The 134,820-nt window shown below is 45.9% G+C and overlaps 2 protein-coding genes across 3 annotated transcripts; one reads left to right on the forward strand and one right to left on the reverse strand.

Annotated features, from left to right (window-relative positions):
* The first annotated feature begins 18,422 nt into the window (after window positions 1-18,422).
* Window positions 18,423-45,452, forward strand: MRAP (melanocortin 2 receptor accessory protein). Its single transcript, XM_038581352.1, has 4 exons — window positions 18,423-18,602; window positions 18,945-19,102; window positions 42,309-42,408; window positions 44,883-45,452. The coding sequence occupies exons 2-4, from the start codon at window positions 18,997-18,999 to the stop codon at window positions 45,010-45,012; spliced, it is 336 nt and encodes a 111-aa protein (XP_038437280.1). The 5' UTR covers window positions 18,423-18,602; window positions 18,945-18,996; the 3' UTR covers window positions 45,013-45,452.
* Window positions 45,453-46,944: 1,492 nt separating this feature from the next.
* On the reverse strand, window positions 46,945-117,381 carry URB1 (URB1 ribosome biogenesis homolog). Of its 2 annotated transcripts, XM_038581353.1 has the most exons (39): window positions 117,120-117,381; window positions 114,227-114,366; window positions 112,890-113,041; window positions 111,818-111,950; window positions 106,059-106,155; window positions 103,647-103,732; window positions 101,902-102,027; window positions 99,481-99,605; window positions 95,744-95,939; window positions 94,145-94,282; window positions 91,746-91,919; window positions 90,979-91,108; window positions 90,252-90,368; window positions 89,035-89,147; window positions 87,333-87,452; window positions 85,738-85,854; window positions 84,653-84,791; window positions 83,694-83,864; window positions 82,469-82,662; window positions 80,212-80,451; window positions 79,307-79,486; window positions 77,031-77,886; window positions 75,723-75,924; window positions 74,838-75,024; window positions 72,739-72,797; window positions 70,943-71,136; window positions 69,601-69,711; window positions 69,075-69,138; window positions 65,646-65,817; window positions 65,098-65,200; window positions 56,485-56,645; window positions 55,792-55,903; window positions 54,268-54,374; window positions 53,401-53,544; window positions 51,913-52,022; window positions 51,330-51,527; window positions 49,949-50,190; window positions 48,951-49,550; window positions 46,945-47,737 (listed from the first exon to the last, which is right to left on the reverse strand). In XM_038581353.1, exons 1-39 carry the CDS (start codon window positions 117,259-117,261, stop codon window positions 47,556-47,558), a joined length of 6,834 nt encoding a protein of 2,277 aa, XP_038437281.1. In that variant the 5' UTR covers window positions 117,262-117,381; the 3' UTR covers window positions 46,945-47,555. The 2 variants fall into 2 exon arrangements, with proteins under 2 accessions (XP_038437281.1, XP_038437282.1); XM_038581354.1 differs by lacking the exons at window positions 111,818-111,950; window positions 114,227-114,366; window positions 117,120-117,381 and having other exon boundaries at window positions 112,890-113,016.
* Window positions 117,382-134,820: the final 17,439 nt, after the last annotated feature.

A 134,820-nucleotide genomic window follows, 5' to 3' on the forward strand; every position in this document is an offset into this window, starting at 1 on the left:
GCGAGTGGTTTAGCGCCACCTTCGGCCCAGGGCATGATCCTGGAGACCAGGGATCGAGTCCCACGTCCGGCTCCCTGAATGGAGCCTGCTTCTCCCTGTGCCTGTGTCTCTGCCTCTCTCTCTCTCTCTCTATGTCTCTCATGAATAAATAAAATCTTTTTAAAAATATATTAAAAAAAACATTTTTGTTGACCTTGAAGTTCCTTTTTTTTCCTTCTGATTTTAAAAGAAATTAAAACATCCTCATGGGGCTGTGAAAATATCACAGGCCCGAGGCACAGTACCTAATGGAGAAGTGGGCCCCAATGCAAAATGAATCCCTCTGTAATCACAAGTATGTTTGTATTATGAATATGAAATATATAGATCCCCCACAAAACCATATTTTATGTGGGGACAAATGCTTGAGTAAGATGACCTTGAACTCAGTGGTGGCAGGTGCTTCCTGAACAACCATTCCAACCCCTTCCTCTTAGTTATACAGCTGGGAGATTTGCACAAGGTTGAGTTCAACCCTCATGTCTGCTAACATCACTCTCAATTCCAGAAATGGATCCCCAGAAGCTTAACCCAATTAGGTAACCCATCTCTCTTCCACTGTCACTGTGCAGTGATGGCCCCACCCAAGACTTGAGTCAATCAGCACACTGTGCTCTCTTGGTGATAAGAATTGGTCAGTTGAGGGCAGCCCTGGTGGCGCAGTGGTTTAGTGCCTGCCTTTGGCCCAGGGCGTGATCCTGGAGACCCGGGATTGAGTCCCATGTCAGGCTCCCAGCATGGGGCCTGCTTCTCCCTGTGCCTGTGTCTCTGCCTCTCTCTCTGTGTGTCTCTATGAATAAATAAATAAAATCTTTAAAAAAAAAAAAAAAAGAATTGTTCGGTTGAACTCTACCTAAGTTGCCAGGTTTTGTCCAGTCAGAGCAAATCTCGGGACTCTTGTTCACTGGTTGAAGGAAGAGATGTCCTCTTTGCTCCCTGGGTATGAACAAGGAAACACATGCCTAGATTGCTTCAAGCAGCCATCCTGAAAACCCGGGGAAAGGCTGAACAAAAGAATCACAGAGTAACTGAGCATCCAACCTCTGGACTCTTTCAGGTAGGTGAGCCAACAAATCCTCTTTATTGTGGAAGAGAGTTTAGACTGCTTTGTATTATCTAGCAACTAAAAGTGTCTGTAATGGTCTGATACAGTATGTTAAGATTGAGATTTTGAAAAAAAAAAAAAAAAAAAAAAGATTGAGATTTTGACTGGGACTCCAGGGTGAGGCAAAAATGACATACCACAATGTGCATGAGACAGATGGCCGCCCTCCCCTGGGGAGATCTCCAGAGTGGATGTTGAAGAATTAATTCCCTCCTGTTCTTAAACCTCCTCCCACATTTTGGCAATATGAAGGACTGGAGAAAATGGTGCCCAAGATGACTTCATAAGAGTCAGGTTGTTGAGCTGTTTTAGTAGCACAACAAAGATGAGCCAGATAGGAACTTTGCTGGTTCAACCTTCCCACCTAGAATCTTAAATTCTGCCCAAGGTAACCTGGAAGGGTGAAGACTCTCCAGCAGTGAGCATCCAAGTATGGAAAGGCCTCTGGAGAACCAACCCAAGGGGAGATCTTCCTGGGTCATGGGTGGGCAGCTGGGGGTGGGAGTGCAGGGAGTTTCTGAGGGGCCAGGGGAGAGTTGGCTCTAACCATGCCAGGCCAGAGAGTGCAAAACCAGGTTATGATAGAACCAATTAAAGCAAAAACTGTTTAGTCCCCTTTGTTCCCCATTTCAGCCTAGGAATGGAAATAGCAAGGAATGGATAAGGTGAGAAAGAAAGTAGAGCCAGCCACACACCCTTCCCACACTAGAGGAAGGTGTCCACCTAGTGTCCCACCTGGGGAAGGAGGTTACAATTCTTATCCTGGAGAGAAGACTGAAGTGGTGATTAATATCTTGGACTGGATACTATCATTCTGCAACTGAAGTAGCTGCATAACTGTTTACTCTCTAGAGAATACACTCAAATTGCAATAATATAAGGAGGGTTTCTTTACAAAGTGTCAAACGAGGGATCCCTGGGTGGCGCAGCGGTTTGGTGCCTGCCTTTGGCCCAGGGCGTGATCCTGGAGACCCGGGATTGAATCCCACATCAGGCTCCCGGTGCATGGAGCCTGCTTCTCCCTCTGCCTATGTCTCTGCCTCTCTCTCTCTCTCTGTGACTATCATAAATAAATAAAAAAATTAAAAAAATTAAAAAAAATAAAAAAACAAAGTGTCAAACGAGAAAGGTATAGCCAGCATGTGGGAGAGATCCTCAAGGGATCGGGAACCCATGTTAACAGCCTTGACCCACAAGGACATGGGGAAGGCATTTTCCCCAAAGCAAAGAGAGCTGTGAAGAGCTTACCACCTTGGGAGGATCACCTTTCTTTCAAGGGATGCAGCCAGCTGAGTTGACTTCACAAGGAGAGTGGCTGGAGATTAAATTCCTTGACCTTGTTCTCACCCTTTCCTCCAGTTCCCTGCTGGCCCATTGCCCAAGTTCAACCAGAATCCATAGGGCACATAGCATATTGATGTGGTCCATTACAAGTCTAGTTGGTGAGTGGACCTGGAAGGACAAATGGAGGGAACCCCACACACAGACTGCCCTTGTCGTCACCCAGAAGGCTATCCTAACCAAACGAGTTTTAAAGTCATAGTAGGAAGCAACATTAAAAATAAGATTCCATTTTGATTCCATCCTTCTATCCTTCTTGCTCAACATATCCGTCACTCAGACTACCTGATTCAACTCTCATTTCTGGCTGGGTTCAAAAGACTTCGTATGATTAACAAATTCTAGTCTAATAAATATCTATGGCTAGCACCAGTAGAAAGAGAGACAAAGCAAGAAAATGTAACTAGGGGAGGGAAGGAACAAAGAAAAAAAAAAAGGAGAAGAAACAAATGAGACCTTGATAATTTTGCTAAAGAATTTATGCCTTTTGAAAAGTGCACTGGTAATTGAGGAAAATCAGAAATTAATGGCTTCTGATTACAATCATGGACTAGATTTTATTTTTTTTTATTTTATTTTTTTTATGGACTAGATTTTAATTGCTACACTTCCTTACCCCTACACAAGAATGACAATGAGGAGTGATTGCAGGTCCCTGGAGTCAGTCAGCTAGCCCAGTTAGTATGTAGAGAGCTGGCTGCAGCTGCATTTGAGAACCCCTTGGTCCAACTCTTACTGGGAGAGATACTGGGGGACAAATGGCATCCATAGCTTCATTCCTTGACCAGGTGGCACCAAGAGAATGCCATGCTGGGCATTCAGCCCCCAGGGACCTTCTGGCACAATCAGAGCTCTCCTCGGGGATAAAATGTGCTTTGGGAAAAGTTTGGTTAGATATTTCTATGTGTGCTTCAGAGGTGAAGCTCCAGGAATATGTTTCACCTTCTTAAAAATCCTCACAGACAGGATGTTCTTTAAATAGTTCTGTTTCCCTCTCCTATTTAATGTGTGGAATCATGCTTTTCTGGTCTTTAACAGAGATATTTAATTCTCATGCAAGTTAAAAAAGAATAAGGAGAAAAACGTGATTTTCAGTAAATTCATAATATATTTGAGCTGGGAAAGAATCCCAGAGATGCTTAATCTACACGTCTCACTCCACGAATAGAAAGGCTGAGGTCCAGTGTGGTTCAGGAGTCATGGATCTAACTCACAGAGATTAGTGGACATCTGGGCTGTTATATGTGCAGCACCCTTCCTCTTCCTAGAAAAACCACTCCACCCCCTCCCTCATTCCAACAATATGGCTGCAGTGGGGCTTCACATCGTGAAGGTCTTACCTAAGGTGGGCCCCATCCCAGACCACCACCTTCCTGGCCACAGAGATTGGTTCTAGGTGAGCAGGTGTCAGAACTAGAGCCAGTCTGAGTCCATCCCTGGAACTTTTCATGCCAAAGTTGGGAGGGAGAGTCTTCTGCTCACCCATTCCTCTAGAGTCATGATCCCAAAGTTGTCATCAACCATGCCTCCAGCTATGTGGAACATCCTGGTGTGACATGACCCTCAGCGAGAAACAAAATATGAGGTGCAGATTAAGAGTAACAGCAGCATCCCCATTCTCACCGGTCTCCATCCAGTTCTGTGGGTACCCCTCATAGCATGTTCCCATTAAGACCTGCTGGTGTTTAAGCTAGTTAGAATCGAGTTTCTGTCACTTACTACCAAGAGTCCTGACTAATACACAGATTTCAGTCTAGAGCCTAGGTCTCTGGACCCCAAGTACAGTAGTCACACCACTACACCAAATTATTGAAATATAATACCATATATTTATGGGACTCCTAAGTGGCTCAGTGGTGGAGTGTTTGCCTTTAGCTCAAGGTATGATCCCCAGTCCTGGGATTGAGTCCCACATTGGCCTCCCTACAGGGAGCCTGCTTCTCCCCCTGCCTATGTCTGCCTCTCTCCATGTGTCTCTCATGAGTAAAAAAAAAATAAAATCTTAAAAAAAAAGAAATATAATACCATATATTTAATAGTGCCTTGTAGTTTTCAAAATACAGTCTTTCAAGGGGCCTAATTCTGGAGAATTACAATATCATGTAAGAGAAGAATGCATTTCCAGTATAAAATTCTGAAGTCAGCCTTTCACATTCTTTCCAAGCATTCCTTTGTTTCCTCTGTTCTTTCCATTTTTAAAAATTATATAGCCAGAGGAAGGTCTCAGGGAATAAAAATCTTTAATGCCTATACTAAACACCCATAAATCTATCTTTTAACTAAGAGGAAGTTCTCTAAACTCAACACAGACTGATCAAAAAGTAAAGACTGTAGCTCCTGAATCTGGAATAATACTAAAGAGACCCTAAGTATCAAAGATACAAATAATGTATCTTTAGAGAGATTTGAGACAATATCACATCCACAGTAGAAGAAGTGGAAGAAAAAATTTAAGAAAATTCACAGAGAGTAGAATAGAATAATTTGAGAATAAATATAAAAGGTGGGGAAAAGATCAAACACATAAGCAATCAGTCCAGGAGGTCCAACATCTGACTAATAGCCAGATCAAGTACACAGGGAAGACAAAATAAAGAACAAATAATCGGGATGCCTGGGTGGCTCAGCGGTTGAGTGTCTGCCTTCGGCTCAGGGTGTGATCCTGGAGTCCCAGGATCGAGTCCCACATCGGGCTCTCTGCGAGGAGCCTGTCTCTCCCTCTGCCCGTGTCTCTGCCTCTCTCTCTCTCTCTCTCTCTGTGTGTCTCTCATGAATAAATAAATAAAATCTTAAAAAAAAGATTTTATTAAAAAAAAGAACAAATAATCAAACAAATAATATAATATCATTTATAAGAGTGAGGGCATGTGGGTGGCTCAGTCAGTTAAGCATTTGACTCTATCTCAGCTCAGGTCTTGATTTCAGGGTCATGAGTTCAAGCCCCATGCTAGGGTGGAGCCTACTAAAATAAAATAAAATAAAATAAAATAAAATAAAATAAAATAAAATAGTAAAGTAAAATAAAATAAAATAAAATAACCAACTGCTCAGCCCAAGAAATGAAAAAATCTCACACCAAGACTTAGCATAGTGAAATAAAAGAACTCCAACTCTCCAGAGAAGATTCCAAAGTTTCAAAAAGAGAAAAAAATTGCAAGAATCAGAGTGACATTACATGTCTCATTAGAAACTCAACTTCAGAAGCTAGAAAGTTCACAATTTAGAGGGCAAATAAGTTTCAGTCAAGAATTGCATACCCATTCAAATCATGATCCAGCGACAGTTGACATTTTCAGATATAACTGAATGTAGAAAATACATCTTCACCATATCCTTTCTTATTAAAAAATGTGCTGCAACAAGAAATGTGAGATGTGAAGCCTCACTAAAAGAAAAGCAAATATTTAACATATGAAAAGTTTCTCTGCCACGTTTATTTTTAAACTACACTGAAAACCAATAGCTCCCTTACTGGTTTCATAAAATTTAGAAGTTTGACAACATAACTTCTTGTTTAGGACAGATAGTTTGATACATTGCTGGTAGAAATACAAGTTATTATAACCTCTATGGAAAGGAATTTGACCATATCTAACACAATTACATTAGTGTGTAGCCTTCAACAGTACTCTCACTTTCGGGAATAGATTCCAAGAATATGATAAAAACATGAACACAAGGCATTGCAGCACTATTTGCAATAGAAAAACTGAAAACAACCCAAACATCCACCAACTGGGACCTGGATGAATAAGCTGTACTATAGCCATACAATAGCAGCATTAGGTATTTGCGGAAAAAAAAAATCTCTCCATGCCAGTGGGAGATCTCCAGAATAAGTTAAGTAAAAAAGCAAGATGTATTAAAAAAAAAAAAAAAAAAAAAAGAAATGTGGTTATTTTACAACTAAAAATGGGGGAAGAGAAAGACTGAATACTTATATTTTAAAAATAGAAGGATAAACCAAAAACTTTTAGAAAGTGCTCACTTGGATGAAAGTCACAGGAAGGGAAGGCAGGAATAGAAGCTAGAGTTCTACAAATATACCTTATTTTGTGTATTTGACTTTGGAATCATGTGAATATTTTACATAATTATGAAACTGAATTTTTAAAAAAGCAATCTCTAAAAATTGAAATATTCAATATATTTAGTGAATGGCAAACTGCATAGGGAAGAACTGTTTCAAGTGAGTTTAAAACGTGATTTTGACTATACATATTTGATAGGAGATACTCAAATAATGAAAAAATTGTCCCCTTCATAAAACGTCTCAAATTGTTTTCAGTAATCATGTTGTTCCTATTGTTGATACTGAAATTATGATAACAATCATAATCCTATTTATGTGTATATCGCATATTGAATAATTATGTTAGTATTGTAGGAATAGGATTTTAAGTTTTGAAGAAAAGGGATACAGCTAAGAAAAATAAGGTTAAGTGAAACTCTATGGTTGTAATTTTGAATTAGATTTATTTGTATGAACTCATCATGTTTTATCTTAAAAAATAAATATATCCTAGCTCCCTACATTGAATAGGCCCGAACATGTAACCAACCCAACAATAATAAACACCCTTAGTACCCAGATTATGATAACTAAACACCATTTCCCATTAAAAGAAAGCAGCAGTCCTTGGGAGAAATAGCTGAATTCATGGTCTGGGGTAAGAAATGTACAAAATGAGCCTGGACCATCTTGTCATTCCAGAAACCAAGGAAGTTATAAAAATCAAGGCAAAGCAAACTACTAATGTTACCAACCTGAAGCAGCTTTCACTGTTCAAATATGTAATTTGTGCATCACTAATGGTAACAACTATATGGATTGGAACATATCAAAAAGATTTAATTGCATGAGCTCATAATGACTTCTAAAACAATCCTCTCACTGTTCACTGGGAGGAGCTAGAAAACCCAATCATTATTTTGAAAACCGGCAATTAAACAAACAAGTAAATCAAACATTTATCCCACCTTGGGACACATGAGGGTTCAGTTGGTTAAGTGTTGGACTCTTGATTTTGGCTCCGGTCATCATCTCAGGGTCATCATCTCAGGATTGTGAGATCAAGCCCCATGTGGGGCTCCATGTTGGGCATAGAGCCTGTGTAATATTCTCTCTCTCCCTCTGCCACTCCCCACCCTTCTAGTGGTCTCTCTCTCTTTCAAAAAACATACAATCAAACATTTATCCCACCTCGATATGAATTGTTCCTCAGACAACCAAATAGTTCATGAAGGAAGGTTTTCTTTTTTGTTTGTTTTTAAAGGACAGTAACTAATAATGAAGAAGGGATGATAGAAGAAGGAGATCACTATTTTTACAATGCTTAATGCATTAAAGAATTGCAGGAAGAATGATCACTGGCTGGTAGTATCACAAAAAAGAGACAACCAGACATTATGTGTCTCTTGAGGGAAGGACACCACACCACCTATGAGGTACTCTCGCCAAAAAATCAAACCAAAGCCTCTAGATCTAATTTCACTTTCCAGGAAATACAGGGAATGAAGAACATGACTAACTCCACCATGGCATCCAACTGGCAAGGTCTTCAGGGCAAATAATCCATTTCCTCAACAAATAAATTGCAAGTTCAAAAAAAAGAGAGTGGGAGGAGGGAGGGAAAACTGTAAATTTAACTAGACTTTAGAGCCATAGCAACCAACTGCAACATATGCACCTTATTTATTTGCTCCTGATTTGGGCAAATTAAAGAAATTATGAGACAAACTGGGAAAATTTGAACGTCAACTGGATATTTGATGCACTTAGACAATTATTATTCAATTATAAGTTGGATAATAGTATTATGGTTTTATTTTTTTAAAGAATCCTCTTTGAGAGATACAGATCAAAATATTTACAGATGAAATGATATATTTAGAATTTGCTTTGCAGTAGCCCAGAATAGAGGGGAGTGGACGGGAGTACAGATAAAACTAAATTAGCCGCAACTTGATCATTGTTAAGGCTGAGTGACGGGTACATGAAGTTTCATTATGCTATTTTTGCCGCTTTTGCAAATGTTTGAAATTGCCTTTGATAAAAAAAAATTTTCTAGTCAAGCAAAGTTTGTGATTACTGCTATAGCCCTATGCTTGTTTCATATTAAAATGTTAACTCTTGGGGCAGCCCGGGTGGCTCAGCAGTTTAGTGCCTGCCTTCGGCCTGGGGCATGACCCTGGAGTCCCAGGATCGAGTCTCACATCAGGCTCCCTGCATGGAGCTTGCTTCTCCCTCTGCCTGTGTCTCTGCCTCTCTCCCCCTCGCTCTCTGTGTGTCTCTCATGAATAAATAAATAAATAAAATATGTTTAAAAATAATAAAATAAAATAAAATAAAATGTTAACTCTTTACCCAAAATCATTGTTATATTCCTATGCCTAAGTGTAACTGTTTACCAAAAATCTTTGAAGAAAATGGACACTCTACAGAAAAATGCTGTGTTTACTTTAAGGCTTTGTATGCCTACAACATAACATTGTCTGCTTACATGTGGAAGACTGAATAGCTCCCCAAGATATCCATATCTTAATCCTGAAACCTGTGAATATTACTTTTCATGGCAGAGGGGACTCTACAGATATGACTAAATTAAGGACTTTGAGATGTGGAGATTATCCTGGACTATCAGGGTGGGCCAAATGTAATCCTAAATATCTTTCTAAGAAAGTGGAAGAGAGGGGGCACCTGGGTGGCTCAGTGGTTCAACATCTGCCTTTGGCTCAGGTCATGATCCCAGGGTCCTGGGATCGAGTCCTGTATTGGGTTCCCCATAGGGAGCCTGCTTCTCCCTCTGCTTATGTCTCTGCCTCTCTCTCTGTGTGTGTGTCTCTTATGAACAAATAAATAAAATCTTAAAAAAAAAAATGTTTATTCTCCCTTTCTAGGCGTCTTCCTTTTTTACCTTCTCCCCTTCCCTTAACATGTAGTCACAATGACAGCTAACGAGCATGCACATTTCCTATAAAAGAAAACACCGTCAAAAAAACAACTTCACCTTCAAGCTTCAGGTTATAAATTAGAGCAAGAAGAAAAACAATGCCAACAGATAAGGTCTTTGAGGTATTTGCTAATAGAAATATGTTATTACTATGTCAGAGAGTGACCTTGATGGCAGTGTTAGTTCTTACTAATGTCAAAGGGGGAAAACATCGTTTTATTCTGGTTTTCTCCCACGGTACTTTCATGGGTATTTTAAAGTCAAGATTAATACCAGACCAAGAAATTCATTTTAATAATCAGTATTTTGTCAGGGAAAAGTGAAAAGTCCAAACTAATGGGATTAAATTATGTTCAATTTCAAGAGGGTGGGAGGAAGGAAGGAAGGAAGGAAGGAAGGAAGGAAGGAAGGAAGGAAGGGAGGGAGGGAGGGAGAAAGGAAGGAAAGAAAGAAGGAAGAAAAGAAGGGAGGAAGGAAGGAAAGAAGGGAGGAAGGAAGGGAGGAAAGGAAGGGAGGAAGGAAGGTGCAAAGACTTATTTTATGTGACTTCTTGACTGGATCACAGGAGGCCTAGATAACTGATTAAACACTATTTTCGGGTGTGTCTGTGTGCTTCCAGAAAAGATTAGCATTTGAATCAGTGGATTCAAGTCCTACGTAGGAGGATTGTATGTAGATGGTGGATGGTTTTAATCTACTGAGGGCCTGAAAGAACAAAAAGCTTGCTTTCATTCATTCCCTATCCAGCCAGTGAACTGGGACATGGATCTCCTGCATGGCTCTCAGACCTTCAGTCTGACTCTAGAATCTATACCATCAGCTCACTGGCTCTCAGGCTTTTGAAGGACACCACTGGCTTTTCCAGACCTCCAGTTTGCACACGATGATATATATTATTGGGATCTATCTATGTGGGATCAATCTATCTATCCACCTATCTATCTGTCCTAAATCTCCATATATATCTCCTATTAGCTCTGTTTCTGTAGAGAATCCTGAAGGAAATAAATAATCAAGAAAGAAAGAAAGAAAGAAAGAAAGAAAGAAAGAAAGAAAGAAAGAAAGAAAGAAAGAAAGAAAGAAAGAAAGAAAAGAAAAAAGTACATTTTTTCTTGATTTGATTTTCCTTGATTTGAATTTCCTTGAATTGATTTTCCTAAAATCAATTCCTTGATTTTAAAAAGGCTACATAAAGATGTGAAAATCCTCCCCTAAACCCCAACCAACCTCTTAATTTCAATCCATAGATATTCTTATACAAATCTGATGACCTTTAGGAAAGTCTATAAACTTCTGAAGGCCTTGTCCCAGCCTCACTTCCCAGGAGGTGGTGGACCCAGGGAAGAGACTAGGTTCCAGATCATCCAACAGGTGGGCTCAGCAGAGTTGTGGGGTACTGTCAAGCAGAACTCTGTAACACCTTACTGACAAACTGGACTCATGAAGAATTCCTTAAAATGGAAGTGTAAATTCTGATAGTTTACGGATATAATTCTTTAGAAATAGGCAATTGAATTAAGTACTTTTTGGTTTTGTTTTGGAAACAGCTGTTTTAAAACAGCATTTATTTTGTTTACAGATCAGATAAAATTTACATACCGTGAAAAGCACAAATCTTTTTGTTTGTTTTTGCCTTTTTTTTTTTTTCAGAGAGAGAGCTGTGGGGGAGGAGCAGAAAGAGAGGGAGATAGAGAATCTTTTTTTTTTTTTGGAGATAGAGAATCTTAAGCAGTGTCCATGCCCAGCACAGATCTGCATGCAAGGCTCCATCTCATGACCCCGAGATCATGACCTGACCCCAAACCAAGAGTTGGATGCTTAACTGACTGAGCCACCCAGCCACCCCTGGAAAGCACAAATCTTAAGTGTACAATTCAATGAGTTTTGAAAAATGTACATATGTATGTAATTCACATCTGTGTTGAAAAAGAAAACATCAAAAAAAAAAAAAAAAAAAAGAAAGAAAGAAAGATAAAGAAAACACCATCATCCCCAGAGAGTTCCCTTTGGTCTCTCCCCAGTCTCTCCACAACTGCCACACCCAGAGGCAACCAATTAAAAAAATGTTTTTTGCATGGTTTTGCCCTTTCCAGCATCACACCTGTGGAATAGTACTCTATCAGGCTGAATGTGCCCAGTGTCTTCCTTTCAAAGTATTTGTACCATCTTGCATCCCCAGGAGCAATGTTTGAGATTTCCAGTTGTTCTAACTTACCACTGTCGGTATTTTTTTTTTTTTTTAAAGATTCATTCATTTATTTGATCAAGAGAAAGAGCGGGGGACAGGCGAGGGAGAGAATCTCAAGCAGAGTCCTCGATGAGCACAGAGAGAGCCTGAGGGGGCTCAACCCTGAGATCATGACCTGAGCCAAAATCATGAGTTGGGCATCCAACCAACTGAGCCACCCAGGCACCCCAGCACTGTCATTTTTTTTTTTTTTTAATTTTACCATTCTGTTTTATGGAGAGATATCTCCTGGTTTTATTTGCATTTCCCTGATGACTAATGATGTTAAACATTTTTTAAAATGTGTATATTAGCTACTTTGTGTACCTTTCTTTGCGAAGTATCTGTTCAAGTCTATTGCCATCTTTTAAATTGGGTTGGCTTTTTTATTATTGGGTTATATATTCTGTATAAAAATTCTTTATTGGGTCCATAATTTGTGTTTTCTTACAGTACCTGGCTTGCCGATTTATTTTCTTAATGGTTTCTTCTGTTAAGCAGAATTTTAAGATTTTAGCAAAACACTATGTATCATTATGCCCATTTCTATTTTTTTTTAAAGTTGCTGAGATTCTAATTGGGATTGCATCGAATCTATAAATCAATCTGGGATCAATTGATATCTTAATAATACTGAATTTGTATTGTTTCACCCATAAGCATGATTTTTCTCCCTAAGTTTTAGGTCTTATTTAATTTCTCTCAGTAATATTTTGCAGTTTTTAGTCTTGCACAGCTTTTGCTAATTTTATCTCTATGTATTTATGAGCCTTTTTTTTTTACACTGGCAGTAAACATTTTTAATAGTATCTAAAAGTATAAATTATACTTGAAAGATGTGTATTCTGCAGCTGTTGGGTGTAGTGTTCTAGGCAGTTAGGTTGAGACGATTGATAATTATATTAGTTTGCTGGGGTTGTCATAACAAAATACCAAAACATGAGTAGGTTAAGGAAGGGAAATTAATTTTCTCCCAATGGTGGAGGCTTGAAGTTTGAGATCAAGATGTCAGCAGGGTTGGTTTCATTCTGAGCCCCCTCTCCTTGGCTTGCAGATAGCCACCTTTACTGTATGTTCACATGGCCTTCCCTCTGTGTGTGTCCATGTCCTAATCTCCTCTTTTCAGTAGAGCATGCTACTCCTGACCTTGGGGTTGTGAGTTCAAGCCCCACATTGGGGCAGAGCTTATTTAAAAAACAAAACAAAACAAAAAATGAATTTAAAATACTATTAAAAGAAGGTCCATGGCATGCAGCACCCAAATGTGGGCCTTCTGCCAAAGTAGATGGGAGAAATTTAGAGTTGAGGAATGAAGATTAAAGAGTATGAGGAAGTACCTCCCCCCCTACAAAATAAGGACACCAGCATATTGGATTAGGGCATGCCCTCACAGCCTTATCTTAATTTAAGTACCACTTGAAAGACCCTATCCCCCAATAGAGTCACATTCTGAGGTACTGGAGGTTAGGACCTCAACGTATAAACTGGGAGGGTACACAAATGAGCCCGTAACAATAGTGTTCTTTATGTATTCTACATCCTTTTGTGTTTTTTGTCTAGTTATTCTTTTTTTTTTTTTAAGATTGTATTTATTTATTCATGAGAGACACAGAGAGAGAGGCAGAGACATAGGCAAGGGGAGAAGCAGGCTCCCTGCGGGGAGCCCGATCTGGGACCCGAACCTGGGATCATGAGCTGAGCCAAAGGCAGACATCAACCACTGAGCTACCCAGGCATCCCTTGTCTAATTATTCTATCAAAGATTTATTTATTTATTTTAAAGATTTTATTTATTTATTTATGATAGAGAGAGAGAGAGAGAGAGAGAGAAAGAGGCAGAGACACAGGAGCAGACTCCATGCCAGGAGCCCGACGTGGGACTCGATCCCAGGACTCCAGGATCATCGCGCCCTGGGCCAAAGGCAGGAGCCAAACTGCTGAGCCACCCAGGGATCCCCCCTTCGCAGTGTTTAAAACCCAGCTTTGCAGATTTTCCTCTCTCCTGTTAATACCTTAAGTTTTTGTCTCATGTATTTTGTGCTCTCTCATTAAACACATGTAGATTTTTCACTTTTACGCTGTCTTTGAGTTAAATTTTATCCCTGCCTAGTAGGATATGCTTAGATGTGATTTTCATTCTATTTATTCCCTTTGGGGTTTGCCAAGCATCTTAGATCCCCAAATTTATGTTTTTCACCCAATTTAGGGAATGTTCAGCCATTATTCCTTAAAAATTTTTTTTTCTACCCCATCCTCTCTTTCCTGCCCTTTGGAATATCACTTATACATATGCAAGGCTGCTTTATCTGTTCCATATATCACAGAATCTGTCCATTCTAAATCTTTCTCATGGTTTCTTAGATTGAATAAGTTCCTTTTTATTTTTTTTAAGAATTTATTTATTTATTTATTTATTTATTTATTTATTTATTTATTTATGAGATATACGGAGAGAGAGGCAGAGACACAGGCAGAGGGAGAAGCAGGCTCCCTGTGAGGAGCCTGATTTGGGTCTTGATCCCAGGACCCTGGGGGATCACGACCTGAGCCAAAAGTAGACACTCAACCACTGAGCCACCCAGGTGTCCCTGGATAAGTTCTAATTATTGCTCCTCATGTTCCCCAACCATACCTACTATCATCTTCATTACTGTGTTAAGCCCATCCCGTGAAGTTTTCATTATAGACTCTATACTTTTAGAGTCTGGATTTTCCTCCTTTTTTTTTTTTTTTTTTTTTTTTGATCATTGTTTTTAGGTTTCCTTACTTTGCTCAGATTCCCCCATTTGTTCATTAACTTTGGTCATGTTTCCTGTTTAGGTCTTTGGTGGACGTATTTATAATAGTTGCTTTAAGGTCCTTGTCTGCTAATTCCAATATCTAGACGACCTTGGAGTTGGTTTCGATTGACTTCATTTTCTGCACACCAGAAGTCACAGCTTTCCTGTGTCTTTGTCATTCCAGGGGGTTGTTTTGTTTTGTTTACGATATTCTGAACACTGTGGATGACGAATCTTTTCCAGATTTTGTCATTGTTATCTGTGGGCCAGTTAGTGTGATGCATGCCACTCCACAATTACTAAGAACCATTTGAATGGGCTCTGATTTCATAATTTTGTAGGCCAAGGACCCGGATTCATTGACAATTACATTATTCTTTGCAGCCTTAAGATTTCTGGTTTTTAGAAATAAGCTTGGTTTGTCTCACCTATTAGTATGATTGGTGCTGTCAGCAAATACTGATATTACAGCTACTGTGTAAAGTGTGGTCTTCATCTTCAAAAACTTTTAAGAGTAGCAAGGGAAGTTAGGACGTGTACACAAGTGAATGTTAAAATGCGGTAGACCTTACTAGAATAGCTAAGCATGACAGAGATTGACAATAACAAAGGTTGGTGAAGAGATAGAGCAACTGAAACGTTCATATTTTATCAATGACATTTTTCTGTGGAACAAGTCACCCCAAAATTAGTGGTTTAGAGGAAAAACAATTCATGTAGCTCAAAAAATCTCACAATTCTGAAAATCAGTTCAGTAAAGTGAAAATTAGATTTTTGCTACACTCACTCATGGGTCTCCAGTTAGCAGCCAGCCAGCTAGGGTGCTCTGCTCCGAGGGGGATAGTTGGCTGTTGACTGGGCAATAGGTCTCTGATTATCCAGCTTGCTCTGGGTACTCTTGCTTGCTCATATTCACACAGGGACTGGGCAGGGGTACAGGATCACGGACACATGGAAAAGTTTGGCGAGTACCTTTTTTATTTTTATTTATTTTTTATTCTTTATTTTTTTAAAGATTTTATTTATTTATTCATGAGAGACACAGAGAGAGAGACAGAGAGACAGAGGCAGAAGCAGACTCCATGCAGGGAGCCTGACGTGGGACTTGATCCCGGGTCTCCAGGATCACACCCTGGGCCAAAGGCAGGCACTTAACTGCTGAGCCACCCAGGGATTCCCTATTTTTATTTTTTTTAAGTAGGTTCCATGCACAGTGTGGAGTCCAAAGTGGGGCTTGAACTCATGACCCTGAGATCAAGACTCTGATCTGCAGCACAACAGAGACATGTGCTTTTCCTGTGTATACACGGAAAAGAACTGTAGCCATTCTTGCAATATGCCATACATATAGTACTTTGTGGGAGTGTAAATTGGCACTGATGCTTTTGAAGACGATTTAGTTGTACCTAGTAAAGCTATCTATCAATTCTATTGCTGATATATACTCAAGAGAAATTAGTGCTTATGTCTACCAAATACATGGAAAAAAGTGTTCAGGAGCACCTGGGAGGCTCAGTCGTTTGGACAGCTGCCTTTGGCTCAGGTCATGATCCTGGAGTCCTGGGATCAAGCCCTGCATTAGGCTCCCTGCTTCTCCTTCTCCCTCTGCCTGCTGCTCTGTCTGCTTGTGTTCTCTCTGTCAAATCAATAGATAAAATCTTTAATATAAAAAAGAAAGAAGAAAGAAAAGAAAGAAGAAAGAAAGAAAGAAAGAAAGAAAGAAAGAAAATAAAGAAAGAAAGAAAGGAAAGAAAGAGGAAGGAAAGGAGGAAGGTAGAAGGCAGACGAAAAGGCAGACAAAGACTGCCGCCAGAGAGAAGTGAAAGACTCAGCATGCTTGGATGACCCAGTCCCCCCTATCTTCTTCAAGACCTACACGAATTAGAACCCTTTCTCCAGTTCATACCACACCAACGACAGCAAAAAGTAACAGAAAAAAGAAAAGAACCAGACAAGATGCGGAAGGACAGGAAGGAAAAAGCAGGAAGGAAGGAAAGGAAGGAAGGAAGGAAGGAAGGAAGGAAGGAAGGGAAAGGAAGGAAGGAAGGAAGGAAGGAAGGAAAGAGGAAGGAAGTAAAGAAGAAGGAGTAAAAAGAAAGAAAAAGAAGAAAGAAAAAAAGAAAGAGATAGAAGAAAAGAAAAGAGAAAGAAGAAAAGAAAAAGAAGAAAGAAGAAAAGAAAGGAAGGGAGAAAGAAAAAAGAAAAGAGAAAAGAAAACGAAAGAAAGAAAGAAAGAAAGAAAGAAAGAAAGAAAGAAAGAAAGAAAGAAAGAGAAAGAAAATGTCCATAACCCATTTATTCATAATTACCAAACCCAGAAAATAATGCAAGTGTTCATCAATAGAAAAATGGAGAAATGCATTATGGAACATTCATATAATGGAACACCATATGGAAAATAAAAGAACAAAGACTGGTACATGCAGCAATCTGGTGAATAAAGAACCAGACACAAAAGGATACATATTGTGTTGTATGATTAGATTAGATTAGATTAGAATAGATTAGATTAGATTAGTTGAGGTTTGAAACTGGGCAAAACTGATCTGTGATGATAGAAGCCAGAATAGTGGTTTCCTTGCCGTGTGTGGGGGGAGAGGGGGGAGGTGGTTACCTGGCAGGAAGGAACGTGAGAGAACCTTGGCACTCGAATGTTCTCTATCTTGATGTGAGTGATCGTTGTGTGTGAGTATGTGTGTGAGGGTGTGTGTATGTGATAGTCATCAAGCTATATCTGTAAAATTTAGACATTTAATTTATTGTCAATTATACCTCCATTTTAAAATACTTTTTAAAAATTTATTTTTTAAAAGCCATCTCTACACCCAATGTGGGGCTTAAAGTCACGACCCTGAGATCAAGAGTCGTGTTCCTCCTACTGAGCCAGTCAGGCTCCCTTAAAAGAATTTTTTTAAGGGGTGATGGTGATGACAAATACATGTAATTGGAGTAAAGAGGAGAGGAGGGCACTGGGGCCTGGCAGGACTGGAAGTTGTTTTGGGCCAATGGGAACTTCATCTTGAAGGAGCCAAGAAGGAGGAGGGTTTGGGGATTGGTAGAGAGAGAGGCAAGCTCTCCAACCTGACTCGACTACTCTCACACTCTGCGTCCACTCCACCTGCCAGTCTTGCACATCCTCTTGACCCCAATGTTCCAACTTTCTAAGTTTAGAATGAGGAAAGGAAAAATTATAGTGACAGGAACAGATAATACATTAAATTGCTTAAAAGTATCAGAACACGGGGACACCTGGGTGGCTCAGTGGTTGAGCATCTGCCTTCGGCTCAGGTCATGATCCCGGGGTTCTGGGATCGAGTCCTGTATCGGGCTCCCTGCAGGGAGCCTGTTTCTCCCTCTGCCTCTGTCTGTGTGTCTCTCATGAAGAAATAAAATCTTTTTAAATAAAAGGCTCAAAACACGTACAACCCAAATTAAGGAAGAGCTAGTAGAACAATTGTTTCTGTTCAACCCATTCTTCAAAGTCAGACACATCAAACCTAGTCCCAGCAAAAGCTTTAGTATCGTGCTGGGGACACAGGAAGTCCTCAGCAAATGCGGATGGGGACGTGCACCCTATCAATGCCCGGCTTTACTCTGCAGTGTAGATGTGAGTTAACATTACTAGTTGGTATATTGGAGGGAAAGGCCCCACCATTCTGGGAATTTTGACTTCCTTACGATGATTCTCAGAGGCTAAATCCTAGGGCTCCTCTCACATTGAGTCCTGCTCATTCCAAATATTTGGAATATTTCTCTCGATTGCACCCAAGGCTCTTAAAAAAAAAATGAATGGATAACTTAGAGTCATTCCCTACTGAAACCTCAAAGAAGCCTTGTCACACGTGTCATCAGCCAAAGGCTGGGTGAACTCTCAGCCCTATTGCCTAAGAGCCGGATCTGTGTGGGATTCCGGCCCAGGCAGACAGCCTTTTCACTAGGAACGAAATGCAGCTGATTGCTTCGTTCCTGGAGGACTTAGATAAAAGCCAGGAGGTGTCCTCAGTTGGGCCAAGTGGGTCCTCTTGGTTTAATTAACTGGCTATGTGTACATGAGAGAGGCTAAGTTCAGGGCTCACATCACTCAATTTCTGCGCTCAGATATTAAATCTAAGGCAGTGATTCGCTGGTTGCTCAATAGCCCCAAGAACCGCCTTCATGTAAGTCAAGGGCACTGCCAGCCTTTTGCTGTGGTTTTATTAATTTTTTAAATCATAAAACAAGCAGCGAGTGTCCTTCCAGTCCTATTAGGCATCTTGTTTTTCAAGGGGTCCAGGTACCCTTTTTCAGGGCAACCCAGAGCTTTTGCTGGTAACCTCAGTCTCCTGCCTTGTAGCTCTGTTTATTTTGGACTTCTATCAAGGAGGGACAGGGTGGAAAGTTCTACGTGGGGGCTGAGATGTCAGGCACAGCCCCCTGGCCTTTCTCCCAGCCAAACAGCTCGGAGAAGTGGGCAGGCCTTGAGCTCGGAGACCCACAGACACACTTGGATGACTTTACAGAAATCCTGTTGGCCAAGCTCTCCCAGGGCTCCGACCAGCTCCGGATGCAGACATGGCCAACGAGACCAACGCCTCCACCCTGTATGACAGCTACGAGTACTACCTGGACTACTTGGACCTCATTCCCGTGGATGAGAGGAAGCTGAAAGCCAACAAATGTGAGTTCTGAACCGGGGAGGCCAGCTGGGCAGAGGCTGGGGGTTGGCCCAAAAGACTTTCTCCACTCACCTCCAACAGATGTCAAAGAGGAGCCCAAACATGACCCTCTACTTGGAGATAGAAGACAACAACCCAGTGGTATCTGGTATTAGGCTTGAATTAGACTTGAATCTAACCCCCTAAGGCCCTCAGCCACTTGGGGAGCAGAAATGCCTTTAAGACAGATTTCTTTGATTGCGTTTGATTTGTCTGGGGTTCCAATAAGCAAGGTGAATTTCTTCGAATGGTCGATTTTGCATTCTCTCTTGCTCTGTGCAGATTCGGGAGAGGTCATCGTGTCCACCCCTAAGATAAATGACTTACTAATTTCTGTTAAAATACCAGCCTATTTAATTTTTTTTGTATTTTTTTGTTGGAGTTCGATTTGCCTACCTATAGTATAACACCCAATGCTCATCCCGTCAAATGCCCCCCTCAGTCACGCAGTCACCCCATCCCCCCGCCCACCTCCCCTTCCACTACCCCTTGTTCTTTTCCCAGAGTTAAGTGTCTCTCATGTTTTGTCACCCTGATTTTTCCCACTCATTTTCTCTCCTTTCCCCTATAATCCCTTTCACTATTTTTTATATTCCCCGTATGAATGAAACCATATAATGTTTGTCCTTCTCTGATTGACTTACTTCACTCAGCATAGTACCCTCCAATTCCGTCCACGATGAAGCAAATTGTGGGTATTCTTCGTTTCTAATGGCTGAGCAATATTCCATTGTATACATAGACCACAGCTTCTTACCCATTCATCTGTCAGTGGACACCGAGGCTCCTTCCACAGTTTGGCTATTGCGGACATTGCTGCTAGAAACATTGGGGTCAGGTGTCCTGCCGTTTCACTGTATCGGTATCTTTGGGGTAAATTCCCCGCAGTGCAATTGCTGGGTCGTAGGGCAGGTCTATTTTTAACTCTTTGAGGAACCTCCACACCGTTTTCCAGAGTGGCTGCACCAGTTCACATTCCCACCAACAGTGTAAGAGGCTTTCTCCACATCCTCTCCAACATTTGTTGTTTCCTGCCTTGTTAATTTTCCCCATTCTCACTGGTATGAGGTGGGATCTCATTGTGGTTTTGATTTGTATTTCCCTGATGGCCAGTGATGCGGAGCATTTTCTCATGTGCTTGTTGGCCATGTGTAGGTCTTCTTTGGTGAAATTTGCTGTTCATGTCTTTTGCCCATATCACGATTGGATTGTTGGTTTCTTTGCTGTTGAGTTTAATAAGTTCTTTATAGATCTTGGATACTAGCCCTTTATCAGATAGGTCATTTGCAAATATCTTCTCCCATTCTGTAGATTGTCTTTTAGTTTTTTTGACTGTTTCCTTTGCTGTATTGAAGCTTTTTATCTTGATGAAGTCCTAGTTCATTTTTGCTTTTGTTTTCCTTGTCTTCATAGATGTATCTTGTAAGAAGTTGCTTTGGCCAAGTTCAAAAAGGGTGTTGCCTGTGTTCTCCTCTAGGATTTTGATGGATTCTTGTCTCACATTTAGGTCTTTCATCCATTTTGAGTCTGGTGTAAGAGAATGGTCTAGTTCATTCTTCTGCACGTGGCTGTCCAATTTTCCCAGCACCATTTATTGAAGAGACTGTCCTTTTCCCAGTGGATATTCTTTCCTGCTTTGTCAAATATTAGTTGACCATAGAGTTGAGGGCCCATTTCTAGGTTCTCTATTCTGTTCCATTGATCTATGTGTCTGTTTTTGTGCCAGTACCACACTGTCTTGATGACCACAGCTTTATACTACAGCTTGAAATCCAGCATTGTGATGCCCCCGGCTTTGGTTTTCTTTTTCAGAGAAAGAGAACTCTGGCTCTTCCACCCCTGGCTATTCAGGGTCTTTTCTGATTCCACACAAATCTTAAGATGATTTGTTCCAATTCTCTGAAGAAAGTCCATGGTATTTTGATAAGGATTGCATTAAACATGTAAATTGTCCTGGGTAGCAGTGACATTTTCACAATATTAATTCTTCCAATCCATGAGCATGGAATATTTTTCCATCTCTTTGTGTCTTCCTCAATTTCTTTCAGACGTGTTCTGTAGTTTTTAGGGTATAGATCCTTTACCTCTTTGGTTAGGTTTATTCCTAGGTATCTTATGCTTTTGGGTGCAATTATAAATGGGATTGACTCCTTAATTTCTCTTTCTTCAGTCTCATTGTTAGTGTATAGAAATGCCACTGATTTCTGGGCATTGGTTTTGTATCCTGCCACACTGCCGAATTGCTGTATGAGTTCTAGCAATCTTGGGGTGGAGTCTTTTGGGTTTTCTATGTACAGTATCATGTCATCTGTGAAGAGGGAGAGTTTGACTCCTTCTTTGCCAATTTGAATGCCTTTTATTTCTTTTTTTTAAAGATTTTATTTATTTATTCATGAGAGACACACACACACAGAGAGAGAGAGAGAGAGAGAGAGAAGCAGAGACACAGGCAGAGGGAAAAGCAGGCTCCATGCAGGGAGCCAGATGTGGGACTCAATCCCGGGTCTCCAGGATCACACCCTGGACTGAAGGCAGTGCTAAACCGCTAAGCCACCCAGGCTGCCCACCTTTATTTCTTTTTGTTGCCTGATTGCTGAGGCTAGGACTTCCAGTATTATGTTGAATAGCAGTGGTGAGAGTGGACATCCCTGTCATGTTCCTGATCTTAGGGGAAAGGCTCCCAGTGCTTCCCCATTGAGAATGATATTTGCTGTGGGCTTTTCATAGATGGCTTTTAAGATGCTGAGGAATGTTCCCTCTATCCCTACGCTCTGAAGAGTTTTAATCAGGAATGGATGCTGCATTTTGTCAAATGCTTTCTCTGCATCTATTGATAGGATCATATGGTTCTTGTCTTTTCTCTTGTTGATGTGATCTATCATGTTGATTGTTTTACGAGTGTTGAACCAACCTTGCATCCCAGGGATAAATCCTACTTGATCATGGTGAATTATCTTCTTAATGTACTGCTGGATCCTATCGGCTAGTATCTGGTTGAGAATTTTTGCATCTGTGTTCATCAGGGATATTGGTCTATAATTCTCCTTTTTGGTGGGATCTTTGATTTTAGAATTAAGGTGATTCCAGCCTCATAAAATCAGTTTGGAAGTATTCCATCCCTTTCTATCTTTCAGAACAGCTTTAGTAGAATAGGTATTGTTTCTTCTTTAAACGTTTGATAGAATTCCCCTGGGAAGCCATCAGGCCCTGAACTTTTGTGTCTTGGGAGGTGTTTGATGACTGCTTCAATTTCCTCTCTGGTTATTGGCCTGTTCAGGTTTTCTATTTCTTCCCGTTCCAGTTTCGGTAATTTGTGGTTTTCCAGAAATGCATCCATTTCTTCTAGATTGCCTAATTTATTGGCATATAGATGCTCATAATACGTTTTTAAAATCGTTTGATTTTCCTTGGTATTGGTTGTGATCTCTCCTTTTTCACTTGTGATTTTATTAATTTGAGTTTTTTCTCTTTTGTTTTTAATAAGGCTGGCTAATGGTTTATCTATCTTATTAATTCTTTCAAAGAACCAACTCCCGGTTGTGTTGATCTGTTCTACAGTTCTGGCCTCTATTTCATTGAGGTCTGCTCGAATCTTTGTTAACTCTCTTCTTCTGCTTGGTGTAGTTTTATTTTCTGTTCTTTCTCCAGTTCCTTTAGGTGCAAGGTTAGCTTGTGTATTTGGGTTTTTTCCAATTTTTTGAGGGATGCTTGTATTGCGATGTATTTCCCTCTTAGGACAGCTTTTGCTGTATCCCAAAGATTTTGAATGGTTGTATCTTCATTAGTTTCCATGAATCTTTTTAATTCTTCTCTAATTTCCTGGCTGACCCTTTCATGTTTTAGCAGGATGTTCTTTAACCTCCATTTGTTTGAGTTTCTTCCAAATTTCTTCTTGCGATTGAATTCAAGTTTCAAAGCATTATGATCTGAAAATATGCAGGGGACAATCCCAATCTTTTGGTATCAGTTGAGACCCAATTTGTGACCCAGTATGTGGTCTATTCTGGAGAAAGTTCCATGTGCACTTGAGAAGAACGTGAATTCAGTTGCATTCAGATGTAAAGTACGTATCTGTGAAATCCATCTGGTCCAGTGTATCATTTAAAGCTCTTGTTTCTTTGGAGATGTTGTGCTTAGAATATCTGTCATTTGCAGAAAGCGCCGTGTTGAAGTCTCCCAGTATTAGTGTATTATTATTTAAGTATGTCTTTACTTTGGTTATTAATTGATTGATATACTTGGTAGCTCCCACATTAGGGGCATAAATATTCATGATTGTTCGGTCCTCCTGTTTGATAGCTCCTTTAAGTATGATATACTGTCCCTCTTCATCTCTTACTACAGTCTTTGGGATAAACTTTAATTTATCTGATATGAGGATTGCTACCCCAGCTTTCTTTTGAGGACCATTTGAATGGTAAATGGTTCTCCAACCTTTCATTTTCAGGCTGCAGGTGTCCTTAGGTCTAAAATGAGTCTCTTGTAGACAGCAAATAGATGGGTCTTGCTTTTTTATCCATTCTTTTCAGTTTTATACCTTTATTTTACAATCAGTGATTAGTTGTCATCCACATTAACAGTCTGTAGATTTTTTTTAAAGTGGTGACAGGTATGTCGGTAACCAGCGTGTAGAGCTTGTTCGGTGAATCTTCATCCTCATTACGTTTTCTGTACTACCATACACGGATACAGTATGGAACATTCCTTATTCCTTTGGCCCAGAGCTTTGTTGAGCCTGGTGTCAATGCGCACCTCTGGAGTTCTCATATCCTTCATGGAAAATTTCTGGATTTCTTTGAGTGTCCGAGGGGCACACTTCTTGAAACCCACTCCATGGATACGTTTGTGAATGTTGATGGTGTATTCTCTGGTCACTACCTCATTGATGGCAGAATGGCCCTTCTTCTTCTTGCCACCCTTCTTTGCCAGGCCCTAGTTGGAAAAGAAGTGCGTGAGGTATTGTGGGAGAGGGAAAGCAGCATCCTACCAGCCTATTTTAATCTTCCTGGTCCCAGGAAGGACCAGCAGAACAAACCAACATCTTGTGCTCATCTCTCTCTCTGAGTCTTTCTCTCTCTGGTTAAGTTGGTGCTCTGTGAACAATCTTCTCTGATTATACCAGCTCCTCCATCAGGATGACAAGTTAGCTGAGGAAATGAGTATGAAAAACAAAATAAAAAAAAAAAAAAAAAAAGAAAAACAAAATAAGAGAAAAACAAAGTCCCCAGTACAGGGGATGCATCCTCTGCCAGCCCCACATCTCCTTGGGGATTTCATGCCCTCCAATCACAAAATCTGTCAAAAAGTAATTGTTGTCACTAAAAGAAAAAGGATGCTTTTTATAGGAAAAGCAAGAGAACCTGTTTACACACCAGCTCAAAACTGAAATCTAGGGACGTCTGGGTGGCTTAGTGGTTGAGTGTCTGCCTTCGGCTCAGGTTGTGATCCCAGGGTCCTGGGATCAAATTCTATATTGGGCTTCCTGCGGGGAGCCTGCTTCTCCCTCTGCCTGTGTCTCTGCCTCTCTGTGTGTCCCTCATGAATAAATAAATAAAATCTTAAAAAGGAAAAAACGAGAAACCTGAAATCTATTTGGATGTTATTGCTAACAAAAGGCTGATCCCTGGCAGAGCCTTGGAGGAAGTCATCTAGAATGTCTTGTGAAAAAGCGTTCCTATTTCCAGTTTCCCTTACAACCTCCAGAAGCCTAGGTACCCATCCATGTTTGCTGAGGACTTACTGTGTCCCCAGCATAACCCTGAAGCTTTTGGGGGGAATGATAGATTTGGTGTGTGTTTTCCAATGCAAGGTATATATATACTCATGAAATTAAAATGCAGATTTTGGCACATACATCTCACAATAAGGAGGACATATAGTGATAGGGAGAAAGTGACAGGGCTGAAATAAAAGCCCACTCATGTGTATCAACAGAAGTTCAGAACTTCAGGATACATTTTCATCTGGAAAAAAAATATAGATTTGGTTTTTTCCTTTTTTTCCCATTGTTTTGTTTTCAAAATGTAGATTTGTATTCAGGAAAATCTTTTTTTTTTTTTGTAAAGATTTTGTTTATTTATTCATGAGGTCAAATATTTATTTGATTTTATTTATGTATTTGACAAATGAGGTTAAATAAGAAACTCCTCCTCAAACTCCCAAATGCAATATAGACCATCTCCATGAGGAAATGGTTTCAGGGGAAGCCCAGTTGCTGGATTTCCCCTGTCACCCTAGATGTCAGGAGTCTTTGACACCCACAGAGAGAGGTACTCCTTCTGGCTTTCTTTATTCCTGTTCTATCTCAGTCTTTATGTGTTATCTGAATTTAATTTCCATTTTTTCTAAAAAAGAAGTTTGGGGCCAGACAAAAATGCTCTCCCAGGCTGTTTATGTCCTGGATGGGTCGTTGCCTAGCTTGTTCTAGGCCATCAGGTGGGAGGCAGTGGCACACAGATGGAAGGAGCCTTCCAAGCAGCAGAACACCAAGGACAAAGGCTCTGAGGCAGGGGAATGAATGCCCACTGTATCCCAGGGATGAAAAGAGAGTGCAATGACTAGTTCCTTGAATTTTGGAAACTACCTTGGAAACATCTTTTTCCCCCTTGAAATGGAAACCACTTCATCATTTCTTAAGTCAGTGCAATCCCTCAACCAACAAGAAAAATGATCAGTAGAAATATGAACAAATGATACAAAAAGACAGTCACAGAAAAAGAAACTCAAATAGCCAATGAATAGGAGAAAATGCTCAACTCCACGAGTACTCAGGGAAGTGCACTGGGGAAGGACATGGAGATACCATTTCACACTCATTAGCTCAGCAGATACTAGAACATTGATATTCAGAGTGTCCAGGTAGGAAGCAGAGAAATTAGTATTGCCTTATGCTGCTAAGGAAAGCATCCAAGGAAGATGCCATGAAAGCTTACGTCAACAAAGTAGAAGATCTAAAGAAAAAATATGGAATATAACGGCTGGATTTGGCTGCCAGCAGTGCATTTCGTCTAAACTGATCTAATGTCTTGTTTTTCTAATACTGTGGATGACATGAAATCATGCAAATAGCCCGTTAACCTAGGTCCTGAAGACCATGCAGGACATGGCTCCAAAAGAGTAGGGGCTGCCATGGTTACTGACCTGCACTGAGTAGTTTTTATCCAGAAATCAATTAAAGTTGCATTTGTTACTTTAAAAAAAAATGAATGAAAACCCAATGAAAATTGGGTTCACCATTTTGGAGATGGAATTGCCAAGGACCAGAAAAGTCAAAGATCGGGGCATCTGGGTGATTCAGTGGTTGAGTATTTGCCTTCAGCTAAGGTCGTGATCCCAGGGTCCCAGGATTGAGTCCCACATTGGGCTCCCTGCATGGAACCTGCTTCTCCCTCTGCCTATGTCTCTGCCTCTCTCTCTGTGTCTCTCATGAATAAAAGACTTAAATCTTAAAAAGAAAAGAAAAGAAAAGAAAAGTTGAAGATGCTCACAAGGCATAAACCAGGTATCCCTGTCCCAGGCGCCCCGAGGGAACACTTGTATGCAGCCACAAGGATACATGTATTTCCGTGTTCACTGCAGCACTGTTTGTGATAGTCAGAAATTGGAAATGACATCGTATCCATCAACAGGAGGAGGGATAAATAAGTTATGATCACATTACTATCACCGGCAATATAGAAGTGGTTATAATGCATGAGCCAGATTTGCATGTGCCAATATGAGCAGATTGCTTAAGTATCATGAAGGTAAAAAGCCATGGGCAAAATGATACATCCTACAGAATTAACTTATGTTAATTATTAATGATCCTATTGATTATAATGACATCTCCTTAAATTAAAATGACTTTGTTATAATTAATCGTGTAATTAATTTATATTAGTTTGTAAACACAAAAATACACATGTTCTTTGCTATGGGGGTGCATACTCCTAGGAAGACGTAATTGCATTACATCAATTTTAGGATTGTGGTTTCCCCTGAAGGGGAAGGGCAGTGGCCTGGGGAGGGGGGAGGGGGGTTCCAACCTTATCTGTAATCATTGAATATCCTTTTTTATTTTTATTTTTTTAAAATATTTTATTTATTTATTCATGAGAGACACAGGCAGAGGGAGAAGCAGACTCCATGCAGGGAGCCCAACGTGGGACTTGATCCCGGGTCTCCAGGATCACACCCTGGGCTAAAGGTGGCACTAAACCACTAAGCCACCCAGGGATCCTTAATATCCTTTTTTTTTAATTTTTATTTATTTTTTTAAGATTTTATTTATTTATTCATGATAGACATAGGGGAAGAAAGAGGCAGAGACACAGGCAGAGGGAGAAACAGTCTCCATGCAGGGAGCCTGATGTGGGACTCGATCCCGGGACTCCAGGATCACACCCTGGGCCAAAGGCAGGCGCTAAACCACTGAGCCACCCAGGGATCCCCCCTAATATCCTTTTTTAAAAAAAGAATCTAAAGCAAGTATTTGGTGCATAAATACTCTGTATTTTTCTATATATTTGGAACACTTTATACTTCAAATTTAAAACACATATGTATTTATTTTAGAGATACAGCACATGTGTGAGTTGAGAGAGGGGCAGAGGGAGAGGAGAGAGAGAGAGAGAGAGAGAGTACCTCAAGCGGACTCTCCCCCCACCCCCCGCCCCAGCACAGAACCCAACAAGGGGCTCAATCCCAGGCCCCTGAGATCATGACCTGAGCCAAAGCCAGAGTCAGCCACTTAACTGACTGAGCCACCCAGGCGCCCCTAAAATATATATTTTTAAAGGTTAACATGCTTTTAGTAAAAGATTCAGACAGTAAATTACTTCACTCTACTGTTCAGAAAAAAATCAGTGTTAGCATTTTGATGCCTGGCCCACCAGGGTTTCTCTGCGTCTTACACCCCTATGCACACGGGCACACACCGCTGTATACACAAATTTGCATACACAAATGGACTCCTACTCTTCACGCTGTCTGTAATAACTCCTGAGGGGAAACTGAGAACTCCCTTGAGTTACCTCCCTCCTCCTTGGCCCCGTCTGTGACTGCGTCAGGCAGGGCCCAGCTGGTGGCAAAGTGGCCATTCTCTCTAGTGGATGGATGAGCTCAGCTTGGGGGTGAGGGTGAGGATCCTGAGCCTGCTGGAGGTTGGTGACAATAACTCCATGCTCTGGGCAGTCTGGCAGGATTGTAAACAGTTACTTCATTTTGACAAGGACCTTTTTTTTTTTTTTTAATCGTGAGAAATGTATATATTTTGTTACACCAGCCTGAACTAAGACAGCACCTCACATAAGTGGAATCATATGGTATTTGTCCTCTTGTGACTAACTTATTTCACTTAGTCTTCAATGCGACAAGGACCCTCTAGGCCATTTCGCCCATTCACAGAGCCATGTGGCAGAAAGAGATACATGGCAGGTAGACTTGACAACAAAAATGACCTTGAGCTGAGTGAAGTAAGTCAGTCGGAGAAGGACAAACATTATATGTTCTCATTCATTTGGGGAATATAAATAATAGTGAAAGGGAATATAAGGGAAGGGAGAAGAAATGTGTGGGCAATATCAGAAAGGGAGACAGAACGTAAAGACTGCTAACTCTGGGAAACGAACTAGGGGTGGTGGAAGGGGAGGAGGACGGGGGGTGGGAGTGATTGGGTGACAGGCACTGGGGGTTATTCTGTATGTTAGTAAATTGAACACCAATAAAAAATTAAAAAAAAAAATGACCTTGAGGTTGATCATCTCCTGACACCAGAAACATAGACACTCCTGGTATGGTGATCCTATCAGGGTTCTCCAGAAAAACAGAACCAGTAGGCTGTATGTCGATATGGACAAGAGGAGGCGGATGACAGGGGTTGGTTCACGCAGTGATGGAGGCTCACCAGTCCCCCCATCTGCTTCTGAAAGTGGGGAAATCCAGAAAGTTGGTGGTAACTCAGTCCAAGTCCAAAGGCCTTAGAACCACGGAAGCCGATGGTTTAAATGCCAGGGTCCAAAGGCCCAAGAACCAGTGTCCAAATGCAAGAGAAAATAGATGCCCCCTTTCAAGGAGTGAGTGCAAAATTTGCCCTTCCTTTGCCTTTTTAAAATTTTAATATTTTATTTATTTATTTGAGAGAGAGAGAGAGAGGATGAGTGATGAGGAGGGAGAGAGAGAGAGAGAGAGAGAGAGAGAAGCAAACACCCAGACACCCCACTGAGCAGGAAGCCCAATGTAGGACTCGATCCCAGGACCCTGAGATCATGACCTGAGCCAAAGGCAGTCGCTTGACCACCTGAGCCCCCCGGCGCTCCTTCCTTTGCATTTTTGTTCCACTCGAGCCCCCAGCGGATTGGCCGATGATGCCCACCCACACCGGTGAGGGCAGATCTCCTGACTCAGTCTACTGAATCAGCGCTGGCCTTTTCCAGAAACACCCTCACAGTCACATCCCAGAACCATGTTTTACCAGCTGTCGGGGGCATCCCTCAGCCTAGTCAACCTGACACATAAAACTAACCATCCGAGGGTGTGAACCGAGCTGGTCAGCAGATGAGGCCACTTAGTGGTGGAGGGAACAGGAGCCACAGCAGGATGTCCAGAGACCCGGTCACAAGCGTGACGGTGGATGGACACAGGTGACCTGGCAGCGGAGCCCCGTGTGGGGCGTCCACTTGTTATCTTGCCAAAATGCCAGCATGTCTCCTCGTCACTCATCAGGTCAGTCTGGGGAAATCCCTTCACCAGCACCTCCCCCTCCCCCCCCCCACTTGTGTCACACACACACACACACACACACACACACACACACACAGGTCTGCATCCCTGCTGCCAGCCTGGACCACCAGCCAAAGTCTCTCTCACCTCTAGTTGCCCTAGTTGCCAGACTCCTCGGAGTCACGACCACTGTCCCCTTCTCTGGTCCCCTGCTTCCAAATCATCTGAAACTGCCCCTTCGGAAAATCAGCCTGCAGGCTCGCCTCCTTCTTCCCCTTGGTTCCTATGTCTCTCTTCTCTTCCATCTCTCTCAACCTCTTTCTTCTTTCCCTGGTTGCACTCTCCTTGGCTGACCAACACCCTAGGATGGCCCAGGACCATCACATGGATGCCTCTTGGGGAACTGAGGCACATCAGATGGCCATCTTAACTCCCCTCTTCTCCCTGCAGCCCCACAAACATAGGAATAAAGCTGCCACTATCCAGACCACAGAAATCAGAAAAAGGCTCCTACTCTGGGAACACAGTCAATCGCAACCCATCTAGGGGGAATTCCTTGAGCAGTGCACAACCCGTGTAACCCTTCATGGGTGCCACGGCCTAGGAGGGACTCCAGGCATAACCTGTCATGCTGCTCCCTGCCCCTGCCGCCTCCAATAAGTCTCAGCTCCCCTTTTCCTCTTGGTAGTCGCTCTGAAGTTTGGTGCTATCGATTTTGTTTTTCCTTCTTCTTTTTTTTTTTAAAGATGTTATTTATTTATTCACCAGAGACACAGGCAGAGGGAGAAGCAGGCTCCCTGCAGGGAGCCCGATGTGGGACTCGATCCCAGGACCCCGGGATTGTGACCTGAGCCAAAAACAGACATTCTACCACTGAGCCACCCAGGCGTCCCTCAATTTTGATTTTCATTCGTCTCAACAAGGCCCACTTCCGCACTATTCCAGAAACACACCAGACCTGTCTTACCTTCTTGCTTTTTGCTCATGATTCATTCAACAATCAAAATTCTGTAACTATCCATGATAGGCCAGGCAGCTAGAAGGAGGCACCAATGCAAAAAGGCTAAATCCCTGCCCCTGATTTTTCTCAAGAATGATTTTATTACCATTATTACCTATTTTATGATGGCGTGTTTCCAAGTAGGTTACAGACATCAGGACATCCCTCCAAGAAACTTAGGAAAATAGTATCAAGTAAGAACACGCCACTATATCTAAACATTTCAATAATGATGTCTCGGTGTCATCTAATATTCAGTCTATACCGGACTTTCCTCATTTCCCTAAAAGATGCTTACGAGCCACTTTGTCTGCTCTGTGTTGATGCGCTACATCAGGTGACATCCCTGCAGCTGGCTTTTGTCTAGAACGGGCCCTTTTTGCAGGAGACACGGACTCAAGGAAGAGAGAGAGAGAGAGAGAGCGCGGGCCACTCTTTTTGTCCTCAACTGTCCGGCCAGGTGGCAGATGTGGATCGTGAATAAGCTGCTCGGCGATCAAGGGTGTTGTGCTGGACATTTGCAGAAGTTGCCAGCAGAGCACAGAGAGGGAAGTCGTAAGGAAGGCTCCACGGGGAAGATGGGCTAGGCTGAGTCAGCTGACCCACAGGGTCTGTGGCAGGCCCACAGAGGACCGGCCCTCGGTGGGGAGAACAGTCACACGGTGCTTCCAGGAAGCATGGCAAGGAGGGTGTTTTGGGGAAGAGTGACACGGGGCGGGGGGGGGGGGGGGGGGGGGGGGACAGACCCTTCCAGATCAGCCACAGAAGATTCACGGAAGCTGCAGGGAGTCATTTAAAATTATAAGTGGAGAAGAGACAAGGTCCAATTTGCTTGCTAAAAATATCCCCCTGGCAAATATAGGAATTTGAGGTTTGGGTGGGTGGTGGGTGACACATGGGCAGGAAACAGCCACACGCTGGGCCTGGAAGCATAAAGTGCAAAAGATCTCTACCCTCAGGAGTCGGCAGTCTAGGAAGGAGCGTGCTATGGTGTTGCAGCCACGGGGGATGAAAGTGGGGGGGGGGGGAATCCTGGGGCCCAGAGAAGCCAAGGGACTTCCTCAAGGTCATCCAGCAAAATATTTGCAGAGCTGGGACTTCAGTTCTAGGCTCTGATCCCTTAGGACTGTTCCCAGGACACTTGACATGATTAGTGGGCAGGCTCTCTCTCACCAGACGGTAGGAAGCAGCAGAGCAGGGGCCTGTCCGGGTCTTGACCACTCTGTCCCCAGCCCCTGACTGCGCCTGGCACGGGTAGGCCACAGGCTCTGCGGAATGAAGAAATAAGCTAAAGCGAAGGAAGCAGCTCTTGTGCACGCTAATTTTCATGATGGATATCTGTCGTCAGTTATCAAGTTATTGCCTTCTTTTTTTTTTTTTTTTTTTTTTTTAATTTTTATTTATGATAGGCACACAGTGAGAGAGGCAGAGACACAGGCAGAGGGAGAAGCAGGCTCCATGCACCGGGAGCCTGACGTGGGATTCGATCCCGGATCTCCAGGATCGTGCCCTGGGCTAAAGGCAGGCGCTAAACTGCTGCGCCACCCAGGGATCCCAAGTTATTGCCTTCTAAATACGCTCTGTGACCAACGATGGAATTCCTTGAGAGTGAGCGGGGAGTTAAGCTTTCTCAGGATGGGGCCCTGGTTGGGGGGGGGGGTGCCTCCTGTGGCAGGAGGGCTGGGGGTTGGCGGTGGGGGTGTGAGGACATGTGGTGTAACCAGCCCCAGTCACTGGCCCAGAACACAGTCCCTTCCCATGGCAATAACCTCCCTGCAGCTATCTCGACCTGGAAACCCAGGCCTCTGGGCAATCCGTGGCCGGTGGGGGCAGGAGTCCCAAGGCCCTGACAGGGGGACTCCACTACCCGTTGTGGGTCATTTGTACCCCACCGGAACTCTGGAGGGCTGTCTGTGGTTTGTCCAGCAGCTCCAGACCAGCTCAGGCCTGGCTGATCCAGCCAATATCTCCCCCATCCAGTGGCCAAACCACCAGACTCCATTGAAGTCTGAACCTCTCCCAACTGTGTCCTTCCTTGGTGTTATGCGCTGGGCTGTGGCCCCCACCCAATTCCTATGGTGAAGTGTTCACCTCCCACTCTTAAGAGTGTGACAATATTTGGAGAAGGAGTGGGGGTGTCTTCAAAGAGGTGATGAAGTTCTATTGTCCAAGGGTGAGTCCTAATCCAATATGACCAGTGTCCTTATAAGATGAAATCAGGGCCCAGACACCCACAGAGGGAAGGCCACGTGAGGACATGGGGAGAAGACAACCATCCACCATCTGAGGAGAGAAGGCTCAGGAAGAGTCAACCCTGTGGACACTTTGGTCTTGGACTTCAGAATTGTGAGAAAATCCATTTCTGTTCCTCGAGCCGCCATCTTAGTCTGTTCAGGCTGATATAACAAAATGTTGTAGGCTGGGTGGCTTCTAAACAACAAAACAGGTACTTCTCACAGTTCTGCAGGCCGGGGAGTCCCACGTGAAGGCCCCGGCAATGGTTGTGTTTGGCTGAGGGACCTTTCTCCCTGGCCCCCCGCTGGCATCCTCTGGCTGAGTCCTCTCAGGGTGGAGGGGGTGAGGCAATCTCTCTGGAACCTCTTGTAGAAAGGCACTAATCTCACTCATGGGGGCTCCACCCTTATGACATAAGCACCCCCAGAGCCCCCACTGCCAGTGGGCATGAGGACCTGACATAAGAATTTAAGGGAATGGGGGCGCCTGGGTGGCTCAGTTGGTTAGGCCTCCGGCTCAGGTCGCCATCCCAGGGTCCTGGGCTCGAGCCCCACATTGGGCTTTGTGCTCTGGGAGGGGGAGCCTGCTTCTCCCTCTCCCTCTGCTGCTCCCCCTGCTTGTCCTCTTTCTGTCAAATAAATAAATAAAATCTTTTAAAAAAAAATTTTAAGGGAATGCAATGTTCTGGCCTTAACACAACCTGAGCAAAGGAACACACCTGGGGCCCCTCCCTCAGCCCCAGGGGCACCTTGGAGAGTTTCCTTATATCTTATAGATACTCTTTTATCCCAGTTAATGTTTTATATCAGACTTCCCATTTGTCCTTCTGTGGGGTTTCTACCCCCTGCTGGGGCCTAAGCTGCCTCCACATCCCCTCCAGTCTTCATCTGCATAATTGCAGGGAACTGCTGCATTGAAAGCAGGCTCCTGGAGCGCAGTCAGGAAGCTGCTTTAATTTTTCTCCGGGCCACAAACCTACTTAGTGGTGCCGGCTCCTCCCCTGCCCCTGGGGACAATCTGGAGCAGGCCTCCTGCTCACTCTTAAATTAAAAAAAAAAAAAAAAAAAAAAAAAAGTCTACCAGTCAGTCTAGTTAGCAAAGCGAATGTCTAATCCTATAAAATAAATTTCAAAAGAGTTTAAAAACGAGCCACCTTCAAACTTCATTCAAAGTGAGAACTTCCTGGGGCGCCTGGGTGGCTCAGTGGTTGAGCGTCTGCCTTCAGTGCAGGGCGTGATCCTGGGGTCCTGGCATGGAGTCCCACATCCGGCTCCTTGCATGGAGCCTGCTTCCCCCTCTGCCTGTGTCTCTGCCTCTCTCTGTGTGTCTCTCATGAGTAAATAAATAAAATCTTAAAAAAAAGAGAGAGAGAGAAAGAAAAAACCCAAAGGAGAACTTCCTCTTTTCCCGGCTCAGGGCAGGGGTGCCTCTTCCTTTTTTGCTCTGCTGGCAACTTTCTCCTGGCCACCTGCCCCATCCTGGTTTGTGACACATCTTCGCTGGGGCACGAGGGATGGAATGAAGTGAAGGGCAGAAAGGACAGCGGGGTTTGGCAGTGAGGCAGCTCAGATTCTTTTTTTTTTTTTTTTTTTAAGATTCTATTTATTCATGAGAGACACAGAGAGAGGCAGAGACACAGGCAGAGGGGGAAGAAGGCTCCCTGCAGGGAGCCCACGCGGGACTTCATCCTGGATGAAGGATCCAGGATCATCCAGGATCAGGCCCTGGGCTGAAGGCAGCGTCAAACCCCTGAGCCACGGGGGCTGCCCCGGCAGCTGAAGACCCCAGCACTGTGAGCCCGCGGTGTCCCCCGCAAGGGGCCTGCTCTGCTACTGCAGTGCCCGAACCCTGTTCCTGTCAGCTTTGCTTCCCTTCCTCACATCAGCACGGTGGGAGGGGGGGGGTCCTCTGTATGTTCCCTGGGACGACAGTCACCAGCTCTGGTGACCGGTGTGGGGAAGGTGACTTTCCCTCCGCAGCTGTTATTACTTCTTGGCTAAACTCTTGCACTGGCCTCTTCCTGGCTCCCCTGCCCCCCAGTCACGCTGGGGACTGGCCCTGGTCTGGGGGGTGTGGTGTCCCCTGCCTGGAGCAGCAAGTCAGGCTGGCTCCTCCTCTCCTGGCGGGAGCTTTGTGAGATCCCCCACCAGGGGCCATGCTCTCTCTTGCTGCCCTTGTGACCATTTGATCCTCAGGATTCTGTGCTCTGAGGCCAACCTCCACCTGGACCTGCTTGGTTAGAGGCCCACCTCCCCTCCAGGCCGTGCTCAAGCACGCGTCCCTTTAGGCCAGCTCCAGGCCGGCTCTCAGCCCACACCCTCCAGGGACACAGCTCTGTCCCTCGTCATCTCGGCAGAAGGGTGATTCCTTCTACTCTCCTGATGCTGATTGCTGAATCTCTCGCTTCCCAGATTTCCTCAAGCACACATTACATTCCAATCCACCATGTCCCATTAAGTGCAAAGGACACGTGCAGAGTGCCCTGGAGTGGCACTACTGCTCCTACAGGGTGCAGGGCCGTGGGGGAACTCTCTGCTGTCTCTAAAGAAAATCCCTTCGAGGTAAGGATCCCAAAACTAGATTTTAAGCAGCCAACACCTATGCTAGTCTATTCGGGCTGGTGTAACAAAATATTATAGACTGGGAGCTTCGACTATGGCCATTCATTTCTCACAGTTCTAGAGGCTGGAAGTCCAAGATCAAGGTGGCAGCAGATTTGCTGTCTGGTGAGGACGTGCTTTCTGGCTTGTAGACAGCTAGTTTCTTACTGTGGGCTCACATGGCCTTTCTTCCATGCCTGGGAATGGAGAGAGCCTGGGGGGAGATGCAGCAGGGAGGTTGGGGGGGGGGGGCTGGGATGGGGGAGAGGGAGAAAGAGTCTTCCTTTTCTTCTAAGGACACTAATCTCATCATGGGGCCCCACCCTCATGATCCCTTCTAAACCTAATGACCTCTCAAAGGCCCCACTTCCAAATACCATCAGTCTGGAGATTAGGGCTTCCACACTGGGAGGTGCGGGGGGTGGGGGGGTGGGGGGGGCATAGTCAATCCACAGCCCCGCCTTTCTACAGAGCCCACTATGACCTCCCTGTCTCCCCTAAATATTGCAAATAAGAGCTGGCTGCCTATGCTGTTTTGTACTTTGCTCTTATCGACTCAACAATGTTTCATATCCTAGCGGGGTTAAATATTCTTTCACAAAGATTTTGCAAACAACTGCATGGTGTCCTAGAAATTTGTATTTTTGAACATAGAGAATGATTGTCGGATTTTGCCAGTACAAGCAGTGGACTTGGGGAGAAGAACAACTTCTGTTGTGTGTCAAGTAAAGATGATCTGGCCTACTTTTGTCCGCAGTATTTGAACCCAAAGAAGTTTACTAAATAGTCAACAACAGCAAACCGCCCCAACATGCAGAAACAGAAATCTCCATCATCCACACTCTGGGCTACTGTTATCACTGTGTCATTTTTGTTTTCTGTAGTGATCAGCCAAAGGCAGTGTCAGGCGGTCTCAGGGAAGCTCTGTTGTTACTTGGCTTTGAAGGTCGGTAAGGTAAGCATGAGGCCAGGTGAGGATGGACAGAGGTCACACTGCAGAAAAGCAGGGGAGCTTCATTGCTGACAAATGTACCTCTCTCTCTCCTCACCAGTTCCTCGGAGTTGGATCTCCGACTCGGTCAAACAGATCAGAGAGCTTCACCTCTCAGTTCTGTGCAGAGGTACATATCAAAGGCAGAGTGATGCTGGGCATGGAGCCATGAGCCAGGGATGCTTTACGGTGAGACAAAGTCAAAGCTTCTGGAAGGTCACCTGGGGCGGCTGGTTGAAACGTGGAAGACCGGGCTGGGTTTGACTTTCTGTGCCAAGTAGAGAAGGAAACAAAACAGAAGGAAAGATACCCAGATTCATGCATTAACCTAACAGGCAGGAAGGATTTTAAGATTTTTGTGTTCATGTCCACACATTGGAATTTATTCCATCATGGATAGGCAGATCATTGGAAACTATCTATCTATCTATCTATCTATCTATCTATCTATCTATCTATCTATCTATCTATATTTTCCCATGGAGCATTCAGCGCTGACTTGAAGGCTCTGGGCTGCTCTTTCCCAGGGTGGGCTTGAAATTGGGTGTGATTTTGTTACAGGGACTTCACAAGGATTTTTATCCTTGTGATTTTCAGATGTTTTCAGGGAAAGGTTAAGAATATCCCCAATACTGTCAAAAAGGGGGAAATGCAACTCTGTTTCTTGAGGATTTGCCTGAGCTAATTATATGTTTGCTTTTCCATCTGTCTCCTTTTCAGAGGCAAAGCTTAGGGGAAGACAGTCCCAGATATCAATGTCACCCCAGCAATATATATTATTCTAATGCGATGAATCTCCAGATACTGCTCTGATGCTCCCTTGCAGGGAGCAGTAAGATGGCTTGATTTCCCTCAGGTAGTGCCTGGCTTTCATGCTGTATTATTTACTTCTCAGGTCAAGAGGTCTTCTTCCTTTAATTATGGCTTAGGAAAAATTTGTCAGGGCCTACATCGACTTCCCCTGATGTACTACTGGTTCTGGCAGATTCAATAATAAGGTGGTCTGTACATCGGCTGCTCTCATGGAAACAGGTCACTAACTCATCTCTTCTGAACACAAGGCAGAGAACTCATGATACATAATTCTTTTCTTGCATCGGAGCAATTAATTTCATGTTACGACTTTAACGGGGACTTCTGACTCTTCAGCAAATGGTCAACCCTGTGGGTAGGACATAAGTAGTGAAAGTGATTTTTAAACAAGATTTGAGCCTGTTTACCTCAGAATGACTTTCCCATGGAGGTAGCCCCAACTAGAGGCGCTACACATGAATGATTCCATTATTGCTCAAAAACTTCTTGGGACTCTTCTTTTGGAACTGACTTTGGTAGTGACAGCATATTCTATGGGACATCTGCAGTGCTAAACTACGTACATCTCTCCAGGGTGGATTTGCTTTTGGGAAATAGTTAAGAATCACCCATAAACCTATCAGGTGAATGGGAGGGATGACGGAGCTGAATGGTACCACCTGGGGGGTGAAAATAAGATATGATTTTACAAAGTAGCAAAACTGTGTGTGTGTGTGTGTGTGTGTGTGTGTATTATATGTGTGTGTATGTTCTTGATGTTAATTCCAAAAGAATAATTGAAAAGTACTTTGAGGGACCCCTGGGTGGCTCAGAGGTTGAGCATCTGCCTTTGGCCCAGGGTGTGATCCTGGGGTCCTGGGATCAAGTCCTGCAGGGAGCCTGCTTCTTCCTCTGCTCGTGTCTCTGCCTCTCTCCGTGTCTCTCTCATGAATAAATAAATAAAATCTTTAAAAAAATAAAAATAAAAAATAAAAGTACTTATGAATCTTTGGCAAATGTTTGTAAATGTTTAATCAAGATACGTATTTCAGGAAAATTTATAGGACTATGATAGAGGATGATTACTGTGAAAGTCAGCATCCATTTGGGTTTGTAAGTCTTGGTGTGCTCATTGAAAAAGTGAGCTTGTTTACTGATTCAATGAAGAAGACTGGTTATGAGTAAGAGGACCAGACGAAACAGAAGTAGGTTTCTCTCTCAACGTAAAAGTCTGCAGGACCAGGCGCTGGGTCTGCTCCGTGGAAGCCTCAGAAGCCAGCTTCCTTCCAGCTCCTTGCTGCCTGCCCTGGACCTGTCCCTCAGGTCCGAGCCTCACGCCAGCAAAGTGGAGTAGGGACCCATGAAGGGATCCATAGTTACTAGAAATCTAGCAGTCAAAAAAAAAAAAAAGAAAAAGGAAAAAAAGAAATCTAGCAGTCTCTGTAGGACATCCAGGAACAGCCCCCCTCATATCTCATTGGGCAGAACTTTGTCACATGACCATATCCAGCCAAAAGGGAGTCTGGGAAATGTAGTCTTCATCTCAGGCCTCAAGAGGCAGGGCCTCTGTTACTGTGAAAGCACTTGCGAGCAAACATCAGGATGGGGAGCCACCAGTCTACACCACAATCACCTTTGCTCATATCCTACATTACGGCGGAGCCTGAAGGACACAGTGACATCGCTTGCCACAATACCCTCTTAACAGAAATAATAATTTTAGTTCTTTTTATCATTTCACGACCATTAACTAGGAATGGTGCCATGTGCATTCTGTATGCATATCATTTTATTTAATCCACTCAGCAGTCTATATAATACACACCATCACCCCCATTTAACAGGGTTAGAGACGTAAAAATCCCAGATTGCCCGAGATCCCGTGCCTAGAAAATGGCCAATACAGAGTTTGAATTCAAAGCCACCCACCTGAGAACCTAGGTCCTTACCCCCAGCGTTGTACCCCAAGAAGGGAAAAAAAATCTTGGAGTTAGTCTCCTACCAGGATGCTGGGACCCAAATGCTAATTAGCAGCATTTGGAGGAATGCTAAAACAGGTTTAGCAGTTAATAAAATTTAACAAAACTGGGGTGCCTGCCATACGAGTAGGGAGTATATGGGTCAGATTACTTCCTCAGCTCCGAGGTAGGATGAGAAATCCCCCGATGTGATGCCTCACCATGCCTTCTTGTCAATGGATTGTGGATGCCTAATCCCCTCATTCTGCCAGGGGGGAAGGGCAAGAGAAGAGAGGGTGAGGGGTGAAGCGGAGGAGGAGGAGAAGGGGGGGAAGAGGCGGGAAGGGAGGATGTTTTCTGTGACTGGGCCAGTTTCCTTGTCAAGCCAGCTTGGTGCTCCCCATTGTAAAAACAAGCTCAGGGATGTTTAAACATTTCCATCACCAGGGCAGCTCTTCCCCTGGAACAGAATGTTCTCTCCAAGCACTTAGACTGAATCTTCAGGGGGAAGAGGAAAAAGACCTGCATTTTTTTGGCCATCTTTTTCAACAGAGCATAAGGAAAGAGAATTTATTTAGTACAGGAAATGGCTACTGATAGCCTTTCTGGTCTGAGAAAAAAACTCAACTCACACATCTCTGAAGACATCGTGTTCTGTGCAAGGTGTCGTGTCATTTCCTGCCCAGTTAGGTGGGGATAGTGACGGAGGGCCAGGCGGACCAGTGTGAGCCCAGGGGAAGGGGAGGGGCTGTCTCAGCTGGGAAACTTTTGAATCTGTTTTCTTAGAGGCCCGGACAGAACTTAACTAGGTGCTGAAGACCTCAAAGCCTGTATTATTATGAAGGACAGAGAGCAGAGGTGTCTGCCTAAATCTAAAACACCCTTACAGAAGAAACCCAAAACTTCTGAAAGCATTTATCCCGTCACACTTTGGGGGTTGTAAAATCAATTGTGACCGGCCGGTGGAAGCAGAGCAGGTGTTCCAGCATCGTGCGTGGTGAGCAGAGAATGCTCAGAACTTCAGAGGCTCCTTTCAAAAGTCCTTCAGTTTAGGACAGACAGTAACGACCCCATTCCCTGTTTCCTGGGAGCCCACAGGCCCCCTTAAACTGGTCAGTGCTCTGGGGCACCACCATCTGTTTCCAGAGAGGATGTGGGGAAGCCAGCCTGGGGGCTTTCGTTGTCCTTGTCTGAGCAGGAAGGCCAAGTCGCTGACGCATTGTTACAAGGTGGCTGTGGGAGGGTGGGGGTGGGGTGGGGTGGTGGGGTGGTGGTGGTGGTGATTCCTTTGGCAAGAACTGCATCTATTTATTATCTCTTCCTTGTAACTGGTTCTGATGCTGTTAAGGCCTAAGATCAACTTTTAACAGGATTTCACTTTCTCTGGCTTGGGTCACAGAGAGTAGAGGCCACACTCTTTACTCAAGTACCATTATTTACCCCCAGGGCCTTCACTTCCGGCCCAGTGTGAAGGACACATTGATCTCTAACACTCCACCCATCCATCCATCCACCTACCCACCCACCCATCCACTCATCCATCCATCCACCATCCATCCACCCATCCACACACCCATTCATTCATTCATTCATTCATTCAGTTTGTTCCTTTCCTCATTTGTGTACCCATTCATAAACAGAACACAACACAGGCAGGGCTGGCTTATCCCCAAAGTACTGTGGGGGTTCAGGGGAGGATGCTGGGGGAAGACCGACCAGGAGAGAGGTGTCGGCCATTTCTGCTGCACTGGTTTGGCCCCCTCTGAATCCTTCACAGCCCCTGGCCTGAGTGGGTGCTTAATAAATTCCTGTGGGGTGATCACCCTTCAGTAGCCTCCTTTGCTCACACATGTAGGTGCCATAGCAGGTCCAGTTGGGGGCATCTGGGCCTGGGGGCATGAGCGTGTCTGGGCTAAGATACTTGCACATGCTAATTATGAGCCCTGTGCCCTGTGCCTGCCCCTAGAGGAACCACTGAGAAACATTATCGTATTGCAACAGTACCTAGTGACTTGTAGAACATTTCTTTTTTTTTTTTTTTTTTTTTTGTAGAACATTTCTGATCTGGATCCCAGGAGAATAGCACCTCCTGGCCTGCCAGGCTCTGCCCAGGGCCCCAAAGAGGCCAACGGTGTTTCCTAGTTTCCCTGCCCCTCCAGCCTCTAGCCCTAAATACAGGCACATTGCTATTGCTGCCTGCCCAGGTCTTCTTCCCTCCTGATCCTACTCGCCAAACCCCCCCAACCCTCCCTCCCACCCGCACCTGCCCCTGCCCCCAGCTGGCCAGATGCCCCTGACAGAAAGGGGCCAGTGAGGCCTGGGTTAAAAATTCTGCCTTGCCCGCCTCGGGAGCATTGCAGTACCCTAGTCTAGCTCATCTCCTCCTAAATCTCTTGCTCCTGGGGGCTCTGAGGCTGCCCCCAGTGGAGCAGTCACCAAAGGCCCCTGCGGCCCTCAAGGTGAAGGGGAGGTTGGCTGTCACACGAGCTGAGCTGCCCTGCTCATAGCCCTTTCTTTGCTCTCTGAAGAGGAAGGGGAATGAGGGAAGCAGCACCACCAGCAAACCCATGGGGTGCCACCCAATTCAGCAATCTCCCTAACTCACCCTGCCGCTAGTTGTTCTGGAAGAAGTCACTTCCTTGCTGCTCTGTTCCTTCCCAAGATTGTTGTTAATGGAAAGTCTTCCCAATGGTCACTGCTGAGAGGCTGGAAGAGAGAACACCTCTGCTCAGGGCCCTATGCCCCAGTGCTCGGGGGGCCCTCAGTTCCCCTGACACCGTGCTTGGGGGGCCCTCAGCTCCCTGGCCCAGTGCTTGGGGGGGGGGCCTCATTTCTCCCGGCTGTGGGCTTCTGTGGCCATCATGCTGAGATGCACCAACCCTCCTCCTGCAGATCTGATTGTCATCGCCTTCTGGGTGAGCCTGGCACTTTTCGTCATGCTTCTCTTCCTCATCCTGCTCTACATGTCCTGGTCAGGCTCCTCACAGGTGAGGTGAGTAAGGAGGGTGCCGATGCAGGTAAGTCACCGGGCTAAACAGTGAGTGACCGCAGGTCCACGCCATGGACTATTATTCAGTTGCAAAAAGGTACGAATCACCGATTCATTCACTCCGACACGGATGTACTTCAAAGACACTGTGTTCAGTGAAAGAAGCTAGACACAAAAGGCTCCATATTGTAGGATTCCATTGATCTGAAACACCTAGAATGAGTAAAATTCTAGAGACAGAAAGCAGATTAGTGCTTGTTCATGGGGCCAGGGCTGCTTTTTTGGATGCCAAGAATATCTTAAAGCAGAGTGTGTTGATGGTTGCACCATTTTGTGAATATATTGAAGATCTTTGAATTTTTACATTTTAAGCGGGTGAACTTGGCTGTATATAAACTCTATCTCAATGAAGCGGTTAAAGAAAATAAAGCCAAAGTGACCCCACATGCCATTAGGTCTTGTCAAATGACTCACTAGGAAAAGAGGACCCAAACTTAGGCATCTATGGCCACCATCTGTTATTGAATCCCTACTGTGTGCCTCAGCAGCTCAACCGGAGGTAAAATCTTGGGGCTCCAAGCAGTAATTAGCTAATAATTAACTTATCTCATTGTAGGTTAATTCTCCTGTGCTGGACAATTGGCCCACCACATCCAATTTCCCCTTCTAGCTTAATCTGCACCCTCCCCTCCCCCCCCCCCCAGCTACTGCTGTCCTTAATGATGGTTCTAGCTAGGGACCTTGTAGTGCCTTTCCCTCTGCTTCAGCTGAGGGGACCAGGGGTGGGCAACTGACCCAACAGAGCCTGCCCAGGGCTGGCCAAAGCCCCTTGAATCATGGCCTGGCAGGAGAGCTGGGGCCAGGGAACACTGAGTGGTCTTGGGGGAAGACTGGGGCTGGCCGCCATCATGGACCAAGCTATCTTGGGGAGTGGAAACCATGAGCCAGCACAGGAAGCTGGCAGCAGAGAGATGAGCAAAGCTGGTATGGGAGAGGAGGGGATGAGGAGTGCAAAGCCCCTGAGAGAAAAGAGGGCAGCCTTGCTACCTGGTGGGGTCCCATGGCCAGTTCAGGGGGGACCTGCCCATCTGTGAATGTCCAGGTCTACCTCAGGGGGCCCTGTCTCCCTGCCTCCACCCCTCCCTGCCCACAGTGGCTCACCAAGTCACTTCTGGTTCATCTTGGTTACCAGGGGAGGCTGGGGCCGGCTGCTGAGCAATGAAGAAATCTATACTTTTCTTCTAGTCTTAAGAACTCACGTTGAATTTAAGCAGACTGATACTCTAAGAAGTACCTGGGGTGGGGCGGCGGGGGGGGACGGTGGAATGAATGCACTCTTCTAAGGGGACTTGTCGCCAGCCCTGTGCTAGGGACAGTTTGCCAGAATGGTTGCCTATCCTCCCAGTGGAAAGGTCCCCAGTCCGGAGGGCACACAGGCTGCTGTGGGAGAGGAGTCCTGAAGGTCTTTAGGGCTACAGTTTTATGGGGCAGATGGATGATGTTCACCTTGGCACCAAAGAAAGCACTCTCCAGGCACTTTGAAACAGCCAAGTGGGTCTTCAGTAAGACTTGGGAAAGACAGGCTGAGTTGTTCCTTGAGGAATTGCTCTTTCTATGCTTAAAAAAATAAGTACAGGGATGCCCGGGTGGCTCAGCGGTTTAGCGCCACCTTCGGCCCAGGGCCTGATCCTGGAGACCCGGGATCGAGTCCCACATCAGGCTCCCTGCATGGAGCCTGCTTCTCCCTCTGCCTGTGTCTCTGCCTCTCTCTCTAGCTGTGTCTCTATGAATAAATAATAAATAAAATATTAAAAAAAATAAGTACATAAATTGTGCTAGCGTCGTCTGAAAGGAGGGCTCTGCTCCATTGGGCCACCTTCTGACCGTCTTCACTCATGTGGAATTATAACTCGTTGAAACTAGTTCTGTGGCATAGACTAGTTCTCTACCAATGTATCACCTCAGGTTGCCCTGATGATAGCTAGGAGGTGATTACGGTCCCATTTCATTGATGAAACTGAAGGCAGGTGAGATGTGGCGAGCTGGCTCACGCTGGGCAGCTGTGCCCACTGCCCCCAGCACCCCACGTTCAGGAGAGGCATCCAGAGTATGGATTTCTAGCTAAGATACAAGTTGGCTGGAGGCAGAGATATCTGAGCTATATATTCAAACATGGACGGATGGAAGGTCAACCTGCCTGCTCCCCATCGTAACTGGACAAGGGGAGAAGTGACCTCAGAGGGAATGACCTAGGGTCAAGGTCACCATCAAGCACTGCCTGTTAATTTCTCCACAGTGGTGACCTTTGTGAGCTGGGCTGACCCTCTCCCAGGGTCTGGTCCCCTAGAGGAGGTGCTTCAGCCCTGTGTTGCTTTCTTTACGGGCTTCGGGCAGGCAGGACAGTGCCACAGGAAAGCATCCAGTAAGTTCTCTCCCCAGCTTTGATGCCTGTCTCCTCCCACTTGCTCTGTCCACAGGAACAACGCCCAGCACCACCCAATATGCCCCTGGAGTCACAGCCTCCACCTCCCGCTCTGCATCCGGAGACACCCCCCAGGATCCATGGAGCTCGGGCGAGGAACCAGGGAGCAGAGTATCCAGCCCTGAGCAGTGGTTGTGGCCAGGAGCCCCTCCGACTTGCCCCACTCTGCACCCCCAGACCCACCCTGCTCTCCTCCAGGACTGACCTTCGATGGGGAACCCCACAGCATCAGCTGACATACAGAACAAGCAGGGCGAGCCTCCGCCTAGAGACAGAACCTCTCAATCATAGAATTGACATCAGCAAATCGGTGAACTCAAACCAACCAGGACACCGAAGTGCCTTCGCAAAGCCTGCTTGCATGTAGCAGGAAGGGCAACTAGGCCAGATGTACTCTCCAAGGGAGCACGAATATGCATTATCCGGGGCCTGCGGGACCCATCCTAGCATAGGGAAGTAGCCCTAGATATTGCTGATTTTTAGTGCCTTTTACCTGCATACTTACTCTTTGTGTTCACTTTGGGAAGGGTTGAAAATAAAACATACATGAATTAACTCTAAAAAATATTTGCTTATCTTTACTGGGCCACTTTTTAGTTCCAACTCCTACTGCTGTAATATAGTCTTTCTAAAATATTTATTGGGGGGGGGGGAAGAGCACACGCATGTGTGTGTGTGTGTGTGTGTGTGTGCATGCGTGCGTGCCGGGGGAAGGGCAGAGAGAGAAGGAGACAGGCAGATGCCCTGCTGAGCAGGGAGCCCAACACAGGGCTCCAACCCAGGACCCTGAGATCATGACCGGAGCTGAAACCAACAGTCTAATGCTTAACCAACTGAGCCACCCAGGAGCTCCATCCTGCTGTAATATTTGTCAACCCTGAGTTCTAGGTGGATCTGAACGGTCTTTAGGACACCCAGGGAGGGCTGTGAAGTTCCTACCCATCCCCTACTGACAGGGCAGTATAGGCCCTGCCCGGCTAGGTGACGGTGGTCAAGGGACCCAAGTTATACTCCTGACCTCCCCAAAGCCTCTAAAAGACAGATTCCAAGAGGAGAGGGTCTGCATGGGAATGCTGTTGCGGGACCTCTTTGAGCTGCTAGGATGGGTCCCATCTGGGTGACGTTACGGGACCTCTGATCTGAGCTCTCCAAAGGATCAGTCCTCTAGTGCTTAATGGTCTGGCTCCAGCAGAGACAGCACGGAAGTACAGAGCCCACAGAACCACCCCACCCCCTCCCCAAGGCAGACTGACAATTCCTCCAGAGGAAGGTCGGCTTGGCCTCACCTGACTTGGGGCTGTGGGTTAGAGGGGAGATGAGGGAGGGAACTGATGAGCTCTGGAGACACCGCAATGGGGGAATGAGAAAGAGCATGTGGCCCTTCTTACTTGAATCTAAACACAGGATTCTGACTTAGGGATGGTCTCCAAAAACATGGTTGTGGGTGTTTGGGGGAGGATGGGGAGAGGAGGCAGTTGCTCCCTGTTTTCTAGACAATGAGCCCATATGTGGTGAGGGGACTGGAGGCAGAGAAGCATTACTCGTAACCTGGTTAAAAATCCTAAATTGTTGGAACGCCTGGATGGCTCAGTAGTTGAGCATCTGCCTTTGCTCAGGTCATGATTCTGGGGTCCTGGGATTGAGTCCTGTATTGGACTCCCTGCAGGGAGCCTGCTTCTCCCTTTGCGTATGTCTCTGTCTCTCTGTCTCTCATGAATTAAAAAAAAAAAAAAAAAATCCTAAATCATGAGAAACAACTAGAAATGAGCCTAAGGAAGATTGGAGGAATATGAAAGTGTAAATGTTTAAGCTGAGCCGATGGACAGGGAACGGTATTGTTCTGACCTGTGACCTGTGACCAGCCCCCGCGGCCAAGCTGCGCAGGAGGGGAGTGGGCACTCGGAGCTCTAAGTCCCCAGGCCAGAGCTCTCCTGAGGTTTGTCAGCTGCTGCTTCAATTAATACAGGAACCTGAAAAGCCAAATCTTGACCTCTAAAACATGGGTTTCTGTGAAACAAAATGACCTATTAAGACCAATCAAGAAAAACACAAAAGCCTAACAAAAATAGACATTTATTAACAACTTATAAAATCCCAAATCCCTCTTTTGAGACAGTTTAAAAAAATACAGGCTCTCTTCCCAAAGCAGAGGTCAAATCAATTTTATACTCTAAGGATCTAGCGTAACACCCTTTTACTTACTAAAATAATTACGGGCAGGAGCTCATTCACTCAAAAAGTTATACAAAGCTTTGCAAGACTTCTCATGGAAAGAAAAGCTGAAACATTTCACACTCTTTTATCTGACATATCATATTCTTGGACATTTTAGCTTAAATATCTACAAATCCCTTAGGTGCTCAGAAATGTTACTTCAATTTGAGGTCTTTTCTTTCAAGAGCAACAAAGCCGAGAGGAAGGGTCTTACCTTTTGGAACACTGAACAGGCTTGTGGCCCAGATGGACCCATGCCCATCACAGCTTTGACCACGTTGTATGCACAGTCCCTTGAGCTTAATACTTATTGGTGACTTAAATAAGTCAGCTTCACTTGTCAGGAAACTGAGTTAATATGGACAGAACTTGTCATTATATAAGCCTTGCTTGGAAATCCTGACTCAATGAAACTTCTAGAACCTGGTGCCAGGAGGTGTCAGGTGGCAGGGCGTCAAGCATCGGGGACTGAGGTGGCGATGTCCTTGCAGAGGATGACGATGGCCTCCTCATCACCACCTGGCGTGTCCTCCGCGGCGTCACAGATCATTTGGACATGACTTAAGAGGGTGTCTGGCCGCTGAGCCCCCAGCCAGATGTCCTTAATGTAGAGAGACACCAGGAATGCTGCAGCGGCTGAGGAAGAGGCGGACAAGATCATGAGGATGCAAACCTACTCCGCTGGAAAGTCAGTCATCCCTCAACCGCCCCCCCCCCCGCCACACACACACGGGACCCGGGGGCTTTATCAGGAGGTGAGGTGAGCGTTTGTTTAAGACAAACTTAAGACCCGTGCCTTTGCTTCACTTTGGGGTTAATCTTTGTTACTTTAAAGTTTATCTTTTTAGGTGCAGCTGGGGGGCTCAGTGGTTGAGTGTCTGCCTTCGGCTCAGGTCGTGATCCTGGGGTCCTGGGATCAAGCCCTGCATCAGGGGCTCTCCCACTCTCCCTGCTTGTGCTCCCTCTCCCTCTGTGTGTGTGTAAAATATGTAAAATCTTTTTTAAGAAGTTAAAAATTAAATTAAAAAAATTACCTTTTAATTTGATCATGTGTGCAATGTAAAAAAAAGTTACTACAAGCCAACTTTCTTCCTGGTTCTGACCACTTGTGCAGAGAACCAGAATCGAGGTTTGAGAAAAGGTTCCAAGGCTCAGTTCATTTCCTCACGGAATAGGTGAGGAGAAAGGGTTTCCTGGGCCCAGACTCAACTCCCCAGCAGCATCCAGATGAAAGAAGAGGTCGCTCCCCAGGGGAGTTCATCTGCCCAGACTCTGGCCTACCCACCTTCCCTGTCCCCTCCCATCCCTGGTGAAAGGAACAATCCTCTCAGATGGAGGCGGCCACACACACGTGGTCACAGGCTCCGTCTTCTCCCTTACAGTCTTTTAAAGCCTTTGGTCTTCGGTCATTCATTCTTTGCTGCATTTAAGCCTTTACTAAGGACCTGCTAAATGCTGAGCACATAAACTGTGGGCATATACGTACAAGTCTACACATACACACACGTCTGCAGCCATGTGTATGTCTGAACGGGCTGTGACAGGTAATTCTTCCCTTGAGTAACAGCTGAAAGGCAGGAAAGCCTCCACTCTGCACTGGTTCTGGGCACCTCTTTCCACTGTAAATACCGTTGTCACCGGGCTCTGACCTGAGAGCAAAGGCAAAGGCCTCCTCTCCCTTCACATCCAGGGCCTGATGGCAAACTATCTGTGATCCTCAGAACTCTGGCTGGGCCACACAAATACTTCATCGAAAGTACCTGATGGGTTCTAAGAACTGGGGGTTGCTCCCCAGCCCGCACCCATTCATGCATCCCCCTTCAGCCTTGGACCAAAGACCCAGCCTCACCTCGAGTGGCTTCATCCTCCTCCTGCAGACATGAAAGGCAGAGGGTCTCCATCACCGGGTGGAAGGGGCTCTGCTCGGGGCCCTGGGCCGCCACCAACTGCAGCATGACCGTGTTGAACAGGCAGGCAACACTCTGCGTGGGCCCCACCAGCTCCTCGGCACTACAGAACCGGCTGTACAGCTTGAATATGTTACTCCTCACAGCGCTGTCCCTGAGAAGGTCAGCCACGACCACTGGCTGGGGCAAAATGTGGCTCTTGAGCCAGCGGAGGAGTCCTGAAGTCTCCGCCCTGCTCAGTGGGTGCTCAGCCACTGACCACAGCACCCAGCTGACCACCAGGGGAGCGGTGGCGTATGCGAGGCCTGGCGTATCGCTCTCGGGGGTGGCCTGGTCCACAGGCTCCTGGGTCCGTGCAGGGCTGGGGAATGCTGGCCCCCAGTGGGTCAGTATGGACCTCAGGAGGCCCCTGCATATCTCCAAGGTAGACGCCTGTTGCTCAGGGTCAGCAGTCTCCTCTGCCTCCCCAGGCCTCCTTTTCCGGCCCCGTGGGCCTTTGGCTCGGGCTGGCACGACAGGCTTATTCTTATCCTTGAGCATCTCTGTTACACACAGAGAGAGGAAGGCAGTGAGACTGATGCCTGTCTTCCCCACACTGATGCAGGAGGCAGGCAGGCAGGCAATACAGGGGGGAGGAGGGAAAGGCAGAGGAGGGGCAGCTTATAGGTCCCAAGTGCTGGCCCCTGCTTGGCTCCCACAGGACTGTGATGGTCACCACTACTCTTATGACGACCCCATCCGATCCTCAGCACAACCAGAACCACCCGCTATCACTCAGAGTGAGCGCCGACAGTGCCAGAGCTGGGACTCAAAGCCAGGGCTCCCCAAGGAGGGAGGACGCACCCTGTTCCTAAGCCTTGTTGGCTATGACTATGCTGCTCTGAGGGACAGTGCCAGCTGCACTGTGGGGAAAGCCAGACAGCCGGGGCCTGACACTCACTCAGTAACTCCTTGACTTGGTATTTCTCAATGGCTGCTCTCAGGTCCTCCTGGAGCTTCATGTCTCTCTCAAGGAGGCTCCATTTGTGCAGGAGGACAAGGACATCTTTGGTGGACAGCACTGTCTCGTTCACGGTGAAGCGGTTCATGTCACTGAAGGCCTGCATGACGGTGGCCCGGTACCTGAGCACAGACTCGAGTGCCCCGAAGAAGTGAGTCAGCTGGGCGGAGGCCAAGGTCGGCCTATGGGGAGCCAATGTCACAGACTGAGAAAAAGCTGCGTCCTCGTCCCGTAGCCCAGGACCGCGGTGGCTGGGTGGTGCCACAGGCCCAAGGGCGCCAGCGGTCCACCCACTACTCGAATGTACCTTCAAACAGATGTGGAAGTGGAGGACCCAGCACAAAGAACAGGAAAAAGCCAGAGTGCACCCAGGGGGGACCCAAGTCTCACCTTCATGCCAGAGGCACAAAAATTTCTTGGAAACCCTGGAGACCCGGAAGAGTGTGAGGGTCTGGGCACCAGGCACCTAACCAAACACTGCAGGACTGCTGACCCCGCTGTGCCTCAAGGCCGCTCAGACTCAGCCCCACCCAACCTGCTTATGGGCACTGCAGGAAATCCACTCTGAACTCGAGGGAATTTAAAATTCAATACCATCTGCTGCACACAATTTTAACATTATTTCAAAGAGCAATCAGTTCTCAAACACCAAATGTGTCTTTTGACAACCCTGGAATAAAAAAAATGGGTCTATTGGCACTGATTTAACAATTTAATTCATAAAGATGAAAGGCCAAATGCCCTGTGTTTTATCAAGAAAGCTCTCACTCAGATTATAATCCATTTGAGATCAATCTTCTGGTTCCAATCAGCATACTTCTGTTCCCAAGTCAGAACTCTGTGAGTACACAGGCTCTATTTTCTCTACGACAGTGCAATCTGAGGAGGATGTAGCTCTCTGAGGAAGTGAAGAGCATTATTCCAAGGGGCCAGATGAAAATACTGGAATGTTCTAGAAGATTCTCGGGTATATGAGTCTGTGTGGGCTCGCGAAAGCAAGTCTCAGGACACCCTGACTTTCTTAGGTTTAAGGTCATGGAAAACATATTCTTTCTACAGAACATCACTTTGAGTGCTTGAATCAAACGATCAAGTCGTCTGCCTACTAAAGATGACCCAGTAGGACACGTTTAGGTTTCTATAATATCGAATTCTCAGGGTCTTGGAAGGAGCCCCCTAAAGTTGAAGCAGAAAAACAGCAGCAGATAAAATTGGTTTTCTGATGCCACCTGCAACCAGCAGCAGCTGTGGAGCCGTGACCAAGGGGACGCTGAGAGGCGATGTCCACAAGTGACCCATGCCTGGCGGGGCCGGGGCTTACCTCAGGTGCTTCGTGAGCATGATGAGGACATAAAGGAACTCGTTGACCACGTGCAGGGCGAGCAGCTTCGGGGGCTCCTGGGACCCCAGCCTGCAGGAAGGCTGGCCCTCCAAGTCTGCTCCCTTGTCTCCCAGGATGGTCACCCAGAGTGTGTGCAGCAGGGAGATTATGTTGGACAGCAGCTGGGTCTCCAGAAACCTGAAACCAAGTGCAGAACGCTCAGCGCCCCATCCTCTCCCTTCGGTCACCTCGGCTGGAGCTGGGGTGGGTGGGAGCACGGGCCACACTAATGCCCGTGGGGCAGCACCTGGCGGTGGGTGGCAGGCTGTCCCCTCTCCCAGCAATTCCATCCGCTCACCCCCACTGCAGCCCCCAAGGCCCAGCATCGAAGTCAAAACAGGGAGCCTGCCACACAAATGCAGCTTCAGAGTCCACCTTCTAGCTGGATGACCAGCTGAAATCCCAACCGGAGAGTATGGGTTCTCCTGCACATTTCCAGTCACCCCTAAAGCCAGGAGACACCATGGTCTCTACCCAACCCTCTTCCCATCCAACACACCTCTCACACACACAAGGTACTTACTTGCTCTCAAGGATGTGTAAGATCCACGTTAAAAGGCTATAGTCCCGTAGGATCTCATACGCACACTGGGCGTCCCGGGCAGCATTCTGCAGAATTTCCAGGATCCAATTCTGAAAACCCAAAATGAAGAGTTACCTCTCGGTATGAAAATCAAATTTCCTCGAGCAAAGGAACAAGTTGAACAACATGATGGTATGTTACGCTTCCAGGTGGTGGCTGCACACGGAGCTTGCTTTGCTAAGTCTGGAAGAGGGGTGGCCGTGCCGGCCAGAGAACACGGGCCTTCACAGCAATTGCCAGGCCCCGGGGGTGCCCACTCCTGCTGGTCCATCATAAGGAAACCAACCCACGGGCACGAAGTTGCAGCTCAGAAACCACATGGCCCAGATAGGAGGCTGGGAGAGAACGTGGAGTCCTGCTGTGCCCAAACAGCTAGCAGCCCATTTTGCCCACATGGGGAAACTGGGCAACTGAGGCAGCAAAAGTACCTTGGGTTTTAGCATCTGGAAAGGAAGACATAAAAGAATGGGACTGCCCCCGAAATGGTTAATTGGGTGTTTCAGAATTCTCACATGTCATAAAACATAAAAACTACCATATCCAAATTCCGTTTATTCCAGTGAGTATTTTACTCCTGACTTGCTCCCATTTACCCACATTTTATATACCATCAGATGCAAAAGCTGACGGGGCGAGCAATTAGTTCAAATACCAAAGGCTTTGCCCAGTGACTCTTTCCAACCACCCGTGGCATTGAGCACACTCTCACACGAGCTGTTGGTCAAGGAGATTCTTTTGTTGGCTCTGATGCAGTTGGTTTTAACTCCTGATGCTAGTTTCTTAGCTGAGTTTTCAGAATCTACAGCTTCTGTTCATTTAGTGACATTCTGGTGGCTCAAAACTGTCTCAGTGAAAGCACTTAGTCATTTAAGGAGGTTATTTGTCCCTAGACTTTGTAAGCCAGCTCCAAGGCTCACGACTTTTGGTCAGTTCCTCCCTCTGCACAGGCCTTACTCTCAGGCCAGGACACAGCCAAGAGGCCATGACAAGCAGCATTTCACCAGAGGACACACGGTGGTGGGTGCCAGCCCCACACGGCAATATGAAAGGCACTCATGGGATCTCACTTTCCCTCGTCGAAGTCAGTTTAATGGCAAATCAGTAGGTCGGTCATGTCCCGGCTGGGATGAGAACTCACATGGGTGTGACTTCCAAAGAAAACCTTCAGGGAAAATGGGGAGCACTGGGTGGCTCAGTGCCGGACTCCTGGTTTTGTTCAGGTCATGATCTCAAGGTCATGAGATTGAGTCCTGCATCGGGCTCCACCTTGAGCAGAGTCTGCTTGAGACTGTCTCTCTCTCTCTCTGCCCCTCCCCTGTTCATTCTTTCTCTCTCCCCACCCCCAAACCACCAAATAAATAAACAACCCCTCCTCCAAAAAAAAAGCACAGACTTTTTATTTTCAAACAGATTGTGGGACCTGCCTACCTGTGCCTCCTCGTCACACAGAGGGCTGCTGAAGAAGGAAAGGATGATGTGGAAGATTCCTCGCCTGGCGTAGAGATTGTAGCAGTGCTTGTCCCGCATCCCCTGCCGTAGGATCCCGAACACCCATTCCCGTTCTGTCTTTTGCTACGAGCCAGGCAAACAGAGACTACTGTTAATAAGTTAAAGCCCTTTTAACTGACGGCTCTTCAACCCCACTCTTTCCAAGTGGTGGCAACACGGCAGCAAAAAAATTTCCATTTCTGAGTATGTCATCTAAAGTCCTCAATAGTGGGGGCACCTGGGTGGCTCAGTTGGTGAAGCGTCTGCCTCTGGCTCAGGTCATGATCTCAGGGTCCTGGAATTAGCCCTGCGTCAGGCTCCCTGCTCAGCACAGAGTCTCTCTCCTGTCCCTCCTCTCCACTTGTGCTCTCTCTCTCTTCGTCTCAAATAAATAAAATCTTAAAACAAAAAAACAACTTGATATTTGATTCAGTTTCTTCAGATCAGAAGTAAAGGAGCAAGTCAAGTTTAAACTCTGCACTGTGTTGACTCACACACGTGTCCTACAAAAGCATGTTTAATACTTAACCCAGGCATCCACCAAGAAAATATTAACGAGAATGCCATAAAACTTAGGCCTCTGAAGTAGAGTTTTTAAGGTGTGAGAAGCCACCTAAAAACGAATGCATGGAATGAAAAGCATTTCTGTAAGAGAGCCTACGTGACCTTTCCCCTTCCTGACCTTGTTCCAACAATTATGCTGCTGTACCGTCAACAGTATCTGGGGGAACATGTCAGAATGACAGCAGGGACTAATAATCCAATGGAGGAGTCTTTTGGGGATCCCGGGGACTTCAGAAGCATTACCTCAAAGTCCGAGCTGTAGAAGAATTGGTAGAAGCCAGGCACTTTGTTCATATTCAAGTACTCATGTGACAGCAGGAACTTGTTGATCTTCAAGTACATGTGCTCCTCTGAGAACAAAGGCAGACAGTGGCTTACCGCAGGCACCAAGCGCCACCCCCATGCTCTGCTGGAGGTGGGGAGCAGGGGTTGAGGGAGTCAGGCATAAATCCCTGCCCTGTGGAGCTTTTGTATCCTTATCCAGATCCTCAGTTCTCGAGAATCAGACTGCAGTAAGACTGCCCCACTCTATGCCGCATACAGGCTTTCTCCCCCGGTTCGGAAACCACTATGGGATGTTGCTCACCCCCCCAACAGCAGCCTCCTACTAAGCTCCGATCAGCAGGTATGCAGAGGGAGACTCGATCAGGTCACACGGAGAGCTGGGGGCTGACACCCACGCTCATCAGCCTCTCACTGAAGGGCACTGTCACAGCACAGGAGGCTCACACACCCCCAGGGTCACTTTGCTCTGGAACGCAATGACACCAATGTGGACAGACACCTCCTCCACCCTGCGTTGCTTCCCACTCTGGGATGGATCACCGCTTCCATCCTGTACAGACTGCAAGGATCCTCGGAGGCCACCCCATGACCACTGCTGCCAGGCCCCTGACCCTGACATGAGGTCTGAGGCAGCAGAGGCTGGACCAGTCACCGAAGCTTCTGCTAAGACATTTTCTTAACAAGTGTCTTTTTTCTTTAGAGTCTACAAATGACTGTCTTCCCTCCTATAATTTCTAAGGGGAAGAAAAATCATAAAAACTATACAGGAATTGGTGGATACCAGATCTGAATTCCTATATCAACCTGGCTGGAGATGAACTGTGGGGCCTTGGACACACTATCTGATCTGGGGGGCCTCAGATGGGCGGCCACTGCCTCACTGAATGTGACCATGTGAGACTCCAAGAACCCCATGGCCTGTAATGGTGCCAACATCTGTCTTCATGCCACCTCGGCAGTGGTAGCTTGGGGTGAGTCACAGAAGGAGCTGGTTCTCGGGCCCTAGCCAGCACCTGCGCGGTGACACATGGGCCAGACACCTTCTGGCTAAGGACCCACAAGCCACACAGACTCTCATTTCCAAGTACGGATCCGCAGCTGCTGATGGACAGACTTCCCATGTCAGGCGCCCTCCTGTGCAGGATCCACCCCGCCCCCCCCAACCCAAGTGCTGTGATATGCGTGTACCTCAGGTTTACACATCTATCAGCAAATGCAAATATGTACTCCGTGCCTCTCTTGTATACACTGGTCTACACTGGGCTTTCTCACTGTTTTTTTTGTTGTTGTTTTATTTTTTCTGATTTCACTCACAGGGGCCCATATAGAGCTTCCTCACAGTCATGCTTTGTTCCCTGGCCACTTCTGTGGACATCCATGTGGCTCACTGTTACATGCATGGGATGACCCAGACAGGTCCTTTCTCACACGTGTGATGGATAACGCCTGCAGGATTAAAGCCAACAAATGGACCAGTGGTACCTGGTTTCAAAATCTGCAGGGCTGCCTTGGCAATGAAGAGAGTCAAGGTGAAGGTGAGTCTCATATTCTGCGTTCGGATCCCATTCCGGACTACATCTAACAGGTAAAGTAGCTTAAAACCAAGAAAAAAAGGGGGGGAAAGAAAAGGACAAGAATTTTCAGAACTGTGACCAACCTTGTCTTATGCTAGTTTTGCTGGGTTGCCTACTCTTCACATCCCAGAGGCCACTGAAGATGATGCTCATGATGGCAATGCCCCTGCTCACTGCCATCTCAGAAACACTTCTGCTTTTCCTTGAGGACCAGACATGTGCACAAGGGCAGAGAGAATCCCTGGCCCCACGCCTCTACAATCCAGTCTGTTCCCCTTCCCTGCCACCTTGGAGCATGGACTTTTGGGGCTCAGTGTGTTCTGGACAACAGCTGCCTTAACCACGGAGTTCAGACCAGAGAAACTGAACTGCTTTGCCCACCTACAGCCAAGAAGTGTTTGAAAGGGGAGAGCTTTCTCAATCTCCCCAAAGGTTGAGAACTAGAAGCAATCTCCAGCATCAATCCCTAAAAGGGAACGGACCTGGCTCTTTATCAGAAGTCTCCTGCCAACATGCCTATGTGTTCCCCAGAAATCCTTCTACCAGACCCAGTGGAAAGCCAGCTCTCTGAGGTCTGCCCAGGACCCTCAGCCCTACTCACCTGGGACTGCTCTCGGAACCGTGCCCCCTCTAGGTGCGAGTAGTAGGCTGCGAGGACGTAGTAGGCTGCAGCTCGCATCTGGGGGTCATAGCTGCTGAGGGCTGCGACAGTTAGGCCCAGAGAATTGGAATCCAAAAATTTTCGACAATCCACCACAAATTCTATGGAAGTAAAATACGGCATTTAACACACACACACACACGGGACGATCACGATGCTTGTGTAACATGTAGAATTAAATTTCCTTTTGCATTTTGCCAATATCAGCTATGAGTGAGTGATACAAGAAATGAAGTCTCTCCAGCTCCCCTTAACTTCCACTTAGGTTGGATAAAAGCCTATCTTCTTTTGCATGGCAATAATCCATACTTGCAGCTTCTAAAATGCTTGTCGATCCCAATCAGGATTATTTCATTACTTCTCACAAGCATTCAACAAGCCAGAGAAGAATGGAGGTGCCATTCAGACCTGAGATACAAGATCCCAGCATGCCGGAGGCCTGGGAAACACGACTGGGAAGCTGGCAGAGAAAAGCAGCTCCCTGTCTCTATCTTGTTCAGCCCGCAGCATCTGGATTCCTAGCCACAAACATCACTCTTAAAAATACGAGAGGCAGGGAGGCTAGAAAATTCAGTCAGTGCAAACCTGTCTGACCTTTCAATTTCCTTATTTTTAAAGATTTTATTTATTTGAGAGAGAGAGAGAGAGAGGGCACAAGCAAAGGGAGAGGGAGCCCAATGTGGGGCTTGATCCCAGAACTCTGAGATCATGATGAGCTGAAGGCACTGAACCACCCAGGGCCCCTGGCCCATCAATTTTATGAAGGGTTAACTTATACCCATTCTCCAACCGTACTTCTTTCCTCAAACAAACAAAAATGTCACAGAAGAGTGGCTTACCAAGCTGGAGCAAAAGTTAGAGTCTAAAGAGCTTGCTCGCTGATGTCCGTCTGTCACCCGTGAGGCCTTGTGAAAACTCACAACCACTTCAGGAAAGGACATGACCAAGAGAGAAGGCCAGATATAAAAGGGAACTCACCGGACCACAACTTGAAGGATGTGATTACCAATAACAAAATTCAGAACACTTTAAATCCTCTTTAATAAAGATCTAGGCCTTTTTACAATAAAAACACATAAATACAAATAAAATGCTTTTAGAACATAAACACATCACAAATTATGTGATAAGAACTGTGAAAGGGGATCCCTGTGACTCAGTGGTTTAACGCCTGCCTTCAGCCCAAGGTGTGATCCTGGAGTACGGGGATCGAGTCCGACATCGGGCTCCCTGCATGGAGCCTGCTTCTCCCTCTGCCCGTGTCTCTGCCTCTCTCTTTCTCTGTGTCTTTCGTGAATAAATAAATAAAATCTTAAAAAAAAAAAAAAAAACTGTGAAGAAAAGCCTTAGAACAAGGATAGGTCACTGTGTTTAAAAATGATTAAGCAGCAGGTCTGGTTATGATAATCACCCACGCAGACGTTCTTTAGACTGAGTGCCTGGTGACCTGGTTAAATTAGGAACCAAACACAAACCAACTGACGTGACGACCCCAAATGTGTAATCTTGGAATATACTATTGATACAAGAAATACCACCAATAATGTTTTTAAAAGGTCACTTTTTCCTTAAAGTTAGACTTAAAAGGATAGCTTTGGCAATTAAAAAAAACCTGAGAATAAATAAGAAGAAGAAAAATTGTAATCATCAGCTACTTCTCTGTAATCCAAACAGCTCCATAGGCATATAATTGTCTCCAAATGGGTGGCTGCCCAAAAGCATAGAAATTCCTTTAAACCATCAAGTTTCCTTCTTCAGGAGTAGCAGAGCTCCTTGGACCTTCCACCAGCATCTCCCCTGAGGGGTGACCAATGGTGATGCAGACACATACATACTGTTCCCTTCCTCTGTCTCAATGTTTATATCATAACAAAGAATAACCAGGCTTTCCACTTCCAGCCACGAGAGTGGCAGAAACCTGATTTACCTGTCCACCGGAAGCAACTAAAAAACTAGAAATGAAACAAGGATTTTCAAGACATTGGACATGAGGCAACAATTGACAACAATCTCTGAGAGAAAAAACAAACAGAATGAAACTTCTCACTGTCCCAGCTTGAAGCCTGGAGATTTCTAGGCTAAGACACAGGGAGGGCAAACCTAGGCAGAGACAGGAGAACTCAGAGTTGTGCAGACAGAGCACACAACTGGGAGGCCGAGGTGGCCAGAGTGCACAAGGGAGAGGCCCGGAGAAGAGAGCTCCAATCAGAGCACCAGAGTCTTCAGCTGAGTGCCACTCGGCAAGAGTCATAAGGAAGCTACCAGAGCCTGAGGAACAAGGGGAACACGGGGAACACCAGGCTTGTACCTGCCTGGATGTAGGTCCTGTCCCCACCAGCCAGGGCAAAATCCTCGCAGTTCATAAGGAGAGGGCAGACTGCTCAGAAGGATTTAAAGTCAGCTGTGGGGCGAAACACTGCTGTAGTGCCACTTCACAGAGATTCAAAGCAAGACTAGAAGGATCAAACCATCTCTAAGTAGCTCAAAGGTGTCCTAGAACAAGCTCAAGAACATTCACAGGAATATAAAAATATCCAGCACCAAACAAGGTAAAACTCATAATGTCTGGTTTACAACAAAAAATTATCAGACGTTAAAGCAGGAATACAGCCCATTAGGAGAGAAAAATCCATATGAAAATGACTCAGATACGACAAAGGTAATAGGAACTAGGCTTCTGTTTTAACTACTACAACTGTATTCTAGATGTTCAAGAAGCTAGAGGAAACACTGAGTATGTTAAATGGACACACAGAAGCTATAAAAACTCAAAATGAGGTTCCAGACATGAATATTAAAATGTCTGAGATGAAAAATGCACTGGAGGGGATTATTGGCAGATTAGACATTATAGACAAAGAGATCAGTGAACCCTAAGGCAGCAACAGAAATGATCCAAATTGAAACACAGAGAGGAAAAAAAAAAATAAAACCTGGAACAGAACATCAGTGAGCTGTGGGACAATTTTCAAGCAGGTTAATAATATTTGTGCAATTGGAGTCTCTGAAAAGTTTGAAGAAATAATGGCCAAAACTTTCCCAAAATTGACAAGAACTTCATAAATGTAGAACCAAGAAGCTCAGTGAATATCCCCAAATACAAGAAACAAATCACACTAAAGCACACTCTACTTACATTGCTTGAAACCAATGAGTAAACAAACAAAAAAATCTTCAAAGCAATCACACAACAAACAGAGAAACAAAATAAGAATGACAGTAGATTTCTTTTTTAAAGTACGCTCTGTGCTGATCATGGAGCCCAACGCAGAGCTTGAACTCATGACTTTGAGATCAAGAGTCTGATGCTCAACCAACTGAGCCCCCCAGGCATTCTGATAGGTTTCTTGTTAGCAACAATGTAACCCAAAATCAGGTGGCAACATCTTTTAAGTATAGTAAGAAAAAAAAAAACTTGTCAGCCTAGAATTTTATACCCTATGAAAACCTTTCAAAAGTTCTTTTTTTTTTTTTCCCTATAAAGAAGCTGAAGAATTGATCAACAGATGTGAACTACAAGTTCTTCAACGAAGTGTCTGGGGCAGAAGGAAAATGAAAGAAGATGGAAATCTGGGTCTACAAAGAGGAGTTAAGAGAACCAGAAATGGTAACTGTAAGATGGTGAATATAAGACACTTAAATCTCCTTAAAAGGTAACTAACAATTTGAAGCAAAAATAAAAACATATTGTGAGGCTTATAGCATACAGCAGTAAAATGTCTGGTAAGAATAGCATGGAAAGTGAGGTGGGGCACAAGTGGATTGATTCTACTGTAAGGTGCTTCTACGTATCCATGAGGTAGTATAATCTCACTTGAAGGTAAACAAATAAATTGGTGAGTTCTATTAACCCTCAAGCTACATACACATACGCACTGTAGCTAAAAACCAACAAAGAAAACAAAACAGAATCAGATCAATAATCACATTAAATGTAAATGGTGTACACATCTTAATTAAAAGGGAGAGATGGTCAGATTGGGCTTCAAAAAGGCAAAACCCAAGTACATCTGTCAACAGAAAACCACTTCCAATATCAAGACGCAGATTAAAAGGATGAAAAAAGAACAAATGAAAGACTTTTGGGCTCTAAGAGCATACAGACTAAATCTCATTTCTAACAAATGACAGTGACTGGTTTTGATGAAAAGTGGCTCAGCAGCTTAGTGCCTGCATTTGCCCCAGGGCATGATCCTGGGGTCCCGGGATGGAGTCCCGTGTCGGGCTCCCTACATGGAGCCTGCTTCATCCTCTGCCTAGGTCTCTGCCTGCCTCTCTCTCTCTGTCTCTCATGAATAAACAGAATCTTAAAAAAAAAAAAAAAAAAAAAAAAAAGGGCAGGGAAAAAAACCCCCAAAGCTTTAAAAAAGCAACCAACTAGGATAACTTTGTTTAGGAGAAGAGATGTGTTAAGGTACACCTACATACCTATACACCAAACACATGTAAAGGGAATGTATTTGGGAAAGAGAACAGTCTAAACATTCAATATTACACTGGCTAAAAACAGCTAGTACTCAGCTGCCTAGGGTATTTTTAGTAATCACTGACGTTCTGGAAGACAAATGGATTTTCCACGCGTCCCTGAGGAAAAGTCAATTTCATGTCTGTGGTCACCTGCTGTTCTATGAAGTCTTGGTTTTGTTAACACTTCAGGAGGAGAGCTGCCCTGGGGTGCTCAAAGTATAGCAGGCTATCAAAACATAGTTATAAATGCCACTCTCTGTTTCAGGAAGCTTGCACATAGCAATTTGGCCTTCTGATAACAGATCTTTGGATTGAAATGGTTTAACCAGCACAATTAGCAAGGATTAAGAGAAAAAGACCCCCAGGTTTTATGGGCTTCGGTGGCGTACAGCCGTGCTGCCAGAGTACCAGGAGCTATCCTCATGTCTCTTCCTCGAGGGTGGCCTGGCAGGTGAGCGAGGAGTCCACAAGGACCTGTGTCCCCATGGTCTGGTGACGAGGCTCAGAGAACTGCACACTGGCCTCTCTGTTCTGTGATGTACGTGAGTTATGAGCTGAAGCTATCAGCCCAGTTCTGTTGAGGACAAGAATTCACTGTGGAAAAAGCATTTGTCACTGCTGCTGCTGCGAACAGCCCTGGCTGACCCTGTTTGTCAGCCAAGGACTCAACGCCGGGAAGCAGGAAGGTTAAGAAAATAGGTTCCCATTTGCAGGAAAGGCTGAAATGGAGCTGCGAGGCTATGGTTTCTCTGACGTCTGGCAGCCACGCTTAAAAACTGATCATCTGCTCAATTTAGGATTGCAAGACGTCAGGAACACTGGGACCCAGGGGCCAGTGCGGGAAGTGAGCACGCTGTTGAGGGCTTCTGCTCCGTACCCAATGTGAAGGAATCTCACAAACACAATGCATGGTGCATGGAGCTGAGACAAAAGAACACATCACGTAGAGCACCATTCCCATAAAGTTCAAATACAGGGCCCTGGCTCCTGCTGGGGAGGAAGGGGGTACTGCCTAGGAAGGGGGCCTGAGGAGCTGCCCGGTACATTCTGCTCCTTGATCCAGCGGTGTTTTCAACAAAACTCCCACTACACACACAGGATTTGTGGTCGTTCCCATATACCACGCTTCAATAAAAGCACACTTAAAACATTCTTTATGCTTACTTCTCTGCCAAGGGCAGAAGTGAAAAGAAAAATACATGTTAAAAATAATTCGAGAAATAAATTCATGATTTAATTCAACAACAATAAACCTAGCCTACACTGCCCACATGCTGTTCACAGATTTCTGTTCTGTTCAACTTACCATTTTACTGCTAGAAATTTTCCTTTCCCTACAAACCGGTGTGCTTCCCTTTATCAGACAACAAAATTTGTTTAAAACATGCTTCTGCCTTTGGTTCTGGATGATAAGTATTCCTGAGCAAAATTTAATGATCTAGTTTGTCTCGTCTGTTCTTTTTAATTTTTGTATTTTTAGATCTTTATCCACCTCTTTGCTTTTAAAGATTTTCTACTTTGTTGTGAAAGATTTTAGTGTAATTGGTATCTTAAGCTACCACAAATCTTCTTTAGGGTAGACATGTTTAGCAAATTTTCCTATCCGCATTATGCCTATAAAACTCAAAATAGGCTGTATTTGGAGATTTTCTTAATTTAAAAGACCATTTAATACTTCTCTCAACAAAGGCCTCCCAGACACTGTCCACCCATCCAAAAAGGGTGGCATTTGAGATTCTGAGAACAACACTGTGTCCTAATCTTAGGATTTTTATTAGTGTTTTCCAAGGTTTTTTTTTTGCCTTCTGTCTCTCTTAAAATCTCTGAAGGGAGGGAGCAACAGACTAAGTGATTTGCTATAATCCACTCGAGTTATCTCCTATTTTCAGACTATGGAAAATCTATTTTTGTATTTGATAAGAAACAGATCTCATGGGGGCTGAAGGCGGGGGAAGCAGAAGAGCCTCCGGGCCGCACACTGGTCCCTGTGGCTCTGTTAAGTCCCAGGAAGATCTCTGCTTGCCCAGCATGGTGATCGGACACTGGTAGGAAAGGTCCCCACTGCCCCTGCTCTCTGGCAAACAAAATCTGGCTAAGCCACAGAATGTCATGTTCACTGAGGCTGGGGGGCCACGGCAACCCCAGGGGTCACCAGTGAGAAGACCCAGCTCCGTCATCTTGTTCTTAGGAAAGGCAGCGGTGCAGGATCAGCAAATCTGTTCACACGTACGAGCACCAGAGCATAAAAGGACGACTGTAAGTTGAAAGAGGGACAAAAGAGCATGAATAAGGAGCCGTGGTCTTCCGCTGCACCAAAACCCAGGTGGCCCGGGGGTCCCTGCAAGCCTCACGCTGCCGTGCCAAAGAGCAGAGACACAGAACACACGCCTGCACTCGCCCACCACGCCTGCCCCTGGGTGCCCTCCGTGGGGGCCTGACTGGAGTCATGACAGGCTACAAGGAAGCAAGCGAGGCCCAGGAGCACATGCGAGGAACAGCTAACACATGTCCCTGCTTGGAGGAAACAACGGCCGGAGTTCAGGTGGGAAGACAGTGTCACCACACAGCCTTTGGTACCACCTGAATTTTGAACTGTGACTATATCATCCAAAGTTCAAAATTACTTAAGTTACATGTAGAATTCTGGGAAGATGGAGCTGACGTTATTTTCTCTGTTTTTACGAGTTAAGTACAACTGAAAAATCCTGGATTGATGGAAGATGACTATAAAAGGTGGAAAGGAAGCTGACCAGCTAGGGGTCTTCAGGTGAATTCCCTGAGCTTTCTTTCTGCTTCTGGTGTCCTAGATTCTGAGCTGAAGAAGCCAGTGACCAGAAAACCAACTGGCACAACAGAGCCTGAAAACAAGCCTGCTCTCTCTAGTCTCTAGATAAAAGACTAGAAAAGGAGCAGCCTGACAAGACAAGAAATCTGGACAACTGCTCTGCTCTGGCCAAACATCTCAGAGAAAGCCCTGGCCCCGCTCTCACCCACGCCAGCAAAGGCGGAGTGTGGGGCCTGTCAAGTTGTGGGACAGGACCCCAAGTCCCCTGCTGGAGTGGTGTTTGTCAGAAAAGGCCCAGAGAGAGGTGGGGGGCAATAAACAGAGGCCCCTCCTGCTCCCCGCTGGGCATCAGAGGAGGCCTCCTCATCAGGAGAGGCCCAGTGAGGAGCAGCCACAGGTCCCTCCTGCCTCTCCCAGCAGTGCAGGCGTGATCCGTAAAAAGAAAAATTGATCAACTGAACTTGCTCAAAATGAAGAACTTAAGCTCTGTGAAAGACGTTGTCAAGAGGATGACAAGATAAGCTATAGACTGGGAGGAAATATCTGTAAGTCACATATCCAACAAAGGACAAGTATCTAGAATATATAAAGAACCCTCAAAACTCAACAGTAAAAAAAAAAAAAATCCCATTAGAAAATGGGCAAAAGACACGACCAAACATTTCACTGAAGAAGACATACAGATGGCAGATGAAGCAGAAGACACTTGTCGTCATTAGCCGTCGGGAAAACGCAAATGAAAACCACAATGAGATAACATTACATGCCTATCGGTGATGAAATACCACAAACCAGCAGACCTGCCGCACCTGGGAATCAGACACTGGTCCTCACCAGTAGGTGCACATGCATGCATGTTTGTCATCTGTCTCCTCCCTACGTTCACTCAACAAAGACTCCTACCCTCTGGCTACTAGACACAAAATGCAGTTTCACTTTCTTAAACCAAGCAGGCTCTCGCTTGATCTCAAGGATAAAATCTGATGCTATTCAATCATTATCTAGTGAGAATTCAGAAAAGGCCCTTGCCATTGAGAATTAGGAAAACATCAAGAATGAAGGGATGCTCCCAGATTTTAAAATTACAATTTTTTTTAAATCACTGTATATTCAAAACATTCACTGTTACTTCTGAAAATCACTGAAATGAAAAGGTGAGAAGGTGGATGAAAGCCCTTTAGGATTAACAACGAGCCTTCAATTACCATGGTGGTAATTCCCATGGACACCTGACTGCGGTCACAGCCCTGGCCATGCACAGCAGGTGCTGCTTCTCCCGCCCTGCCAAGGGCCATGGTTACCTGGCCTGGTCAGTTCACTGAAGAGATGTAGGAGAAAGCAGGGATCATAAAGACCGTCGAGATCCACTGTGCTCCGGTCCTTAAATATCAGTTCCTGTGTGTCCTGAAATAGCCCGAAACGAACAAAAATGTGTGGTTTGGCCCCGTAAATGTAATAACATGTGAATGCTTATCCTTCTACACCTAGAGTTCAAGTTATTTTGAATATTCAAAAGCATAAGAAAAACCCCACCAGTGCTTCTGCATGAAATGGTTATCTTTGGGATCTGCTTTAAAAATTAGTCTTTCAGACAGGGAATCATAAATGGAACAAGCATGGCCAGTGTTGATATTGGCTGAAGCTGAGTGACAGGTCCACAGGGGTCCTGTCTTGGTACCTGCGTACACAGTTGGAATTTTACTCAAATGATGTTAATGATCCATAAAAGAAATAGCGTTTGTATCTTACGGTATGCTAAAGCTGAGGGTGCATACAGAACCCCCAAAGGGGCGAGCAGAACAACACCCTCTGCCACTGGGAGTGCTCCCTGATGACCCCACCCCCGCACCTCGGGGGACAGCAGCCTCCGGTTCTGGGGGAAGTGGAGGATGGTCTTCATCATCCGGTCCCGATCCAGCAGGCGGAGGATGTCCCCGACGCTCGGCTGCTGCCACAGCGACTTGCCCAGGCTCCGGCACGTCTTGTGATGCTCCACCGCTGCCGGGCCCCACAGCAACACTCTGGAGCCGGGGAGGGGAGAAGAGACAGAAAAGAATTCATGATGACAACGAGGACCATCACAATCACAGGTAGCTTAGTCGAGCAGCAAGCACATGCCAGGCATTGTCTGGGGCATGTGACATGTGTTCTATCATTTAATCCCCGTTGTAACAAAGGAGGTGGTGGGGGTGGTGGAGGCAATGATGAGGGTGGAGACAATGATGAGGGTGGGGGGGACGGGGTGGGGGGGATGATGACAGCTGCATGGAGCTTATGATGTGTCACTTATTCTAAGCCCTTCACCTATGTGACAACCCCTCCCCTCCCTAAGGTAGGTACTCTTATGATCCCCATTTTGCAGATGAGGGAAGACGCACAGAGAGGGTCAGGAAAGTTGCTCAGCTGGTCACTTAGCCCAGCTGGTTAGTGGCAGAGCGGGAATGCAAAACTGAGAAGTCTGGCTCCAGAGTCCAGCGGCTGGGCCACAGCAGCTCTGCCCCCACAGCCTTTTAGCTGTCCCTGCCTCGAGTCTACCATATGAATGCCTCTACCTGGTATGCCACCAGCACCCGCTACAGCTGCCCCAAGAGACTACCTTCCCTTCCTTCTACTTCTCTCCCCACTATCTCCCACCCACCTCCCCACCAGTGGAGGATGTTCCCTGAAAGCCCAGCTCTCACGGGGGCCACTTCTCTGCCCCACAATATCTATCAGCTGTCTCCTGGATGGAAATGATAGTATTTCCATCTGATACTTAAGATCCTTACTAACCAGCCTGTCCGGCCTTCCCACCACCTTTTCCCTACACATATCTTGTGATGTACGTAAGTGGACCCGCTCACCATTCCCAGAAATGTACTGACTTTTCCGACTCCCAGCGGTGGTGACACTATTCCCTCCGAGTGGCACCCCCAGGCTCCTCCAACCAACTCTCACCACCATCAAATCCCTCCAGCGCCAACCGGGTCATGAAGCATTCCTTGACTCCCCTAAGGAGAGAGTGCTCCCCTAACAGCTTAGTTACATCAACAAAGGCCAATTAAAAAGTTACATTTACAATAATCCGATCCCCTTAACAGACAGCAAGGCTGCGTCTCACTCCTCTGGGTATTCCCAGTGACACTGGTCCCAGCACCCTGTAAAACAGCCAACGTTCAAAGAACACCTATTTAGTTAAATATTTCTAAACTGGAGGTGCCTGGATGGCTCAGCAGTTAAGGGTCTGCCTTCAGCTCAGGTTGTGATCCCAGGATCCTGGGATCGAGCCCCACATCAGGCTCCCTCTCCCACTGCCCCTGCCCTGCTCATGCTCTCTCTCATGTGCTCTATCTCAAATGAACAAATAAAAATCTTAAAACAAACAAACAGACAAACAAAAACCTTCTAAACCAAATTCTAGGGCAGCCCCGGTGGCATAGCGGTTTGGCGCCGCCTGCAGCCCAGGGTGTGATCCTGGAGACCCTGGATCGAGTCCCACGTCAGGCTCTCTGTATGGAGCCTGCTTCTCCCTCTGCCTGTGTCTCTGCCTCTCTCTCTCTCTCTCTGTCTGTCTCTATGTATAAATAAATAAAATCTTTTAAAAAAATAAATAAATAAACCAAATTCTAAATACAGACTTCTGGGGATCCCTGGATGGCTCAGTGGTTTAGTGCCTGCCTTCAGCCTGGGGCATGATCCTGGAGGCCCGGGATCAAGTCCCATATCGGGCTCCCTGCATGGAGCCTGCTTCTCTCTCTGCCTGTGTCTCTGCCTCTCTCTGTGCCTCTCATGAATAAATAAATAAAATCTTTAAAATAAATAAATAAATAAATAAATAAATAAATAAATAAATAAATAAATACTTCTTTCTATGCAGGTCAGTAAGAGTCACTCAAGTCAAAATATAAATCAGCCTCTTCAGGAGGCTGTTCCCCAGTGGGGAAGCAGGCAAGCAGCTGACAGACTGGAGACACCCGTCGATGGGGCCCTGTCCGCTGGTGGCAGATCCTTCCACCGGCCGTCCACAGAGTTTCCATGTGCTGGAAAGCAGAGTTTCCGCTACTCCAGGGGTGGAAATGGATGTGACATGCAGGCTGACTGAGGAGACTCTTCTGTTCTCGGCTGTACGGAGTCCTGTGGGCACCACCTCCGCTCTCCCGCTCCTCCCACAACCAACTCTGACCCGTCTGGGCAGCCCGGTTCAACTGTCTTCAACTCTCAGAGACAGCGGCTGAAACGGCTCTTTCTTCACTGAGAGACTGTTTCCGCTTTGTTCTCCTTTACGGACACATGGTCTGTTTACTCCAGAAAGGGTACAGCTGACACAGCACCAATGTCAAAGCAGTAGGGGGAGGCCAGCTCATAAGGGGAAGGGAAAGAACGGCTATTCATAATCTGCACATCCTCAAGAGATAGAAAATGTTCTTTTTCTTTGCAGGGGGCGGGTGGTTCTTTGGCTAATACAGCTTTTATCTTTAAAAAGAAGTATTCCGCCATGAAAATTATTTTTTCTCCTCCCTGCAGAGTCCTCCTGAACTATTTATGTTGGCCCAGTTCACTCACTTTCTGCCTTAACGCACCAAACTCTTCTTCATGAACGTACTGGGTAGGTGTTGGGGGCTGGCCCTAATGACAAGGAGAAAAGGCGACACTAGGGTAGCCCAGAGCATCTAAGCTGCTTTCCATGAATAGCACATCGGACAAAAGTCCCGTTAGGCCCGACCCTGGTGGGGGGGGGCAGGGCCCATAGGGGAAGGCACCCATCTCGGCCCCTCAGGCCCAGGCTGTGCTAAGAACCCAGGAGGGACGGACAGAGAAGCAGACAAGAAAGACACATTCGGACAGAAACAGGTCCAGAGACAGACACAGTGTGTGCGTGCCCGGAGAGGCAGAGAGAACATCCCTTAAAATCCAGTCTGCCCCTCACTCCTCTCCCCAGCAGCACCCCGTCAAAGTCACTCCTGTCCAAAGTAAATAGTGAGAAAAAGGACTTTCAGAAAAATCAACTAAACTAGACACTCCAGCTGGAAATGAGGGTGGGGCAGTTCTAGGACAACCAGGAGGGGAGGGCCACCCTGACAACGCAGCCCCCTGCCAAAGGACCATCCTGAGACCGTGAGGCCAAGCTTTCCACGGGAGCTGGTGTGTGAGCTAGGGGAGCTCCATCCACACCACCCTCTCCTCAAGAATCAAAAAGGTATGAGGGAAAATTTGGGGAGTTTGCTGTGTGGAACACACTCCCTCAGTCCGAGGTAACAGCTTCAAAGCCTGCTGCTCACACCTCCAAGCCCAACCTCACCTGAAGTTCACGAGGCTGAGGTTGTTCTGTTCATAGGCCCGGAGAAGAAGTAAAATCTTCTGGTCTACAAGTCAAATCAAGTCCATTTAGAAAGCTGAACCCCTCATAGCCTCCTTCCATCCTGTTACACCACCTGGGCTCATACTTCCTGGTCACACTGCCCAGTCCCCTCACACCCCTTGGTTATACCACTTGCCTTGTCTCTTTACACTTCGTGGCATATAGCCTGGTCCTCTCACACTCCGCAGTCACACTCCTGTCTGGTCTCTTCACACCCCCGGTCACACTGTCTGCCTGGTCCCCTCACACCCCCTGGTCACACTGCCTACTTGGTCCCCTCACACCCCCCGGTCACACTGTCTACCTGGTCCCCTCACACTCCCTGGCCACACTGCCCACCTGGTCCCCTCAGACTCCCTGCCAGACTCATACTGCCTGCCTGGTCCCCTCAGACTCCCTGGTCACACTGCCCGCCTGGTCCCCTCACACTCCCCAGGCATATATCACTCAGTCCTCACACCCTTACCCAGCACGCTGAGAGTGGCACCATAGGCCCCCAGAAGCACCGCAAAATGGCTGCTTTCACAGACAGAAGGACACAACTTCACCACCACCGACATCAGGTCCACCAGCGCTTCTGGAAGGAAAATAACACTGAAACACACAGCAGTGCAGGGGGATATGCACACGGAGAGAATAGAAGTAGAGGAGGAAGCACTTCGGGGAACTTTTAAATGCTTAAATATTCTTCTCTGAACAATACCAGTCTTTAGACTGTGCCTTGTCCCTCTTTTTCCTTTTTTTATTTTTATTTTTACTTATTTTTTATTTTTATTGGTGTTCAATTTGCCAACATATAGCTTAACACCCAGTGCTCATCCCATCAAGTGCCCCCCCTCAGTGTCCATCACCCAGTCACCCCCACCCCCCGCCCACCTCCCTTTCCACCTCCCCTTGTTCGTTTCCCAGAGTTATCTTTTTCCTTTTTTAAAAGAAGCCCATGTTCACAGTCATCTCCCTCCCCAGGTCTTCGGCCAGGCTGTCATCACTCTCTTCACTCCCCCTCCCAAGTCTTAGGCCACCACAGATTTCAGCACCTAAGCGTCTTCCCCATGACTGTGTCAGCCAAGAGTCTAATCTCCCTCTGCTCCTGCCTAAATACAGGGCGGGCCCTTCTGGTCTTCCTACCACCCACACCAGGAACTTGGGGGATAGTTCTCTTCAGTCGAGCAATCCATTTACACACCGACCCCATGGGGATTTCTACCGGGTCTGAGCATGTTAATCCTATTCCTAAACAGAGCAATGGCTTCAAGACGACTGGACCCTACAGACCATCTCCTCTGAACTCTCCCGCAGCCTATACCAAGCTCAGCAGCATGGTGCTGAAACTAACCCCACAGAACCAACTAGGGGTAGAGCTTTCAGAACCTGGGCTTTCAGAGAGCTTCCTGGCAGGGAACTACCAGCGGGGACATTTGAACTCTTCGCCCTTGATAAAGGAAGGTTTCGATCTTCTCATTAAAGCATTTCACACAACTAAACAACTTTTCTCAGGGCAGCCGAACTTCCCCTAATTCCCAGATTTTAGCACTTTACCACAATAGGGCAGTTAAGACCTCACACACAACTTCTGGAAGCCAGAACAGACTCTGAAAAGAGGTCTGTATTTGCTGCTTGGCCCCAGGTCAGAGGAAACACTTTTTGAGCTTTGATTTAATAGAAACAAAATATCCTAATGCCATTTTGGTAAAGCTTCCTTAGCTCTGAAAACACAGAGGTGTGAAACCTCAGTGTATAGCTAGCTTCACAAGTCAGGACATAAAATCTGCCCCTGAAATGGGAGGCTGGGGAGGAGAGGGGGTCACCTTTCACTTGATTGTCTGGGCCTTCCTCTTCTTCAGACTTCAGGAGAGTTGGCAAAAACAGAGAATGTTGTGTGAGCATCATGTGGACCAGCGGAAGCTGGATAAGCTGTGAGCACATGGAGTTTTCGGGAAGATATAGGTGCTGTATGGCAGCATGGAGGGCCTTTAAAAATGCGTGGTCCTGATACCGAAATCTAGGAGGCAAGAATCGAAGGGGGAAAGATCTTCAGACGGGGAAGTTTTATTTCGCAGGAGACGATAAAAAAACCTTTTTCTTGGCATCTTATTAAGAAAAACTTCGAACACACCACAAAGATGAGAATATGACAGTGCGTTTCTGTCTACCTGTTTCGATTTTGCTGTGGGACCCTTGCTTTATCACGCACCTAGCCACCCACCTGTCACAGGGGGGCATTTCTGAAAACAGGGAGGGGACACATTTCCCTGCAGGATGAACACCAAACAAACTTCCTGTTTTGTTAAAGTGCGAGGAGGCAGCAGAACAGCCGAGCCTGAATCAAGATGACCCTCACTGCTCAGCATACCTTGCCAGGTCAGCCTCCCTCCTTCCTTATTTCCAGCTACTCAGAACTCAGAACTCCCACCCAGTGGTTCGGAGGCCTTCTGTTTTAAGCCCCCCATAAATCCACTGAAGGAATGAAAGCATCAGGTTCTTGAACGTAGCAGCTTTCCAGTCATATGTGAATAATGTTGAGAATCACTTAGCATATAGTGGGCATTCTAGAAATACAAACCAAAGCCTGAAAGAAATGTCACCATTTCGTGATGGTGATCACTGGTGGTCATTTATCTGTGACCCTCCTTCTCACCTTTCTCTCCTCTTAGGCAAGGTGAGTATTTTTCTCTGTTTCAAGGTGGTGCCTGACCAGGAAAATGAAAATGATAGGCACAATGAAAGCCCGTTTTGTGACTACCTGGTTGCTGAACACCGAAGAGTCTGACTCTAAACAGCCAGGGAGGTATAGGGAAAAGATGTGTTAGGTTAGCTCAGAAACTTTGGAGAGAAAATTAAAAATCTAGCCAGACTGAAGCTGTGCCCACACTTAGTGCCAGTGAATGGCCCTCCCTGAGAAAACCTGGCACGGGGCACTGAGAGCCAAGCAGCCCTCACTGCGGGCATGGGAGGGAGGGAGGCAGATGTCCACCAGCAGGAGGCTGGCTGTATAAACTGCGGTGTAGTCAGGAAACAGGCTTGCCCCCCTCCCCGCCACCAGCCCTGCAGCAAAAACAAATGGGCTGAGATCTGTGTGTATCAGCCTGAGTCAAAAACACTTCAGTGCAAAAAAAAAAGGGGGGGGGGCACATAATGTGATACATTTGTACAGAATGTGAAGCCGACTGAAATAACGTCACTGCTGTTTAGAGACACGCTGTTTAGGGCTGGCACGCAACCAAAGTAGGCAAAGGCCCACAGCCGTGACAAAGCCTGACCTCAGGAAAGTGATGCTTGAAGGGGAGGAAGGAGAATAAACCAGGCAAACACAGGAAGCTGTCAGTGCTTATTAAATCTGGGCGCTACAGCAGGATTCTCTGTGTGCATCTGGTTTCTAAAACGTATTTCATTTTTTAAAGGCTCTAAGATCCAGAAGCAGACCCCATGTTAATAGGCAAATCATCCAGCTCTCTGGCCTTCTGCAGCTTGTCATCCCCAACACAGGAGCGGCAGAGGCCCCACCCCCACCCCCAACGCCATGCTCATATGCTAACAAGTCTGGCTCTGCATCGGACATGCACACCCCCTACCCAGTCACAGCGAGAGGATGAAACGGACTTACTTGAGTCCAGTCTTCACAAATTTCTGCCAATCGCCAGGATCAACTTCATTAAGGGAACTCTGTGAATAAAATAAGCAAGAAATAGTCATGGGACCTCTTCAATACATTTAAAACAGAGAATACAGAACTTGAATTACAGCTATTCAGGAAACACGAATATAGTTACCTAAGCGACCCACGAAAGCAAGTGGTTGTTTCTTTCTTCAATTTTTAAAATCATTTTATTATTTCTGCTAGCAGCTCTGTCATTTCATTAGCGTGTCTACGACCACTAAAGGAGCAGGAGAAAACTCCCTGAAGTCCTGTTCTTTCCCTTGCCCACCATTTCCGAGGGCACCAGCGGCCTGCAGCACGCACAGGGCCAGCCACATATGGCTTCAACACCGGACAGCGCATCCCTGGGGGATGACCTCTGCACCACCAGCAGAGACAATGCTGATCCCATCACTGATGCAGAGAAAATCTCCAAATATGGTGCTAAGTTATATCAGAGGGGTGGGTGCTCTGGAGGGAAGGGGACCTTCTGGGATGATGACAATCTCTGATGGGAGTGTGGGCACAAGGGTCTATGCACTTGTCAACACTAAACTGTACACTTAGGAGCTTGTATGTCTCTCTCTCTCTCACACACACACATACACACAGACTGGATTTCACGTGAAAATGAGTCCTCAGTTAAAAGGGTTGGTGAGGTGGGCCGAGAGTAGGGGGCTGTGTGGGCCTGGGGATGGGGAGGGGGGGCACAGGGGAACTCTGTACTGTCTGCTCAGCTCTGCTGCGAACCTAAAACCACCCTGGAAACATGACATCTATGAGAGACGGGAAAAAGGAGAGAGAGAAAAGGAGCTGTGGAAGGCAAGGCAGACGGCGTGCCCGGAGCACAAATCCCTGAAGGGCACAGCCCGCCATCAGCCAGCAAGCCAGCCTGCTAGGTGAGGGGCCACACGGGAAGGCCCAGCACCCTCCTCTACACTCTGCTCTCTCTAGATCTCAGGGGTGTTCCTTGCACCCCCCACTTCTGCCATGTTTGGGCTCCTAGGAGCCTTGAATGCACAAACCTGTGGCACAAGGAATTAAAGCTGAGATAGAGATTATAAAGTCTCTTAATACAACGTAAGCACGCTGCTTGATCTCTAACCTACCAATCTATTTATCATACAACTGTCACCTGGGGTTGTTCTCGTCAGGATTACTTTTTAAATTTTGGGTCCAGAGTTTAAACACAAGTCACAGACTCTAATTTTTACTGCAATTTTACATCATGCACTAAGGAGCAACTCATATGCTTCAGGATGTTATTTTTGTGAAGAATTAAAAAAAAAAAGACACTTGAATAAAAGGGAATAATGACCAAATATAAGAGCTGAATATTTCCAAATCTTACGACAGCTCTAGGCTAATAGCGGCAAGAAGTTCCGTGAACCCCAAACGTAAGAATCTTAAAGAAAACTATTCTGAGGCACATCATGATCATGTTGTTTTAAACAATGTAAGGAAAAAAGACCTAAGGTAGGAAAATAAAGAATGACAGATTTTTATCGAGTCCAAGGCGTGCCAGAAGACACTAAAGCAACACTTTAAAATGCTACAGGAAATACAAAACCTGGATTGAAACGCTTCCCAACTCACTCTGAGTTGATCCTAAAACCAGGCAAAGAAAGACTGCTAGAAAATAAAATTACAAAGAAAACAAATATCCCACCTGCACATAGATGGAAAGATTCATAATATGAAATATTAGCACATCAAATCCAACACTATGAGAAGACTAATCAAGCAGGTACATCCCAGGAACATAAAGTTACTTTTAACGATCAAAAATTAATGAATGTAAGTCATATTAACAGACTTAAAAAAACAAAACCATAAACTATCTTGGTAGAAGTATAAAAAGCACTTGACAAAATCCAATATCCATCCTTGGAAGACGGTGGCACATGGTTTTAGGACCTGCCCCCCGCCTGTCACTTTGCCTCCCGGACACAGCCCCACTCATCTCCCACTAGTTCTTGGAGCACATCTGTGAATTCTGGTCTGCCTAGTCCACGCTTTCCCTTAAAAGTGTAATCAGGCTCTCTAAGAAAAGGAGAGACACCTACCAACAGCTCATTAAATCTCAGCAGCATCTGCCTCTCTTCATCCTGGGCACTGTTGTGGTCCAGCTGGCCACTACTGAAAGACACGATCAGCCATTTCACACAGGAGTCCAGCAGAGTCCTTCTCCAGGCACGCAGCTCTTGTGCCGACCCTTCCAGGACTGCAGAGACAGAGTCGGCCACACTCCAACTGCAGCAGAAGACAAGAGGCACAGAGTCAGGCGATGGCCTAAATCCCTCCAGCTTTTGAGTAGCTCACATTACAGTGGGCCATTGGGGCAGATGCCCTGGTCCTGCCCCCCTTCAGCACCCAAGCACGGAGTCCCAGGCTGCCCTGGCTTCCTTGCTCCAGCAGATATACCAGCATTTTTACAATTACAGGAAACAATTATTATTTAACCAGGAAACAATTATTATTTAACCAGAAACAAAAATTTGTTATCCAGACTTTGCCTAAATTAGACTGTCTCAGGGTCAGTATTACTGACACGCTGGGCCAGATTATTCTTTCAGGGGGAAGGGAGGGCAGTCCTATGCATAATAAGATATTTAGCAGCACCCCTGGCCTTCACCCTCTAGATGCCAGAAACCCCCCACCCCCCGCCACCCCATCATGACAATATAAAATGTCAGATGTTGCCAACTGTGCCCGGGAGGGTGCAAAGCCACCCCTGGTTGAGAACTGCTGCTCTCAGGGAATCTGACCCAACCATCCACTCTTGGAGACGTGCCTGCTCCAGGCAGGACGGCTGGAAGACTTCTTGTAGGAAGTGCTTTCTCACCGACTGTCACCACAGCAGCACAGCAAATTCTCACCATTTTGTAAAAACTAGAGGGAAAAGTGAAGTGGAAAGGGGAATGGCCACCCAGCGATCTAAGCCTTCATACCTCTTGTGCCTGCCTGGAGTCTGAAGCAAGCCGGGCAGATGGGCCATGAGGGCAGCAAGGTCCTTGGCTCTTGCAAAGGGGACCAGCTGGGCCAGGACCTCCTGATGCAGCCCAGACTCTGGGGGCCCATCTGTGCTGAGCAGCCTGGTCTGCAGCTGTCTCCAAAGGGCCTTCCTCAACACAGGAATGACAGCAGAGGACACTAGGTAGAGACGAGAAGGAGAGACAGTCACACACTGCTGTGCCAGGCCCAGCATGTACCAGCTTACAGAGCCCCTGGCTAACTTGGAGGAATCCTGACTGGCTGAGGTCACACTTGTAGCTGGTCACACTTGTAGCTCCTGGCCTGGGCAGGAGCACGGATGTCATGGAGACTGACAGAGGCAAGGCCAGTTTGTTAACCACTGACCAGCACGCCACTGGTCACCTCTTGTCAGTCAATCCTCCTGTGCCTAACGCCTTGCTCAAAGCTGGTAATGGGACTGTGAGTACCAAAACTCTGGACTCGGGATTTGTGCCCCAAAGGCACAGGAACCAGGGGGGCCTGTCAGAAGATGTGCACCAGGAATCACTAGAGGGGGCGCCTGGGCAGCTCAGTGGGTGAAGTGGCCAACCACTAGTTTCGGCTCGGGTCATGATCTCAGGGTTGTGAGATAGAGCCCCACATCAGGCTCCCTACTCGGTGGGGAGTCTGCTTGAGATTCTCTATCTCTCTAAAAGAAATAAATAAAAAAAATTTTAAGACTTTTTATTTTTATTTTTATTTTTTTTAAATTTTAAGACTTTTTAAAGTATCTATTGTCACTGGTGTGAAGTCACGACACACAAAGGCAAAGCGGTGAGTGAACCACCATTCACACACACGATAAAGAGGATTAAAGTAGACTTCAGGTGGTCACAAAGTGCCTCAGACCTGAAACCCTACAGGTAGAAGAAGAGGGCTGGGCCCAAGCTGCCCTGACTCAGCGTCAATGCACCGACCCTCCTTCTGGAGGGGACAATGGGACAAGACGAAGGACAGTCACCCTAATGCCTCCCCTGCCCCAGAGCTGACCCTTTGTCAGTCCACCCCTCCCAGCTTCCAGTGGGGGGCTCAGGGTAGACAGGAGCATCAGGGCAGCATCTCAAACCACAGGCCGAATCCCTCCTCTTTCTCCATCTCCCGAGCTGGGTCCGTGGCTGGAGGAGAGACAGAACCTCACCACGTCCCAAATGTGGAAGGTACAGGTGTAGAAAGGGACCTGCAGATCCCACCTCCTCCGCCCCAGACTCACATGCCCAGCTGCCCAAAGCCTCCAATTTCCGTACCTCCTGCCAGGCGTGCAAAGCGGCCCTGGGTCCTGCCCTGGAGGTACACGTGGACGACGGGGAGGAAGTCATCAAGGTGCTCCTGGAGGCAGACCCCCGCGCCGGGCCGCCCGCACCACAGCTCGAACCGCAGCAGGTGGGTGCAGCTCAGCCGCACGAGCAGGGTGGCCACGCTGAGCGCAGGCTGCGACCGCCGGGCCAGGCAGTTGTCGAGCAGGTCTGCCCGGACCGCGGGGGCCAGTGTGGGCTCTCTCTGCAGAGCATGGAGGAATACGGCATCCAGCTCGTCCACAGCCAATGTGGGGAGCAGAGCCCCCAGGCCTTTCACAAACTCGGAAGCCCACAGGAGCTCGTTGCTCTGCAGCTGGTCCTGGGTGCTGCCAGTCAACAGCTGGACCAGGGTCTTGCCAAGAGCGTTCAGATGTCTCTCCTTCTGGGGAGACTTTGTGGGTCGCTGGGTCACCAGCTGGGCCTCAGGCAGCCTCAGCAGGGCCAGGATGACCTCGTGGAGCTGGGCGCCCTCCATGTAGGGATGCAGTCCTTGCAGGGCTTCCAGCTGCGGGAGGGTCTTTGGTGGTGACGTGGCCGGGGCCGCCCTCCTGTTTCGCAGCTCTTTCAACACGCTCTGGGTAATGGCCTCCGAGTACCTGGCCAGGAGGCCCCGCTGACCAATGCTCTGGAGGACCGGGGCACTTGCCATCAGTAGCTGCAGGACCCCTGCGCTGAGGCGGGCTGCCAGGAGTTTCACAAGGATGGGGCTGAGGGTGTGCGGAGGAAGGGCCTGTTGCTCCAGGGCCAGGTACCAGCCCTCCAGTGTGGGGTGTCTGAGGATGGCCACTAGCACCTCCTCCAGCGTCTGAAATACAGTGACAAGGCACAGAGCTCACACACGGCCCAGGGCCAGCAGGGAGTAGGATGGAGGGCAGAAAATAGCATTCCTAAGCCACTCCATCCTCAAGCCTGAGTTCTGACACCCCTCTCAGGGGTGCCCCACAGAACCCCAACCCAAGCCCAGGCCAAGCTATGACCTGACTGTAGTGCATCACCTCCCCAGGTGACTGTGACAGCTGGACCTTGGCTTGGCCAGTGCCCCACCCAGACTGACAGGTGTCTGACGAATTCAGCCTGAATGAATTTACTATACAACAAAACTGCTCTCCGCCAGGGGATGGGCTACGCAGAAACATCAAAACGTGTTGAAGATCAATCATCTGGTTTCTGCTTAGCAGCCCTGCCCTCCAACATCAATCCGATTGAGGAATGTGGGTTTCTCCTGAGTACGGAGCAGCGTGATCAGTGTGGGAGAGACCCTGTGTCTGGGAATCAAGCTGCTGTGCGAGCCCACGAGCCGGAACTGAAGATAGCACGCGGGCGGAGGCTGAGCCTTGAGCAACCCCGGGGAACTAGCTCTGCCCCAGCACCGTGTTTAAGCCATGGAGCAGAAAGCGGCCGAGCGCCCTTGCTAGATTAGAAACTAATCTGATCCAGCCGTTCTAAGCAGCTGTGCAGAACACAATTCCTAGCCAATGAAGTGACACCAGTCCCCAGGGACGGGAATACATTCTCCTCATTTACTTGTCAGGTAAGGAAAGAAGAGCCTGTCACACCTTCCAACAGAGAAGCACAATTTCCTGTTAGCACTGCCTTGCTGCCCACCCCCCCACCACCTACCAAACAGCTAACAGGTGGTCCTGCACCCATAGACACCTCCCAGAAAGTCAAGCCCGAGGTCAAAGGAAGAAGGATGTCCATTAGGAGTGAGACATGAACGTGGCTGCTTCCCAAGCCCAGGAAACCAGGGAAAGTGGCAGACGGTGAGCGATGCACCCTGGCCCAAATCTACAGTGGCTCGGTGGTTCACAGCAGGGGAGGGGCTTCCACCCAGAGCCACAAGTTCTCGGGGTGAACTGATTAGCCAGCCATACCCACTCCCCAGCCTTCGTCCAACACAGACTGCAACTGCCCAAAAGGAAAGTGTCCCCTGTTGTCTCTCCAGGTGCTCACATGTCCCCCGGTGTAAGAGAAACTGCTCACAGGGGAGGGCAAGTGGGAGCAGAGAAACAGGTGAAGAGCTACACACCCAAATGACACCAAGCTTTTCTGTGGGTGCAGGGGTCGGAGGTGTTTCCAGTGTCTCCTCCACAGGGTTCTATGTTTCTTTATTTGCCTACAACGCACACGTCGTCTTGGAGCAGAAGCAGAGGGAAAGCCAGGGTCTGAGAGTGTACAGGAAAAGGCTAACAGGAAGGAGACCCACGGAAAAAGGGCAGCAGTACCTTGTCACTGGCCAGCTCCAGCGAGGCCATGGACTCCATGTCCAAAAAGAGGTCAGCCTCAGCCTGGGCAGCCTGGCATTTCTGCTGGTTCTCTGCATCCAGCTGCACACAGTGGACGACCAGGCACCTGAGGAGATCCAGGAGGAGCTGCAGGAGGGCAGGCCCTGTACTTCGGCCCAGCTGTGAGGACAAGAGGCCAGGGAAGGGCTCACAGTCACAACGGTCATCACCGACTCCCTCTGTGCCCAAAAGCTGCCATGTTACCAGAAATAAGGACTGAGGAGGGAGGCACGCTAGAGTGGCAACTCCTTATAAAACACCAATAACCTCAAAATCCTTTCTCCGTATGGTGTGCGCCCTAAATCTTGATGAAGTGTGCAGGTTTACTTTGACCAAGATGAGGGAAACCCAAACTAACATGCTATAAACCACACCAGGAATGGAAAGCCCACCAAGGAACTCTACTAAATTCAAACTTAGGAAAGACAGTGGGTCTGGCAGTGCACTGATCCAGGCTGCTGTTGGAAGGGCCCTGCCTGATAGCTGCCCCAGCAACACGGTTGGCCATGCTGCCTCCGAGTGAGGCCCGCAGGAAATGAGTGCTAAAGTCACCTGCGTACATCTGTTCCAGGGAGGAGAAGCAGCCCAGCAGAGTGGAGCAGGGAGTGAACTAGCAGCCTGGGCTCCCTGTGTGTGTGTTGGGGTGGGGTGGGGGGGGACGGGGGCGGAGTGGGTGCCCTGCAGGTGTCACATCACCAAGTCCCTTCGTGTGCAACAGGGTGACGAGACTCCAGGATTCTATCAACACCATCATGCAGTCTGGGCCCGACTCAGAGGGGGCCACCCTGGGGGCAGAGTGGTGAAAACGTGTGGGGGCTGCAGGGTGAGGCAGGAGTGGTGCGGACCTGGCCAAAGCTCTCCACAGTGCTCCTGACGTAGAGCAGCAGGTGTTTCGCCGAGCGCAGGACCTGGTGCATCGGGATGTGCTGGAGGGCCGCCCGCAGCTGTGATTGAACCTGCTCGTCCAGGAGTGAGCCTTCGCTCTCGTAGGCTGTCTGCAGCAGGGTGGCGAAGGAGGTGGCGGGAGGGCCCTGGGGACCAAGGTTGCCTGGTGTCTGAAGGGGCTTGGGGAGGCTGAGAAAGCCCTGAGAGGAGGAAAGACAAACAACCACAGGTGAGAACCACAGTCTGCAAAGACAGGTACAGGGGGATGTTCACGACAAAGCAACAGTTCGCTGTCTCATCCTATTACTAAAAAAATATGTGACCACGTGGCGGTTTACTTTAAATTAAGCCCTAATGTTTTCAGTTACATGGACATTCCTAGAGGCCGTCAACACAGCAGTGGACCAGGAAGGTGTCCACACACGCTGGGGAACAGACGCTGCGACTGGAGCTGCGTGGGACAGACACTTCACTCAGAAGAGTCGCTGTGCAGCCAAGCATCTGACTTTCGATTTTTTTTTTTTTCCAATTTTTTTTTTAATTTATTTTTTATTGGTGTTCAATTTACTAACATACAGAATAACCCCCAGTGCCCGTCTGACTTTCGATTTTGACTCAGGTCACGGTCTCAGGGTCCGGGGATTGAGCCCTACAGCAGGCTCTATGCTCAGCCGGGGGTCTGCTTCTTCCTCCACTCCCACTCCTCCCCCACTTGTGCTTGTTCTCTCTCTCTTTCAAATAAATAGAATCTTTGAAAAAAAAAAAAAAAAAAAAAAGAGGATTCATCACTGGAAACTGGGAGATTGCAGCCGGGACAGAGCCAGCTTGCTAAGCTGCATGGCCTCCAAAGGCCTTCCCCGGGAGCCTCGCTCAGAGAACCTTGTTGGGAGGCTAACAAGACAGTGGACAGAATGAAGACAAATTTCTGGAATTCCACCTCAAACCGAAGTTGCTTACTTCTACAACAATCTCCATGCTGCCTTCTCTAATGACCCCACATGCCTTTCATTACTTTAACTCCAAACACTCCCAAGGCCAAGGAAACGAGGCTGCACGTGTCTGGAAAGGCAGCAGGGCTCCGGGTGGGGTCCCTGGACCAGCAGCAGCACTGCATGGGCACCGCCCGGAGAGGCCAAACCCCAGAGCCTGAGGTAGAGGTGCTGAACTGAACCCACTGAGCGTGGGGCCCAGAGACTGTGGGTGGTACTCCTTGGAGGGTGAGAAGCACTGCTGGGACCTACTCAACAAAGTGGATACCTGCCTTCCAGCACCCATGCGGTGCAGCCCTGAACTGTGACGCTTCCTCTGGGCTCTGAAAGACCACCACCAAGTCTGAACCACAGGCTAGCCAGCGGAGGAAGGTGGCAGTGGCCGGGAAGGGTGTGGATGCTAGAGCCCACGGCCTAGGTGGGATCCTGACCCCCCACTTCCACTGCTGCCTAATGCTGGAACCACGCTGTGCCTCAGTTTCCTCATGTGTGTAATGAACCCAGAAAGTCCTGACCACCTTCTCGGAGTTGCTGTGAGGAATGACTTAAAATACACATAGTATCCTCAGCACCACCGTAAGCGGCAGCTACAGGTATCACAAGACAGAGGGCCCGAGCCACCTGCTTTTTCAAGAACAGCTAAAATCCAATGCATACACAAAACACACACCACAAAGTTAATTTCTTCGCCCCTGCCCCTAACATTTGTAAATTCTCTGCACTGGGGCCAGACCTGCAGCACCCCATTAGAAGGATATAGTCCCCACCTGAAGAGGATTCTTTGTTTCATTTTCTCAGTCTTCCTAGAATGGAGACTGCTAAGGCCCACTAGGGCCTGGTCTGACAGCTGAGCCGTATTGCCAGGGGCAAGCTAAGGCCCGTTGAAGAAGGCCAGAACTGGGTATGCCAGATGATCTGACAAGGAGAAAAGGCAACTTCCTCCCTCCCTGAAGCTGGCACCTGATGAGGCAACCATCCTGTCAGCGGGAAATTCAATTCCACTGCATCACCGAATCATCCACGCTCCATCCTATCAGCTGAGCAGCAGTGACACCACTAAGCTCCTTCTCTTGTGCAGGGAAATCAGAAGGTTAACACATTTCTTCCTGGAAACCGAGGAGCTGTAAAGCTACAGAGCTGGGGCACAGGCAGAGTGACCCACTGAAGTCACCTCGGGATTTTCTAGGGAAAGGCCTGGTTTCCAAGGAGCAGTGATGCCGCAGCTCACCGAGGCCTCTCGGGCTGGCTCTGGGATCCAGCGGCTGTAGTATCTGTGGAACCGGGCCAGCTGGTGGCAGCAAGGTGGGACTGGAGGCTCCAACTTGTCATAAGCCTGAAGCAGCAGACACAGAGCCAGAGGGTCTCTCTGGGTATGGAGGAGATCTGTCAGCACGGTCATCAGATAGACCACGATGCTCTCTCCTGCAAGGGAATGAGATGCATGAGGGAGGCCTGCTGGGATCACTCATCAATAACACCAACTCCCATACGCATTCCACACTCAGCAAAATTCATGCCAATTCCACAAGGGGTCAGGTAAACACACTGGAAGGCAGGTGTGATCACTGCAGAGCTCACCCAGGTTCTGTTTCATTAAATGTGTGACACACAGTCAGGCTTCAGGTCTTGATGCCAGGAAGTGGGGATCCAGGCACAGAAGAAGTGATGCAAAAACTACCTGGGGCTGAGACTTGCTCGGTGCCCACCAAACCATCTCTTGTTCCGGGCCCATGGGCCGCCCCTGTGGTTAGCCTGGGACCAAGTGACTGATTTTTTAGCCACATCTAGGCAAGGCTAGAACAGCCTCTGCTCAACTATCTGCTCTCTCTTCCTCTTCCAGAGTGACCCTGGAAGGGTCATTGAGATCATCATACATTGAGATGGCATAGCTACAAGGTGCCAGGATCCCTGAGCTGCCTCCTGGCAGGCAATCACCCAAAAGAGCAATGTGACCTGCATTGGACTACAACAAGGTCTAGAAAGACACCTTTACTCATTAAACCACTACAAGTTGGGGCTTACTTGTTATTGCAGCAAAGCCTAAGCAAACCTGACTAATCACACCGTTGTCATCTATGAGTACTTGCTTGGTTCTAGGTTCTGGCAACTCCCAGGAAGTACGAAAGACTCACACTCTAGCACTGTGATAGCAAGAATAAACATCGAGGACAAACCATCAATGTCCTAGCAGGGGTCTGTCTGCACAGCCACGCAAATGCGTTACTACAGACTTATCCCTCAAAGGACCAATTTCCCCGAAGTCCAGCTAACGTCTAGATTCTTATCCGTACATGCTTAACTCTAAAGGCCAGGTAGCTATCAAGGTGGTGGGTCTGAACCTTGTTGCCTTGGATTTTCAACAATTATTTTCAGAGGCCCTAGAATCACACCTCCTACCCCACGGAGACCCAGCTGGATGGTGCACCCAGAAGATCCTGACAACACATGGGTACCTGTTTCACTTTCTGTCCCAAGGAGCAACTTATTTCTGGCTTCTAGGGCTGCAGGAACCACTGCACTGAATGGGAACGTGAGCAGGATCATGTCTTCATTCAGTAGGAATCCAATTTCCTCATCCAAGCCTTCGCTGCCCTCCACCAGGACATCCACCATGTCGAGAACATCTGAAGACGCAAGGGGACAGTCAACCTGAGGCAAGAGCCACCGAAGGACCCCAGTGCAAAGAGCTCCACAGGAAGGCATAAAAGAATGTTTGGTAAAAGAGAAAACATAAAAGCTAAACCTCTCTGGGGAAAAAGACTTAATATGAAGCTTGTTCTCAACAGATGAGGACATCAGCTATCACATCTTAAGATCCTTGCCAAAATGCAGGATATCCAGCTTAGGTGATAAGAGATTGAAGTTTCCTCAAGTGACACCAAGAAGCCTGAAAATCTCAACCTGGATATCAAGGCAAGTGAGTCAGAATCTGAGAGGCAAGAAAGCATAAGGGTTTTGAAGCACAGACCAGAGCCAGTGTCTGGATTCAAATCCTGACTTTCCTATGGACTAGCTATGTGAATTTGCTCTAATTACCTAAACTTTCTGTGCCTCAGCTGCCTTATCACTGTATAATATGAGGATGAGGACTCCTGCCACAAGGGTGGTTCACAAGGTTGCAGGACATAGATTTAGGAAGAGTTGCCATCAGCACCTGGCACAGAAGAAACACTGCAGAAATAAAAATAGCTCAGCACATAGATTCTGTACATACTCCCTGTTATCATGAGCAAGTAAGGCAATTTTCACTTCCAGAGTAGGCTGATCTTTTGACTAAAAGGAACAGACGTCTGAACTCTGCGTAAGACATTAATTCTCATTTTCAATGTTCATTTTTCTCATTTTCATCACTGATACACCACTGGCTCCATCCTCAGGAGCCCGAGGTGCACAAAGAGGCAGTGACACCTACCGTCAATGTGAGAGATGGGAATGCTGACATCATCAGCATCCTGCTTCGTCCCAGTGGCCTGCAGTGTGCTGGCTTCCTGGACAAAGTCAGATGCTTTGTCTGTGTATAAATAGGGATTCGCCACCAACGTCAGTAAAACCTGGGCATTTAGATGGTCATAACGTCAGTAAAACAGAGCAGAAAGCATTTTGATGGTCACAAATGAAATGAAAATATGCCCAAAAATGTCACTGGTAACATTAGGGGAAGAGCTGGGGCACCTGAATGGCACAGTCAGTTAAACATCTGCCTTTGGTTTCAACTCAGGTCATGGTCTCAGAGTCCTGAGATTAAGTCCTGTGTTGGGCTCTGCACTCAGCGTGGAGTGTGCTTCAGATTTTTTCTACCTCTCTCCCCCATCTCTACACATACACACACACACACAGAGACACAGACGCACACGCATGCACACATGCTCTCTCTCAATTAAATAAATCTTTAAAAAAAAGTAAAAAGGGAAGAGCTAAAATGTTAGCAGTCCTCAGTAAGAACAATAATTCTTCTACAAAGTTTTTTTTTAACTTTTTGTTATAGAGTATATGTATTTATCTATTTGAAGATCTTATTGATTGATTGATTTGAGAGACCTAGTATGAGCAGGAGGTGGGGGGAGGAGCAGAGGGAGAGGGAGAAGCAGACTCCCCACTGAGCAAAGAGCCTGATGCAGGGCTCGAGCCAGGGACTCCAAGATTGTGACCTGAACTGAAGGCAGACGCTTATCTGACTGAGCCACCCAGGTGTCCCTTACAGAATTTAAAAAAAAAAAAAATTCCTTTTAGTATAAACCATTGCTTTTAATATTGCTCTAAGCATATCACTATCTTCTTTATGCAAAAACAAATCCCCAAAAGGAAATTAGTGAACGGTAATATATTCCCATTTTACAGATTCTCAAACTAAATAGATTCTGACATCTCAGCAGGAATTAGAAAGTAAATCAGAGCAGTGGGCTTTTGGCACTGGTGCTTCAAAAATGTCTTCATTTAACTGAAGGCCACTTGGCATATTTAGGAATATGCTTCTTTATGCTGAAAATACGTGCTTACGCGTTCCAAAAACTGAATCACAGTTTCTTGTTTCTCTTCCACAGTGTCATCTAAGTGCTCCAGCCACAGCTCCAGCTCCTTCCATGTGTGCTCGAACACACCCGTGTCCCGCAGAATCTGTCAGGAAGCAGACCGGGGGGGGGGGGGGGGGGGGGGGGGGGGGGGGGGGGGGGGGGGGGGCAGGGGTAGGGTGGGGTCAGAGCCTCATCTGCAGTTCTACTCCAAAAGCCACTCTTTCAAAACAACACTCCCAAGGTTGACGGAAACAAGGAAAAGTGATCATTCTGCGCTCCACCAAAGATCACATGACCCCTGGCTTTGCCGCTTCCTATTCCTTTCTTTCAACTCCTAAATGATAAAGAGCAAAAAAAAAAGAAAAAAACCCAGCTGCTACTCAGGAGTCTGGTTTTTATATCTGGATTTTTACAAAGACCCCAGGTAAACATGTATGACTCGGCCCCTCACAGCAACCAGCAGTCAGCTTGCATGAAATTCTCCAAGATGACACACCACTGTCATGTCGCGTTACGTCCGTGCGGCCCCTCAAGCCTCAAACCCAGGACCAGCATTCCAAAGAGAAAAGAATGTGTTAACAGACAGGACCTTGGACCACAGTGATTAAATGACGTCCCCAAATGGCCTGATGCCATGGACTCAGAGTCTGAGCAGCCCCACTGCATGAGCCCTGCGGCAGAGTGCACCAAAAGGAGACCCAGCTGTGCCAACACCACCCACGTGCAGTCAGCGATCATGAAATTAGGCCAGGGTCAAGTACAGGCCTATAGGGAAACGGCAACTTGTTGAGATCAAGACCCAGATGTTCACATTCGTCAAACAGTTCAGGCAAGAAGGCTGTAGGGTAGCAAGATTATTAGCCCCTCAAAGAAAGGTAAAATCTCTGCACCCTAAAAACAATGCACGTGAATTCTGTAGCACCCCTGAGACATTTGCTGTGCGACAGAAATGAGGAATTAGATTTCCTCTGGCTACATCAACTAAGTACCGAGTGTAAGAAAGAGAGGTTCATGGTACAACTCCCCTTCTCCGCCACTGACTTTGACCCCTTACTGTGGGTGATGGAGGAGGTCAGGAAGGCTGAGGTCCAGAGAAGGCTGAGTCTGGACACATGGGAAGAGGGATGGTCTATGCAAACAGTTCCCTGAAGGGCCGGAAATACATTTATTGAGCCTACAATGTACGAAGAGTGACCTACTATGTGATCACAAGTACTCTCCTCTGCAATCCTTTCGGTTTATCATTCCCATTCACCATGGGAAAATCAAGTTCAGAGAGCTTGAGTAATTTGCCCCATGCCACCCAGGAAGAAGTAGAACCAGGACTCAAATCTGGAAACAGGACCTCAAAGCCCATGTTTTCACTTCACTGTGCTGCCTCTCAGGAATGTGGCTGAGTTTAGATGTCACAAATTAAAGCTGCCATAAAACCTCCTACTTTTAGGTTTACAGAAGTCTTGATACACCTTTAATTCTTTTTTTTTTTAACACCTTTAATTCTTAACAACTGTTTACTAAGCACCTACTATAACAAAGAGTAAAAATGCTTCTCTGAATCAGGAACCAGCAGAAAATGCTCACCTTTATGATCAGCAGCTTGGTCGATGACTTGAGCTGAAGATGGTTACTGGTCACAAACATTTTCATTAGTAAGTAAAATACAGATCGTTCTCCTCCAATAATTTCTGCATCTGGGCCTTCCTGGAATTTGAAGAGCAGCACGTTATAAACATTATAGAGGCCACTATATGCTGAGCAAACAGGTACCGCACGCCCAGTATGCTTCCAGGCCTCTTATCTCCTCTCATTTTACCTGTGACCTGGCAAGACTGCTGGGATTTTAGACATGAGGAGCTTCGGAATCTCAACCAAACCCCGAACAGCAGTTGGGGAACTAAGCTGGCTGCATTTCAGCAAGATGTTGGTCCTGATAGAATCGACCCCTTATGAGTAATTAAGCCTCTCACAAAGGCCTCTGAGTTTCAAACGCACATCTCAGAGAAGTACGTGGAGCTCCAGATCGTAGGTCCAAATGCCAATAAGGCTGTGTTTGGCTGGAGTGTCCCTGCAGCCCCTGGCAATGACGATGACCCTGAACATAAGAAGAGCTGGTGTTCATGAAGCCCAGCAGACTTTACGTTAAAGCAGAAGGTGGGGCACAGAATATAAATTAATATTTGAATACTGGTTCTTGCAAAGAGGCCTCTCCCTCTGTTCACTTTTTCAGTCATCAGGATCCCGCTGGCCCTATTCACCTGGGGTGAAAAACTCAATGATGCCCCTGGCTGGTCATCGCTCTGGAGTCAGCAGTGACCTCACGGTGGGATGAGGAGGTTGAGATCAAGGCTGTGGCCACACTGTCTGTGGCCAATTCTGGATCATCCAGCTAGGGCTGGCACCTTGCACATGTGCCCTAACCACTCTGTGCCCCGGCTGCCTCATCAGTAAGTAGCAGTAAAGGTGCAGATGCATGGAGCACCCACGTCAATCCTTAATTGTGATGCAGGTGAGGATCCAGCAACACCCCCCCCAACCCCACTGCATTGGCATGCCTTTCTGGAAATACGACATGTGAAAACGCCCACAAACGTTTCCACACGATTGGTTCTGTAAGATTTTAAATAAGATCCAAGTCACTAAAAAAACTGTCATCTGAGCTACTGAGAAACACACTTTGACAATGCTTAATTTTGCCTGGTCACTTTTTCTTTGAATAGAAGTGACATGGCATCCCATGCTTAAGTACACAAGTGAGGATGTGCTGCATCTGGAGTTCCCTTTGATTCAACATCATATTCTCCAGAATGTTCTAGAAGACGCTATTAAAGGCAGAAAAAAAATGCCAGCAAGTTTTACAGATTTTTCCACCAGCCAGTATCCTCTCCGGCTTGGTATCTACTCTGATCTCTGTCTTAAGTTCTTCTAGAATAAAGGACAAAGGAAAAAGAACGTATTTTATTTCCAGAAAGGTTTTAAAATGACAAGCAAGATGTAAAATTGTCGAGATAAAAAAAAGAAACAACCCAAAACTCCCAGCATCCAGCAATAATATCGTTTCAGTTAAGGACACATGAAAACATCTTATTTTGCAAAAGCAGAGACTCACAGCCCTCCTGGTTCATGACTCAGGCCCTGGCCTCGGCCCTAGAAGCATCTGAAAGGGGAACTGCAAATGTCTTCTCTGTAACTATCAGGTTCTGATCCACTTACAAATTTCCAGGCCAAAAAACCAACATGCCCAAGAGTGAGTTACCAGAACGCGGGAGAGCTCTTTGCTTCCTACCTGTGCTTTTAACCACAAAAACTTGCTGGCGGGCAGCTCCAGGGCCACCTTGAGAATGTGGTGCTGCAGAATGGGAGGCACCTCCTCGCGGAGGCCCTGCTCTGAGATGACGCCTGTGGGCAGGAAAAGAGGGAAAGAGACAGAAGTCAGGTGGACGAAGGTGCCCAGCAACTGCAGCCCCTGGCCGAGGGGACCTCCATTTGCAGAAGAAGGGGGAATATGGGGCTCTGTCCCACCCTATCCTGGGCCCATTCTTCTGCCTAGACACAACTCACCTGACACATCCTCCCACCCTGTGGTCTGTCCAAATCTTCAGTAAAAAGCCCCAACTGTACCCGCCCAAAGCAGCCCCCTGGCCCACACTGACCTCTCCCTACAGCCTGAAGCCTGGGGCACCTCATGCTGCCCCCCTGGGTGTGGTCTCTCACTGATGTTATCCCGGGTGGGAGGCATTAGCCTTACTCCCCATACATGCAGACATTTCGTGAGTACACTGTGGCCACCGGAGCCCAGGACTAGGTCCTCATCCTCTGGCCTGAGTTCTGGATTTCTCTTTGCTTGAGAACAACATGGTATTAAATGTTAAATGGCCACATTCTGGTAAATTTTGTATTCTTACAGCAAAGAGGACCTTTCACCTTCCAACAATTAAAAAATTAATTATAGGTTTTCATTAGGGTTATTCCAATAGCTTATATAAATCCCAGGAATGGCATTTCTGCAAGTTTTCTTCTGTAGGCCCATTTATAAAGCAGATTTTATTAGACAAAGTTTCCATCAAGGAAACGTGACCAGACAGGCATAACGTTACCTTTACAAGATATGGTTTGAACCTGTCTCATTGGGTAAAATATGAGTAAACTTTGTCAGAAGTATCTGCATGAATGGGACATCCCTTCGAAGTGGCTCTAACTTCTGCATCCCTGCGCCTCTGAAAAGAGGCTTTCATGTCACATGATCTGTCACTCATCCCCAGGAGACAACTCGGGCTGCCTGGCTTCTCCTTCTCTGTCTGCGGCTGCTAAGGGTTCCCTGATCTTTACTTTAAAAAGCCTGGCTATTTAAAAAACTATGAGTCCAAATGCTAATAACCAGGCCGATGGATCACGCATGCCGGTGAAATGGCCCGCCAGCCCTCCCGGCCCCCAGCTCCAGGGGCTCTTTCATCCCTGCTGGCAGAAACAGCAGAGGGCCACCTGCAGGCTCCTGAGACGCACCTTTCAGGAGCTTGCTGAAGTCAAAGTTGTACTGCGTGACCACGTGTGGGACCACCTTTTGGTATAGGCATATGACCTGGAGCAGAACGGCTTTCAGAAGAATGGTTTCAGCATCATCTGAACCAAGATAAAACACCTTAAATTAGAAAGCACACTCATTCTTTGCCTTTAATCAGCAGTCAGGAAGCAGCCAAGCCGTCTGTGACCCACTGCAGTCAGCAACACGCTGAACACAGAGGCTACAGATAGATCCCTATGACATCAACGTGGTAAAGGTCAAGACTGTCCAAATGGATTGGGTTTAAATCCCCATTTGTTGCTGTGACCTGAGACATGTTAAAGTTACCCTGTCTACTTGAGCATCCTCATCTGAACAATGAGGACATAGCACTGCCCACCCTCGCAGGACCACCATATGGATTAAGTAGCACCCAGACAGAAGGTACAAGGCCCACTGCCTGGCAGGCCAACAGCAAGGTCTGAGTCAATGTATCTCATTACTGGGGGGACTGGTTACCCCACCTCTACCCACACAGCAAAAGAGAGGGCCATGGAAAGTCCAGAGCACATGGTACCCATCATTCAAGTCTTTAGAGGGGTCATAGTACTTGCATAAAGCCTGCACACATTTCCAACAGATACTCTGAAAGCCCCTCTAGACAGGAGGTGTCCCCAGCTGCCTTTGCCCCCTCTGTCCACACACAACAGAGCCCCGCGCAGCCCTCACCTCGTTCGGGAGCCGCACAGGTGGCAGGAGTCCAGTGGTCCCTCTTCTTTCCTTTCTCATCATCCTGTTTTGTGTCCTGCTTTCGAAGAGACTGCCAGACCCACACAATGGTGTTGAGGTCTGGCAAAATCTAAAAGGGAAAACAAAAACCCCAGTCACACTAAACAAGGGAGAGAAACAAATGAAATGAACCTACGAAGGACAAGCAACAACGAAGAGAAGATAATGAGCACACGCAGGTGTGTAAGACACGGGATGTGGAGAGACAAGAGGCCCATGCCCCCCCCCCCCCCCCCCCCCCCCGCCACTTCTGCTCTGTGCTGATTCTCACAATTGCAGACACCATGGACTTGGTGACAAAACAAGCCCTGAAAATTACAACAAATTGCCTGATGACTCATTCACCTGAGCAAGACACTGGGAATAAAGAAAGCTGACCCCTGAGTGGCTGGAGGTCTTGCCCAGCATGACCCCATCTACGATGATTGCCCTTCGCTACTTACCAGAAGGGGCCACAGGGAAGAGGGTGCAGGAGGGACCCTCACTCTGGCCCCCCTACAGTGTGGATGCGGTGACTGGGGAGGGAGAAACGAAGAGCTCCCGAAGGGACTGAGGTCCCATGGAGCATCCCAACCCCTCCACAGCACTTCATTCCGCACCCAGCCTGTCCTGGGACTGCCTCTCGCCTCGGTGTGCTGGCCTGTGACAGCTGGGAGGAATGCCCCAGAACCTCATCTGGAATGGCCAAAGCGGGTTTCCATGCCTACCTTGCTCAGAGCTTCTCTGAAGAGCTGCACAAACTCTCCCATCACTGTGGCCGTGTACACGCCTGATCCTTGCCACATCTCTTTATTCAGGCAGTGGTCAATAGTTTTCAATGCTCTTTTCAAAATGACAGAAATAAGGGATAAAGCTGTGTGTTTCACTGACTTGCTGTCCAACTGGAAAGAAAAAGAGGTAAATCCACAGTCTGTAGGCTGCACGGGTGGACACAGACCTCCCAAGTCCTGGGTCTGGCTGGCTCCTGCCTCTCTTGGGGGAAGCAGCAGCCTGGGGACCCTAACCTCTTGACCTCCTGCAGAGCTGACCTCAGCAGTGGCGATACAAAGAAGAGTCTAATAGTTATTTTTAATTGTTTCATTGTCTGTGTTTAGTCAGTCTTTCTCTGACAGCCACTGAGCTCCTATGGATTATCCCCATCAAGAACAGCCACGATCTCACCAGAACCCAACCCTGGAAAAGCATGTAATGTCGTTGAGTGCACAGGTGACAAAAAAAGGCACCACGCACTGAGTATGAAAAACCACCTCCAAGCTTGGTAAGCGTGCAGCCCCTCAATATAGGCCTCCAACAACCAAACTCTACCTGGGTTCAGAATGACAGCCAGGAAAGTGTTCCAAATCCCCACTCGCTGCAGAGAGGGAATAAACAGCTCAAGAACCTGAGTTATGACCAAAATGAGGGTACATCCTGGGAGACCCGGGCTCAGGCCTAGCCCTCACCAAGTCCATCGGGCCCAGGTGCATTCAAGGTATGGTGCAGCCCCGGGCTCACCGATGGGCCATGAAGACTGGCAGGCAGGCAGGCACACACAGAGTGGCTTTCGGATGGGCTTCCAGTTTAGCAAGCATGACACCACATTTTCCTAGCATTCCAATTAGCTAGGGGTTCATTTCGTACGGATGCTGGACATGAAAGTAGCGCTACATGAAATGCCCTAAGCCAGCAGTGACTCCCTCTCCATAATCGTTTCAAAGGCAGGGCCCGAACAAGTGTTCGTGGGCACACATTGCCTCCCAACACCTCATTTCCAGTTTCTAAAATGGGCTCTTTTGTGATTCTAAAATCAGAAATTAGACTAGTAAAAACTTTCAGATGACACTGTAAAGAAAAGAAAAACGTAAAACATACACATGTGTGCACAGAGAGTCCACAGCCTTAGCAGCCACCCCCAGACACACTCCCGAGTCGCCGGTCTCACTGTCACAGTCAGGAAGGGCCCACTCAGGACGAGGCCCACCCAGGGGACATCCTCTCCCATCAAGGGCACTACCCCCTGTCCTGAAACGACACTGGGAGAGGGAAAGGGTGGCTTTCCATCCCAGACCACCTGCCAGGACCACTCCCTGGGGGCACCAACACAGCCGCTGTGGACATGGTCTTCCACCCACAAACGGCAGCTCCGACATAGGCCTTTCAGTTCTGTTTCCTCGAAAGCCCCTTGAGATAAAACAGTCTGTGCCTCTCATCAGACTAATGAGCAAGTGAGCTGGGTCCTAATTTTGGTTATTGTGATTTGGCAACCTGAACAAATGGCCTTTCTGAGCAGCCCCACACCGGCTTCCCCCCTGCTCCTTGCCCACTGCCCACTCTTGGCACAGAACCTGGACAGGTACCAGAGATGCGGAGCCCCACTGCACAACCAAAGAAGTCCTCGCCACTCTGCACTGACTGCCCCATCATCGCTGGGGCCACCTCATGCCCATGCCACTCACCACGGCAGATCCCAGTCCTGCTGTATCCACAACCCAGCCTCTCCCGGCTAAGGCTCAAGGCCACCTGGGTTTAGGAGGGCCTGGCAGGGTCCACAGCCATTCACTTAAAGCCTCGGTACTATGCACGTGTCCCTCAAAACACAGCTTTTGGAAGGACTTGGGGACCTTCATAACAACGAAATTTAATTTTTCTGCAAATGTGTCACTTTTTTTTCCATGAACATCTCCTCTCAAAAAACCTGAAACAGCTGATCCTCAAAGTAAATGTTCTCCACTATTCACTTAAACCACAAAAGACAAGATTTGCTAAATTGTAGTCCTACTCCATCCACAAATCCTCAACTGATACTTCCATACATGACACTGCACTGCAGCTGAGCACACTGCCCTTCCTAAATCCAATAGACTCCCACCCTCTGGCCAGTGCAGAGAGCCATGCAGGGGTCTGTGGTCCTGCTCTGTGCTGGAGCAGTAACATCAGCAGCTGCATCCCCTGGCAGGAATGCTCCTCGGGCTCCAGGTCCCTTGCCCAGGTGAGTGGACACACGGGAAAGCCTGAGGCTCATTGACAAAACACCGTCCAATAAATCCAAGCAGGCATTCTCAGAACGATCCCCAAAAAGGCCAATGTGGTGAACTGAGAAAGTTCTAGCAGAAAGGCAACAACTTACATTTAATGCTTGGGTGAACATGATCTTATTGCACACCAGAGGTGCGGTGGTCACCATCACCATTGCCAGGAGCCGAGGCAAGGGGATGAACTCTCTGGTCTGAAAAGCCCGGGAAATGTCTGGCTGGGCCTCATAGATCTACGAAAAAGAGAAAAGAGCATGAGCTGGTTACGTTTCAAGCTTCAGCCTCACTGTAGGCACCCCACAGTGAAGCCATTCCAACAAAATGATTATAAGTGATAAAGGTCCAAGGCTTGCCACGAACAGGGTCCAGGAGATTAACCTCTGAATCTACTTGTTAGAGAAAAGTCAGATCACGAGACTGTTACCAGGGCAGTGACCTGCAAAGCAGAGCTCAGCTTGCAGCCTGGGGAGCCCCTTAAAACTTCTGATGGCAAATAAGTCACTGCTAGAATTAACAAACGTATTACTCTCAAGTTACTGCACTTGACGGGCACCTGACGAATTATGTCATCTTTTGAATACTTCATGACTACACTTTGGGGTAGGGATATTTTATATTAAAATAAAAAAACATTCATGGATGACAAAATTGGACCTCAACGAGGTTAAGTAATTTCCCCAGGGGCACAGAGCTAGAAATCAGTGAAGCAAGGACTTGCACCCAGGCCTGCAAAGGTCATGCATTTGCCCCCTACCCTTCCCTGGGCAGAGCAGCTCCCAAGGGGGGTGATGGCCACAGGACTACCTTCCCCCAAATGAGGAGGCAAGATGCCTCCTTATTGTCCCAAGATATACATGGGTACTGCATACACACACACCCAGGAAAAATGAGAGAATATTTGAATGAAAGCTTGTTTTACAGATAATCCCATGCTCAGATCGAGGCACAAGAAAACAATCCTAGATATTTCACCTTAGGCAGGCCACAGATCAGAGAGAGCATGACTGAGCCAGGCAGTACGGCCAAAGAATGTACAATTGGTACCTCCATTGTGGGATGAAGGAAGGCTGTTGCCTGTGATTAGAAGATGTTAACAGTGGTGCCTGAGTGGCTTAGTCAGTTAAACAGCCAACTCTTGGTTTTGGCTTGTGGGATCAAGTCCCACGCCTGGCTCCATGCTCAGCGGGTAGTCGGCTTGAGATTTTTCTCTCTCCCTCTACCCCTCCCCCTGCTCATCTGCGTGCTCTTTCTCTCAAATAAATAGATCTTTAAAAAAAAAAGATATTAATGCATAGTCACTTAGATTATTTCATAGCTTACTTCAAGCTGTTCTAAGTACTTAAAACAGTAGTCTTTAAAACGATCCTACATTTCAGACATTTCACTAATTCCAGCCTAAATGTGCTAAAATTCATTAAGATCTCACTCCAAGCAAAATCTGGATGAAGGCGATGAATTTGGCTTAACAGACTCGAAAGGCATCCACCTCAAAATTCAGCTCAATGAAAAGCTGAATGTCTTCAGAGGACCAGATGCCAGCCTGACACATTCTAAAGCACCCTCGAAGAATGCCTGAAAGGTTCTCCATCCTGACGTTCACGGGCACGTCACTGTCTCTCTCCCTAGGCACCATGTCTCTGCTCCTGACACTCTGCCCACCACCTGACACACTCCGGAATGCCCAGGTTTGTTACCTTGTTCAGTAGTTTGATGTTATTTGACCAAGTGGACTTCACTCTTGGGAGAAAGGAAAATGTGACTTCCTTGAAGTATTTGTTCAGTAAGTCCGGGCACACTTTGAGGATGTTCACCACAAGCTCACCCACCAGCTCGTCGTCAGCGGCGGTTTTCAAACCCAACAGGAAGTGCAAGAGGGTCAGGTTCCCACCTCTGCCAGAGAGAGGAGAGAAGGGTCTGCAGCATTTTCACAACACACCGTGAACACAGTTACAACACAAGGGGCTGGCAAACTGCACCTCTGAATCTCCCTCATGACACAAAGTGGGGTGTTCCCATGGCCTGTGGGGTTCCAGCTCTCCAACAAAGGGCTTCAATTTCCCCCTGTATTTCTGAGTGGCTGAAAGTCTCCACTTTGTCCTGTTCTCCCATTTCTCTTTGCCTCCCTTGAGTTCCATTTGATTTTTATGCAGAGGAAGAAACCTACTCTCTGTCTCCACCCCATCCACCTGCCAGTCTGCCCAGAAGTCAAGGCTACTATAAAGAAAGGACCAAACCCGCCGGGAGGAAGGAATCCACTCCCAGAATTTCACTGTGAGATTTTCCTGACCTCTTTCCTCTAAATGCACATGAAAAAGCACATGTGTAAAGAAATATGCATGTTGAGCATTAAGTATAAAAGAGAGGATATGTTTTTCTTTTGAAAAGATTTTTAACGAAGTGCTTGCAAAACTGCCTTGTGGTCCAGTGCCACAAATTTCTGAAATGCGACAAAATGGCACAGTCTCCACGGGTTTTCCACCTCCTCTGTTTCTAACTTATTTCTAATTCCTGTGCTTTCACTTAGCAGCCACAAGCAGCTCATCTAGGGGAAAAAAATCTACTGTATGAAAATATTCAAAACTTGTCCCAAAGTGGGCAGTTTTCAAAAGTATAAGATCATAAAAATAATAATCAAGAAAACCTGTGGACATTAAAACTTGCAGAAAGTAAGCAACTAGCCCAGGATCTACAGAGGCAAACCCACAGGACTCTATGTTTACCCCCAGATCCTTCTAAGGAAGGATGATTTTTCATTTCTGCCTGTCCCTGGGAAGTCATAATTCCAGAAAATCTCAGAATTTACCACTAGCATGCACGTTGACAGCTTCTAGGATCCTCACGGTTCCATATCCCCTTATAAAACTGACTAAAACTAAGATGCAATACGCAGTTTTACATATAATAATTTTTCAAAAACTGCATTAGAGGGTAATTTGATCAGAAACCTATGCTCTATAAGTCTAAAAAGCTTACATTCTTAATATGAAAATTTCACGAGCAAAAGTTTGTGCTATCAAACGAACACAATGCTGAATCTACAAAGTACGCTAAAAATACGACACATCCACGTTATTTCAAGCAGTATTGTAATAAAATAGATGACATTTATATTTACAGTGTGCAACACGTGCCAGCCACTGCTCCAGGCAATTTCCACACGCTACTTTTCTCTAAGGTGGATACTAATTTTGATTCCATTTTACAGACGTGGCAACAGAGGCAGAGAGAAGCAAGTATTTGTCGAGGTCTCACAGCTGACTCCAAATTCTGTTCTCTTAACTTTCACATCAGGGGTTGACAAACTACAGCCCACCATCTGTCTTTGTAAATAAAGCTTTATTGGAACAGTTACACCCATTATGTCCATGGCTGCTCCACTACGACAATGGTAGAGTTGAGTGGTCACAATACAGACTGTATGGCACACCAAGCCTAAAATATTACCTTTCCCTTAGAGAAGTTTACCAACCCCGGCCTACGCTGTAATGCCTCGCTTTCAAACATTCATGATGTGCCAGGCACTGTCCTAGACCCCGGGGATCCCAAAAAGACCAGCCTATGTTCTCATCAATTCTTGTCTATCAGGTAACGAACAAGTAAATAAACAAACGTGCATGGTGGTACTAAGTCATGGTCAAAAGCAAGAGCCAGGCATAAGGGCAGTGACAGAAGATGGGCTATTTCAGAAAAGGGTTGCCAGGGAAGGCCTCTCCGATGTGGTGACGCGAGCCCTGAATGGAGCTGCAAGAGCCTTACAACTACTGCCAGACAATACATTTTAATTTTCTCTAAGTTTTACATCAATATCCCCACAAACAAAATTCCCTTCCTCTTCTAAGTGCAAACATCTGCATTTGCCCCGGCTTCAAAAAACTGATATAAGCCACAGCTTATTTGAACAAAACCATACCTACAAGTTAATTCAAATATGTTCATCAAATGATGATCTATTTTATGGGTCTTACAGAGGAAAACACATGTGTTTTAGGCATGATGTTATATACTACAAATCTTATATATTACACGTTATTATACAAAGCATATGTTAATGTTAATATATGCTATATAATACGTATATTTGATTATAAAAATCTGCTGTTATCTTTAACAAGCAAGTGACCTGATTTTTTTGCTGATGAGGGAAAAGCTACACTATCATGAAAAAAAGTTAAAAGAAAAAGAAATGAGGTGGGGCAAGTTAATTCACAATGACCTCAGAATCAAAACAAGTCACAAGCAGGAAAAAAATTTCCACCGTGTTATCTCATTCTGAAGGAATCAGTTATCTGCCTGGGTGGGTGAAACTAAATCAAACCACCTGTATCTTTATAAAAATAAAATGCCACAGAGGTAAATTAAAAAATTAATTAATTAATTAATTAAAGGTATTCATGATGACCAGAAAATATTCCTAATATTTTTACAATCGAGAGGGAAAAAAGCAGGTTAATAAATCCAACAGTATGCTATTTTGGTTATTTAAAAACTAGTAACACGGATATGTATTACAGCTAGACTAAAACAGAAGGTCTAAGAGAACATAATTCTGGGGCACCTGGGTAGCTCAGTCAGTTAAGTGCCTGCCTTCAGCTCATGATCTCAGGCCGGAGATCAAGCTCCGCATGTTGAGTCTGCGTCTCCCTCTCCCTCTGCTCCTCCCCACCCACTTTCCACACATGCTTACCCTCTCTCTCAAATAAATAAAACCTTTTTAAAAAGATTTTTATTAATTAAATTTAAAATAAATACACAAGCTTAAATTATATATATAAATAAATGGGGAAAAAATAAATAAATGAAAGAACATAATCTAAACTATCAGGTCTGGGCTTTGCTTCCTCACTGATGAAATGGCACCGTAACTGTGCAACATAAAATGAAATACAAAAAAACCAAACTGTGAAAACCTAGCTCATTAGCGGCTGTCTTTGAGGAGAGGAAGGACTATTGTGCCTGGTACGAGGATGGGCTTAGAACCAGACTCCCTGGGTTTCAATGTGAACTCTGCCACTTACGGGCTGAATGACCCAACCTCTCTGTGCCCACCTCCCTTATCCGTTAAACTGGGATCACAGTGGCTCCCACCTCAGGAGAGCATTGAGGCCCGCAAAGGGGCTCACACTCTCTGGGGAGGCAGAGGTAAAACTTACCCTCAGACCCAGCCAATGCCACATCTGGAGTGAAACCCGCAGCACCTCGCTGGGTGAGACATCTCCTACTGGGCTACCCCCAGCCCTTTGCCCTGAGGGCCTGTAATGGGCAGCCACTCTCCGGGTCACCAAATGTTCATCGCTGAGATGAGTTAGGTAATGTCTAGAATCCTAGTTGTAATCCAGCACGATCCCATCACTCCATGGGTCTCCCCAGCAAGTCATGTATGTGAGGAGTACTGAGGAGTGCACACTCGGGGTTCCCAGGGGTGCTATCTTACCTGCCAAGGGTGCCGAGCGATGCATCGTAAAAATTAATCCCATGCTTGAGTGAACAGCACAGATCCATCAGGAAGGTGTGAACAAGCTCCCTCACCATGGTTTTCCCTGCATCCTCAGCAGAAGCCTACAAGGTTTTTTAAAAATTCAATGAAAATCTCAAGTTTATAAGCCTCGGTAAGAGCTGTGGAGTAAAACTGGATAATACCAGGCACCTGATGACCTCTTAGAAAACATCTTGAATTCTTCATATCATTCAAAAAAAAACAAACAGAAACACCAATCAAGATTTTAAAAACCCACAGCTTATGCATGGAATTGAAAAAGAAATTAATAAGTTAAATAAAAAACAACAACAAACAAGCTCATGGACACAGAGAAAGACTGGTGGTTGCCGGGAGTGGCAGGGTGGTGAAGGAAATGGATGAACTGTTTTTTAGTTCAAATAAACTGAGTTAAAAAAGAAAATATTTCTTTTTGAAGTTGAATGGAGTTGCTAGAACAAGAAACTACAGATAACTCAACATTTTTATGTTATTTTGTATTGTTTCCAAGTACTTGACAATAAGAGTTTTCATTTAATTTTTACAGCAGCCCCATGTGTCTGGCAGAGCAAACCAATGGTACAGCTGAAGTCCCCACTGGGCTAGCGAGTGAAGAGCCCCCATGATTAAAGTTTCTCTTTATGAGGCACCTGGGTGGCTCAGCAGTTGAGCATCTATCTGCCTTTGGCTCAGGGTGTGGTCCCGGGGTCCTGGGATCGAGTCCCACATCGGGCTCCCTGCATGGAGCCTGCTTCTCCCTCTGCCTATGTCTCTGCCTCTCATGAATACATAAAATCTTAAAAAAAAAAAAAAAAAGCCTCTCTTTACAGCATATACTTCAGTTACAGAATCATTTCTTTAAGCTTCTCTTTGCTTTTGTGCTGATACTATGATAGAAGAAATACAGTTGACCTTTGAACAACATGGGTTTGAACTGCACAGTTCTGCTTATGCGGATTGCTTTCCATAAATACAGTGCAGTACTATAAATGTATTTTCTCCTATGATTTCCTTAATAACATTTACTTTCCTCCAGCTTACTCCACTGTAACAGCATGGTATATAATACACATAACGTACAAAACGTGTTCATCGACTGTTTATGTTATGGGTAAGTCTGCCAATCAACAGTAGGTTATTAGTAGTTAGGTTAAGTTTTTCAGGAAGTCAAAAACTGTATATGGATTTTTGACTGCATGGGGGTCAGCGCCCCTAGCCCCTGCCTAGTTCAGGGGTAATGTGAATTTGGTCTGCACCCCCAGTTCCTGGAGGAGGGCTTCCAAAACCGCTGTACATTCCTGAGTGATGGGGTGAGACTAATGTCCATACAGAGTTCTAAAATCCCCTAGACTGTCCTGAGTGATAGGAGCATTTTTTATTCTAATGAGGCCAAACTCTTAATGGGCTCCTGGATAGCTTCTGGCTGGAAACCAGAATGCAACCAGTGATGAGAGCATTACCTAACTCTGAATTTGAACATCCTCACCTATAAGGTAGAACCATTAAAAAAAGAAAAAAAAATACTCTTAAGAGGGACAAGTTTAAACCTGTATTTTTAAACAAGCTTAAGAATGACTTAATTTCTCTTGCTCTTTTGAATAAAATTCCACGTTTGGGAGTGTTTTTATTAAGCCCCCAAGGCTTCCTGGTAATAAAGCATACAAAACATGTTGAAAACAAGAGGACAGAGGCAAGTCACCAAGATAAAAGGAGGTAAAACACAGGGCTCTTGAGAGGTAAATTACTATAAAGTTCACAGGAAGTCTGAGCCTTCACTACTCTGGCCAACTCCATGTTCAGAAACACCCTGAGGAAAATCAAAATGAGGAGAATTAAAAGGTACTCCAGCCTTGGGTCAACTCGAGAGCAACTGGTCTAACTCAACACTTGAGTGACTATTACAAAATAAATCACACATGTCAGGAGTTGAGGAAATTGGGGTTTTCCTAAGGCACTTGGGATCCTGAAGTGAAAGCAATTGGCCTTGAAATTCTAAAGGCTCATATGGAAAGAACAGAAAGATGGAAAAGAAGAGGTCAATGAGAGAAGGAAGAGAGCCTGGATCAACACCATGTGTCTACAGGGCAAGCCCTGTAGGGAAACCAGCATGTCACTCAGCTAAAGGAGTAAGAGTTTTCTCTTTAATGGGAGCAAAAAAAAAAAAAAAAAAGTCTAATATCAGATTACTGCAGAGATTAAAAAAATAAAATTTGAAAGACCGTATTACATCTAGGTAGAGAATTAATATAATCATAAGCCAAGAGACCCAGATTAAATGGGGGATCTTTCTTTTTTTTAAAGGCAGGTGGATTCCTCAGCCTCCAGCGGTGAGGACCACACGCTAACAGTAAGGTCAATTCAAAGCCAACAGGACTGTACCTCAACATTTTCCAGGTTTACATCAACAATCCCATTCCAGCTGTAGAGAGCTGCTATGTGGTTCAATAACTGCCCGGTAAAGAAACGCACCTTCTGGGTTTTCGTGATATTTTTATTGTGAACTACCTAAAAACAATAGAACAAATTAATTTCAAGGAATTTGATTTTTAGAAGTGTTTCTTGTACTTCGTCATTACAAAAACCACGTAAGGCCTATGGCAAAAAGCTTGACTGAAAAAAGGAAAAATATGAAGAGAAAAACAACAAAAGTCAACAACCTTTGAACCATCCTAGGATATGCACAGTTAGCATCATGGTACATTCCCTTTTAGCTCTCTGCCCCGCAACACGTAATATATACATACACGTACCATTTGTTTATCTCTTTGAGATTATACTTAGAGTTTTCTGCCTACTTATATAGCATGAGCTTTTTCCACATTATTAAAAACGCCTTTAGGGATCCCTGGGTGGCTCAGCGGTTTAGAGCCTGCTTTCCACCTAAGGTGTGATCCTGGAGTCTCGGGATCAAGTCCCACATCGGGCTCCCTGCATGGAGTCTGCTTCTCTCTCTGCCTCTCTCTCTGTCTCTCATGGATAAATAAATAAAATTAAAAAAAAAATAAAAATAAAAACTCCTTTAGAACCTCATTTTGGAGGGCTCGATATCACTCTAGCCTGAGTGACCATAATTTATTTCACCTTTCCCATGGTGTGTACAATTAGGCTGTTTCCACTCTGGCTGTCATCAGCATCCCTGTACAGAGTCTGTATCCCTGATTATAGGGCTAGAAATGGGGCACTGGTTCTCAGCTCCCCATAAACCCACTCCCAGAACCTCTAGGGATGTGGCCCAGATGTATGTGTTTCAAATTTGCTTCCTGGGTGATTCTGAGAACCTCCCAACACCCCCAAGGCTAGGAACATCTTTAAGACCTTTGACACATACTGCCAGACCCGCTCTAACACTTCCTCCACAAAAGTACCTGATTCAAAGCATCTCTGCTAGCAATGAATATCATTGTTTTAAAAGATGCATGTTAATTTGATAGGTGAAAAAAAACCTGTTATCTCCTGACTTATATTACTTTTAGTCAGGGTTTCTTAACCCCAGCACAAATTGACATTTTGGGCCAAATAATGGTTGTAAGGGACTGTCTTGTGCAATGTAGGATGCTGAGCACCATCCCTGGCTTCTGCCCACTTGTACCAGTTGTACTTCTCCAGTCATGACAACCAAAAATGTTTCCAGGTGCTTTCAAATGTCCCACAGTGGGGAGGAGGGGCACAAAATCACTCCCAGCTGAGAACCACAGTTTGAAATATTATGCTAACTAGCTATTTTTACAGGGACTACCAATTCATGGTTTTCACTTTTTCTACTGGGAGGGTCATAGTTTTTCTAACTGATCATTTAAGTTGCTTTTGTATTAAAGACAGCAATTCCTTCAGCCAGTTCTAAAATTTCTACCAGATGCTTGTAAAAGGCAGAATATGTAAGGTAATTCAAAATAATGTTTTGCTAAGTGTGTAAATGAAAAACAGCTGTAATTTACAGCTTTCAATTAATCCAAGGCTTCCCGTGAAATAGTGAGCAACTCCTGGTGTGATAATATGGAAGCCTTAAGAAAGTTTTCCATTTCACCTATAAGTCAACCCTAATGTGTGCCCTACACCATTACAGCTCTAGGGTCCTGTCAAACACTGGAAAAGACAAATGACAGGAACACTGAATAAGCACGTACCTTGGTTTTCAGCGTGGATAACAAAATATTGATGGTAGAAATCCTGTCTTCCTTTATGCCTGAGCTAAAGATGCAAGGAATAAATTCTGAAAGTAAAAGGTTCACAGCATTAAACTCAGAAATATTTTGAACATGAGAACAGATGAGAGAACATTACTTCTTAAAATGGCGCAGCACACAATGCCATTTTCTTCTTTTTTTAGGTTTTGTCTTTCTTAATTATGCAAGTTTACAGTAGGAATAACTACTTCATAGGAAATCAGTATCTAAAGGTAAAACAATAACAGAACCATTAAAGTTCATTAGTTCTGTTATTTCACTTTCCTTTTCTCACATTAATTTAAATAAAATAAAAAATAATAAATAAATAAATAAATAAATAAATAAATAAATAAAATTAATTCTGAAAAAAATTAATGCTGTATTGACCGTTTGAATGTATGGTATGATTATGATTTTGCTAAATGTCTCTCTTTGCTTAGAATTGCTCAGAGTTACATTTTAAATGATGGTCATCAGGAGGACCCCTGGGTGGCTCAGCGGTTTAGCACCTGTCTTCGGCCCAAGGCATGATCCTGGAGACCCAGGATCGAGTCCCACGTCAGGATCGAGTCCCACGTCAGGCTCCCTGCATGGAGCCTGCTTCTCCCTCTGCCTGTGTCTCTGCCTCTCTCTCTCTCTCTCTCTGGGTCTCTCATGAATAAATAAAATCTTTAAAGAACTAAAATAAATGATGGTCATCATTTTATTGACTGGTGGTAGAATTCAGAATGATTGCTTTCTTTTCAAACTTCTGGATCCCCAAGGAATCAGCCACCACAGCTTGATGCCATACCATTGCTAATGTACTGGTGATACGGGGCAGAAACATCAGAGCAATTATAATTTCACCTGCTCCAGAGGTGCTCCATGGGCACACATTCTACAAAAGCAAATTCATTCCCCAAAAATGAAAAATTGGAAAATACCACTGTTACTAAATACTAAATACTAATAACAGCTCTAGATTACTAGCTGTGAGCCTTCTGATATTCTGATCCATATTCTGTTCTATTTATCTTTTAGTAAAATGGGGTACTTGACAGCTTTACACTGAGTTTATACCTAATTGCATACTGTTTAAAAGGCTGATGTCAGGAAGCATATGTCAACATCATTTTTAATAGCTGCATTCCATCTTACGATTAGCCCTCAGTTTGCACAATCAATGCCTTGCTGGTGGACAGTTAGTAGTTCAATTTTCAGCTAATATGAAAAAATATCCCCTAAGAAAACCTCTACTCACATCCTTAATTCTTCCCTTAGGATAAATGACTAGACATGGAAAGGCCAGATTGAATGTGTTTAAAGTTCTGATGCATACTGGCCTAAATGCCTTGCAAAACACCAATTGAAGTGCAGCCCTGTCTGTTAGCAGTGTAGGTGAATAACCCCAAATCACAGTCTTTTAATGAAAGTCAGACAGCTGAGATGAGCCAGGGGAATTCTGCAGAACTCCTAGCCCTGGCAGCAGCAGCAGTTCCCACAGGAGCTGGCCCCAAGCAGGAAAGGCACGCAATGAAGTTATCTCCACGGTGCTTCTTCCCTAGTGCAAGGTGGCTACGCGCACGGACCAGGGCTAATATACAGGGTGATCAGCACCTACACCTTGTTGTTAAATGGTGCCTGGCAATCATCTGGAGAGAGCTTAGGTCTTCCACCCTGGGGGAGGTGAGAGACAGGCTGGACACCCGACCACATGGGGCCACAGGCACCACGTCATTCCTCCAACAACTCCCAGAGCTCCAGCAAGGAGCTCACCCCACCTGCAGACAGAGCTGGATTCTAGGGGGGGTTCATACAGAGCAATTGCCATGTGCTAAGTGTGGTCTGGCGCTACTATTCTTTGTCTTACTGAATGTCTTGATAATATGCAAGTGCTCTCAACTAACTCAACTAAGCCCAGCCTGGCTCTAGGGTGACAGCCACCAGAAGGTGGTCCAGTTGGAATTCCTTGAAGCTCTATAAGTGATATTCTGGTTAACATTTGGTAAAGCTATCGAAGTAACTAAACTTTATTTTTTCCTTAATTACAAAGGAAAAGCAGGTAGCCAGGGTACGTATCTACCCATGTTCTGAAACCATAAAGCCCCCTTTGTTCATACGAGTCTCTGAAGTTTGCATCCATTCTTTGTTGGGACATCGCTCAGCATTCCAGGGAACATAGCAAGAATACCTCTGTTCATGTTGACTAGCCACCTCCCAACCGCACTGACCTGACTGGAAGCTTCACCGCATACGCGTCCTTCATTCTAGCGTGCAGCAGCAGCTGCAAAAGCTGCAGACCTTTTTTATCCTGGGAAAACTGCTTTGCAGGAGACTTTCCAAAAACAGCTGCAATCAGGCTTTGCTATGAGACAGAGGCACACCTACCTTTCAACTCCAGCACTTGCATGATCGTGCTGTCATCGCCGGCAATCAGAAAGGAAAGGGCAAACTGAATGTAGGCCAGCCGGACATCATGCACACCCTAGGGGGAAGGAGACCATGTGTCATGTGTATATCCATACCCTTTGCCCAGCGCCAAAGCAAGAATGCAGCAACGGAAGTCTCTGGTCTTATGCTGTCAGGAGGCTCAAAGTCTAAAACCAGCAGTCATCTCTCTGTGGGAACACAGGGTTTTTTCTTTGCTCTTTTCTCTCCATCTTCTGCTCTATTTTTCTTTCCTTCAAGCTGTTTCTACATACAAAAGTATGGAGGTCCTGGGTGGCTCAGTCAGGTAAGTATCTGACTTGGTTTTGGCTCAGGTCATGATCTCAGGGTCAGACATCAGATCGAATCCTGTGCTGGGCTCCACATTGGGTGTGGAGCTGCTAAAGAGTCTCTCTCGGGATGCCTGGGTGGCTCAGCGGTTGGGCGCCTGCCTGCCTTCAGCTCAGATGGTGATCCTAGGATCCGGGATCAAGTCCCGTATCAGGCTCCCTGCGAGGAGCCTGCTTCTCCCTTTGCCTGTGTCTCTGCCTCTCTGTGTCTCTCATGAATAAATAAATTAAAAAAAAAAAAATTCTCTCCACCCCCCTTCCCGTCCTCCTTCTCTTAAAAAAAAAAAAAAGAAATAAAATGTCAAGAAACAAGCCAAAAATAAAAATTATCAAGATGTCTATCTGCATTACATATTTTCTTTTTTTTTTTTTTTTGCATTACATATTTTCATCCACTGTGCTTAAAAGCCATAGCATAATGGCTCACTGCTACATAAACATAAAAGTATGGGTAAAGTATAGTTGTGTCCCCTTCCCCCATCATACTTAAACATTTGTGGTTCATGGACCACTTCAGCATAGAGCAGAAGATTCTCAGCCCATCTAGATACCATCTATTTCACTTCCCAGTGAAATCATATACACTTTTTTGAAAATCCAGAGCCAATGGAAAGACCGGTTCTACTTTAGCTGACACCAGTGAGGTGATGTCTGGGTTATATAGGTTACTATAAATTAGGTACTATAAATGCACTCTGGACATCAAAGCACAGATGCTGTCACATTACAAACCAGTGTGGCTTTTCCAGGAGAGTGGACATCCTCAAGGAGGGCCCACAGGCCATGGCCAGTCATCAACACTTCAGGGGAAGTTATGGGGACCATCTGATCAACTATCCCTCCCAGTAATTTTAAGACACACATCGTGTCTTCTCGTCTGTTTCAAACCCTGGTGGCTGATCATGTGCATCGCTCATTGGCTGTACTAGCACTAGCTCATATACACTGGGATCCTCCGGTGCTTCAACTGTACTCTCCCCCTACTTCAGTTATTCCAAAGATATCTTAATTTGCTGCAAAGAAGTTAATACCATGGAGAATTATTGCCCTTGGATGCCTGGAAAAATTAAGAAGTCTGTCTTCCAGATAGTTCCATTCCTATTAGTAATGGCAGGGTGGTGGTAATGATGGTGGAATGGTGAAGAGGAGGACATCATTGTCATTTATTGAGCACTTACTATACACCAGACACTAAGTCAAAGGCTGCATATGTGTGATTTCATTTACTCCTTATGACAACTTGAGGTGGAGATGCCTTCTATACCCATTTTACAGATGAGGAAATGGAAATTTAAAAAACTCATTCCAGGTCCCATAGCTACTAAGCAAATATGTCCTAGAACTAGACATTGTTCAAACATACCGCTTCCTGCTCAACTTCATGTCTGACTACAGAGAAGTGCTTTCTTCTCAGAACTTCCAGAGCATTTTCTTTTTTTTTTCTTTTTTTTTTTTTTTTTTCAGAGCATTTTCATTTTGCTTTTCCTCAAGATGAAAGGACTACACTTGGAACCATTTAGGTCTCTATGTGAGTATTTCATTACTTCTGTCTCGTCCTGCCGGGTGTATGTTTCTCAGGGAGAGAAGAAAGGCCATCTGACTCATACTCTGCAACATCTGGATGGGGGATCTTACACGTTGACTGTATTCCTGGGTCTACACCTCCACCCATGCCCCACAGCATTCCAGCAAGACCTTATCAGACCTTACTCCAACTCCACTATGAGCTTAAAACCATCCTCCTTATCCCAGGGACTACTCTAGAGACCTCCTCACAATGTGGAGTTTGGATACCATGTGAAAATGAGCTGCATTTCCTCAGAGTACAGCAACGTTTTGGTGCCTTCAAAATTCACCAATTCAGTGTTGTTCAAACACCACCTTTATTCAAGATGCCATGATCTCAGGCCGAGAGAGGATATGGCAATGACTAAGATATTGTCCCTGTCCTCAGGAAGCTTAACGTAAACACTGCTCCCAAGCTACCTAGATGCCTGGTCGTTGAAAGAAACCTGTCAACTAATCCAAGCACAGTTAATTTGTTGGCCTTATCTATGTATGCCTTGTGTTTCAAAAGAATGCTGGTATGATGCTGAAACTTGCCTGGTAAGATTAAATTAGGTTCTGTGCTCTGCTAGCTAGTTGGGAAGGTTCTACACGTTCTGGGGTTTTGGTTGTTAGGGTTTTTTTGTTTTGTTTTGTTTTGTTTTTTTGTCCACTTAAGTCCTGGAAGCAAGAGTCCTAGAACGTGGATCTCAGTTATGTACTATTCTAGATCTTTCCATCCTGCTTGTACATAGCAACTGGGACTAGATCCCCTCCAGGGTACCAGCCCGCCCCCCCGCTCGCCTCAGCAACGAGTTTTGAGCTGACATGGAATGTCTTCACCTCCTGGTATCCATCTTGTATATTCCAGCCAACCCCAAATTTCAGGTTCCTGACATCGTGGACAAGCCAAGATGCCCAAGAGATAGCATCCGCACACCACTCCAAGCAGTCACGGCCATGCCTCCTGCTCATCCTCGACTAGACAGCCCCTCACTGTCCCCTGGGCCTCCACCTCCATCCCCAGCAAGCCCCATCAAAGGCAAGAGGGTCACATGCTTACTCCTCATTCCTACTCTGTGACTTCACAATGCTATTCATCCTAGGAAGAAAGCATCCTGAACTCCTTATGGCTTGTTCTGCAAAACACTGTCTAAAATAGACCAAAACATATTTGGTAAAACTCCTTTTTGGCAAACGACATGAACAGTGCTTTCTTTGGCTGGATGAAAAAGAACCATAATCCTCTCTCCTCACGAGGCTTTAATAATTCCCTTCAAAATGTTAAAAAATGCACTTATTAAAAAAAAAAAAAGATCTAGATAACCATCAGCTTCTTCAATAACTAAATGACATGAAAAAAAAAAAAGGTTGGGGAGAGGGGATCCCTGGGTGGCTCAGCGGTTTAGCGCCTGCCTTTGGCCCTGGGCGCAATCCTGGAGTTCTGGGATCGAGTCCCACGTGGGGCTCCTGGCGTGGAGCCTGCTTCTCCCTCCTCCTGTGTCTCTGCCTCTCTCTCTCTCTCTCTTGCTCTCTATCATGAATAAATAAATAATTAACTAAAAAAAAAAAAAGGTAGGGATCGAAAACTCAACATTAAGAAATTTAAGAAACATACCCACCAAACACGATACGTAGCCCTGGTCTGGATCCTGATTTGAAACACAAAGTGTAAGGACATTTCAGAAATGGTGGGGAAAAACTGAGACCAAACTGGGCATTTGGTGATATTAAGAGTTATTTACGGTAACATGTACAAGAATAGTACTGTGGTTTTGTGTTTTGTTTTTTAAAGATTTTATTTATTTATTTAGCAGAGAGAGCACAAGGAGGGGGAGTGGAAGAGGGAGAAGCAGATACCATGCTGAGCAGGGAGCCTAATGCAGGGCTCGATCCCAGGACCCCAGGACCATGACCTGAACCGAAGGCAGATGCTTAACCAACTGAGCCCCCCGATCGCCTCTGGTTTTGTTTCAAAAGGGTGCTTTCTGTTAAGAGATACACACTGAAATATGCATGAGGGAATATGGTTCACATGTGGGATCAGCTATACCTGATTACCCCAAAACAAACCAAAAACACGGCAGAGGTAACTGTCTGCAGCTGGAGGATGGGTACATGGGGGGTTCTCTGGGCTGCTCTCTATTTTTTAACGTCCTCATTCAATATCCATGAGACTCATTCCTATGTGGAACATAAAAATTTAATGTCTAAAAACCATTTCCCATGACAAAATAGTTAAGGTACACCATAAACTAAAAAAACACTTCCATCTTGAGAATAATTCCCATTTTACAGATCAAGGACATGTAAAAACACTTGTCAAGAGGACCCTGAGGTGAGGCAGCACATGCACAGCCTATAGCTGGCATCCATTCAGGCAGAGGAGCCCTACTTCTAGAACTTTCTCTCGTGTCTTGGTGGGTGGTCGGGGTACTGATGTATTTTACTTACAGGGCTGAGCTGGTTGAGATCAGAGAGACAGGGTGGAAGCGGGAAGGGAACTTGCATCATTACTGACAGGCCGACTGCCAAGCTAAGACCAAAGAACCGTGACATTTGCCCTAGTGTGCAAACAGCACGCAAATTCTTTTTATTAGAAATGCATTTAAATGTCAGTAACCATTATTCAACGAATGGAATCTGTTGACACATTCAGGGTATGTAAATAACTCACAGTAATAAAAAAGAATATCCATGAGACACCAAGACCTGGAATCTTCTCCTCAGAGCACACCTTATTTGTCATGCCAGGACCACCCTTAACACTGAGCTGACCTCACAGAGCCAGAAAAGTTATCGGGTGTTACTATGATTAACCTTCAGCCTATTACCTGGCAGTGTGGAAACTTACTAATTTCCCCGAAGAGTGAGATGACAGGGTGCAGAAGTAAATCAGGCTAACGTGGCTCTCTGCTTTGGCAGACACGTGGGTAACTGTCGGTCTGCTGTCTGTGCAGGGGTCAGGGGTGTGGAGCGGGGAGCCCCAGCTGTCCTCGGGGCCAGCTGGGAGCGCTGAGACAACTACGGCTGGTGCGCAACAACTCTCCCGCTTCTGAGTCCTCCCGCTTCTGAGTCCTCCCACTTGTGTTTCCTCCTCAAGACTCTAAACCCAAAGGAAACTTCTAGAGTCACCAGGGAACTTTTTCTATAAAAGCTCTCCTGAAAACCAGTCACGCTTCCATTCCCTTTGGCATAGTCCGACAGCTACTTGTTACTTGTTACAAGACTCACTGGCGGGTAGGGACACCTGGATGGCTCAGCGGTTGAGCGTCTGCCTTCGGCTCAGGTCCTGATCCCGGGGTCTGGGATCAAGTCCCGCAATGGGTTCCTTGTGGGGAGCCTGCTTCTCCCTCTACTTATGTCTCTACCTCTCTGTGTGTGTCTCTCATGAATAAATAAATAAAATCTTATATATAAAACAAAAAGATTCACTGACGGGAAACACAAGGAACATTAAAAAGCCATATGTGTCCTCCATGATGATGTCACTGGTTTAAACCTCCAAGGGTTTTCTCCGAAGTGGACAGAATAGAAACGGGACTGGGATGCCCCAAGGTCCATGCTGCAAGGCACACGGAGATCATTTCTTTTGCTCTGTGAAGATGCTCACAAACTATGTCATCCTCACAGGCCTGAGCCCCCAGAGAAGCTGTCCTCAGATGTCCCTGTTGTTCAGGCTCTGCCACATGTTTCTCTACACACAGGCCTTCCTCTCCTCCCATGTGAGGACCAAGGCCAGAGAAAGGACAACAAACAAATCAAGATGGCCCTCCAAAGGGAAAGGAAATACACAGGAGGGACAAGACGCTCAGAGCTCCTCACCTTTGAATCCCTCTTGGTGGCCAGGGTGTACAAGGTCTTTTTATTCAAATCAAAATGACTGCAGACATCCCTGGCAGCCTCAGGGCCCTGGGTCACCATGGCGGCCAACAGGTTCAGGCAGGCTCGAGCCATCCTGCACAGGGACGAGAAAATCAGGCATGTCAGGAACAGCAGAAGCACCGAGCCAGCTGTGCTCCTGGTTGTAGGGTCTGCTCTCCCCAAACCAGAAAGAGGAAGCAAAGAGACACCAGACAGGCTCTAGAAAAGAATATACAACTTGACAAAATCTCCAAACAAAGCTTAAAGATTGAGTCTGAAGAGGATCCAAAGTTACAAAATGTGAGATACAAAGAAGATGGCAATTTCTCTCTCTGGGAAATCATTCTGTAACTGGGAGACCCACAGCTCCCCTGCCACTGCAGGGCACAGGGGGAGACTTGTTCAGAGCAGGCTCTCAGCAGCCTTCCCGTCCCACGGCCACCCGGGATCTGTGGTTTACTGCACACCCGCCACACTCCAGGCATCGTCCTAGGTGGTGGAAGACCAAATCTTCTAGGCCACTCAAGGACTCCACCTGCATGCACCTTGCATTCTAGCGGAGGGAAACAGACAGTCAAGAGTATTAAATCAAACATCTAGCTGTGCAAACAGACCTACAAACAGATACTTCTGTCCACAAGCAAACGGACACAAAGTGACAGCAGATGGGCAGTGGTGAAACAAGGCCTCCCTGAGATGCCACTTCTGCACTACAACATCCTGAAGTGGAGAGGCAGGGAGTGTGTGACCAACATGAAGAGCCACTGGGGCAGAAGGATGGACAATGGCAAGAATGCCTACAAGGTTCCCACGACAGCAAGAAGAATAGCAGGGCAGGAGTGAGATGGACACACAGAAGAGTCAGCAACAGTGAGGGGCTGGTCAGCAGGAAATGAAGGGGCAGAGCCACAGCCGTGATGGCCTCAGAGCCTGCTCAGCTCCGCTCTATGAGTGGAAGGAAGGTCAAGTGCACTCAGGGAGAGATGAATGCAGACCACATCATGAGTAGTCCTGCCACATATAGGCAACTTACCTGTAGCCCGAGGCATACAGGGACTCACAGATGAGCTTCATGTGGTTATTTATTAGCTTTTTCACGATGTTGGTCCCTACAACGTGAAAATGGGAAAGATCGCTCGCAGTCCGCAACAGTATGGCCTCAAAAACTTGAAATATTAACAGCATCTGCAAAGAAATGAAATGCCTATGCATCAGCTCATTTGGGTTTTTCTTTTCCCCCCTCCATACATATGCTTCTCGTTTTAGCCAGTTACTTTAAAACCTCCAACAGGGACGCCTGATGGCTCCATGGTTGAGCATCTTGCCTTTGACTCAAGGCGTGATCCCAGAGTCCTGGGATCAAGTCCCTTATCAGGCTCCTTGCATGGATCCTGCTTCTCCCTCTGCCTGTGTCTCTCACGAATGAAAAAGAAATCTTTAAAAAACAAAACTTCCAACAGATCCTGGGCCAAAGGCAGGAAGGTGACAGCCTAGCAGGTAGCTCTGCAGATCCCAGGCTCTAAAATCAGTCTCACTTTCATAGTCTAGCCAAAGAGAGAACTGCTTGCTTACAGTTCCACAAAATGAGATGAGGAGAGAAATCTTGACCAGGCCTCACTGCTTTGCGGATATTAGGGTCTTATAGCAATAACCCTGAGCTTTCAACAGGTTCATAAATATTCCAAACTTTGAACCTGTTTGGAACCAGAAAACCAGGGAACTCAGTATCTGTCTGCAACCATGACATGTGGTTTCTACCTACTTCCTTTCTGTTAAAACAAACCATGTTAAGGCGGTACCTGGCAAGCTCAGTCAGTAGAGATCATGTGACTCTTGATCTTGGGATTTTAAGTTTGAGCCCCACGCTGGGTGCAGAGATTACTTAAAAACAAACCATATCATAACCAAATATATTTAGATTAAGAATCTATGACCCTTCCTTCTGGTATCATTCACTAATATGAGGTTAGCACTTTCCACTAAAATGCTTTGATAAGTCATGATGCAAAACTGAATGTATTCCTACAGCAAAAAAAAAAAAAAAAAAGAAAAAAAGAAAAAAAACCAAAGTATCATCTTCTACAGAAAGCTGGTAGTGTCCTAGAAATTTTTTTTTAAGATTTTATTTATTTATTCATGAGAAACAGAAAGAATGAAGGAGAAGTCAGGTTCCTGTGGAGCAGGGAACCCAATGCGGGACTCGATGCCAGGACCCTGGGATCACTGAGCCGGAGGCAGACACTTAACCAGCTAAGCGACCCAGGAATCCCATCTTGGAAATTTCTATCATATTTTCTCTCCATCAAGCTTAACACAATAGTGGCATGAACTTTTTCTCCTCTTCAGCAAGCCAGGTAAGGACTAACGTACTTCACTTTCAGGTCGCTTCTCCCCATTCAGGAGTTGGAAGATCTCTGCACACTCAACAGAAATCTTTATGTACCCTTCCACAACATCATATACGTCTTCTCGAGGTAACTTCTTGGCAGCAGCGACAAACGCTTCTAAGGCTGAAATAGAGTAATGTTCAAAGGTTAACAAGGACTACCTCTTTAGCAACAATCACAAGCCACCACTGTGACAAGAGGCAGATGTCTGGCATCCAGGGGACCGGAACCACCACTTACTGAGAACGAGAAGACAGCAGCAATGTAGACACAAGGATATCAAGGATTCTGACACGGCCTTTTCTCTATCCCCAGGGAGGGTACGGGCAACAGCATTCAAAGGACCTGCTTTAAAGCCCAACCCATCTTGGTGCGGTGATCTACCCTTGGGCACCCTCTGGGTCCTGACCAATCTAACCCTGAAGCCCTACCCCTGCCCCACAAACGGGGTAAAATCAGAGAATGGATAAAGAGAAGGTGGTATATCTCTGTGAATAGGTCTATATACAATGGAATATTATTTGGCCTGAAAAGAAAGGGAAATCCTGCCTTTAACAACATCCTTTGAGGGCACTGAGCAAGATAAGTCAGAGAAAGACAAATACTTTATGTTCCACTTATGTGAGGAACCTAAAAGAGCCACACTCATAAAGAAAGAGAGCAGAATGGTGTTTGCCATGGGATAAGGGGTGGGGGAAATGGGGAGATGTTGGTCAAAGTGTACAAACTTCCAGCTATAAGATGAGGAAGTTCTGGGTGCCTGGCTGGCTCAGTAGGAAGAGTATGTGACTTTTCATCTTGGGGTCGTGAATTTGGGGCCCATGTTGGGAGTAGCGTTTCCTTTAAAAATAGTAAGATAAGTTCTGGGGATCTAATGTACAGCATGGTGAGTATAATTAACAGTAGTATATTATATGCTCAAAAGTTATTCAGAGCGTAGATCTTCAATGCTATCACACATAAAAATGGTAATTATGTGAGGGGATGGAAGTGTTAACCAAGCTGGTCATCATCCACTGTACACCTTAAACTTAAATCAGTTATGTCAATAATGTCTCGATAAAGCTGGAAAAAAAAAAAACCCAAAAACCTTTCCTAATACCTGGATGAAAGCAAAACCTTACATCTGTCAATTCCACTTCCCTGATCTTTCCATCAGGAGATCTCATCACAGAAAGTTATGAGAACATATTAACAGGGAGAGAGAATCCAAGATAAAGACCAGATTCAAACACAAATTCAATACAGCCTCATACAAAGGATTCACCGATCACCCTCTGACTTCAGCCCTGCCACATCTTCCAACTTTCTTCTGCACCCACTGCCTATCAACCTGAGTTTCCTTGGGAAACCTGTTCAAACGTAGCACCTGAATGCCATGAAGCTCTCTGAGCAAAATCATGAATATTTACATGAATGAAGATCTTTTAAATAATTAAGCATGCTCTTTCTTCTGCCACGAACATTCCTGTCCCTGTTTCGACCTCATCCTACAACTCCATGAAAAGCCACTTACGCTGAGGAGACTTCTCTGATCTCCCAGATTAGGTCTGAGGCCTGGGGACATCAGGTACGTCTCCTTTGGAGGACTGGTACGTAGAACTCTCCGTATGTGATTTTATTGATTGCTATCTGCCTTCCCCACTTCACTATTTGTATGTTCCATAATGACAGCGCCCATGTCGGTTATACTCGCCATTTTTTCCCTAGCAAATAACAGCCACTAGTAAATAATGAACAAGTGAATGAATGAATGCATTCATATATAATTGTATAATGTATAATTTGTACACATTTGTACACATTTGTATAATGTGTAATTGTATTCATGTACAATTGTATAATGTATAATTCTATGCTAAAGCACCTATCATCTTTATAACAGTGGCTGGCAGCTTCAGGGATCAAATGTTTACAAACAAAATTTAGGGACACCTGGGTGGCTCAGTGGTTGAGCATCTGCCTTCAGCCCAGGGCGTGATCCTGGAGACCTGGGATCGGGTTCCACATCAGGCTCCCTGCATGGAGCCTGCTTCTCCCTCTGCCTGTGTCTCTCCCTCTCTCTCTCTGTGTGTCTCTCGTGAATAAATAAAATCTTAAAAAAAAAAAAAAGATTGTTTAAAAAAACAAACAAAACTTACAGAAAACAAATGATTAATTGGAGATATTCTGGCCGTCAACTTTATAATCCCTTTAGCCCAGGGACACTGTTTTATTTTGAGACAGCACCAGTGTCTCCACATAGCAGCGGATTCAATTGTGGGTTTTTTTCCCCCATCACCTACATACTTCCTCATGGATTACAAGCAGCTGTGAAGAAGGGTGATCGATCACGCTTTTCAGAAAGTGAAATTACAGAATCTGCTCCATCTTAGTCACTTGGTCAAACCTGGTCCTTGTGGGGCTTAAGGAGGTGGCTTAGGACATGTCATCGGATCAGCCTGAGTGTTTGGAGGCTCAAAGCTCCTGAAAACAGCGCTGACAGCCACAGAGAAGCAGCAAACCTTCTCACTGAGCAGCCCCGAGCTGGCTCGCAGCTGGGACTCGGCAAGTGCGTAAGTGTCGTCTGCTGCGTGAAGCGGTGGAGCCCGTATCTGCCTCCCTGACCCTTGCAACCACGAGGTTTTGGAGCTTGCGGAGGGATGCCGCCCGGCCAAGGGAGGCGTGCAGTCGCGTGGGGCGGTCACCACCCGGCAAGGGGGGCCCTCCGCCGTCGAGCAGCCGGGCCTCAGTTTCCCGTCTGCACACCGGAAGGCCCGGCTCGGTGGCTCAGACAGGGAACGGCTGCACAGAGGAGAGTCGGGCCGGCGTAGGGCCGCGGCCGGGCCCCGCCCCGCGGGCACCTGCTCTCCGTCCCCGGCGGGCCCCGCACTCACCCGGCTCCGCGCCCTGCGGCTCCCGCAGCTGAGCCTTGAAGCGCACGCCCGTGAGCTCTTCGGAGCGGGCCCGCTTGGCTGCGCCCGCGCGGGGAGCCGCGCCGTCCTGGCCGCCCGGGGCCTTCCTCTTGGGGACTCCCATGGTCGAGAGCGCGGGGGCGCGCGGGGACCCTCCGACCCGGGGTCCCCACAAAAGGATGCCCGGAAAGCGGCGGAGCGCCCCTGCTCGCCCCGGTGCCACACGTGCGCCGGAAGGGGCGGGGCCGGCGGAAGGGGCGGGGCCTCAGGAAAAAGCCCGACGTCAGGGGCCGAAGCCGACGGAAGGGGCGTGGCCTAGAGGGATGGCGTGGCCTTGGAGGGCGTGGCTTTGGAGGGGGCGTGGCTTCGGAGGGGCGGGGCCTGAGGGAGGGCGGGAGACCCGGGAGGTGGTGCAGGGGAGAAGGCGAGGCTGCATCCGTGCGCACCCCCGAGTTTTTTTACTGTCTCCCGCGTCCTCGCTGGCTCGCCCGCTTCTTAGGAGGAGCGGACACCTCCCGGCAATCCCCACCCGGCCGCGGTGAGGAGGAGCCCACGGGGACCCGCCTCCCGCCCCCGGCGGCCCTCCCGAGGCTTCCCGGCAGGTGCGTTCCCCCGAGGGCGCGCGTTTCGGGGTGTGGCGGCTGCACACTCACAGTTCTTGACCTGAGGGCTCCCTGACGCTGCGGATAACAGAACTTGCTGGACAAGCAGTGGGATTCGATGCTTTCTTGGCTTTTTTGTGGCCCTGCAGGTCGGCGGGGCTGGGGGCAGCCCCCGGCTAAATGCCAGGTGGCCTTGGGCGGGAGGTCTTACCCCACCCCACCCCCGCGCACCTGGCCCGAGGGTCGTGCGGGCGCCCCTAACGCTGGCTCCAGTTTCTGTCACAGCCCAAACCAGACGGCGTGTCGCCCCGCACTGGCCTCCGTCCGTCCCATTCTTCCCCAAACTGATGGGAGGACGTGAACCCTTCCGGCCATGCAGGTGCGAAGAGACTTTAACTTCTGGAAAACCCTTCATTCGTGGGCAGAGCAGCAACTTCCACGTCTAAGTTCCCGTTCTTGAAATCGAGTTGGCAGAGCCAGCCCTACGCAGTCTGGGGGCTGCCCTGAGCTGAGAAAGTGATGCATTGCTTCGGCTCAGGGCGTGATCCTGGAGTCCTGGGATGGAGCCCCACATCGGGCTCCCTGCATGGAGCCCGCTTCTCTCTCTGCCTGTGTCTTTAACTCTCTCTGTGTGTGTGTCTCTCATGAGTAAATAAAATCTTTAAAAAGAGAAAGAAAAACTACTTTGACGGGGGAGGGGACAAGGGCAGGGAGTACTGTGTTTTGTAAGATGTCAATGACTTGAAAAGCAGCATTAAATGCTTTGCAATAAAATAGAGGTTTAAATAAGCAAAAACAGACCGTCCCATTTCTTAATTCGACTTCATCAATACTTGGTTATGATTGATATGTGTTCAAATAAATGATGAGCCAGCTCATTAAATGGGTAATTTCGTGATTCCTGGAATTCTCTGTGAGATTGTCTCCTACTCTGAGATAATACTGCCCTGTGTTCCATAAACAGATGTGTGATGAGCATCCATGGTACCTTCTGTGGCCTGTTGGGATTTAGAGTCTCTAACAGAAAAAGCCCAGGGTGTTGACCCTGAACTGACTCAGACCGGGCAAGACTATGGTACTGGTGGAAATGCTTATGTTAGAGGCAGACTCCCTCCATCTTAAGAGATTTGAACTGATGCAGCAGTATTAAGAGATAAGGATATACCCAAAATTCAAGCTGTAAAGGACAACGTTCCCATTAGTAAAGACAGAGGCTTAATTCTGACTCATTGTCCACACTGGTTCTCTCCTATAGTTAATTGTCAACCACCAACTTTGTTTGCAACCAGGGTGGACCAAAGGGCAGCAGGGAAAGGTAAGAAACAATCAAAATCCCTGTATCCAGTTGCTGCCTGTATGACCTTGGACAAACTATCATCTCTCTTTACAAAGACTTAGGGAGGATGAGGGAACTTGCCAGTATTATCCAGCTAATAAGTGTTGGAGCCACTCATCCAATTTATCCTAACCCCAGTTACTATCTTCAGTTTAAAAACAAAACAGATTATCCCAGCCTTATCCAGAGACATACCTGTTGAGGCATGGCTCAGAAGCATGGATGAATGCTTCAGACTCAGCCTGATGCCACGAATCATTGATGCCAGTAGGCTAACCCCACTTGTTCAGTTATCAGGCTTACCAAACAACTTCCAGGTAGTGACATGGCTTTCTATATTAAAGGCCTGCATGGAGAGAAAGGGCTTTATTTGCTCCAGAGAACATTCTATATTGATGATAAATACAACTCTATTCTCATGGCATCCTAAGCTGGTATCCATTTGGGGGTCTTTGCAATTGCTTTTTCCTCTGAAACTCTACCAGGATCTCACATGACTCATACTTTGATTTCATGTGGGCTCTTCCTATCCATCTTTCCCCTTCTTCTCCTCCTCCTCTATTTTCCTTTATTGCCTTTAATATCTACTGGTGACATTAGATATTCATCTTGTTTGTCAAACTTCTTTATTAAAATGTTCACTCTGTAATGGCACAGGACAAAGTTCCGTGCTTCATTCTTACTACCTAGAACAGATTTGGTACATAACAAGGCTCAATAAATAGTTGTTGAATAGGTAAATGTCTTGGTTAATGCCAGTCTATTATAAAAGGTTGTCTTTTGGATCAAAATGCCTCAGGATGCAGGTTTTTGAGTCTATAAGCCTGTGAACTGGCTTCTGGACTATGGCAGAATTAGCCAAGGGAAATGTTCAAACTCTAATAGCCAACCAATTCATCCCTAGTCACCACACTTTTTATTCACCCCTGTTAAGTGTGTGTGTTTATAAATAGAGGTTTAAATGAATATGTCTATTCATTTAAGACTTATTTAAGAGTCTCAAGACTCATACAGACAGCAACTGGATGCAGACTCATTTAAGACCCCTATTTCAGTCTTATAAGTTTAAAGATTTTATTTATGTATTCATGAGAGACACACAGAGAGAGGTAGAGCATCCCAGGATCCCGGGATCACGACCTGAGCCAAAGGCAGATGCTCAACCACTGAGCCACCCAGGTGCCCCTCAATCTTATGTTTAATTTCAAGTTCTGGAAAGGGGTAAAAAGAGAAACTGAATCAGAGCCCATATACAGTTAGTATTAAGCATGTTTATTGCAGTCACTCAGAAGGCAAGAAGTATACATTGCAGTAGAGAAGAAAAAGTTATCAAAATGGTTTACCCTGTGTTATTTCATCTGGATAAAAACTTGTTAATGCAGTCACGTAGAGAGGAGAGATATGGAATTTCTTCATTCTGATACAAGTGTTTATCTCTTTGGTGATGGATGTTTTAGTGTGGCCTTTACCAAGATCAAGACAGTTCCATCATTGGTTTGTTTAGCAGTGAGCAAAATGAAGTATTCTTTCAAAGTCATTATGAATTCAGGTGAAGGACATGGTGTCCGTAAGCTAGAAAAGATAAGTAAACCTACAGTTTCTCAATTCAAGTCAACAAAGCACCAATATCCACCAATATTTGCTATATGCATTGCATTATACAACTGACTATAATAGATTCAAAAACGTGTAGCACAGTATGCCTACCCACAAGGGGCTTACAGTAATCACTGAGAATATGACACACCTGGCAAGTTCAACAGCAATAAAGAATTTAGCCAAGAACCCAAGGTGATATGTTATAGGGCCTTGTGATAAGTACAAATGAATGATTTGACAAATAGTCACATCACATTAGCATGATCCAAGTTAGAGCACTGTGAGCTTCTTACAAAAATGACAGTAAAGCAGAGAAGAAAACAGAAGCATGAAACTTGCCTTCTTTTCCTCTCTGAGGCAAAATTGAAGAAAAGTCCAATATGGAATAAGTGAGCTGTAAGCGTGAAGCCAGTCTTGATAAGAGTTCTGACATAGATGAAGTTTGTGTTTTGAATCTCTCAAGTCCAGTCTCTGCTCACTCATCACCCTCCACACCTGCATGCACACATCCTTGCCGCCCCTATCTTCCCAGAGCCCCAGCTGGAGCAGCTCTCCCAGAGCTCATCTCCCTGCAAAACGCCCCTCCAGAAGGATTCATTTTTGTGGTTCCCTCCCTTTGTTAGTTCTCCTTCTTCCCCATCCTTCCTCCATAACTTGTTCCCTTACAAAAGTATTTTTAGCCAGCCACCAGAAAATAGAGAACTCTGATCAATTCACCATTAGATGTTGGAGAATAATAGCAGTTTGTAGCCAACCTGTGAAAATATTTTTATACTTTAAAAGAGGACGCTTGGAGATCACCACCCCCAAAATGAATTTCTAGTAATTGTGACATTGCATGGGAATGGGAATGGGGCTGGTGGAAAATAAAGAGGTCATGGATTGGGACAAGAGGAGTCTTTGAACATTGTGCGTGAATCTGCCTGTGAATTCCAGACATTATCCCATGTCACATTTTATAAATGGGGAGCATGAATCAATTTTAAAAAATACACCTCCAAGTCCATTCAGGAAGTATGCACTGATCCTGCTAGGACAATGCATACAAGAGCCATGTCCTCCATAAATATGTGTTATGTTGGTGACTAGGATCTTAGGCCAGACCACTCAAAGCACTAGGTTATTGAATTGACAGCCCTATTTTTTGAACAGCAAAAGGTAGCAAAATCCATACCCAGTTTAGATAGTAAAATATCAAATGATACATTTCAAAGACATAATAGAGACCAGTCTACCATCTTATCATTGTGCAGAAATGGGAGAAAATTTAGAAAATTTGAGTAACAATGCATTCAAATTGATAGATAGCAAGAGAACTTTACATCTAGAGAGAATACATATTCTTTTGAAATAATAGGAAAGTCATAAAAATTGACCACATTTAGGCCAAAAAAGGAGGCCCCAATAAATTTTTTAAAAATCAACATTTGCAGACCATGTTCTCTGACCACCAAGCTATAAAATTGAACCTTAATAGTAAGAGGATAGGTTTTAGGGGCACCTGGGTGGCTCAGTGGTTGAGTGTCTGCCCTTGGCTGAGGGCATGATCCCAGGGTCCTGGGATCAAGTCTTATATCGGGTTCCCTGTGGGGAGCCTACTTCTCTCTCTGCCTATGTCTCTACCTCTCTCTGTGTGTCTCTCATGAATAAATAAACAAAATCTTTAAAAAAAATAGGAGGGTAGGTTTTTCAAAATTCCATAAGGCTGGGGGTTGGGGGGAATCTTCTACTAAATTAATCTTTGGAAAGCATACAGGAAATTATGAATGATTTGGAATGCAGCAAAAGGAACACTTTATATAGCAAAATCTATGGGGCAACACTAGGAGGAAAATTTAGAGCTTAAAATACTTTTATCAGAAATCAAGAAAGGTTGAAAACAAATGAGCTAATAGTACATGTTCCAAATCAAGAAACTGGAAAAAAGTACAACAGAAATAACCCAAAGAAGTAAGAAGGGAAAAGAAGCAAAGACAAGGAAAGAAATTGACTACAAAGAGAATGAGGAGACAACAGTAATGACAACAACTAAAGACCATCCAGAAACCAAAAGCTGTTTGTTCTTGTTTTTTAGATTAAGTAAACGAATCTGTGGCAGGATTTTAAATAATAAAGAATATTATGAACAACTATTCTCAAAAACTTTCAAAACTAAAAGAAACATATATATTTCTGGAAAAGGGCAAAAAGACCAAAATTGGCACAAAGGGCATCAGAAAATTGGAATAGAACAGTGATCATTACATAAAATGACGTGTTAATCAAACTTTTCCCAAGATACAGATTATTTTTCTAGGTGAAGGCTAGTAATCTTTTAGGAAACAGATAATCTCTATCTTACTCAGTTTATTCCATGAAAGATGTAGGAAAGAAAACATCCTAATATCTTGTATAAGGCTAATAGAACTTAAATACAAAACTAGCTAAGGATAATATAAAGTAAGAAAGTGATAGGTTTATTTCACTTATGGACATAAATATGTGTAAATTAAATATTAGCTAACCTGAACCAACACTGTACTTAAAAAACAAGAAATACAAGGTTTAATATCATGTCTATGTCACTCACTACAGCAATGGATTAAAGCAGAAAAACCAATTATTATCTCAATAGATGGAAAAAGACATCTGAGGGGGTGCGTGGGTGCCTCAGTTGGTTAGGTGCTTGCCTTCAAGCTCAGGTCATGAACCCGGGGTCCGGGGATCCAGTCCTGCATGGAGCCCTTTGCTCAGTGAGGAGTCTGCTTCTCCCTCTCCCTCTGTTCCGCAACCCCCCAACTTGTGCTCTCTCTCTCTCTCTCAAATAAATAAATAAATAAATAAAATCTTTAAAAAGGCATTTGAAGAAATATTTACGATTTTTAAAACTCACGTAAAACTAGGAATAGAAAAAACTTCCTTAACTTGATAAAGACTGTATGTACCTGCAGCAGCCACCATATGTAATGGAAAAACTGTAGATGCATTTGAATTGTGAATGAGAACAATAGAAAAGACAGGGATGCTCACTATCTGTGCTACTATCTATTCATACACGTCTTGAGTAATGAGATGAGTCAAGACAAAAAAATATGAAAGAATTAAAAGAGATAAAACTGTCATCTACTTAGAAAATTCAACAGAAACACAAACTAGAGTTGCACAAGATTGTCACATGTGAGATCAAATCACCAAGTCAGTGTCATCACCTCTACTTTAGCAAGAGCTAATTTAAAAATATAGTAGATAAATCACTAAACTCTACCTATGAAACTAATAATACACTATATGATAATTGATTGAACTTAAATGAAAAATAAATTAAGATACATAAAAATGCCCCTTTATCAAAAAAAGATAGTAGGAAACAAGACACCATTCACAAAGAGAGAGAAAACCAGTGAATTATCTCAGAACTAAAAAATATTGTAGAGTATGGTTAAGGAGAACATTTTTAAAGAGATCTGACTTAATAAAGGGACATATGTTTGTAGAAGAATGTCTTCGTGTTGTCGTTCTGTTAAATCAGAATCTGTTCTTCCTAAATCAACCTATATCACCACTGCCATTTCAATCAAAATTAAGAAACTCAAAAAAATCATGATAACTTTGTAGGAAAAAAAAAAGGTCTATGAATGATTAAGTCAACAAGAATAATGGGGTCTTCCTTATCATGCATGAAGACATAGACAAGGTTTTAATAAATTATACTGGTAATGGTAAAAGACTAGATAAATAGCCTAGTGAAACAGAATACAAACTCAAAATCAGACCCATGTTATGGAAGTATGGGTTAAAGACTCCAAAATTGTTTTTCATGTATCCTGGGTTGAACAAAATCCAATCAATGGATGGGGGATGATGCGGACCAGCCTTCTCACTGTTGGAGAGGAAAGTTATATAAAACCAAGACGGTTGGGGTAAAGTGAACCCTGTGGGACTGGATTAGCATTAGAGAAGCCAGTATGATCTCATGTTTAGCCTAATATAAACTTAATATAAACTAGCTTAATATAAACTAAGATGGGTAGATACAGACATAAGTGTGCACATGTTTTCTACCTGGGTTAGTACATATGCATTCATTTTTTAGTTCTGTTCACTGATGGGGCCTAAAAGTAGTGACACGCCAGTAGTAATTAGCACACCCAGTGCCCAGATCTTGGTTTTTAATATCATTATCGGGTAAAAGGAACCATGACTCCTTGCAGAAATGGCTGATTCTAAGGTTGGGACAGAGCACACATAAAATGAGCCTGGAGCATCTTGTAGTACTATAAAGTACAAAACTCTGGAGAAAAAAAATAGGGAGGAGGAATATGTCAAAGGGGTATAGGGAACCAACCTGAAATAATTCTTAATGGAACAGTCTGAAGGACAAAATAATGAACATTGTATTCAATGATCATCTATGGTATAAAATAAATATATAAGTAAGTCTATGCTGATATAAAAAAATGATTGCACAAATAAATAAACAGGAGAAAAATCTTCCTTACAAAGTAAGTTTTCTTACAAATCTTTCTTACAAAAGTAATCCAAATAATATATGTAGATATTCCCTGCTCCAAAAAATGGAGCTTAATTCACACACATGCACACACACACACACACACACACACACACACACACCAGTGTAGACTTAGTAACTTCCAAAGATTAGATTAGGAAAGAAGAAAACTGGTGAGTTATAGTGAAGACATGTCCAACACTATCTTAGCTGAATGGTCAAGGTTAACATCAGTGGTGATAAGTTCCATTGTTATCATGTACCTTTGATGTGATAGGATGAGAAGGATATCACCTCTGTAGTATCCTTCCCCAAATCCATAACCCCAGCCCAGTCACATGAGAGATGCCAGACAAACCTAAATCAAAGGACAGTAAAAAATATATCATGTATACTCTTTAAACTGTCAAGGTCATGAAAAACAAGGAAAGACTTGGAAACTGTTACAGATCAGATGAGCCCAGGGAGACATGACAACACAATGCTCTGTGATACCCTGGACTGGATCCTGGAACAGAAAAAGGACCCCAGGGGAAAACCTGGTGAACTGCAAATAAAATCTGGGCTTTACTTAACAGCAGTGTACCAATGAAGTTTCTTAGTTTTAATAAATTACCATGTAAGCATGAAAGGTACAGATATTAGAGGAAACTGGGTGAGGGTGTACAGAATCCCTCACTTTTTTACTTTTCTGTAAATCTGGAATATTCCAACATAAAAGTTTATTTGAAACAAAGATCTATGCATATATAGCAACTTGATGTACAGTAAACATGGCACCCCTTTTTTTGTGATGGATTTGCCATCAGAGCAGGTGTCATGAAAACCACTGCTGCATCTAAGTCAAATGGGAAAGGAAAGATTCATATCAACATTGTTGTCACTGGACATGTAGATTCAGGCAAGTGCACCACTACTGGCCATCTGATCTACATGTGAGGTAGGATGGACAAAAGAATCACTGAAGAATTAAAGAGGAGGCTGCTGAGATGGGGAAGGGGCCCTTCAAGGATGCCTGGGGTTTGGATACTCTGAAATCTGAACATAAGCTAGTGTCACCATCGATATCTCCCCATGAAAACTGGACACCAGAAAGTATTGTACGACCAGCTTTGATACCCCAGGACACAGAGACTTTATCAAAAACATGATCACAGCACATCTCAAGATCTCAAGCACATCTGTACTATCTTGATTGTTGCAGCTGGTGTTGGTGAATTTGAAGCAGCTATCTCCAAGAGTGGGCAGACCCATGAGCATACCCTCTGGCTTACATGCTGGGCATGAAACAACTAATTATTGATATTAACCAGATGAATTTCTTCAGCCAGAAAAGGTTTGTGGAAATCATTAAGGAAGTCAACACCTAAATTTTAAAAAGTTGGCTACAACCCTGACACAGCAGCATCTGTGCCAATTACTGGAATGGTGACAACATGCTGGAGCCAAGTGCTAACACGCCTTGGTTCAAGGGATGGAAAGTCCCCCATAAAGATGGCAATACCAGTGGAACCATGCTACCTGAGATTCTGAATGGCATCTGCCACAACTCATCCAACTGGCAAGCCCTTTCATCTGCCCCTCCAGGATGTCTACCATATTAGAGGTATTGGTACCTTTCCTGTGGACCCAGAGGAGTCTGGTGTTCTCAAACGTGGCATGGTGGCAACTTTGCTCCAGCCAACATTATAATTGAAGTCAAGTGTGTTGAAATGCACTATGAAACTGAGAGAATCTCTTCCTGGGGACAACGTGGACTTAATGCCAAGAACGTGTCTATAAAAATGTTCATCATGGTAACCTGTCTGGTGACAGCAAAAATGACCCACTAATGGAAGCAGGTGATTGCATGGCTCCGGTGATTATCTCAAACCACCTAGGCCTCATCAGTGCTGGCTATGCACCTGTGCATATTGTCACATAGCTCACACTGCTTACTGAGCTGAAGGAGATTGATTGTTGTTCAAGGAAGAAGCTTGAGGATGGCTCTAAATTCTTGAAAGCTGGTGATACAGTGATGCAGCCATTGCTGATATGGTCGCTGACAAACCCATGTGTGTAGAGAGCTTCTCTGACTATCCTCCTCTGGGTTATTTTGGTGTTCCTGACATGAGACAGAGTTGATGTGGGTGTCATCAAAGCAGTGGCCAAGAAAGCTACTGGAGCTGGTAAGGTCATCAAGTCTGCCCAGAACACTCAGAAGGCTAAATGAATATTATCCTGAATACCTGCTACCCCTGTCTTCATCAGTGGTGGAAGACTGGTTTCCAAACTGTTTGTCTCAATTAGCCATTTAGATTTCTTTAAAGATTTTATTTATTTGAGAGAGAGAAAGCACAAGCAGGGGAGGGGCAGAAGGACTCCCCACTGAGCAGGGAGCCCGATACAGGGCTTGACCCCAGGACCCTGAGATCATGACTTGAGCTGAAGACAGATCTGCAACCAACTGAGCCACCCAGGCACCCTTAGCCACTTAAATTTAATAGTAAAAGGCCCCTTAGTGATAATAATATGTCATAAAATCTCCAAAAGGAAGGGAGAATGTTTTATAGAACATTTGTGGGGCGGGGGGAGGCAGGGGGAGAAGTAGAGGGAGAGAGTTTTAAGTAGTTTTTATTTTTATTTTTTAAGTAGTTTTTAGAACCAGTACTTTTTAATGGAAACAACTGTACCAAAAATCTGTCTCAGAATTGTCCTTAACACCACTAAACTATACACTTAAAAATGGTTAAAATGGTAAATTTTATGTTACGCATATTTGACCACAACAAAAAATTATTTTTGAAATTTGTGGGCTCCTGTCACCATTACGAAGACATAAATTGAGATTCTCACCTACAGAGGGTGCCACTGACAGTTCCTAGTGGCATTTCCTTGCCTGGTGTGCAGGACTTGGACCTTCTGAAACTCCAGCTATCTCCCTTCCCCAGAGCCTGTGCAATAGTCCTGGGCCTCTCAGTCAATCTCTCACCTTCCTGAGGCTTTGGCTGAAGGGTGTTTACTGTTGTTGACCAATGGGAAGCCAACTGGGCATAGACATGACCATCCTCTTTTCTTCTTTAGAGGAGAGATGAAGTCACTAGAAGGGGTAGTACCGTGCATACATACAATGGAATGTTATTCAGCCTTGAACAAGAAAGTCTTTCTCTTGGGAATGAACTTTAAAAAAAAGGGCAGCCCGGATGGCTCAGTGGTTTAGCGCCGCGTTCGGCCCAGGGCCTGATGGTGGGGACCTGGGATCTAGTCCCACATCAGGTTCCCTGCATGGAGCCTGCTTCTCCCTCTACCTGGATCTTTGCCTCTCTCTCTCTCTCTCTCTCTCTCTCATGAATAAATAAATAAAATCTTAAAAAATAAAATTTAAAAAAATTTGGTACATATTCATAACGGCATTATTCACAATATCCAAGAGGTGGAAGCAACCCAAGTGTCCAGTGACAGGTGACCGGGCAAACAAATGTGATCTAGCCATACAATGGAATATTATTCAACATCAGAAAGGAGGGACATTCTGACACTTGCTACAACATGAATGAATCTTAAGGACGTTTTGCTACGTGAGATAAGCCAGTCCCAAAAGGACAGATACTGTATGATTCTATTTTATGAGCATCTGAAGTAGTTAAACTCATAAAGACAGAAAGTAGAATGGTGGTTGTCAGGCCCTGGGAAGAGAGGAGAATGGGAAGCTAGTGTTTAGTGGGTACAGAGTTTTGGTTTTGCAAAATGAAAAAGGTCTAGAGGTGTCTAGTGGTGATGCTTGCACAGCAAAGTGAATGTACTTAATGCCACTGAACTATCCGCTTAAAAATGGTCAAGAGGTTAAATTTTATGTTATGTGCATCTTATGACAACAAAAGTAATTTATATCTGTCTGTACCTAAGCATATTTCTATATCTGGAGCATCAAGCCTTTGAGGATTTGAAGAGCTGGCATCAGATTTGGCTGCTGCCATTTTGGAAGAAAGTTCTTTCGGGTCCCAAGAACTCAGGTATATCACACAGGGTTGGGGGACTGGGACGTTTCTGGGCGGAGGAAGAGGGCGATGGGGTGAACCAGGCCCGAGGAGACTGACAGTGGACCAGAGGTGGGGAGAGAAAGGGGATATTCAAAAACCAGGACTGGGGAGAGTGTCCTAACCAGTTCACAGGAAAAGGAAAACAAAATTCCACCAGGGGGCCAGGACCACTGTCCTTGACATGAATACGTTGGAAACTACTTTCATCACTACCTAAGGATGGAAAGTGTATTTAATCACAAAGAAATTCCCAAGGGGACATCTGGGTGGCTTAGCGGTTGAGCATCTGTCTTCAGCTCAGGTCCTGATCCCAGGATCCAGGATCCAGGATCGAGTCCCACATTGGACTCCCTGCTTCTTCCTCTGCCTATGTCTCTGCCTCTCTGTCTCTGTGTCTCTCATGAATAAATAAATAAATCTTAAAAAAAGACATTCGCATGGGTTCAGATGGAAGTCAAACACTGTCTTATGCTCAATAAATAATAATATTAATATGCTCAATAATAATAATATTGGGCATATTTATTAATATAAATAAAATATGGTTATATTTATTATCATTGCTACCATCTATGAGGATTCTACTCTAATCTCTCAGTTATATTAGCTCTAAACGGCACCACCATCCATACACAAGTGTCCACAGCGGCCAAGCTGAGATTCGAACCTCTGTGCCTGAGCTCTGACCACAGAACCCATACAATTAACCATTGCCTACACTGTGCCGGCCTGCAGGACAAGCTTGGTTTTCAGAGCTACGTGTGCTTCTTTCCCACATACTACATCCAACAGCTTCCTTCCATCAGCACACATTCCTTTCTGATGGCAGAGAGCTGGGTAAGAAGGGTGCCTGGCCCCCAACAGGGAAGGGAAGCAAGGACAAGAGGGTGGAGAGGAAGTTAGGGGTCCTCTGGAGTAGACGAGGGTGTCTCTCGGGCCGACTCGGTTTTCTGCAGTATCTGCAGAAGGCAGTAGGGAGCAACCTTAGAGCTTCCATGGGAACTCAACACCTTCTAGTCTTGAGGGGGACTCGTCTACTCTCTTTCAGAAACTGAGTTCTGAAAACCGCTTTGAATACTTGGGAATTTTTACACTGAAATCTCCCATGGATCAGAATTTACTCATTCGCAGTGCTCTAAGAACCCCCAGGAGTTTGCTTGCATTGCATTCTTCTTTTAGAAAGGGAAAAATATGATTGACATAGAAGCAAACTGATAGCATGTACAAAAACGAATGAAATTATGAATTTCAGGGAACATCAGGGAATGTCAAGGAATCACATAGATTTAGCCCAATTTCCTGAAATCTTATGTTTAATTTAAATAGGTTATGGGCTTTTAGAGCCAAAATGGACTGTAGAGCCCAAACTTTTCATTTTGCAGATGTGGAAAATGGGGGCAGAGAGGTCAAATGCCCCTGTGTGACAGAGTAGACACTATTGCGCCTGATGCCTTTGACCTTGGATGGACTGCCGTAGACACATCAGTTGGCATATCCTTAAAGGCCACCTTCTGTAGGCTTCTGGGCCAAACATGCCTACACAACCCTCCTAGTGCCCCCCCGCCCAAACCTCCAGTCCTCAGCGAGCAGGCTCTTTGCTATTGATGTGCCTCTTTGGTGCCAGCTCTATAAACAAACCACCATTTGTTGCTTTCTAAAAATAAGCCTTTTTAGCTCTGGACAACATTCGGCCTCAGTCTCCTGAGCTGAAAGGTTGGTTTCTTTGAGGCTGACAAATGGTGGCTTCTGTCTTCTGAGAACGGCTGTAGCCAGTCTTTGTTGAAAGCGCAGAGCTTTACCTTTGGTGGCACAGAAGAAAGGGGTGAGGTGCAGCGCTGGGGTCTGAGCACGCAACAGACTCCAATGTAGGCAGGCTTCCGTGGGGAAGGAAGTAGCCAGGGTGTCAGACAAGGAGGAAAAGAGGAATGTCACTTAGAGCTGAAAGAAGGGACAGGATTGCTTCCAAAGAAGAAAAAAGGCATGGAATTTATAATATCCTGCAAAGGATGCCTCTGACACAGAGCGAATGTGGTAGGTACAGGGGCATTTCTCACACTTGTGTGCAAAGAGGGCCAAGAGCACCCAATGGTGCCATCACCTAAGAAGGGACACTTTTACTCTGTATCGGCCTCCATCCCCAATTTCTGTCTTTGCCATTTAAGAAAGCTTCAGATGTTGCTACAGATGATCTGTGTGAGTTTGTCTCATAGGTTTCCACATCTGAGACAAAGAGTTAGCGGTAGCACCACGGCCAGCTTCACGGGCATGTGACCTGTGCAGTCGCTCAGGGCCACATGCTCAAAGAGCCCACGCTTGGTTTATTTTTTATTTTTTATTTTTTATTTTTTATTTATTTATGATAGTCACAGAGAGAGAGAGAGAGAGGCACAGACATAGGCAGAGGGAGAAGCAGGCTCCATGCACCGGGAGCCCGATGTGGGATTCGATCCCGGGTCTCCAGGATCGCGCCCTGGGCCGAAGGCAGGCGCCAAACTGCTGCGCTACCCAGGAATCCCCCACGCTTGGTTTAAATGCTTTGCTGCTGTTGTCTCGAAATTCTTTATTATTACTTTTTAAAAGATTTTATTTGTTTATTCATAAGAGACACACAGAGAGAGGCAGAGACATAGGCGGAGGGAGAAGCAGACTCCCCGAAGGGAGTCCAATTGTGGGGCTCGATCCCAGGACTCCGGGATCATGCCCTGAATCAAAGTCAGATGCTCAACCACTGAGCCACCCAGGTGCCCCAATTCTTAATTATTTTTGAACAAAAACCCCAAATTTTCATTTTGCACTAGGCCAGTGAATTGTGCAGCTGGTGCTGGTTAGCCCCTATCTCAAAGGGTTGCTGAGAGTGGTGACACTTTAGGAGCTGTAGTGTTTGGCTCATCCTCACCAGACTGTACCTGCTTCAATTCCATTCCCTGCAGTCGTGCCGAGTAACCAAGTGGCTATAATGGGTCGTGATTTTTAAAATTCCATCACAGGAGAAAGAGTTCAGGGGGGAACTGTCTTGGTGGGAAAGGTCATTTCTCTTCATGCCCCACGTTGATTTTACAAGAGTTTCCCTCTCTTTGGAGTGTGTGCTTTCCTCTTAGTTCTTCACCCTAAGAGCTTTTATGGTGGCTCAAAGTTGAGGCATTCAACTATATAATATTTAGAGAGAGGGAAATGGGGGCTAGGCAGTAACTGCTTTCCATTTGGTTGGGGGCACAAAGGAACTTGGAAGTGTGGAATCCAGAGAGGGAGATAAATGGAATTCTTTAATTTTCTTGCAAGATGCCAAATATTTTTTAAAGATTTTATTTATTTATTCATGAGACACACACAGAGAGGCAGAGACATAGGCAGAGAGAGAAGCAGGCTCCTCACAGGGAGTCTGATGTGGGTCTTGATCTTGGGTCCTGGGATCACCATCTGAGACGAAGGCAGATGCTCAACCACTGAGCCATCCAGGTGTCCCAAGATGCAAAAATTCTTAAAGAGATCAGATTAGGACTAAAATGTGGCTTCACAGCAAGTAGCGGAGGGGCAAAGAGGAGGGCAGCTGAGAGTTGTCCTTTGGGTTCCTCTCCCCTGTGTCCCACAACAGCTTAGCCACCCAGCACCGTCCATCCTCCCCAGTGCCCAATCCAGTTTGACCACTTGCCCCTTTTCTCTGGACCAGCAAAGCCCCAGCTCAAAGCACAGCCATAGCCTCCTGGCTACGCTCCCCCCACCCCCCCAGTCATCTTCTTGGACCTACTCAGATGTTGTTATTGTTTGATTAAGAAAAAATCAGCTTTATAGAGATATAATTCACGTACCACACAACCGACCCACTTAAAGTATACAGTTTGATGGGTTTTGGAATACTACGTTATTAATTTTGTGAGGTTGTAAAAACCTATAGCATTTGCCATTTTAAGTGTACAATTCAGTGGTGTTAATTAGATTCATGATGCCGTGCAACCCTCACCACTATTTCCAGAACTTTTTCATTACCCCAAACAACAGCTCTGTACCCATTAAGCAAGATCCTTCATTCCCTTGGGACACCTGGGTGGCTCAGTGGTTGAGCATCTGCCTTTGACTCAGGTCGTGATCCCAGGGTCCTGGGATGGAGTCCTGAATCGGGCTCCCTCCAGGGATCCTGCTTCTCCCTCTGCCTATGTCTCTGCCTCTCTCTGTGTCTCTCATGAATAAACAAATTTTAAAAAATCCTTCATTCTCTCTTCCTCTAGCTCCTAGTAACCTCTAATCCACTTTTTGTCTCTATGTGCCTTTTCTAGATACTTCATATGAGTGGAATCATACAATATTTATCATCTTGTGCCTGGCTTATTTCACCCAGCATAAAGTTTTCAAGACTCATCCATGTTGCAGCATATATCAGAAATCATTCCTTTTTATGAGTGAATACAAGTCCACATTTAGTTCATCCACTCATCTGAGGAGGACTACTTGGACTGTTTCCACCTTGGGGCTATTGTGAATAATGCTTCAGTGAATATTGGCTTCCAAGGACCAGTTTGAGTCTCTGCCTTCACTTCTTTTCGGTATAAAAATCCTTGGACTCACCTTTGACCCCTTTAGTCCAGTGACACTCAGCAGCCAGACCAATCCTCTACCAACATACAGATGATCATTTCACTCATCTGCTACCAATCTTTTGGTGGCTTAAGATAAAGAAGGGAAAGCTCACAAGGTCTCAGGGTAAAGATGGAAGTGCTGAGCACAGTGCTCTCCGTATCTCCGAGCTCTGGCTGACAACTTCACATCACCAAGCCTTGCCCTTTGATTTCTGTCCTGTTCACTGTAGACTTTTCTCCATTCTTCTATGGAACCACGCTCCTTTGGATTTCACACATGCTGGTCTTTCTTTCTTTCTTTCTTTCTTTCTTTCTTTCTTTCTTTCTTTCTTTCTTCTTTCTCTCTTTCTCTCTTTCTCTCTTTCTCTCTCTCTTTCTTTTTCTTAATTTTAAGTAGGCTCCAACACAGGGCTTGAACTTATGACCATGAGATCGAGACCCGAGCTGAGATCAAGAGTCAGATGCTTAACTCACTGAGCCACCCAGGCACACCACTGATCCCTTTTTCTAAAATGTTCACCCTCCCAAACACCTAGCTTTGGCTAGTTTTTGCTTGGTAAATTCCTTCCATCTTTCCTATCCATCTTACCTTTAAAACAAAACACAGGAACAGACCACCAAACTGGAAAGAGACTCATACACCCAGAGCACAAATGAGTGGTGGCCAGAAGGGAGGAAGCTGAGGGGATGAGAGAAGTCGGTGAGGAGGATTAAGAAGTACAAACTTCCAGTTATAAAAGAAATCAGTCATGGAGATGAAAAGGACAGCATAGGGAATAGAGTCAATAATATTGCAACAACAAATGGTGACAGATGGTGTCTACACTTAATTGTGCCCAGCATGTTGTAATATAAAGATTTGTCCCATCACTATGTTGTCCCCCTGAAACTGATAAAACATGGTATGTCAACTAGACTCCAACAAAATAAATTTTTTTAATTTAAAAAGTCCCTGACACCTCCCTCCCTTCCACTCGGCTACCCAACACTTTGGCTCTGCGGTCCCTTTTAGTTTATGATTCTCCAGTCACTGTCTTCCTGTCTGTGATAATGACTAATATTGACCG

This window comes from Canis lupus, chromosome 31, assembly GCF_011100685.1.
Source record: "Canis lupus familiaris isolate Mischka breed German Shepherd chromosome 31, alternate assembly UU_Cfam_GSD_1.0, whole genome shotgun sequence".
Taxonomy (NCBI): domain Eukaryota; kingdom Metazoa; phylum Chordata; class Mammalia; order Carnivora; family Canidae; genus Canis; species Canis lupus.

Coding starts and splice junctions, on each gene's coding strand:
- URB1 (XM_038581353.1), bottom strand. CDS start 117,261: ATGGGAGTCCCCAAGAGGAAGGCCCCGGGCGGCCAGGACGGCGCGGCT. Junction 71,137..72,738: donor TTTGTGAAGACTGGACTCAA/GTAAGTCCGTTT, acceptor CTTGCCTCCTAG/ATTTCGGTATCAGGACCACG. Junction 51,528..51,912: donor TTACACATCCTTGAGAGCAA/GTAAGTACCTTG, acceptor ACTTGGTTTCAG/GTTTCTGGAGACCCAGCTGC.
- MRAP (XM_038581352.1), top strand. CDS start 18,997: ATGGCCAACGAGACCAACGCCTCCACCCTGTATGACAGCTACGAGTAC. Junction 19,103..42,308: donor GAAGCTGAAAGCCAACAAAT/GTGAGTTCTGAA, acceptor CTCCTCCTGCAG/ATCTGATTGTCATCGCCTTC. Junction 42,409..44,882: donor TCAGGCTCCTCACAGGTGAG/GTGAGTAAGGAG, acceptor CTCTGTCCACAG/GAACAACGCCCAGCACCACC.